The sequence below is a fragment of the Abrus precatorius genome, unplaced genomic scaffold (assembly GCF_003935025.1).
Source record: "Abrus precatorius isolate BTA unplaced genomic scaffold, Abrus_2018 Scaffold2, whole genome shotgun sequence".
Lineage (NCBI taxonomy): Eukaryota > Viridiplantae > Streptophyta > Magnoliopsida > Fabales > Fabaceae > Abrus > Abrus precatorius.
The window spans coordinates 30,741,643-30,885,821 of NW_020874362.1; the positions used below are offsets into that span (position 1 = coordinate 30,741,643).

At 33.4% G+C, this 144,179-nt stretch overlaps 11 protein-coding genes, 1 non-coding gene and 1 pseudogene across 16 annotated transcripts; 3 read left to right on the forward strand and 10 right to left on the reverse strand.

Moving 5' to 3' along the window:
* Nucleotides 1-3,051: 3,051 nt before the first annotated feature.
* On the forward strand, nt 3,052-5,913 carry LOC113857938 (glycine cleavage system H protein 2, mitochondrial). The gene is made up of 3 exons (XM_027490270.1): nt 3,052-3,215; nt 5,057-5,316; nt 5,481-5,913. The coding sequence occupies exons 1-3, from the start codon at nt 3,137-3,139 to the stop codon at nt 5,607-5,609; spliced, it is 468 nt and encodes a 155-aa protein (XP_027346071.1). The 5' UTR covers nt 3,052-3,136; the 3' UTR covers nt 5,610-5,913.
* On the reverse strand, nt 5,824-9,183 carry LOC113857936 (UPF0047 protein YjbQ-like). 4 transcript variants are annotated; one of them, XM_027490267.1, is made up of 8 exons: nt 8,908-9,183; nt 8,750-8,810; nt 8,572-8,666; nt 8,460-8,493; nt 8,043-8,097; nt 7,906-7,948; nt 6,797-6,869; nt 5,824-5,959 (listed from the first exon to the last, which is right to left on the reverse strand). In XM_027490267.1, the coding sequence occupies exons 1-7, from the start codon at nt 9,070-9,072 to the stop codon at nt 6,798-6,800; spliced, it is 525 nt and encodes a 174-aa protein (XP_027346068.1). In that variant the 5' UTR covers nt 9,073-9,183; the 3' UTR covers nt 5,824-5,959; nt 6,797. The 4 variants fall into 4 exon arrangements, with proteins under 4 accessions (XP_027346068.1, XP_027346069.1, XP_027346067.1 ...); XM_027490268.1 differs by lacking the exon at nt 5,824-5,959 and adding an exon at nt 6,487-6,723; XM_027490266.1 differs by lacking the exon at nt 5,824-5,959 and having other exon boundaries at nt 6,487-6,869.
* A 9,107-nt stretch (nt 9,184-18,290) lies between these two features.
* On the forward strand, nt 18,291-37,813 carry LOC113857528 (protein NAP1). Its single transcript, XM_027489520.1, has 24 exons — nt 18,291-18,482; nt 18,991-19,425; nt 19,514-19,588; nt 23,409-23,489; nt 23,901-23,981; nt 24,113-24,195; nt 24,805-24,889; nt 26,609-26,734; nt 26,834-26,941; nt 27,901-27,945; nt 28,024-28,166; nt 28,699-28,831; nt 29,265-29,375; nt 30,013-30,091; nt 31,142-31,335; nt 31,741-31,886; nt 32,610-32,691; nt 32,827-32,937; nt 33,475-33,600; nt 33,663-33,802; nt 33,887-33,983; nt 35,331-36,322; nt 36,595-36,807; nt 37,027-37,813. The coding sequence occupies exons 2-24, from the start codon at nt 19,006-19,008 to the stop codon at nt 37,520-37,522; spliced, it is 4,167 nt and encodes a 1,388-aa protein (XP_027345321.1). The 5' UTR covers nt 18,291-18,482; nt 18,991-19,005; the 3' UTR covers nt 37,523-37,813.
* A 1,205-nt stretch (nt 37,814-39,018) lies between these two features.
* LOC113858382 (DNA-directed RNA polymerases II, IV and V subunit 3-like) lies at nt 39,019-42,105 on the reverse strand. Its single transcript, XM_027491019.1, has 3 exons — nt 41,526-42,105; nt 40,730-40,967; nt 39,019-39,448 (listed from the first exon to the last, which is right to left on the reverse strand). Exons 1-3 carry the CDS (start codon nt 41,969-41,971, stop codon nt 39,176-39,178), a joined length of 957 nt encoding a protein of 318 aa, XP_027346820.1. The 5' UTR covers nt 41,972-42,105; the 3' UTR covers nt 39,019-39,175.
* A 6,680-nt stretch (nt 42,106-48,785) lies between these two features.
* LOC113858423 (sulfiredoxin, chloroplastic/mitochondrial) lies at nt 48,786-59,878 on the reverse strand. Its single transcript, XM_027491086.1, has 5 exons — nt 59,794-59,878; nt 59,526-59,695; nt 49,363-49,396; nt 49,118-49,211; nt 48,786-49,026 (listed from the first exon to the last, which is right to left on the reverse strand). The coding sequence occupies exons 1-5, from the start codon at nt 59,864-59,866 to the stop codon at nt 49,011-49,013; spliced, it is 387 nt and encodes a 128-aa protein (XP_027346887.1). The 5' UTR covers nt 59,867-59,878; the 3' UTR covers nt 48,786-49,010.
* Nucleotides 59,879-65,705: 5,827 nt separating this feature from the next.
* On the reverse strand, nt 65,706-66,698 carry LOC113859810 (annotated as a pseudogene).
* A 10,889-nt stretch (nt 66,699-77,587) lies between these two features.
* LOC113858386 (probable arabinosyltransferase ARAD1) lies at nt 77,588-81,652 on the reverse strand. Its single transcript, XM_027491027.1, has 3 exons — nt 80,441-81,652; nt 79,194-79,559; nt 77,588-78,294 (listed from the first exon to the last, which is right to left on the reverse strand). The coding sequence occupies exons 1-3, from the start codon at nt 81,377-81,379 to the stop codon at nt 78,118-78,120; spliced, it is 1,482 nt and encodes a 493-aa protein (XP_027346828.1). The 5' UTR covers nt 81,380-81,652; the 3' UTR covers nt 77,588-78,117.
* Nucleotides 81,653-91,736: 10,084 nt separating this feature from the next.
* LOC113859811 lies at nt 91,737-93,057 on the reverse strand. The gene is made up of 3 exons (XM_027492493.1): nt 92,799-93,057; nt 92,061-92,695; nt 91,737-92,018 (listed from the first exon to the last, which is right to left on the reverse strand). The coding sequence occupies exons 1-3, from the start codon at nt 93,055-93,057 to the stop codon at nt 91,737-91,739; spliced, it is 1,176 nt and encodes a 391-aa protein (XP_027348294.1).
* A 1,728-nt stretch (nt 93,058-94,785) lies between these two features.
* Nucleotides 94,786-96,245, reverse strand: LOC113859812. The gene is made up of 2 exons (XM_027492494.1): nt 95,147-96,245; nt 94,786-95,075 (listed from the first exon to the last, which is right to left on the reverse strand). Exons 1-2 carry the CDS (start codon nt 96,243-96,245, stop codon nt 94,786-94,788), a joined length of 1,389 nt encoding a protein of 462 aa, XP_027348295.1.
* Nucleotides 96,246-96,965: 720 nt separating this feature from the next.
* On the reverse strand, nt 96,966-109,490 carry LOC113857887 (cytochrome P450 89A2-like). The gene is made up of 2 exons (XM_027490156.1): nt 107,918-109,490; nt 96,966-100,770 (listed from the first exon to the last, which is right to left on the reverse strand). The coding sequence occupies exons 1-2, from the start codon at nt 109,409-109,411 to the stop codon at nt 100,747-100,749; spliced, it is 1,518 nt and encodes a 505-aa protein (XP_027345957.1). The 5' UTR covers nt 109,412-109,490; the 3' UTR covers nt 96,966-100,746.
* On the reverse strand, nt 99,144-100,733 carry LOC113859813. The gene is made up of 3 exons (XM_027492495.1): nt 100,139-100,733; nt 99,465-100,009; nt 99,144-99,356 (listed from the first exon to the last, which is right to left on the reverse strand). The coding sequence occupies exons 1-3, from the start codon at nt 100,731-100,733 to the stop codon at nt 99,144-99,146; spliced, it is 1,353 nt and encodes a 450-aa protein (XP_027348296.1).
* A 15,401-nt stretch (nt 109,491-124,891) lies between the features above and the next one.
* On the reverse strand, nt 124,892-127,081 carry LOC113858953 (calcyclin-binding protein-like). 2 transcript variants are annotated; one of them, XM_027491764.1, is made up of 5 exons: nt 126,910-127,081; nt 126,684-126,824; nt 125,433-125,671; nt 125,284-125,383; nt 124,892-125,185 (listed from the first exon to the last, which is right to left on the reverse strand). In XM_027491764.1, the coding sequence occupies exons 1-5, from the start codon at nt 127,018-127,020 to the stop codon at nt 125,081-125,083; spliced, it is 696 nt and encodes a 231-aa protein (XP_027347565.1). In that variant the 5' UTR covers nt 127,021-127,081; the 3' UTR covers nt 124,892-125,080. The 2 variants fall into 2 exon arrangements, with proteins under 2 accessions (XP_027347565.1, XP_027347566.1); XM_027491765.1 differs by having other exon boundaries at nt 125,284-125,343; nt 125,432-125,671.
* A 7,521-nt stretch (nt 127,082-134,602) lies between these two features.
* Nucleotides 134,603-134,709, forward strand: LOC113860337. Its single transcript, XR_003503790.1, has one exon. It is a non-coding gene; the product is annotated as a small nucleolar RNA R71 (small nucleolar RNA).
* Nucleotides 134,710-144,179: the final 9,470 nt, after the last annotated feature.

The following is a 144,179-nucleotide window of genomic DNA, read 5'->3' on the forward strand; positions in this document are numbered from 1 at the left end:
AAATATGAGTATGGTGATGACAGGCCTACAAATGCAGCTCCTAACACTTTGGTACTACTCACCAACTTTAAGGACCCACCATTCTTCACCCTTATCCCAATCCCAAATATTTTGTCAATGATTCGGCCTTACCAAACCCCCCATAGACCCCTCCTTTCTTATTTTCTCTAACTATGAAATATCATTTGGATTGAATTACTCGTATAAAATTTTTATAATATTATTTCTATTTTTATTTTTTTTATTACATCAATTATTTTATTACATTTCTTGTTGTATATTTTCTTTACAAAAGTTATATAATACAATTATTCATTTAATTTTATTTTTATGCGTTAAAGTGACAATAACAATAACACAAAAGTTTATAAAAGCATTAATTGTTTATTTGGTTCATGGAATAAAAATAAGAAGGAAAAAATGAATTGAAAAAAGTCAGGAGAAAAAATATTTTATTTTTAAAATTTATCTTTTTCTTATTTGTTTTATTATTTTAATCAAATAAAAAATGTCATTGTTAGGAATTTTTTATTTTTTTTCTCTCTTTCAAAAATAAATATCTTTCAATTTTTTTTAAAATATAATATCATTAACAAGAAGTTACTACAAATGTTTATTACCACTCCAGTACATACAATTGTTATAATAGTAGAATATGTTTGATATTCTCATGTTTGCTTTAATGGTGGGTATTCTTACAAGAAATACTTTACCGTCAAAGTTAGAGAAATTTTGACCAGACATGAGGTATAAGAATGTAAGATTACATACCTAGGCCAAGAAAATTTTCTCTTTATATAAGCATTGATATATTTGTTGTTTAGTATGCTTGACACGGTAACTGTCAGTGTACAAAAAATGCATCTCATGTATGTATGGTGTGAGCCATGATATGCCTTATAAAGATATCACTTATTAAAAGTGTCAAAACGTGAATGAGTATACACGATGATTGAGTTGTCTCGGTTGAGGTCAAGCTAGACTTAAATGTTTAACTTTGGATCGATTTCCCCTCAACTTGAGTTTGCCATGAAGTGGAAAAGTCGAGATGAAGTGAATGAAAGATGAATTTTTTTTGTTGTTGATATATTTAGTTTCTAAGTTTAAAGCACTCTTAATGTCGAGGTTATTGTGAGACTTAGCGCTCTTTACACTTAGTTTTTGATGTTGGCTAAATTACCTTCACATCTTTAGGCCTCAAGTGCTCTTCACACTTAGTTTTCGATGTCAGCCATATGCTCTTTTCATCTTTAGGCTCTTCACATTTGATTTTCAATGTAGGGTAGATGTTTTTCATATCTTTAGGCTCCAAGTGCTCTTCACACTTAGCCTTCAATTTGAATTTGCAAAAGACTTCTGAAAAAAATATTATTTTATTATGTATAAAAATGCATACTGAGTGCTCTTCACACCTTGGTCGAGGTGAACCTCACATCTTAGCCGAGTTGAACTCTAGCCTAGGTTGTAGTGAACCTTGATGCCTTTCTAGGGTTCTCTTAAAACCTTTGTTAAGATAAAACTTGGGGTCATTATGATGTTCTTCACACTTTGGTCAGAATGAAATTTGGCCAAAGTAAACCCTGAGCCTAGGTGAGTCTTGGTCAGCATGTACCCTGAGTCTAGGTCGAGATGAAACTTTATGTTATTCTAATGCTCTTCACACCTTAATCGAGATGAAAATTGGTCAAGATGAACCTTGATCCTAGGTGAGCCTAGGCCAAAATGAAGCTTAAGATTATTCTAATGTTCTTCATACTTTGGTTAGGATAAACCTTAAGCCTAGGTGAACCTTGATCGATGTGGACCCTGAGCCTTAGCTTGGATGAACTTTGGCTTAGATTAAGATGAAACTCATAATCTTTTTTAAGGCACGTTTTAAGGCACGCCTTGGCTAAGGTAACTTTTAGTTGTCCTACAAGTATTTTTGATTGATAGAGAGCATTCTTTATGGTAATTTTAGGAATTGTTTTACTAGTTTATCACAAACGATATGAATGTTTTATACAAAAAGTTAGGGTTGAGTGGCATTGCAGTTCTCTACCTAAAAGCTCTTCAAAGGCTTCAATGAAAATTGTTCTTATAGGAAACACTTCAATGCCCAAATTAGAAGAATTTTTGTTAAAATTAAGGTATATAGAGCCATAAAATTGTATACTAAGACTAAGGAAATTTTCTCTTTATATAGGTGTTGATTTATTTATTTAGCACATATAATACTGTAATGTTTATTATACGGCAAATGCATATTGTGTATGTACAATGAGTCATGACATATCTAATAAAGTTGCCACTCATCATAAGAGTAAGATATGAGAACATAAATGAGTATATACAATGATTAAGTAGTTTTATTGAACTTGATATAAACTTAAATATTTGATGATAATTAAATTTACACAATCTAATGTGAAATATTGTAATTTAAAAAATATATAAATTAAGATGAATATATATATATATATATATTATTTTAAAATTCTTAAAACTTAATTAATAAAATATTATTTTAGTGACAATATGTATATGCAAATATTTATTATACTTAATGTTAATTAAATAAATTTAAATATTAATTGAAATAGTTACAAATTTTTGTATTAAATAACTAATAAAAATAATTTTAATACATTATTAATGTAATATTTTTTATGCTAACAACTAATTAAAAGACTATAAATATAATTTTTAAAATAATTATTACAAAAATTAACATTTTTTTAATTACATGACAATCTATATCAAACAATAGTATAACAAAATTATATTATTAATGTATTTCAATTAAATACTTAAAAATGTATTTAATATGATAGAAAAATTTATAAAATAGATATGACAAAATAAATAATGCGAACAAAGAACACACATATATACGTGATTATGAACAGTTATAAAAACAGGGAAAAAAAATCCTTCGTATTGAGAAAATATAACATATTTTTCCTAACCAAAAATAGATATTTTTTAAAAGAATAATTAAAACAAAGAACTTTCACCAACCGCCTCAATATTTATAAATAAATGGTGTTAGTACAAATGTTAAGTGTTCAACAGCACACATAACATAGCGAGGGAGAAGGGGAGAGAGAGAGAGAGAGAGAGAGAGAGAGAGAGAGAGAGAGAGAGAGAGAGAGAGATGGCTTGCAGGCAGTTGTGGGCTTCAAGAGCTGCGTCCTACCTCAGGATCTCTATCTTCCACAGAGGCTTTTCGAATGGTAATCTCCATCTGCTTCTTTCTATAATCTGTTTTTCATGTTTTGTTTACCGATCACTTACAATTGAGTTGTTTGTCATGTCATGTGTATGGTTTAAATGAAATCTATGCTGTGAATCTTGATCCATATCCTTGAATGTTCCATTTTAAATCTGGGGTCTATTCTGGATTGAAAATTCACATTTCTTCGTGGGCTTTCTTATGTATAACATACATCATAGTACTAACATGTAGCTTGGGTTGAGCCATGAATGGCCCATCTCTTAATCCAATAGCCTTGTTGACATCTGCTCTTTCCACCTTTTCATTTATATCTTTATATTTTAATGCCAAGTAGCCTTCTAAGCGGTGGTAGGTAGGGGAAAGTGCATCACCCACCCACCACAAAAATAGGGTTAAAAATGTCCTGTGTCCAACCAAATTTTTATTAGTGGTTCTAACCTATTTTAGTGCTATAGGTTCTTAATGGCCTATATTACCAGTGACCTGTTAAAAGAAATTATTTTTTCCATGCCAATTGTAAATCATTTTTGAAAATTAAATTTCGAACGTCATTTGTAAATCTGTTTTAGAAATTAAATTTCAAAAGTAATTTTATACTTTTTAGAAATTAAATTCTCAAAGTCATTTGTAAAACACTTTTAAAATTTAAATTTTAAAAAGTATTAAATATACTTCTAGAAATTAAATTCCCCAACTCATGTTAAAATGAGAGTGGTATGAATAGAGGTGGTCCTCCCTACTGAATGGACTGCGATGGGAATCTAGGAAGAATGATATGATGGAGCTGGTAATGGATAGTGACAGAAGGTAGAAAGGATTTTGGTTTTCGAAACATTGAATATGTAAAGGGAAACTATGATAAATTTCAAAATTAAAATTGAAAATGTTTCATGTTTGTATGCATTTTCAGAGAGTTTTGTTACCGAAAGTTTGAATTTTGGGTTGTAGCTATGCTGTTTGTTACATTTTCGATATTGAAGATTTAAATATTACTTCAGAGGGAAATGCTTTTCTCGTTTTCTGGTGCATATTTGGATATCTGGTGGAAAACAACTTTTTGGTGTCAAACTTGTTTTGGCTTTTCAAAGTAAATTTCATCAAATTTAACTTGCATGCATATTAGGGATAAAGTAATAAATTATTACTTTTTGGTAAAATGCATTTTTTACATACTTTTGTCAATTTCTGCTCATTGAGTTATAATTCAAATTTTACCTAATCAAAATAATACTCATCAATCCTAATTGGCTGGGTGGACAGACTAATTAAACTCAACCCATTGTTTTGAAGTAATTTTTCCAAAATACATTCTGCTCAAAAGTAATTCTTCTCCTTGAAACCAAACAAGCCTTCAAAACTATCCCAGATCTGATGGGGTCTTTAAGTTGCTTAAATTTTGTTCTGTCCTGAACTAACATCAGGTACATTACATTGGACCTTAATATGTTAAAATTTATGTAAAATCAAACTCTTGGTTCAGTGGATCACCAATATTGCAAACACTTAAGAAAAAAAAGTAACTAAAACTATAATTTGTAGGATGGAGATTATCTCAGCATTGGCATACCTGATTGAAAATACCTACTGTGTGCTTATTTAGTTTTAAAAATAAATGGTTATCTAATTCATTGCATATTCACATCTCAATTATATGCTAAATGTGAAATGTCCATTTGAACATGTAGGATGTGGAAATGATTGGTTGTCTATTGCAACTAACATTTACAGAAGTTAATCTACATATTGGCTTCAAAATGTAAAAAAGAACACTTTGCTTAAAGATATTTATTTCACTGACATTTAGTTGCCTTTTTGACTTCTTCTGTGTTAAACCTCCAGTTGTTAAAGATTTGAAGTATGCTGATTCTCATGAGTGGGTAAAAGTTGATGGAAATTCCGCAACCGTTGGGATAACGGATCATGCCCAAGATCATTTGGGTGATGTTGTATATGTTGAATTGCCAGAAGTGGGAGTGAAAGTAACACAAGGAGGTAGTTTTGGTGCAGTTGAAAGTGTGAAGGCTACTAGTGATATTAACTCTCCTGTTTCAGGAAAAGTGGTTGAAGTCAATGAAGAGCTTAACAGCTCTCCGGCTTTGGTGAGTTTTAGTGTCCTAGTGTTTTAACTATTTTTTCTCCTTTCTATACTTTCTTTATACCCTATAAATTGTTTTATCATTAGGCTTGTGTAATGCTGAAGGATCGCATTGAATGTTTTATCAAACACGTGTTTTTATGTTGTCCTACGTTTCTTGGTATATAGGTCAACTCAAGCCCTTATGAAGATGGATGGATAATTAAGGTTGAGATGAGTGAGAGTGGTGAGCTAAACAACTTGATGGATTCAGAGAAGTACTCCAAGTTCTGTGAAGAAGAAGATTCCAAGCATTGATGATCTTGTGAAGATCTTTCAGCACTCTCCTGGTTGTAGATCATGTTAAACTCGGGAAGCTAAGAATTGCTTGTTTCCTTTTCACAATTTGTCTTTGTGTCGAGTCTTGAGTGCTCTATCTTTATTTTTCACGAGCTTCTGATTCAGTGGAATGATATTTTTCACTTTTTATGAAAGAATACAAAACTACATCTGAAAAGATATAGATTTACATATGACGCTAAACTGAGTTTAAATTTATGTAATCATTCTTAGGTCTGTACTACATTTCCTTCTTCACATCAATCACTCGTCAATTTTTGGTGCCATGCCTGTCTGTCTCTTATGCTCTACTCGAAATCCACCTAAATCTAACACAAAATACACTCGTATAAGGATACGCTAACCCTATGATGTTCACATGCAAGTTGAACAGTGGCTACGGAAAACGTGAGAAAAAAAAAATTGCCAACGAACTAGACAACATTTGACCATTACCATAGGTTATATGGCAGAATGCATAACTTACTGAAAAAAGGAACATAATCGCCTCTATGAAATGAAGGATCTATGATGGGAGAGAAGTTAAAACAAGGCCAGCGCTCCTTATGATCGACAGAAAATAGTAGATTATCTTTCTTCAAAATTAATGTTGGGATGTCTAATTTTGCCAACTTTTACATTCTAAATATCTAGTCCAAAGTGTGAAAGGATGCATATTGATATGTTTCACATTAACTAAATATATCGCTAGAATGCCTCTTATCTAAAACAATCCTCTTCCTTGAGCTAGTATTTAAGGTTGAGTAAGTCCTTGTCCATCTTTAATCATTTTAAATTATAATATTGTTTTATATGCATTTGTGAAGCATTCACGGGATAATAACATTACTCACAGTTTGATCAATGCCTAAAATCTATAGCACTGTTTATCAATTCCCAGACCTTGGTAGGAAACACGTATAAATATTAACTATTCGGAATGTTGTAACCCTACCCCCAAAACAAAATAGAAAATAATTATTCAGAATGTTTATATGCATTAAATTATATATAGGCATAACGCTATTCGCAGTTGCGTACATATCAAGGTGCTCAAATTACATAGGCAAAATAGGTTTGTCTCGAACATATCCTGCTAAAAATTACAAATTGAGTTTCTCTTGAACATAGTCACGAAGATGAAGTAAAGCAAACACACTTGGCACCTTATATTCCATTTAGAGTGACAACAACTCTTCGTGAGGTAGGATGATCCCGATGCTCACAAAGCCATATACCCTTTAACATAAGAGAGGAAGAAATATATTATTAATTTTGATGTTATATTAATCCAACCTAAGGTGTTTTTTTCTCAAAATGTGTCACAATCTCATAGTAAATGTAGTGCTAACATCTGCAAAGCGTAACTAACAGTTCTTCATGTCAACCATGCCAACTCCATTATCACAGATTCTATCATAAAATATTGTTAACTAAACACTACCATATTAAAGTTCTGTTTTTCAATTAATAAGGATTAATTTTATTGAGAAAAACCCCCAGCACACAATATGAAATTTCATACTTCATTTCCTCATCCTTCAGAGCACAGAATTTCATAAGCTTATTAAAAATACAGTTGCCATTACTAATATTTTTGACATTCAACCCCCAAGAAAATCAGTTTTTCACCCTGTTCTTACAAGAGATAGTGAATGGAATGCTTAGCTAGTTACTCATAGTCAAAATCTATAACTTTGTCCTTTTGGATTTTTACTGATAAACCTTATGGTTCACATGAACTTAGTCCCAAGTTCAGGTATAATGAAGGAAATGCACTCTTCCAAATCAAAATAGATAAAATCCAATACAATGATTGAGAAACTTCAGATACATAGTGTGAGAATTACCGATCCTGAAGGAAAGCATTGTGAGATTTCAAGTTTGTGAAATAATTAAAGATTTTTCCTAAACACAATTAGTGTATCATGTATCAGTCCTTGTGAAATATATCTATCAATCCCTTGGGATATGGCATTAATGGTGAATTACTGAAGCAACAACTTTTGAAACACTAACAATAATGAAAGGATTGATTCAACTCCTTGAATTGCAAATACATAAGATAAACATGGGCAGCCATTGACTTCAGGGCCACGATTCTAATAAGAATTGGTCAGAAACTGGATTATCCATGGATGAGTTCGAAAAAAAATTCCAAAAGAGCTGTGAAAAATTATTGCTCATCCAAGTGCACTTTAACCCAGCACTTTAAGGGAAACCCCTCTCACACACACAGATTTTGGGTATATCATTACAAAATTGAATTTTTTACCTGCCATGTCCCCATGTTAAGCTTTCCATTTGTAATCGGTATCCTAAAAATACAATATGTCAGTTAGTAGATGATAACATAAACAAAACTTTTCATCATAACAATAAATCAAACTGAGGCATGGAAGTATTTCTCACGTGAGTGCACAACCAAACATCGATGATTTAATATGAGCCGGCATGTCATCTGGGCCTGCGAAATTTCAAATCCAAATAATATTGCCAGTTGTCACGGATGCAAAGTACAATACATTAGAGGAGAGAAAAATGCAAACTGTATTTAGAAAACTAACACAAGTCAGAAGCATTATGCTTAGTAAATGGCTTATGATGCAAGTGTTACAACAAAAGCAATTAGTCAAATATCGTAGCACATAATCTTCCATTAGAATTTCGGCAGATAATTTTCTTCTAATTACTTGGTCTTATCATTGAATACATAAAATAGAATAATAATAATTAAAAGAATAAAATTATTGAAGCTAAATGATATCCATATTATTTAAAAACCGAGAAAACGATAACAAGTTTAGTGAATAAAACAAAATTACTAACCCTCTAGAGTATGCTTCCAAGGCGCAGATGACCCCTGCAGCACACACAAAACCCGGAAATTTAATAAATTTAAAATTCGAAGGAGTAATTAGTATTGGTAATAGAAAGAAACCTCGGGAACTATCCGATTGAGGAAGGTTTCAGTATCATCGCGAACATCAGAGTCGTAATTCTCATTAATGGTGAGAGAAGCACTCGTGTGTTGCACTGTCACAAATTCCAAGTTGAAATCATCGAACTCCAAATTAGAAACAAATCATATACATACATTTATATGTGCATATACTCACAGAAGAGATGAGCGAGGCCGCACTTGAATCCAGAGAGGTCATGCTCGATTTCTTTGACAATCTGATAGGGAGGCAAAGCCAGAAAGGAATGGTTAGGGTTTAGCGAAAACGAATGAATGAAAAAGATAAGGAAATGGGAATAGCATAAGGACAGGGACCTTGGAAGTGACGAGATGGCAGCCGCGTCTGAGAGGAGGTAAACTAACGGTCTTTTGGGCCCACTTGGGGATGGTGGACTCCGCCATGGACTCTTTCTTCACTGTTGGGTGCTGCGCCTTCACGCCAACTGAAAACTTGGCTACACAGATGGATGACGCTTGCATGTTTCCCAGTTTCAGTTTTAACAGCGTACCATAAGAAGGTTAACTCCAACCGACTCGGTTCGTTAAGCAACAGCAAGTGTCTCGCCCCATCCTAGTCCCTTTTTTGTTTTTTTTTGTTTGGGGCTATTGTCTCGTCCTCATGCTATTTACCGTGGGAACCACGGGCCAGCCCGTTGGTCCAAACATATATATAAATATTTTATATTTAAATAAAATTGAAAAATAAATTATAAAAATATAAATTTTACATTGATATTAATTTAAAAACAAATACATAATTTAAAAAATACTTAGTATTATAAAAAAATAACTAATCCCAAAAACTCTCTTATTTGAAAATACTCTTAAAAATATTTTCATTTAAGAATTTATACTCACAAAATTATATATAAAATTTGATTTATTAAGTCATTTCATAACTATAAAATAAGGGTATTATTAACCAGAATCTCAAGGGCATAGGTGAAAAATTTTAAAAATATATATTTTTATTAAAATTATGTTGAGTTACATTAAAAATTATGAAAAGAAATGCATTAAAAATATTTTTGGACAAAAAATTTACTTTTGATTTCTTAAAGCATTGGTTAGTGTTTGCTGAAAACTAACATAAAAGACAAGGTTATATAAATTTATAATTTCTAGAAAAAAATTACTTTCGGTAACTATGTTTTAGATTTTTTTAATTAAAATTCATCACTTATAATTTTTGTTTAACAATCAAATGTTTTTTTTAAATATTAAATGTTTATTAATAAATTAAAATAACTAGATTAATATTAAAAGAAGTGATAAATGAGGAATTATATTAAAATAAAAGGTAAAATAATAAATTATAACTTTAAGCATTAGTTTAAGGAGCATATTAAAAAAATGTCATAAGATAGGGAATAAAATTTGAGTACCAAATACATAATATTTCAATTATTCTTATCTCAAATACATAATATATAAATCTTTAATTATTTGGATAAACAACAACCATGTAAGAGTTGTGTAGAAAAAAATGATAAACATACTTAATTGTAATAATAAAAAATAATACATCAAATTAAAATGAAAAATTATTACAAAAAAAAATCCACATATTAATCACTATGTAAAAATATAATGAAATTATTTTTAATGTAATTGATTTTTAATAATATTTTATTTATTTATCGACACCTTAAAACTCTTTAGCTCTGCAACTACACGTGGAGTTAAGTGTAATCATCTTATAAAATATATACCTTTGATTGCATGTTAAATAACAATACCATTACTTATTGCAACATTATATGAGTTATATTCTCGTAAGTTGATAATCTAATATTTGTCAAACAAAAATAATAGTTTTTTTATTTATTTTTCATGTCATTAATAAAAATAAAATAATATTTCATAAATTTAAACTAAAAATAATTTCTACATTTTTAAAACATTCTTATAGCAACTCATTAGATGGATAGGGTGGCAAAATAACAAATATATTATTTTTATTTGAGTTTTATGTGGGAGTTAATTTTTAGGAGAAAGAGAGAGAATAAAAAGACTTATTTAACGATAAATTTTGTTTAAGAGTTTTAAAAGCAAGATAAATATTTTATAAATCCTCCTAATCTCATATTTTTAAGCTATCTCAATTTAAAGGACTTTTCATTAAGTTATATTCATTCTCCTTTCTTCAATTACTTTTCAAATTATTTTTTTCACTCTAAAATCTCTTTACATTGAAGAAATTCAACGTTTTATTTGAAAGTTTGAAGAAAAAAAGAGAAAAATAATTTGAAGGATAAGAGAAGAAAGAACGAATAATGGATAATAAAAAATCTCATAGATTATAAGAATTTAAAAACATAGGCTTATGAGGGTTTTTCATTTAAAAACTCCTAAACAAAAATTATTATCACATAAGACTTCTTCTTTTTCCCCCCCAAAACACTAACTCCTAAACAAAGTTTAAAAGCATGGACTTAAGAGTGTTTGTAAAATATTTCTCTCCCATCTAAAAATCCTTTAAACGAGAATTATCATCAAATAAGTCTTTTTCTTCCCTTTCTTTCTCCCACAAAACTAATTCTTAAACAAAGTCTTAAAGACAAGATGATGGAAAACAAATCTACTTCTTTGTACAACAGAGTATATTTTATAAAGAATATCATGGTCTATACTGAGCTAGTGAATGGAATAAAATTCAAAATATGCTTTATTTGGCAGAAGGAGTTCACAATGAATTATGTCTTTCTTGTCAAGATACATTGATGCTAAAGTTGTTCAAAAAAAAAGATTGACTTTACAACCATGTGAAATTATTTCAAACAATTATGGAAGACAACAATATATTTAGATTTGAGAAGGGTAGGTAGTTCCCCATAGTTTATTTATTACTTAAAAAATTATACTAATATCTGACTTTTATCTTTTTGGTCCATTTATATAAATTACTTCAACAAAATATAGGATAATTTATTTTTGGCTAAATTGCACTTTTGATCTCCCAACTATCGTGTTTGTTCGATTTTAGCCCTCTAATTTTTAATTGCACGCATATTTTTTTAATTTAGCAAATTTCATTCTTATATTAAATTACTATTCAATTTTTAACAAAAACTGTATGATCTTATTCCTCTTTTCACTTTTAGTCTCTTATCTATCATGTAAGTTTAATTTTAGTCACTCAAGTTTTAGTTCTAACTTTTAATGGAGACACCAATGAAACATTCATTTACTGTGTTAACATGAACCAACGAAGGGAAGCATCGATGATGCCTAATGGGAGATCTTTATTAATACCCTTCCTCTCTCTTAAAATAAGTCAAATTGTAGACTTATACAAGCATATGACCCCCTTCAAAACAAAGATAAGACTCAAATTTTTGTTTAAAGTTTGTGTTTTTAAGAAAAAGGAATAGGAGGAAGGGTGGATGGAGGTGACATAGAAGAGAACATAAATGATTTTGAAGAAGAGAAATGAGACAATAAAAAAGAATTAAAGGAGGGAGGTTAGAGAGGTAACAGAGGGGATGCAATGGTGAAACTCTGTCAACAATAGGAGAGTTCAGTTAAAGGGTCAAGAGAAAAAAGAAATACAATAATTGAGGAACTAAATTTGTTAAATTAAGAAGATATGGAGGACTAAAATCACACAATTAAAAATTAGGAAAATAAAATAAAATAAAGACCAAAAGCACATAGAGCAAGAAGAAAATTATACAATTTCTATTAAAAAATGGATAATAATTTAGTGGTAGGATGAAATTTGCTAAATTTAAAAAATAGAAAGACTAAAATCATGTAATTAAAAATTGATGGATTAAAATTAAATAAACACAATAGTTAGAGAAACAAAAGTGCAATTAATCCTTTATTTTTCTTGATATATATAAAAAAAAAAGAAGGGTATGGTTCACAATAAATAAATAAACCTTAGATTAAGATGCTATTATGATGTTAGAAATTTTGTTGTGCAAATATTCTTTTTAATAATTTGTTAAAAGATTTATTGTTAGATTTTCTTTTCTTACTTTTTCTTGATGTACCTCCTTCTAATACAAATGTTATATAATAAATTTTAAGTTTTGTTATATTTTTTCAATTATTACTTTACTTATTCTATTAAAAATTACATAAAAAGTATATCAACTTCGCAATAGATTCTTTCACTTGTAATAAAATTGTTTCATGAACATATATATTAATTTGTATTTAAATTGTTAATTAAAATTGATTTATTTTAATTTTAAAATGTAATATGTTATATTATTGTGACCAATATCTTTGCACGTAATTAAAAATGACAAATGATGATGAATATTGCATTAATTTGGATAATATAACAAATTTAAATTTGACTTTTACTAAAAATAATAATGGTTATAACATTGGAAGAAAATATGTTATTATAGCATATAATTGTGTGAAGAACGTTGAAGTTAACAATGACATTGAAGTTAATGTTTACAAAAAAATTAAATAAGTTAACAACTGAATATATATTTAATCTTGATTATGTATACGACTCTGATACATGTGGATTTTATCAAAATTATGTAAAATACCATAGATTTATTATTAGAAAGAATGATATTGATCGTGATTCTAGAGGTAGTATTATCATGCGACATTTGGTTTGTAATAAAAAGAGCCTAAGGGATAAAAGAAACATCTCAAATGAGTGGACTGAGTTAGAGAACACAAGTCTATGACTCAAACTAATTGCAAAGTTAAGTTTCAAGTTCACCTAGATAACAAGACTTCAACATAGAAGGTTGTGACCTTTGCAAAATCTTACAACCATTGGTTAACTTTATTCATTATGTCCACTTACTATTTTAAAATCATAAGATGAATGATACATATAAGACACAAGTTGATAATTTACATTTAGATGAAGTTATGTTTGGTAAGCACCCTAAAGTAGTGGTTATTAATGATGGTGGTGCAATGAGAGAAGTTGTTAAGAATGTACTTCCAAATGTATTACACTGACTAAGTTCTTGTCATCTCTACCAAGATGCAATTGAGAATGTCAAAAAATTTAAATTTGTTAAGGATTTTAAGTTTTTAATTTATGAAAACTTCACTTTAAAAGAGTTTGAATTAGAAAAGAACAAAATTATTAATAAATATATTCTTGTCAACAACCAATAGTTGAAAAAAGAATATAAGATAAAATAAAGTGATAAATACTTTTGTGTAAGAGTGTCAGAGTGAGTTAGTTCACCATGTCTCATTTTAGAAAATTAGCTAAATTTTCTAGTCCAACGCGTTTAAGGGCAAGCTAGCAAGTTAAAAAAATTTAATAAAGTTAGTGCGCTAATGAGTTAATAAATCAGGCCACCTAAAATTAATACAAAAATTAATAAATATTTATAAATAATTTTTATATTAATAAAAATAATATTTAATTAATAAATAATTTTTTATTCTCTAAAAATAAAAAAAACGGGTCTAATGGGCTATTTACTGTAATTTGCAAACTAGGCAGGTTGGTAAACATAAAATATTCAACCTGGCCCTATTTTTGGTGGGTCAGGTGAGTCAACCCGTAAAACTTGACTCACTTTGATATTCCTACTTTCATGCGAGATAATTTTTTACTAAGATTATAACTAAATTATTGTGTGAAAGTGTTAACTCATTCACCAATCAAATATTGAAGATGATTTTTACTAAGATGAACTAAATTAAGGTAGACAAACAAGTTAAAAAATAAAAATAAAAAACAGATTGGTAAACCAATAAGTTAATGGATCAGCCTTCAAATTAACACAAAAATAAAAAATTAGAAAAAATATTTAATACATATTTTTATATTAATAAAATTAATATTTAATTAATGAATATGTTAACTCATTCACCAATCAATACCGACAATCAAAGATTGAAGAGGATCTATTTGCGTTAACAAAAATTTTCAAAGATCTTAAAAAAATTACAATAAAAATAAATATTAAAAATGTTAATTTAATTATCTTAACCTTTCGTTCTAGGAAGTGCATAGGATGCACCTTTACGAGCACAGGAGAAAGCATTATTTATTAAATAAATGTATTACTTAATCAACCTACGAAATGCAAGCATGAAATATGCAGCACTTGAGTTTGAATTTTAGTTTTGAGGATGTCGTATAAGATTTCTTTGGGTAAGTTTAAATGCGGTCCACTTATCAAGTCTTGATGAATTAGTTAGCGTTATCCTCTTCAAATTTATTCTGAGTAGGTAAATGCACCACAATATTACTTGTTGAGTGCTGCATTCCTACTACATGGACTCGCGCTTTTGTTGTCTAGCTACCAAGTATACCGGATTACTCTCTCTAACAGAGTGTTTGAATATCGACTATCAAATTCAAGTTTAAGCTCGACACTAATGTATATTACGCAAAAAGAGGAGTTTTTCCAAGTTTTAGCTTTTGGTACGTGTCTTGTCTTTTATAGATTTATGTGCGGTTTTGCTTGTTTGTAGAAGTTGACAGGTCTCTTTCTTGTCCGTGTGATGTTTACGTTGTATTAAATTAAGTAGAAAATGATCAAGTCCCTTGATTTAAATCCAATTGACTTAAGATCATATGCGGAAATGAATTATCAGTAGCAGTTCCGGCTTCTTGTAATCTCTTATTTTCTCTTTTGCTGTCATGTGCTCTTACTTTTCTCTAACAAACGTAGCTTATTTTTTAGTCCTCTTTATTTAGTCAATTTTTGCCCAAACAATCTAGATTCTGCACACTTCAGCAATACGTTTTACTGAAATTCAATAGCCGGAGTCACTTCTTATTTGGTTGAGATTGTAAACCATTTTCTTGTTATGATTGGTTTATTTTTAATTTGGACACTGTCTATCATCTACTGACCCATACTTGTGTTCTCCTAATTCAAGAGTAGCAATTCATATATGACAAACGCATCTGGTTTCAACTTTCAACCACTGATGTTAACTGCCCTTCTCCTTTTAACAAGTTATTAATAATTGTGAATATATTATAATGTGTATTTTGTGCTTATGATTCATCAACTGCTACCCTTTTTTTATTTGAGTCTCCATTAAACTATTTAGAGCAATTGAAAGCGTTTCAATAATACTACTATAAAAACAAGCAGGTGTTGAAGCTTTCAGAGTTCGTACACTTGGACTTCTTTTTTCCATCTAAAGAGTATTCACCTGAACAATTCATAATTCCTCGAAAGACTATGAATTAAAAATATTTCTTTAATTAAAAACTTGAAAAGACATTTATCTCATTATTTCTAAACATAATTTTTAGTAAAAATTTATTAATTCCTTAAACGGAATTCGTAAGACTCAGTAATTTAATCTAAACATAATATTACCTTTGATTAAGCAACCACCATTTCATCTTCCTTTATCAATTGTTTTTTACTTTGTTTTGCATCTGTGATACATGCAAACGGATCAATAGAGTAGTGCACGACAAAGTGCAAATTAAATATGTCAGTGTATGCACATTAAAACTACTGTTACATAAACGTGTGTTTATGTATATGTAGATATGGAATGAGACATGGAATAAGTTTATAAATTATAATATGTGTGTTATAGGTTGGAATAAAAATTTTAAGATTTTTTTTTTCTTTTCATAATAAGCTATGATAGATCAAACTTTTAATCCATCAATTATCAGCACAGCACATTGGAAGAAATGAAAAAAAACAGGCTAAACACACTAAATACTTGACGTACAACCCCATTATAAACATGAGAAAAATAACTTGTGATTAAGAAATGAAATGATGGAGGCTTGATGTGCAAGCTAAGTATGGTAATCAGTGACAGATATAAATGCTTCAAAGATACAGCACTTGGCTTCAAAGTATCAAATGTTTCCCGTCAAACTAATTCCAATAGTCCCAGTAGGCAGTACCCAATGATTCACATTAGATATGGGGATTAAAAATACACGTTCTGTGACCCTACATCATAATTGTTCTACGATTGCCTCCACCCACTACACCTTATACCATTTACTATATATATACTCGGGTAGCAATGGTTTGGCAGAGGCATAATGAAACAAAAAGATGAATTATTTATGTATTCTTAATTGAATATTTTTAGTGCAAACAGTTCTATGACCCACCAATAATCTATAAATACCTCGTACAGTGGATGTCACTAGATGAAATGGCGTGGTTATTACTCTCTTTTTAACCATCATGGCATTGTTGATATTCGGTGATATATTTATGATGTCTATGCAACATAATTATGGAGCCTATAAGAACTAGAGTTTCCTCTTCATCCTCACAGTACCATTATTATTATTATTATTATTATTATAAAATAAATATCATTTGTATAAAATTGAAGTTATAAATCAGATTAGCTATTGTGATTCACATATAATTTCTAAAAAACAATTTAAATATATTTAATATCAAGTGAAAAGCAAAAGAATGCTTTTAAAAAATACAACAAAAAGTTGAGTAATTTTTTGGTCCTTAATAAAGAGAAATATAGTAATTTTTTAAATATTTGATATCGATTTGATTTTTTTTCTGCCTTCAGATTAATATGTAGTGTTTTAGGTTTTGAGGATTTATAGATTTGGCAATCAAAGTTTTTGGAAGACTAAGTAAGAATTTGTTGATATGACAATTGGATTTGGATTTGAACATTATACGTACTCACAAAAAATTATTCACGTTGTCGGAGTGATGAGAGATTTGAACGAATCTGACTCCTTGTGTGTGTATATATATATATATAAGTAATTTATTATCCATTTACCTCAATTAAATTAAATTCACATATATGATTAAATATGTAGTAGATTCGAAGTCCAAAATATTATGATACTTACCTAGTTTGACGAGTTTGACAATTTTTATTGGAAAACGCTTAATCCATATCTTTAATTGTTTGTTTTACTATATTATTTATTATTTACTTAATGTTAAAACATTACATTATGTTTTATAATTAATTACTTTATTTTGTTGGATTTGAAATATGTTAAAACTATTCAATTTGTCTAATTTTATAACTAGCATTTGAAATAAGTTTAGATATTTTATGATTGATTTAGAGATATATTTAATCAATATTATTTATTTTACTATTTTAAATATTTAATTTTGGTATTAAAGTAAAATTGTTGTTATGCTATAGTTTGTTGTTAAGAAAAAAAAAGGTACGTTAAAAGAAAATATGCTTAATTTAGTCAAGATGCGAATCGGGATGAGTATAGACATATTAGTATTTAAAAGTTACGTGAATTAAGTAAATCCAATTTTAAACGGTAAATGTATCTGGTGTAGAGATTGGACCGCTGGAATGAATTTGGGTGCATCAATTACATTTATGATGTAGTGTGTATATCTTGAAAAAACTTACTTTAATAATCACTTTAAAAATAAAAATAAAATTATCATCAGAAATAATGAAGAAATGTTTGGATTTAATTTATTTTCTTATTACGATGACATGCAAGTGTACAGGACTATAAATAAAACTCTTATTACAGTAATCATTACTTTATAATCATCTAATCCTCCTAAAGTTTTATAATTAATCTGCATAATAATAATAATAATAATAACAAAAATAGTAAATACCGGGGTGCGATTGTCGTATGTACAAGAGTAGGAGTCGGAGGAGAAGCAGACGCACGTCGTGAAAGCGAAGAAATAGGCGTCAGAACTAAACTGAAAAAGAAAAACAAAACGGCGGATCTGTTTTTAATATATTTAAATAAAATGGTAATTAGAAATAGAAAGGAAGGTAACACTAACAATAATATCCGCTCTGAAGGTGCAGCTCAAGCACTTGAATTGCATTGCCACCACTCTCTCTCTCTCTCTCTCTCTCTCTCTCTTCTTAATTCATTTCAATTAACACCGCACGAAGCTCCCATTCTCAGATCTGACACTCTCCGATTCATTCAACGTCTCTTTCTTTCCTCTGCGACTGTGAGCTCTCTCTCTCTCTCTCTCTCTCTCTCTCTTGCTCTGAATTTGGCTTTCTGGAGAGAAATGCTTCTGCTTTTTGCTACACTTGATGTTTTTGCTTGTTCTTTCTGCTATTCAGCTCATAGCCACTAAATTTGGAATTAGGTTTTAGCTCTCTTTAATAACTTAACTTGCTTTCCTTCTAAACTGCAAAATTCATGCTTACAACTCACTATTTCACTTCACTAAAGCGTCTTGTGTGCTCATAGTCACGTCAATTGTAGGCTCATTCTTTTGTTGTTTATTTTATGTATGCCTGGGAACAGATTATCTGTATATTTTTTAAGATTTTAGGTTTAGAGAGTTGAAAATATTTCTTAAGGCTCTATTTTTGGTAATCAAACTGGCTTGGATTGACTTGTACTTGAATGTCAATTTAATGAAATTATAAGTGTGAAGTGAGAAAGGCTTAGGGGCTTATTTGGATATATATGAGCTTGATTTGTTGGAAACTCGATATAATATGCAGATTGCTTAGTAGTTAATGGCAAAGTCGAGGCAAAAATTATCAAACCAGGATTCTTCATTGTCACCCACTGCTGCAAGATCGAGGGAGTGGGATGGTCCATCTAGATGGACGGACTACCTTGGACCGGAAATGACTTCTCCATTGTCATCTAGCAGTTCCAGGAATATCTTTCATGATGGGCAGTCTCAGGGCACGACGCCATCCCAATCGCACAAGGGTATTAACATGCAGTGGGTTGTGCAACTCACTGAAGTTGCTGAAGGTCTTATGGCTAAGATGTATAGGTTAAATCAGCTTTTGGATTATCCAGATCCCATCAACCATGTATTTTCAGAAGGGTTTTGGAAAGCCAGTGTGTTCCCCAATCATCCTAGAATCTGCGTGTTGCTCTCTAAGAAATTTCCAGAACACTTCAGCAAATTGCAACTTGAACGTGTAAGAAGTGATGACTGATATGCTTTACATTTTGAATGTTGATTATGGCCTCCACAAATTTCATCATTTGGGAAGAAAATGGATGCAGATAGACAAGATTGCTTGGGATTCGATGCAAGATCATGCCGAGCTTCATTTACAGAGCCTGGAACCATGGGTGCAGGTACTATTTTAATACTTTTCTGGTTTTTCCATGTGTTTCCCATTCATAACCCTCAGGCAATCAAATGAAGGCTTTCACATTCTAGTTGAATGCTCTCATGTTAGATATAAAAATGTTCACATCCCTTTACTGAACAAATTAGTGCCCTTTGGTTTACTTCCAAAATCAATTTTACACACTGTGACGTGTTACAATGTAGAATCTTTGGGTGAGATTCATTTGGGTACACATTTTATGTTCAACAGTTCAAAACCAATTCTAACAAAATTTAAAACAAACAAACACTTAACCTTTTCGGTTTGTTGGTTCATGACAGCTCAGCTTACTTGTTTTGGTCAATTAATTTGAGTTATTAAGACTTGCCAAATTCTACTTGTGGGTATCTTCCTTTACTTGATTTATCTGTATGAGTAACATAGTATCTGGAAATTTGTGATTCGTTCCTACATTTATTTGTTTTCCCTAGGAGGAAACATTGGAAAGATTGAAAGAGAAGGCTGAAGCTTGTACTTAAGTCTAAACATGTACTTTAAATTTAGAGCTGATACAACATGAGGTACTGTAGCACACACAGACGGCTAGAATTGAGACCCAGGCAGATAGTTTTTACACAATTGAACCATTACACCCTTAAACAAAGGCTTTAAATGGACCACTTGCGGAGACACCTAAAAACCAATTATGATCTATCCTAATTATTTTTTTCCGCTTGTGATAGTTCTTCGTATATAACAAGATTAAAAGAACACAAAACTACTGCCAAGTGCTAACAACTATCCCCATTCTTTTTTTGACTATTATGTAGCAATCCACACCAATACATTAGCTAAAGCAACTTGGGTGCCTGGCACTCTTTGTTTCCCTCATACTATGGTTAAGCTTGTTGATGATGACATCTATGTGTTGATCTGTGTTAATAAACTAAAATCTTCAATTTGGTGCTTTTGCATGAAAAACTCCATTTCAAAAGTTCAAGCTTCTATCTTAACTAGATTTATGACAGTCATCATTTATGAATGTGCTCTTTTATTTCTACTTGCACGGTTTAAGTATCTAGGGTCCATTGTATGGGATGATAGATAAATATAGGGGAGATGTAAACCTTAGGATTTAAGTGGGATGGATAAAATGGAGGAGTGTTTCAAGTGTAATATATGATAATAAGCCATTCCTTAAACTTAAAGGAAAATTTTACTAGACAACAAGAAGACTTGTAGTGTTGTTTGTAATTGAATCTTGTAGTTAAAAAGCCAATGAGAGAATAAACTCATTGTAGTAGAGCATTGAATGAGTGTACATGCTGGAGAAGTATCTAATTTGTATAATTTCTCCATAAAGAACTTATAGGAAAAAACATAAAAGTGGTAAAATGAATCAAACTTTTCTCATAAGAATCAAGTTATGCCTTTTAACTTTTGAAGAAATTAGATAATAGAGTTTCTAAACAAGCTAAGATGCATAACAATAACAACAACCAAGCTTAATCCCCCTTGGTAAGGTTAGCTACATGGATCACATGATACCATTAAGTTCGGTCAAAAATCAAATTTTTAGAAATCTAATTAATAAAAAAGTTTCTTTTAATAACTTTATCCAAGGTTCTTTTGAGTCTTCCTTAACCCTTCTTTAACAGATTAAGAGTCATGCAATTCACTTTCTTTATTAGTGCCTCTAATGGTTTTCTTTGCACAAGACTGAACCACGTTAGACGATTTTTAGTTATCTTTTCGACTATAGGTGTTATATCAATATTCTCTCATATACTATTATTTCATATCTTGTCATTTCTTGTGTGACTACTTATTCACCTTAACATTCTTATTTCTGCTACTTTCACTTTCTACTCGTGTTGTTCTTTTAAGACCTAACATTCACTATCATATAGGATAACTAGTTATGTTGCAGTTTGGTAAAACTTTCCTTTCAGTTTGATAGATACTCTATAGTTACAAATAACTCCTTATGCCTTTCTCTACTTTAACTACTCAACTTGTATTATGTGAGTAACATATTTTTTCATCATTTTGTATAATCGATCCCAAGTACTTGAATTTGGAAACTTGTGGCATAATATCATCTTCAATTTTAACTTCCAACACATGATCCTCATCTTGTTTTTTTTTTTTTTTTGCTAAACTTACAATGCATATATTTTTTCTTGCTCATGCATACAAGCTAAGATGCATAAGTTCATTTTAATTTGAGAAAAGTTTGATTCATTTTACCTCTTTATTTTCTTCTCTTATAAGTGTTTGTTGAGAAGTTTGTCCTAACTTTACCAAAATAGGATTAGGAATGAAGGAAAAAATTGGGGTAGCACCCATTGGATGGTTGTCTTGCCTTATGTGATTTGGAGATTAGCATAGAAGACTTGTATAAGCTCTAGTAAGAAGAGTTGGTTTGATGGAATTGGAGGGTAGCCTAGTAGCTAGAGGGAAAGAGAGCTTGAGAAAAACTATAAGAAAAACAATTAGGAAGAATCTAGAAGTTAATCCTTTGTAAATAAATATGACTTGCAAAAGAATATTATTACGTTGTTTGATCCATGTAGACAATCTCACGTTGTGAGAAAATGCTTAGTTGTTGTTGTCTTATATGTCTATATGCATATTTCTATCTTTAATCTTTGGTTTTGGCCCGTTGCTGTTTCAGGGGAGTTGCCATCTCCAATATGGAGTGAGATTGGACAACTTTGCTGCATTTTGAGTATTCTTGTTTCTGTGTTATGTTTTTTGGAGAGGATACCCATTCCTTCCCTTGTTGTACTTCTTTTCTTTTCTCTAAATTTTAGTCCAAAAGAAAATATGAATAGTTGTGATACAAAAAACTGAACTTGTCCTCCTATGCATACTAATAGTCCAGATTAAGGTACTGGTGTAATACAATTTGTTCAAGCTCTGCTCGATAACAATAAACTTACAAATGCAATACAAATAATAGTTCCATTGGTCCTTTTTATATGGCACCTTATATAAGCTTTTAGTGGTCCTTTTTATAAGGCACTTCATAGTTTCTATAAAAAATTTATTACGTTTTTCCCATTTGCTCTTAATAAATGAAGTTTGTGGGAACCTAAATTAAAACTAAGAAGGGTAAGTGTTGATAATAGGTTTAGGTTCAATGGTATTAAATGAAGGTAAAATTGTCATGTCATAATATTTTTTACTAAAATCTAGAAACTCAACTAACTTTAACTATTATTTTTGGTCTGTGTTATTTAGCTTAAAGTGCCTTATAAAAAGGACTAGAGGAAGTAGTTTTTAACATAGAATACCTTAACATTATAACTGTTCAGATTTCAAGTAATGCAAGCAAGGATTTGTAATCTGGTGCTTTATGTATTAAGACAATTTATTTCATCCTTCATGAAGAAAACAGAAAATTTGATTGGCAAAAGGTCTATTACCTTTGTGCTTTGCAATTGTTTTTTCGTTTCATCATTCTCTGGTTTATTTCCTCTCAAATTTTCCCTTTATATGTTCATTTCATCAATAAAATGTTTCAAGAAAACAGAAAATTTGATTGGCCAAAGGTCCATTTTACCTTTGTTCTTTGCAATTGTTTTTTCGTTTGATCATTCTATGGTTTATTTCCTCTCAAATTTTCCCTTTATATGCACATTTCATCATAAAATGTTTCAAGAAAAGGACCTGTTTCTGCATTCTCCTGATACCACCAGCTTTGATTGACCTGAATGAGATAGATTATACATTCCATTATCTTTGTACATGTCAACTAAAACTCAGTTGTTTATGCCAACTTCCAATTTAGCTTCATGTTATCTGAGCTCACATGGTAATGTTTCTTTTGTGTGTGTCAGCTGCTTCTTGACTTGATGGTGTTTCGTGAACAAGCTCTGCGACTTATATTGGATCTAAGTAGTACAGTAATTACATTGTTGGTGAGTCTCAATATTGTTGCTTCCTACAAAATGAGTTGTTTTCATGTTACAAGGATCTTGAAGTGGTTTGTAATTGTACATATAACATCATATGAGATGTGCCTAGTCCTCTTTCTCCACTTGAGTCTTCAATGACCATGTGCTGACAACAAAGTGTGGACTCCCATCATATTTTTCTGAAAACCACTCAGTTTTTATGAGTGCTTCTTAAATACATTTGTCATGTATCAAATATAGGATAGAAATAGGGCATAGTGAGTTATCTTTGCTCCTTTTAGTCTGTTGATCTGGAGTTCTTCACTTTAATGGAGTGATTTTAATAGATGTCTTATCTTAACATTTAAAATAATCTAATAAATAATTGCTTTATCCTTTTGCATATCTCAAATAACTAGGCACAGTGTTTTGCAGCCCCATCAGAATTCTCTTATACTACATGCATTTATGGATCTCTTTTGTTCCTTTGTGCGGGTTAACCTTTTCTCCGAGAAGGCAAGTGAATTTTCCCTTGTGTTTATTAACTTTTCTTTTATTATTATGAAGTGCTTTTTTGTTTGTTGAAATTATGTTTTCATCAAACATATATGAGTGTAGTTATTTCTAAACCAATGATCTCATGGCAGATGCCAAGGAAAATGTTGCTACAGACCTATAACTTTCTACACGCAATGTCAAGAAATGAGCGGGATTGTGATTTTTATCATCGGTAGGATATTTTGATAAGTTTTTTGAAGTATCATCAGTTTCTGGTAAACTATACTAAATAGGTGGGCATGTGTACACGCTGACAGACAGACATATCATGCTGTACAATCCAGTTTCTAAGAAAAAGGATTCTTGTTTTTATCCAGAAAATTGTTTAGAGAATTATGGTTGAAGAGGAGGGAAATTTGTAGTATGAATGTTAGGATTAGGGTTCTAGTATTGAAAAGCTCTGCAAGAATAAAATATAGTATATGACTGCTGAATACCTAAAATATTAGGCCTATATATACTAGGTTAATTAAACTCCAGACCAAAATACAACTCATATATATACTCAGGCCATTATAGAATACAAGATCATTTACTAGTAATGTAAGCATTTTGTGTCAACAGAGTTATGGCTAAATGGAAGGAGGGATGAGATTGTTGGGGATTGAAGCTTGAGGGATTAAATTAACAAAATTAATTCCTTAGGGACTAAATTGATATATGATAATGAAAAAGGATTTTATGCTAGCTTTAATATGAAATTCTTTTTTTATTATATTTTCCCCCCAAACCACTGTTGCCTTTATTTTAATCCATATATGTTTCTTTCTTTACTTTTCAGCTTGGTTCAGTTCATCGATTCTTATGATCCACCATTGAAAGGCTTACAGGAAGACCTAAATTTCGTGAGCCCTCGAATTGGAGAGGTTAATCTCTTCCTTTCATGTATCAATATGATATAAATAATTGCCAAGTACATACAGAAAAGAGGATGAGTATGTTTTGTAGTCTTCTAAGATATTATTTTTCTTCATGATTCTGTCTTTTCAAGATGAAATTCATATTATTTTTCATTAGCCTTTCCACTTTTTGGGAGCTGTATTTGTTGAAGTATGTGAACTGTTTGCCTTTTATGGAGATGACTAAGTTTGTGGTACTTCAGTACATATGCTTGATGAAAATGCTATAATGAAGAATAATTAAGTTATATCACTTCATATGCTTTCGGATAGAAACTGAGCATCTGCTTTCTTTGTCATGTCTTGTATAATTGGAGTACAGCCATCTTTGCTGTAATCTCCATTGCTTAAAAATTGTCTTCCACAAACTCTACTCATAATGTTAGAGATATGAATAAAACCATTCCTGTTCCTCCACCTTACGGTATAAGCATTTGAGATAGTTGGTCCTTTTGACATGGTACCAAAGCCTCTATGACCTAGTGGTTGGGAGTTTTGATCATTGCCCCCTCCATTCTTTATGATTAAATTGAATTAAATCTCAGTACAAAATAATATTTGTCCATGTTATAGGTTCAAAGGGTTCTTTCATGAAAGAATTAAAAATGTGCTAGTTCTCTACTTAATGGCTCAAAGCTTTTGGAATGCATTGGTCCTTGATACTTAATATTATATGATATCAATATTTAAATAAGCATTTTGGTAGAGGTCACATTATTGGTAGGGCATCCATCTTTGTGGCTTCAGTTAAAACTGAGACCTAGAGAAGATTGCATACGGTGTTTGGTTGTTAAATGTAAAACTTCAATATGCTTTCCAAAAGATATAAATTTTGAATTTAGATACTTTTTGATTTTCATCCTTGATACACCACACAATCTGTTGCTTCTAATTTTTTCAAATGAATGAAAAATGACTTATAATGCAACAAAAGGAGATTGAACGGCTTAGTTCTGCTTTAATATTACTCATGATATCCATTTATGTAAAGTATGGGTTTCTTATTTAATTTCTGTTAAGATGTCCCACATTGGTTAGAAATAGAGCTAGTATACTTCTTATAAGGGATAGGGTAGTCCTCTACCTTTGAGCTAACTTTTGGGAGTGAGTTAGACTCAAGTTTCTTAACATGGTATCAGAGCTTATTTAGTTTGAATGTTTGGCTGCCCACAAATGTCCAGTCCTATTGGGTTCCACCTGTGCAGATGTTCAGTCTTGCAAATTTCACGCACTAGATGTCTAGTCTTGGATGTGAGGGGTGTGTGTGTTAAGATGTTCTACATTGGTTAAAAATAGAGCCACTATACTCCCTTATAAGAGCTAGGATAGTCCTCTTTCTACGAGCTAGTTTTTGAAAGTTAGACCCAAGTTTCTTATCATAGTATCAAAGCCTATCCAGTTTGAATGTTGGGCTCCCACAGATGTCCAGTCCTATTGGGTTTCACCCATGCAAATGTTTAGTTCTGCAAATTTCACGCACCACATGTCCAGTCTTGAGGAATGTGTGTTAAGATGTCCTATATTGGTTAGGAATAGTTATACTTCTTATAAGGGCTAGAGTAGTCCTCCACCTTTGAACTAGTTTTTAGGAGTGAGTTAGACCAAGTTTTTTAACAATTTCCTTCACAGCTGAATTGTTGTATTTGGCAACTTGTCAATATATTCCCATTGATATCTTTTTTTCAGGTATTAGAGGCTGTGGGCCCTATTATATTTCTATCAACGGACACAAGGAAACTTAGAAATGAGGGATTTTTAAGTCCATATCATCCTCGGTATCCAGACATACTCACAAATTCTGCTCATCCGCTGGTAACATCATTTTTTATTTTAAACCATATTGAATTGACTTCTTGAATAATAACTGTGTAATATACTGAAACTGAATTTCTTTTTCATTCAACCCTGCAGAGAGCACAAGATCTGGCAAATGTAACTGCATATCGAGAATGGGTGTTATTTGGGTATCTTGTCTGCCCTGATGAACTGCGTCGTGTCACTAGCATCGACATTGCTTTGGTATAGTCCATGCTTGTAAAACTGTAGTCATAAATATACACAATGTTTCTATTTGATTTTAGTCGTTTTACCACATGTAGATTACTGGAATATTTTGCATTTACTGGGGGTGAAAACACAAGCATGTTGATATAATTATTAAAACTTTAGACTTGAATTGTCGAGCTTCTAAACAAGAAAGCTTTAATACAATGTTAGATAGCATATTCTCTTAAAAATTTAAATTATAAAGAGATATGTCCACAAGATAAGATATATTTTCTTGGCAGAGACGTGTTCTGAGTTCCAAGTGAAAGAACCATGAAAATATTGATCCAAAATTTTTGAAAGAGCAATCGGTTAATTTATTACTTCTGAGTTCCAACTGAAAGAAGCATGAAAATGTAGTCATATATACACACAACGTTTCTATTTGATTTTAGTCATTTTACCACATGTAGAGTACTGGAATATTTTGCATTTACTGGGGTGAAAACACAAGCATGTTGATATAATTATTGAAACTTTAGACTTGAATTGGCGAGATTTTAAACAAGAAAGCTTTGATACAATGTTAGATAGCATATTCTCTTAAAAAATTAAATTATAAAGAGATATGTCCAGGAGATAAAATATGAGTTCCAAGTTGAAGAACCATGAAAATGTTGATCTAAATTTTTGAAAGAGCAATTGGTTAATTTATAACTTCTGAGACTGAAGGATGTTTGATAAGAATGCTATAGAATAACCTAGCTTCGCTTGATCAGATCATATGAAAGTAATATTATTTGGTGTTAATTCAAGTGCTTGGGGTAAGCCAATCACAAGATTGTGAAATTGTATTTATTTCAGATAAAAGTGATTCTCTTTACTACCAGTCATCCAAATGTTGCAGTACTTTCAATTATATTTTATATTGAAATTATGTAGATGCTAATTATGCTAAGTATACCTAATTCTGTTTGCTTGTGGTATTTCAGGTTGTATTGAAGGAGAACTTAGTCCTCACATTATTCAGAGATGAGGTAAATTTTGCCTCTTTTGGCTTTGGGATTGTATCTTTTAACTACAGTAGTTGACAATTTTCTATCATCATTACACAGTACATACTTTTGCATGAGGATTACCAGTTGTATGTTTTGCCTCGAATATTAGAATCTAAGAAGATGGCAAAATCTGGACGTACAAAGCAAAAAGAGGCGGATTTAGAATATAATGTTGCAAAGCAGGTTGAGAAAATGATAAGGTATATTTAGAGTTCCTGTTTAAATATATTCTTGTCAGTTGGATAGAATGAATGTGGTCAACTGGCCAAGACAGTCAAATATTGTGACTTGTCCAAGATTATTCTGGTTATTATTTTCAGTGATTTGGTGTCTGAATACTAAATTGTTTGGTATAATGCTCAAAAAACTTATCAGTCAATGTGAACAAAATTGTTACATGGATCATACAATGCCATTGGATTCAGTCAAAAACCACATTCTTCGAGATATTATTCACCATACAATGAGGCAAGATTAAAGAATAAATATTCTTTTTTTATCTGACTAAAAACCTTTTGTATTATTATGTGAAAGTATTCTTGCTACTTTTCCATCTTTTTATATTGATACTTATCACTCTTGATGTGGTTTCTTTTCTGTTGTCTTTTTTAATGACACTTCATCCTTGATTTTTTATATTTTGACCATTCATCTTAGGCATTTTTTTGAGACCATGTAGAGGGTATTATTACAATTGACAGTGCTAATCGCAAAAGTGATTAAAATTTTCAGTGAAGTGCATGAGCAAGCAATATTATCTTGTGATGTGATACATCGTGAAAGGAGAATTTTACTGAAACAAGAGATTGGGAGAATGGTGCTGTTTTTTACTGATCAACCCAGTCTATTGGCCCCTAATATTCAGGTGTCTTTCTTTTGGATTTTTGAAGTGTGAAAAAAAATGGTGTATTTGACAGTTGTGGCTGAATAAATTATAGTTATCTCTTTACTTATAAATATTACATGTTATTACATCTCCTGTGGTTTGATATCATTAAGCAATGGACTAGATATCTTCAGAAAAATTACTTATTAACTTACTTTAACCAAGTGGGTAGTTGTTCCTTAACAAAACAATTCTATAATTTTGTAATTTTCATATATTTATTGAAACATTCTGGGTATCATCTTTGTATTTGGCATTTGCTGCTGAAACCTACACACACATGCACACACACACACACACACACACACACACACACACACACACACACACATATATATATATATATACATACTCATGTATCTTCAACTTCTTAAAATAACTTATACATGAGAGGATGTAATCTTTCCCACAGATGGTGTTTTCTGCCTTGGCTTTAGCCCAATGTGAAGTGATCTGGTATTTCCAGCATGTTGGAATTGCATCATCAAAATCTAAAACCACTCGAATGGTACCAGTGGACATAGTAAGCATTTATTTCTTTATTTTTTCATTTACTTCTTTTTCAACCTAACTAATGCTCGTTTCTGAACAAATTATAGAGTAAAGGCTTTCTTAAACTATTATAATAAGATCCAACTCAGTTCCAAAAGCTAGCACAAGGAAGGACAATTGCCCAAGTCTTATAAGAAGTACCTTGACTCTATTCTTAGTCAATATGAGACATATTAGCAAAACCTATTCATGAATATACTACTTATTTATCACCATTTTTATATTTTGTTTTATTTTTGCCCTCATTGATTGTGCCATGTGGACTGGTGCAAGCAGCATTGAATGCATTGATAGCACTCAAGGGTTTCGAAATGGTTGGGAATATCAAAATGGCCAGAAATTGAGGTCTTGGGGAGACAGGGTCTGGCAACTAGAGAGCAAATCAAATTTGATATGGGGGCTTCATTGGGTGACAAAAAATGTCATCTGGAAAAAATGGATGTGTTGGTAAATAGTTTGAAACTGCCCTAATTTGATAACTTGTTTGCTAAAGGGATGTCATTGAGTGGAAAAAACTTATTCATGTTTTAAACTTTTCTTATAGTGTATTGTTTGAACTATTGATAAGGTGCTGGACTGGACTTCAAATTGCATATCATGTTTTTCAGGATCCAAATGACCCAACCATTGGATTTTTGTTAGACGGGATGGACCATTTATGTTGCTTGGTGCGCAAATACATTGCAGGTTAGATAAACATTATGTATACTAATTTATCCTATGGTGAAGGAATTTGATATCAGTTTTACCAAACTTTATGAAGAACAGCCAAAAGTTGTTCTAAGGTGGGGGTGCCCACCCTTTCTAGTAAAATTGTTATTTATTATTTTTTAAAAGACCAAGAATTCTCATATTCATGCCAACTGCAGTGGCAACACATATCATTGCACATTGTAACATTTTAAGAATCACTGCTGTTCACTTTTGTGGTGCCTTTGGCTATTGGTCAAGAGTCATCAATTTTGGATGATAAAACAAAACATAACAACCAAGCTTTATCTTATTAGGTGAGATCGGCTACATGGATCACACAATGCTGTTGAATTTGGTTAAAAATCAAATTTTCACAAATTTTATTTATCAATAGATCTTCTTAAATAACCTCTTCTAAGGTTTTTCAATCATAGTGTCCACCACTTGCAAGGACTTTTCTATCAAAGTATTACTATTCCATGAACCAAACCTAAACATGCATTCCTGAAGTAACTTCTTTACCAACACTCGCCTAACCAAATATGAAGGCCCTTGCTCATTTAACATTACATCTCAGTGCTAATGTAGTGGGTCTAGCTCATTTGACATCGTACTCAAGCCATACATTGCGTTACATTTGGGTAACGACCAAACCTTAGTGCAATATTGTCGTGAGTGATCCATTGGACAAATTTGACATTGGTTGTCAAAGGCTTAACAGCCTTCTTTACCTAGGCTTAGGGTTGGCTATGGGACCATAGGCAGAGTTCAGTTTTGGATGATAGAAATTGGGATAAATCTTTGGTGTTGGAGGCATAAAATATGAAACAGAATTGAAATTAATGAAAATAATTCTGGGAGATTGACTGCTACTAATGAATGGGTCCTGCTTCCAATTAATAGACATTAATTTTTTATTCTAATTGTAGTCAACACTGTGTGCTTTATGTGCAAGCATTAGTTGCTACACTAGCATTTCTTTTCCCTTGTATTTGTTTTCTGGATAGAAGCTTGTGTGTTAATTGCTGTTTCATTTTATTGCAGCAATTCGAGGTTATTCATTGTCATATCTTTCATCCTGTGCTGGACGAATCCGGTTTTTACTGGGTACCCCTGGAATGGTGGCTCTTGATATAGATGCTGGCTTGAAAGGACTTCTTCAGCTGATTGTTTACCACCTTGAAAACTTACCAAAACCACAGGGTGAAAATATATCTGCTATAACTTGCGATCTGTCGGTATGTGGGACATTCATGCTGGTCATTTTCCATTACCTTAAACATTGCAAATGGATGCCTTTTGGACATATTACAGTTCTTTATGTAACTTTGATATAAATATATTCGCATTGAGCTAATAATCATAACAAGCTGCAACTTGCTGCTTTCATGTAGAAGTTATCTCATTCAATATAACTTGCATGTCATTTTACCCATAAATAAAATCATTGGTATGATAAAGAAGGAAAAAGTTGAGAAGTCATGCTAGGGTCCTAAACTCCTAATGCATGCAAAGATTGCATGTTAATAATTATTTCCCTTTAGTTTCAGAACCTTAGTTTCTAGTTGTTTTTTCTTCTTTGGCTTCTGTTATTAACAATTTAATACTTTACTGCACTCAACACTTACTAACCCTATTTTCAGGATTTTCGAAAGGATTGGCTATCAATTTTATTGATAGTCACATCTTCACGTTCATCTATAAACATTAGGCACTTGGAGAAAGCTACAGTATCCACTGGCAAAGAGGGATTATTGTCAGAAGGGAATGCCGCTTACAATTGGTCCAGGTTTTATTCTCTGATTTTAGCTTGCTTTTCTATGCTATTCTGATACTTTATTGAGTAATTCAATAATCAAATGTTGAATCTTTTAGTCTCTTAAGGGGGACTGTGATTTTATTTTTTTTGGAGGAAATAACATGGGATACTTACCGGGAATACCTGATGCCTGTCTTGGCAATCTGCTGGCCGCTGGGCTTCAGTCTCCCTGTTGTAATCAATGCTTCCATTTTATCAATCTATTTCCTAGTTTGGGGGTCCATTGACAGACAGCTGAACTTATCAATTGTGTGTAAATATATATGCAGATAAACTTAATTTGACTTAATTTTGTAATGATTAATATATTTAATTGAGGAGCATAATGCCAGATCATTTTGCTGGAGATTTCTTGTTTTCTACCTTATAATGACTGAGTTGATTTTGTATCCTCCTTGTTTGTTGAACCATGTCCATAAGGTTTCTTTAGCATAGGGACTTATCCCTGTCCTTTTGTTGTGCTAGGAGGATATCATGGTCTTCTGTCTTGTATTCTCTCCTCCTTTATGAAATTCTTTTACATATCATGTTTTGGGATTATGTCTTGTATTATGCATTACTCACATACTATGTGTGTGTAAATACATTCACTAGAGCCTAACAGCTGAGCTAGATATTCTTGACAACTTCTCTCTCTCTCTCTCTCTCTCTCTAAAGAGATAATTATGGCATCATGATTCTCTTTTGATGCAGATGTGTAGATGAATTGGAATCCCTACTTTCAAAGCATGGTAGTCTTAGAAAGCTGTACTTTTACCACCAGCACCTCACGGCTGTGAGTGTCCCTATTCCACCCTTACCTAATCCATTTCCTTAATTTGGTGCAATGACTTTAAACTTATAGTTTGAATTATGAATTTTACTTGTCATTTTCTCCCATTTTAAAACCCAAACTATGTTCCTATAATAGGTTTTTAGAAACACCATGTTTGGTCCAGAAGGGCGTCCTCAGCATTGCTGTGCATGGCTTGGGATTGCAAGTAGTTTTCCAGAGTGTGCATCTCCAATTGTTCCGGAAGAGGTAAAACCAAACCCTCACCAGAGGTTTTATACTTCAAATTGTCAACTGTCAAGCATTGATCAAAACTATGAAACCGTTAACAGAACATTGTGATGGAGGCATGGAGTTTCTCCAAAAGGAACCCTTGGTTTTCCTTTACCTGGCCAAAAGGAACCCTTGGTTTTCCTTTACCTGGCCAAAAGGAACTTATGTTTATGTTAATATTTTTATTGAATGAAAATTAAGAAACAAGTTACAAATATGAAAATAGAGTTAATGGTTTTTATGGATCTGTTAAAAGTGGGCGATTCACATTTGTGAGGCTTCATACATATGTTAAAATAGAGAAGTTTGGATGTGCAGTTGTGTATCTTTAAACAGGAGGTTTCACAATTCCTTTGCATTGAAAATAATAATAATCATAATAATAATAATAATAATAAAGTATTTCCTCTTCCTACTGCCTGATTAATTGTTAGACGTGTTTCATGTATGATGATGATAGCACGATGTGCAAAATATAGAATATAAGTGATCACTATATTTTGCCGCAAGCAGGTTACAAAAATTGGCAGGGATGCTGTTCTTTATGTTGAATCTCTGATTGAATCCATCATGGGAGGATTGGAAGGATTGATAAATATTCTTGACTCTGAAGGAGGATTTGGTGCCCTAGAGAATCAGGTAAATACTTTCAGTTAACAAGTTACCTTCATTTCAGAAAACTAACCTTCAGATTTCTTCAGCTTCTTCCAGAGCAATCAGCTTCATATCTGAATCATGCATCAAGAGTTTCTATTCCATCATATAAATCTCCAAAAGGAACTGCTGGTTTTCCTTTACCTGGCCATGAGAGCTTTCCTGAAAATAATAGTTCTATCAAAATGTATGTCATAATAATCCCATTCTAAATGTTTATGTGCTACCACATAATTATAACTTTTTAATGTGTGTGCATTTTCTATAACAGGTTAGAAGCTGCAATGCAGAGATTGACCAATTTGTGCTCAGTTTTAAATGATATGGAACCTATATGTGTTTTAAACCATGTCTTTGTACTGAGAGAGGTTAGGGATGGATATTCTTTTCTTCCTCTTTCTTCTTCATGAGATTTGCTTATCTATTGAAAACAGTTTAGAACTTTAGATAATACTATCAATTGCATAAAAGTTGCGAAGTAAGAAATCTATAGTCGAATAAGTGCTGGTCCTTTTGGAGTTTTTCAGAAAGGTACAACTCCAATATAACTAAACTAAAGCAATAAAAAATGTCTCATTTGTTTTAACATGCAAATACTGGAAGAAGGATTCACAAAGGGTATGATAAAGAAATTAGTTTACGGTATTTTGATGATTGGATGGGAGAGAAAGCAGACCAAGGTGGAGCTTTCATTAATGGAAATGCATATTAGATTTTGTTTGACCTGTGTTAGAGTATCTTAGAGAGAGACAAACAGAAATGTGAAAGAACCGAAATGATTCTTGATATTATTGATAACCCACAGAATACAGAAATCAGACTCTTATATAGTGTTAATGTATAACAATTTCTGACATCTAATGGAAAACTAACAACTGTACAACTAACTTAACTAACTAACGGAAAGTACAGCTCAGACTAGCAACTAACAGAAATAGCATACAACAGAATTGACTCAGCATACAACAGAAAGGACCAAGTCTGTTAACTAAAAATAAGTGACATGAGTTATTCTCTATTTATCTATTCATGTGCACATATGCAAGTGTATGACATCTTACATATACAACAGTGTCTAGATTGTTATACTAATAACAAAAAAATAAAAAATTGCCTAGATTTATCTCAATAAAATGAAAATGATTGGGCATTGGTTGGAGTTGGATCCTCTAAAGTGAACGATACAATTTAGAGGGTCAAAGTGCATATAATATTCATTGATAAGAAATGAAGGGAGTAGATGTGCAGATATCGATGATCTCCTGTCCCAATATTTGTATTTTAAAAAGCTTGAAGTGCAATACTATGTTTAAAGGATCCAAATCCAACACTGGTTACATGAATACAAAACCAAATCCCTTAATTTTGGGGATTGAATAACCTAATTAATAGCAGTGTCCTAAATTACACACAGACATCAAATCCAATATAATATGAGCATTTATGTAATAAGGAAAGAGAAAAATAGGGAAATATCTAAATCTTAACACTCATCAATGATTATCAATGCTTCACTTTACTTTTGAAGTGCACTACTCAATTTAGACTTTAGAGAGTCCAAATCCAACACTAGTTACCTGTTCAAGACTTCAAGTAATGGATCATTGCACAAAACTCAAGTCTTTATGCATCCACTCCCAATCTGTTAAATTGTACTGTTTCTGAACCAAACGTTGATTCTGCTGTTATTATTTTAACACAAACTATTTGTGCAGTACATGAGAGAATGTATTCTTGGCAACTTTAGAAGAAGATTGCTGGGTGTTCTGAAAACTGATAATGATCTTCAACGGCCAACTGTTTTGGAATCACTGATTAAGAGACATATTAGCATTGTGCATCTTGCAGAGCAGCACATCAGCATGGACATTACTCAGGGTATTCGTGAAGTTTTGCTTTCAGAAGCCTTTTCAGGACCAGTTTCTTCTCTGCACTTGTTTGAGAAGCCAACAGACCAACATACAGGATCGGCCACTGAATCTGTATGCAATTGGTATATTGAAAACATAATCAAGGACGTTTCAGGTGCTGGGATTTTGTTTGTTCCAATTCATAAATGCTTCAGGAGTACACGGCCTGTTGGTGGATATTTTGCAGAATCAGTCACTGATCTTAGGGAATTGCAGGCTTTTGTACGTATTTTTGGTGGCTATGGAGTAGACAGGCTAGACAGAATGCTAAAAGAACACACAGCTGCACTTTTAAATTGCATTGATACTTCACTACGATCAAACAGAGATGTGCTAGAAGCAGTTGCTACCAGTCTGCATGCTGGTGATAGAATTGAAAGAGAATCTTCTATGAAGCAAATACTTGATCTGGAAACTGTGATTGGCTTTTGTGTTCAGGCTGGCCTAGCACTGGCTTTTGATCGGATACTAGCTGAGGCTTCTGGTGCAATACTTGAAGATGGTGCTCCCTTGATACATTCATTGCTAGCTGGGGTGGTTAAGCATCTTCCTGATGGAGTTCCAGAAAAGGAAGAGATCAAGAGAATGAGATCAGTGGCAAATATTGTAGGTGTGGTAAATGATCATGATTCAATTTGGGTAAGATCAATTTTAGAGGAAGTTGGTGGTGCAAGTGATGGGTCATGGAGCTTGCTACCGTACTTATTTGCCACATTCATGACATCTAGTATTTGGTCCACCACGGCATTTAATGTTGACACCGAGGGTTTTAGTAACAATATACATTGCTTGGCTAGGTCAGTATGGTTAAACTTGTGGTTGAAATTACTTATGCTTAGTATCTGTAAACGATTTGAGTTTGTATTTGCATGCTTATATATCTTTGGTCAAATGCCAGTAGATTAACCTCTTCTTAATTTTGCAGGTTTTGGATTTGAAAATTATTCATTATTTTGCATTTTGATTCCATTGTGTAAATCAATATTTGAGAAACAGAACTACTCATTGCCCTAGGCATATATTAATTTTGGTATCATTAGTATCACTCTAACATCATAATACTGGGCAGGTGCATTTCTGCAGTGATTGCCGGAAGTGAGTTTGTTAGATTGGAACGTGAACATCAGCATCGACAATCTTTTACCAATGGGCATGCTAGCGAGGCAATGGATCCTGAATTAACAAGTCATATGTCAGCTGAAGCAAGTATCAAGTCTACGCTGCAGTTATTTGTGAAACTCTCTGCAGATATCATACTGGATTCTTGGAGTGAAACCCACAGGTAAAGATATATATATAATTTTGCTTGAAACAAATGGCTATACATTATATATACGTGTGTACCTGGGTGTGTGAAACTACACATTAATAAGGTAGGTAATGTTGCAATATATTACGGCGGAATTTTATCTGTGGTTCAGCGTCAGTGCTGTTTTATCTGAAACATCAATCCTTCATTTTGTAGTTTTCTTAGATATTTTGTATTTTGATTTATGCACAGATCTCATCTTGTAGCACAGCTTATCTTTTTAGACCAACTATGTGAGATTTCACCGTACCTTCCAAGAAGCTCACTGGAAACCCATGTTCCATATGCCATTCTCCGTTCAGTGTACAGCCAATACTATGCAGATACTCCATCCACTCCATTGGCAATTCTGAACGCATCACCCCGTCATTCACCTGTTGTATTGCTAGCACATGCATCTCCTGTCTTAAGGCATCCTCGTGGGGACTCACCACAGTATTTTGGCCAAGATTCAGGGTACTTCAAAGGATCATCGTCACATAGCCAGGAGCACCTCTATGATGCTGATATTGGCAGCATAAGGAGTGGGGACAATAAGCAAAGGAATGTTCGTCGCTCTGGGCCTTTGGATTACAGTGCTAGCCGTAATAGGGTAAAAACTGTTGAAGGCTCAACTTCAGGGAGTACTGGGCCCAGTCCTCTTCCTAGGTTTGCAGTGTCTAGATCTGGTCCAATAGCGTACAAGTAGTAAGTTTGATATATCCAACAAGAGCTGGTAAATTATTCACCTTCTGCTAGTGATCAGTTGTCCATAAGCATAAATCATCCAGCAGGTTCGCAGCAATTTTAGCAAAGTGTAAATCATACTAAAGCGTCCTTTTGTAGTCGCCAGGATAGTTTAAAATCAATGCCATATAAACTCCCTGCTGTTTTAGTGAGGTTTTCGTTTTATTTAATGCTCATACCGCCAAATCTTGAAGTCTGTCGGCAGAGTGACATTCTGGATCTTATTAAGCAATCAGTAATGATATTTGCACATAAAAAGTAATTATCTTTTTTACATCATTGTTTCTTGGATAAAAAGAAGCAAAAGTACGACCTTTAAACATCCTCTTCAACCATTAATTTTCCAAAGTTTTGTAAATATTTGATAATGCAAAATGTGTTATTTTGTTAAGCAAATGAAGTTAAGAGTACATGATCCTTCAGTACGGAAATGAATTATCGGACAGAACACAAGTTACTATTTGCAATGTGTTTAGTTTTACATCAACATAAATTGTTGAGCAAGCAGAAAGATAATAATTAGCTAGCTCTTGACAAACCGCTGTTGAATTCTTTTTCAAGAAAATTTAAACGCACCTGATTCATTAGTTGCTGATCCTTCTAACTCCTTAGATACATGCCAAAATCTTCCGGTGCAATTGGTGTTGTAATTGTTAATATATATAATAAAATCTTCTCAAATTAGTGTAAATTTAAAAATTTAAAACTTTTATACTTAATATGAATCTTTCATAAATCAAATAAAGCTTAAATCAAGTATAAATTTTTAAACTTACACTAATGTAAAAAAAAAAATTATCCATATATATATATGATAATAAGTGTAAATACATTATAATTAGAAATATTTTTAATAATACTAATTTACCTAAAATTGCAGCGATAATTTAATTATTCCTCTACAAACTAAAATATCTTTATTTGTAACCACTTTTAGGTTTAGTTCCTACAATTATTAAGTTTATTTGTAAATTTATCTTTCAATATGACGGTTGAGATTCTTCACAACCATCAAGGTCCAGAATTTTGATGCGGATTGAAACTGCCCAAGACAAGCAAATATGTTTCGATCATTAAATCAAAATAAAGAATTTCATTTAAATACATTAACAGTGTAATTTTTTTTGTAGACATCCAATCATGGTGATATCAACAAAAATAATTGATTTTATAATAATTAATATAAAATTCATATCAACAGACATAGAAGATAATTCTACCTAGTTTGCCATCATGGGGGTGCATCAACTGTAGCACAGGATAAGAGTCTGTCCAACTATTATCTTATTTTGTTTTAATCCAACTTTCATATTTTATTCTTTGTTATCCTATCAAATCCACCATGTGAGTCCTTAATTAATCCTAGTCCTCTCCCCCAGTTGGCTGGTGATAAGAGGATATAACTCCTGTGTGTGTGTTCGATTAAGGCATATACCGTATGCTAGTCACTGATTCTTGCAAGCTAAGTAACATAAAATTGAAAGATAGTTATCTATCCTGAAGAAATCATATTAGTTACTATCCTTGTCTCAACAAGTGAACACATGCTGCAACTATTCAGTTAAATACAACATGCAAGAAACAACTTCAGGGAAACAAATATAAAATCCTTCTATCATCCTCCACGCATATGAGCACCTAGCTCACCAAATTGATCATCAGCCTCCACTGTATCATCAGATAGCCGCACAGCATCCAGTTTCTGCTTGAGAATATCTATGGCATTTAGTACTAATTGAGAAGCTTTGATTGCTCCAGTCGATTCAACAGTAAAGATAAAGCTATCCTGCCTTGCAATAATTTCTACAAGTCCAGGCTTGCCCATAGCTTCTGCCTTCTTAAGCACCTCATCATCATAAGTGTATGCCTCAGGGTCAACCACCGTGACCTAAAAAAAAATGCCAAAAACATATAACAAAAAATTACCTCAACACAACGCATTTGAAGGAATGAAAATTTAATGTTTTCATTCAACAATACATAATACACAAAGGAAGAATTCATTATGACATATATCAAGATTTCAGACAAGACAAAAAAATGTTCAGAACTAAGTCGCTGACTTAGATCAGACATCAATTTCAAGACCTCTTGATAATCCTAGCTTCAACAGAAAAAGATTATCAATATCTTACATAGATAATGCTTCTCAACATACTAGAACACAAGATTGAAAATCTTTATACTAAGGTCTTATTAATTATAAATTTCTTTGCAGCTCAAGATTCATTGTCAATACACTAGCTTAGGACCTGATTTGTCTTGATACAGTAAATCCTTTCAATCAAGAATTTTCGTCTTTTTTTTTTTGCACTTCAGTTGTTATCTTACATGCAAAGCCTTTTCTGGGATCAAGTATAAGTTGTAAACACCTTCCAGAGTGATACTGCGTGAATTTGTTTACTTTCCCCTTGTTTTTCGGCATTCATAGAAGAATTTTACCTTTTACATTACCCTTGAGATTGGAAGTGACCTAAAACAACTTGTCTCTGACTCCAAAAGAATAATGCCAAAAGGCAATAATTTTAAGGGATATATGTGCATTAAAGGTCATGTACATTTGAATAACATCTTTACTCCAAGATAAACCAGAAATTTTACAAAACATTGGCACTCTCTAATGCTTATACTCTGGAAGGCAATATTTTATTTTCCAGGTGGCAGCTAGCTTGACCAAAATATGAAGAATACCTGTCTCTTACTACAAATGCCACCTCTATTTGAATCTGTAAACCTGTAATAGAGGTTGCATCCATAAACAATTGAAAAATAAATATTCAGGATCATTAACGAGCAACATTTAATTTGTTCCCAAGAAGCACTATGCATTAAAAACATCAAATTGTTGGTGTCCAATGTCCATCATTGAACAAAGAAAGAAAACAAGCAGAAGTATCTCCAATTGCACTTTCTTCTCCAGTTCAATCCAAAAGTTTAAAGAGACAGTATACTATGTTCAGGAATAGGGATTAGTGCAAAATCACAAATTTGGTCAGAAATGACATGCATATGTTAAGATCAATTCCAAAATGTTATATCAGGATTGAACTACCATTTAAGCACCAAACACAGAGGACAAACTACAAAATACTAGCATTTCTGACAAAACCAGTGAAAAGGGCATATCCAAAATTCCAACATTATTAGAGACAACTGAGAAAAATCCAACCTGCTGTGTTACTGGATCAATATCAAACACTCGGGTGGGACTACTTTCAACCCATTCTCTTTTCTCCTCAAGAGTCAAAGTCTCCATCAAGTCCTCATTTAAATGAATTTCGGGTTCATACATAAAAGTAACAGTTGCTGCGGGTGACCATTTGGCATGATCTTTGCCAATTCCCTTCCTAGCTATTGCTCTCAGCCTCAGCTCTTGTCCTCGCCGCAACTTCACAATTATAATCCCCCTGAATTCAACACAAACTCAAATTACACGTACCCTAACTAAACCAAAATCTTCAAAGCAAAAAGAAAAACAACAAAATACTCAGGAATACCCACTTGATAACTAAGAAAATCCATTTAAATGAGATTAAAAAAAGCTTTTCACATTCAAACTTGCTCAAAAACAAATTCTATACGGTCACAGCATTAAGAAAATAACAACAAAGAGGCAAGAATACCTAACTGAAAACACGAAGGATACCCAGTTGGAAAAAAAAAAAAAAACCAAATACCCAGTTGAAAACTAAGAAATTCCATTTAAATACGATTTTAAAAAACAAACTCATTCAAACTTATCTTGTTCGACTACAATTTTTCTACGGTCACAGCAATAAGAATAAACGACAAAATAGCCAAAAATGCCTTGTTGATGAAACAAATACCCAGTTAAAAACGAAGAATGCCCAGTTGGAAATACCAAATATCCAGTTCAAAATCGTTTAATTAAGATGCGAAAATAATGTTTTCTTTTTTGGGAGTTTAAAAACTAACAAATATATAAAAACCGAGTTAAAGAAAACCTATTTTCGGAAGTATCAGTGGCAGTAGGGTCAGAGAAATCAACAGGAACAACAGTGTGGTCCGAGCTGTAAAGATCTTTGCTCGTAACGTCGAGGGTTTGGTCGGTCATACACTTAACCCTAAGATGGAACTCAACGGAGCAGAACTCGCATTGGCCGTCACCGTCACAGGCATCACAGTCACGTGAGAAGCGCATGGCCATGGCTCGCTCGCTGGTGAGGGGAATGAGACCCAACCTGTGCGCTATGAACTCGTCATTCAACACCGACGAGTTCACTTCGATTTCAACCAGGTCGATTGCGATCGTCGGCACCTCCGCTATCATCACGCGCCGCAGAGCGTTGGCGATGCTCGCGTCCGTGTCGCGAAGCTCGAACTTCGCGTAATCGTCCTTCAGCTCTCGGATTTTTACCCTGGGCATGCGCGCATACGATAACCCCTCCATTGTTTCCTCTCTCTTTCTGCCTCTTCCTAACTTCTACACTACCGAATGAAAGGTGAAGACGAATAGGCCAAAGAAGAAAAAACCCCTTTTTCAAACCCCAAACGTCCCCTGCTCTTCCTATATTTCCTATATACGAAATATTTTACGTAGTGTGTGGATATTAAAAAAGAAGTATAAATAAACGTATTTAATATTATAAAAAATACGTAGAAGTAATTTAAATAAATAATAATTTACATTTTTTACATGATAAAATTTCAAAAATTTGAAATAATTAATTTAAAAGTATAGGTAAAAGAACTTTCAAAATAAAAAATATATATAAAAAGTTAAAATAATTGAAGATGAATTTTGATTAAAAAATGATAATTTTTTAAGTAAAAGTATATATTGGAAATAATTATTGAGAAATTTTTATCACTTTATAAGTTAATTTAACTAGTCCCTTCGGGGACATCTGATAACTTAATATAACTAGTCTCAAATTAATTAGAATTCAATGTAATTTTTAGATATGAAAAGTTTAATACTACAAAAGATTTTGAGCATTTGGAAATGGAACAGAATTTAGATATAGTTATTTTAGATATTTTTAATTAAATTTTAATTATTTTTAGTTATTTTGTAATGTTATTTTTAATTAATTAATTATTTTAATAATTTATAATAATATTAAATAAATTTTTTATTAAAATAAAGTTATAACTTTAATTAAAAATATGTAAAAATAAATGATGTCAACTACGATGCAGAAGCGACTAGACTCTTACAACATTAGTATTATTCAATAAAGTAACAGGAAATATTGTTTGGTCACATTTACTATGTAAAATAATGTTATATTTGACAAGTCATCTATCTTTTGTTACTGTATCAGAACACTGTCACAATGATCCGTAGTTATTTCTTAATTTATTTAAATTAGGAATTAATGGGAAGATAACTAGTGAATGTGTATATGGTGTGGTGTGTGTAAGGTTGAATCAATTGGCAACTATCCACACAAAAGCAATAGATTGAGATATATTATTGCAGTGATGATAAATATTAACTTAGACGTTGAAATATTTATTGCAGAACACTATCTTTGATATCACAGTACCGTGAGAAACTTTCTTATTCTTTCTCAACCTTTAATGCCTTTTTTTTTTTATTTAAATATTGCATTTTCAAAAACAATTTATCAAAAAATATGAATCTTTCCAAAACTAACTCCTTATCTAGGATGAAAGTGTTCATGTGACATAAATTTTATTATTATCACCGTAAAAGTGAAAACTGATTAAATTTTTTAAAATAATTTTTGCCACCAAAATTATGAAACATTTTAAATCTTACCATGTGTCAAGCCACTAAAATTTCACTATAAAATTGTAAATTTTTGTGATCAACAAGGCAAAACATACCCGGTAATGAAACATGGCACGATGTAGAGTTTTGCGCTTTTAGTAGCAAAACTTGAAGAGTATTGCCAACATTGTGGCAAAAGTTTTACAACCCCTCTCTTACCCTAGACATCTTAAAGTAGGTACATTCTTTTGTCAAAAAAAAATAAAAAATTCTTACATGTACGAGATAAAATTTTCATTTAAAAGAATTAGAAGAAAACTTTTTGAAAGGTTAATTCTGTTTAAGTTCTTATAACGTGCTGTTCTTATTTAATTTATAATTACTAAATTAATTATTATTGTTAGTTTAATTTAAATTAAATATGTATAAATGAAATAATTATTATTTTGTTCTAATTTAAAATAAAAATAATTTAAATTAATTATTTTTTATTTGTAAAAATGTAAGACGAGTAGATTTGTTATTATTGTATATTAATGTCAGATCGGTATATTTTATGTATGTATTATTTCTTTAAAATGGTGTTATATATGCTTGAATTATATGAATTATTCATATGTTGAAATGTATATATGAAAGTTGTATAATTGTTGGATAAGGAGCTGTGTATTTGCAGTGCTGTATGTTGATTTTGTTGAATGTCATTAGCAGTAAGTAATAGCTTAAAAATTATAGCCAAAGACTTGTATTGTATCTGTTGGGAGTTCTGTGTACATGGTATCTCGCTCAAGCAAGGTAATTCTCGCTCAAGCGAGACTGAATCGTGCTGAATTGGTCATTCTAGAGCGTCTCGCTCAAGCGAGATCAGATAGGATCGCTCCAACTATCCTCTTGCTCAGGTGAGAAACGACCTCGCTCAGGTGAAATGTCTCTTGCTCAATCGAGAATAATAAAAATTTAGAGAGTTTCACTGTTTGATTTTCTTGTCCAAGCGAGGATGAGCTCACCTCATGCGAGAGTTGGCTCGCTTAAGTGAGAGCACGTGGACCTGAAGGGGTATTTAAGGAACTTCAGTGAGGAGAAACGTCTATTTCTCACTAGACAATTTTTCTCTCTGTTCTCTCACCTTCAACCTTTAGAGAAAATCTTCCCAAAACCGAACTTCTTCCCGATCCAAATGGGAACATTCATTAAGTACGAATTTAGATGAGTTCCTGAGACTTGGCTCTTCTATTCTACTCCTTGTTTCTTGATTTTTCTCCTCAAAAGTCTTCTTTTTCAATGATATTAAGGAGATTTGAGACCTTTAGACCTTGTTTTTCTTGCTGAGGCTCACGAAGATTCCGAGCTAAGAAAACTCATTTCAGGTAATGAGTGCTTACCCGAGCTAACCTTGTGCATTTAGTAGATGTTGAGATGTTTATATAAATAATTTTGTTTTAACTAAGAATAAGTTATTGTATGAGCAAACCTTAAGTTAGAACTCAGAATATGTATGGTTGAGTAAGATTTTCTGCTGTTTGATGAATGTTTGGAGTGTTGTAGTAGAAAATGACATGCTGAAATATTTGATTAATGCTATGAGCTGCTTAGTTTGATTATGAAAAAGATATATATGTGGTTGTACTGCTAAGGCTGAATGAAAGTGTATATATAACTATATTGCTGAGACTGAGAATATATTTAGTTGTGTTGCATCATGTTGATTTTCATCATTCTAGAGCTGAGTTGCATTTTAGGTGGTTAGACAGGTAACGATAGAAATGTTAAGTTGTGCTATGTTTGGATCTAGAAACCGGATGGGTAACTCCTAGACTGGGAACAGTTCCTTCTATATTACTTAGGCTGTAAAATCAGTTGGAACTGATACATTGCATTTGCATCAGATGGGCTGAGAATTAGCTAAATTATTTTGTGTTAAATTGCAGAGAGTTGTATGAGTTGTATAAATGCTTATGATATTTTCATATTTTATAGTGATGACTGTTGGTTACATAAGCTCACGCTTGCATTTGTTTGTATTAGTGTGTGTGTGTTGCAATGATCGTACGGTGGTACGTGAGCAGGTGTGACTAGTGAGGTATCCACTTCTTCTGCTGGAAAGTCTAGCCGAGGAAGGTGTGGAGTCAAAATACTTTTGTGAAGATTGTAGTTTTATTTATTTTATTCCTCCAAGTCTTAGTAGTAGGTCTAGACTATTTAACTACAATCTTCAATAATGTAATTATTGTTTATAAAATTTGTATTTTAAGCTCCATGTCGAGCAACTTTGATGTAAATACTGTTAATGGATAATTATGTATAGTCATGTTCAAAATTTGATTATAAGACTTTGTTTTATTACTAAATGTTGAACGTTCATGTTTTGTGAAATTTTAATTCTCTTTCAAAATGCAAACATTTTATGCTGAAATAAATGGTTTAGCATATCATAGTTCCTTTTCAAAAAGGGGGTCGTGATAAAGAAAATGAAGGAATGAGTTTCAAAATAAAAAAGAAAGTGATTTAGATAAAACGAGAGTTAAGTTTTGAGGATTAAAAAGAAAATTTCATTTCAAACTTAATTATAACCATAATCAAGTTATTTCTAGATTAATTTTATATTTTTTAATTGATAAAAATACTAGATAGTACACAACTTTGGATAGATAGTACACACCTTTGGAGATATATGATGATGAAGATATTAATTGAATGATAAATACATATTAACAAATTAGTAGATCAATACCTCAAATTAAAATAAACAAAAAACAAAATAATATCTAAAAATACATATAAAATTATTAATACCTCAAATAAAAACTCAAAAATTGGTAAAAATAACCCTAAATCAGCTTTGCACTTCCCAAATTTTTAGAGAAAATAAATGGAGAAGGTAAGTATTCACATAAGGAGGAAAAAGGAAGGAAGGGAAAAAGGTGCAGTAGTTACTATCTCCTTTGACACGTGTCAACATACAAGAAAGTTTTGCCACATCTATAGTGAAATGTGTTTTTCCATGAAAGTCACAAGACAAGCATGATGTTGTCATGTATTCTAAAAGCTCCTCAGATGTTCTTTTTGAATTTTTTATTTTTATGACTTTTGCGCTTCCTATTGTGAAATTCATGTAGCTCGTAATACGTGTCATCTCCTTGCATGTTTTCCTCTGTTTATAGTAAAATTTTGATTTAATTTTGTCAATTTTATGGCGAAACTTTTGTTTGCCTGACATGTGACACGATCTCTATTGTTTCACGCTTTTGGTGTTGAAAATTATTTTTTTTAAAAATAATCAGTTTCGTAAGCAGTACTGGCAAAACCTTTGTCACATGGCCAAATTCATCCTAAACAAAGAAAGTTTGAAAAAAAATTTGATAATTTTTTTTTAAAATATAATATTTAAATAAAAATTCACATTTAATACATCGATTTTGATAAATACATATACATATACATACATATAATATATATATATATATATATATATATATATATATCAAAAGATGATATTTATTAGCGATTAAACTCTAATTTTGGTTTCTAAAATAATAAAAATTAGGCATTTCAGTCTCTAAAATTTTTAAAATGTCACTTTAGTTTCTGATTTCCATTTCTGTTGGATATTTAAGTCCCTAGACATAGATACTGTTAATAGACAATAACAGAATGGTAACATGTTATATTAAGTGACACATGTGATTGATTACGTGACAAAGACGATATCTTATGTGATATAGTATATGTTTTTATTTTATTTTAATCCTTGAGATTATCACCTGTTGGACATCTTAGTCCCTGATTTTTAAAACATTTCATATACCTATCCTTTTTCTTCTTCATTTTCTATCACCAAAAACTACTATCGTCAGTTACCGTTCTTTACTTGACAACTTAAGTTTATGTTTGTTGTAAACTTGGGCCTCGTCATTCCTTTCAAAACCCCACAAACTATTGTTCGAGGACAGTTTCCAAGCTCATAGAGCCAAATGATGAGCAACACTATCAACATCAAAGCTTAAGGAAGATGGAAAAATGTATATCAATGTGATGATCTAAATTAGAACACTCATGGAAGTAACATTTGTATGGGGATTAATCAACAACCTGTAAAGTAAAATTGTAATTTCAAACTACCACCATTTAAGACAAACGAAAATGCAACTTAGAATAGCCAAATTCAAGAACGCTTTCCATCCCTTGAAGTAATCGTTGAAGAAAATAAATGATCATATTTTTTATGTATACCTGAAACCCGTATATAAATAATCAACAAAAACATGAAGTTGAAACTTGTCCAAACAATGTCTAAAGCAATGCTTCTACTGCTAACAAAGAAAGTAAATGGTAGCCGACATGAGTAGTTTCTAGGAGAATGAAGAAGAAGAAGAAGAAGGATGAGTAAATAAAAAGTTTTAAAAACCAGGAACTAAAATGTCGCTTGACAGGTGATAATCTCAAGAATTAAAATGAAATAAAAATATATATCATACCATATACAACATCAATTTTTGCTACATTATCAATTATACATGTCACTTGACGTGACATGTCAACATTCTGTTACGGTCTATTAACGGTATCGAAGTCTAAAGATTTAAATGTCTGACAAAGATGGAAGTAATAAAATAACATGACATTTTTAAAATTTTAGAAACTAAAATATTTTTACTATTTCAAGGACAAAAATGAGAGTTTAGTCATTTATTAAGGGTCCAAATCCCAAACGCGGCCAAAGAAAAAAAAAATCTTCTCTTAAATTATCATATCTAGTGAAAGAATGTAAATGGGTGAACCTCATGAAATGAGGTTCAATCCTTGCTACCATAATTTTCTCACTTCCCAAACTCTATTCCCTACCACTTCCCTTTATGATGATGATGATAATAATAATAAAATACTTTCATCTACAATGCACAAATACTAAAACACATTTATTTGGATGAAATTTTAAGTCATCACATACACTCTTATTGTATTTTCCTAAGCAATTGATTAATATTATAGAACTCTTATTGTCAATTGTCTTACTAAACATGAATAAGGATTCCTTTTGGGCAGTAGATGCTAATTGATGGCCTCATGATCTTTACATTATGGAAAGTTATTAGCTAAATATTTTAAGACATATTTCACTTTTGCGTTAAATGCATCTTTGGTTTTGAACTATTATTATTTTTATTCTTTGGACGTGTGTGTATTTAGTACTACTCAAAGTTACTTTTGAAAAGAAAATGTGCAAATATAGGATATTAAACATGTAACCAAATATGCTATAAGACACCGACGAAAAGTGCTTTTACCCTGGTTTGTACGAAAATGAAGATGATAATGATTAACTTGACCCTTTTTCAGACCGACCCATCCATAGAAGAGAATAGTAATAGTAATAGTTGATGTTGTCCCTTCTTCCTTCTTTTCTTACCTTTTTAGGGTGTATGGAAAGGACATGAAGGACCACATTATGACTAGAATAGTGATTCTTACAATGAACTTCAGGAAGTAATAACAGAAACAATATAACTAGCACCAAGAATTAGTAATCAGATTATGAATTTTCAATCTTTTATTTGATAATAGTGCACTGTCCTCTTGGTAATTGAGAGGAAACATTTGCATCTTTATATATATAATATACATATACATACAACTGAGCACAGTACACCTACGATCATTCATAAGTTGATCCATTGGAATCACAATTTCTTGAGAAGTAAGACATTCTAATCGGCAGGTACCAACTTTGAATGATAAAATGATCCACTGTTTAGCGTAGATGATGCCTACATGATAAGAAACGAAAATCAATCAGCTGAGATAATGAGTCCAAGTCACCTATGCTTTTATCAGAGTTACCAAAACATGTTAACTAACCTTAGCGTCTCTTTTGTACCACGGCGAATTTTGCAACGGATGGTGGGGAGGCCAAGGCGCTGGTGAGCCTCATAGCGGTGACAGCCAGAGAAACCTACAGACCAAAGAGAATAAATATTGCGTTTCCATGGTGACATGGACAGTTCTTGGGAACAAGTTTCTGCTTTTATTGTTATTAACGATGAGCATGATCTATATGACAACAAAATTATAAGATTTCAAACAGAATCTAGAAAAGCCCATACCATAATAGATTCCATCAACCTCGAGCACATCAATCTGTATCACTTAAAAAGAATTTAAATTAGCAACCGAGCAAGATACCTTGATGAATCAGAAGTTTATTTAAGAAGAAAAAAGGTGTTGTAAGTTTAACAAACATAAAATGCAAGCAATTCATACCAAACTAATATTTCAAAAAACATTCTTTTTATACTGTTGAGAATATTTGTATTTCCATATTTACTTTCTTTCCTTTTATATAGAAATCTAATTAATTATGTAAATAATGTAATTAGGATTCTGCTGTAATTACCTAGTCAATCCCTATAATCAAGGGATCTAGTTTTGTACAGATTTCTCTTATAAGAACCTTTGAATCACAAGAAAGGAAACACAGTTTTTACCCTAATTATTTTTCTATCTCAAGTTGGTATCAGAGCTCACTTTCTGTGGGCCTGATAAAATCATCTACAGTACTGCACAGTACCACCGACCCTAGTTGTCCCGATGTCCGGCTACCGTTTGGCCTGAGACTTCGGCACTAGCTCGAGACGCTTCCGATCGACTGTCCCACTGATCGCCGTTGTCTCCCGGTGTTCCATACGCCGCCTCGCACGCTTACCAGAAAACCAGACCGTCGGCGCGTGAAGGCCACGCGCCGCCCTACGCGACTCCATTCGTCTCGCCGCTGGTCCCGTTCAGCTCGTCGGCACACCCTCTGTCTATTCTGGGTGTCCTTTTCCTTGTTGGTGAGCTGTGTTTAGTCTCTTCCAACTCTCACCAAGCTTAGTCATGTATTCTGACCCAACTAAGTCCTCTACCCCTGACAGCACTTAACCCTTAAACAAAAATTCAGTATCCTTTGTCTTCTATGGAAATCCATCCATAACTTCAGAGAAACTTAATGGGAAAAATTATATGGATTGGCAAGCTGCGGTGGAAATATGGTTTTTGGGTCAAGGTCTCTCTGACCATTTGACTAAGACGGCAAGTGACATTAATTCCACTGAACGAGATCAGTGGAAGAAGGCTGATTATTAGTTAGTTTCACTTCTATGGCAGTCCATTGATCCAAAGTTGTTAGTCCACTTTCGCACTTATAAGACATGTTACGATATATGGAAGAAAGCTCGTAGTGTCTATTCAAATGATGTTCAGCGTCTCTATGATGTTGTACATAATTTAGCTGCACTTAAAATGACAGATCACGATCTCCCATCATATTTGAACAGAGCATAGTCCACCATTGATGAAGTAAAATTGGTCTTGACAGGTGATGACCTTCAAAAAGTCTTAGACAAGATTGATAACATGTGCATGGTCTTCATCCTTCATGGCCTTCACAAAGATTTTGAATTTGCTCGGAACCAAATTTTAACAAATTCCAGTGTACCTACAGCAGAGAATCTCATTGATCGTCTGCTGCGTGTTCCCTCTCCAAAAACTATGATAGGAAATGGTTCTCAACCAGGTTTGGAGTCTTCTTCTACATTCTTCTCTAATGTGATCAGCCTTGGAGGTCGAAGTCGTGGTCGAGGTGGTGGAAGAGGAGGTCGCAGTTTTGGAAATCGTCCACAGTGCTCGTATTGTAAACGTATGGGCCACACTCAAGATAAGTGTTATTCTTTGATTGGGTTTCCCGAGAAATCAGCCAATGTGACGTATTCTCAGCCTTCCGCTGTGGAAAAGTAAATTGACCTTGAAGGAGACAACCAGAATATTCTGTCAGATATGGAGTACAAGGAGTACCTCCAGGTGAAGATAGCATCACAACAATCTTCCTCTGCCACTACTCAATCTGGTAATCTACAATTTGCCTCTCTCATTCATTGTCTATTGGACCCTGGATATTAGATTCTGGTGCTTCTGACCACATAGCTGGTAATCCTTCTCTTTTCTCAAAACTGTCACAACCTAAAACAGCACACCACATCACCCTTGCTGATGGCTCAAAAGCTAATGCCATTGGCATTGGACGAACTACCCTCTTCGTAATTTATCCTTGAATTCTGTTCTTCTTGTACCTGGTTGCCCCTTTAATTTAGTCTCAATAAGTCAACTTACTCGCACTCATAATTGTTCCATAACATTTACTGCTGAATCTTTCTCTATACAGGACCGGAGTACGGGACAGACGATTGGAGTAGGATTTGAATCGCATGGTCTTTATTATTTCCAGCCCACTACCTCAGTTGTCTGCACTGTTGCAGATCCCCCCCTTCTCTTGCATCGTCGCCTAGGTCATCCAAGTCTAAATAAATTGAAGCACACGGTTCCTCACCTCTCTCATTTACAGTCTTTGGAGTGTGAGTCATGCCAACTAGGTAAACACATTCGAGCCTCCTTTCCAAGTGCTGTCCATGGTCAAGCAAAATCTCCATTTGATCTTGTCCATTCAGATGTGTGGGGTCCGAGTCATGTTAATTCTATCTTAGGACATAGGTACTTTGTTATTTTTATTAATGACTACTCAAGATGTACTTGGATTTTCTTAATGAAAGAACGTTCAGAATTATTTACAATTTTTCAGAATTTTTGCAATGAAATTCAAACACAGTTTGGTCGTTCTATTCGAATCTTGCGCAGTGACAATGCCAAAGAATATTTTTCTGCACCTTTTAATCATTTTATGACTTCTCATGGCATGTTGCATCAATCCACTTGTCCACACACCCCACAACAAAATGACATTGCAGAAAGAAAACATCGTCATATTATTGAAACTGCTCGAACTCTTTTGTTACATGCTAATGTACCTTTAAAATTTTGGAGTGATGCTGTCCTTACAACAACTTTTTTAATAAATAGGATGCCATCCTCTGCTTTAAATAACAGAGTACCTCATTCACTTTTATTCCCTAATGACTCTCTGTTTAAGGTTCCCCACGTGTTTTTGGTTCCACTTGTTTTGTCCATGATCTCACTCCAAGACTTGACAAATTATCTGCTCGTGCTGTTAAGTGTCTCTTTTTGGGTTACTCTCGGGTGCAGAAAGGATACAAGTGTTATTCTCCATCCAGTCATCACTTCTATATGTCAGCCGATGTCACCTTCTTTGAAGACACACCATATTTCACCACATCAGTCTCTCCAAACTCAGTTTCTCAGGTTCTTCCCATTCCTTACTATATTCCCCTTGTCACTAATCCCTCAATCTCTGATGTGCCAGAACCTCCTAATCCCTCTTCACCTACTATTCCTCGTCCCTTGGCTACATACCAGCATAAGCCTCGTCCTGTTTCGCTAGAAGATGTAGTTTTGGAAGATTCAGGCAGCCCATCTCCTATGCCAGTTGCTCTACCTACTCCGGATCCATCTGACACACCTACTGATTCGCCAGTAGCCCTTCGCAAAGGTACACGTTCAACTCGAAATCCTCATCCTATTTATTATTTCTTGAGTTATCATCGTTTATCCTCTTCCCATTGTGTTTTCGTGTCTGCTATTTCCTCTGTTATTATTCCTAAAACAGTCCAGGAAGCACTTTCCCATCCAGGGTGGCGACAGGCTATGATTGATGAGATGCAGGCTTTAGAATCCAACCAGACTTGGACACTTGTTCCATCTCCTTTTTGGAAAATCTACTGTTGGTTGTCGTTGGGTGTTTGCCATTAAGGTGAGTCCAGATGGACAAATTGATCGGCTTAAAGCCCGATTAGTCGCTAAAGGCTATACACAGACTTTCGGCCTTGATTATGGTGACACCTTCTCACCTATTGCAAAAATGACTTCAATTCGCCTCTTTTTATCCATGGCTGTCACACGTTGCTGGCCCCTCTACCAACTCGATATCAAAAATGCATTTCTCCATAGTGATCTAGCAGAAGAGATTTATATGGAGCAACCTCCCGGTTTTGTTGCTCAGGGAGAGTCCCAAGGATTTGTTTGCAAGTTACGTAAGGCTCTATATGGCCTTAAACAAAGTCCTCGAGCATGGTTTGGGAGATTTAGCACAGTTCTCTAACAGTTTGGGATGACTCGTAGTGAGGCAGACCATTCTGTGTTTTATAAACATTCTTCTACTAACCAGTGCATTTATCTTGTTGTCTATGAAGATGATATTGTTATCACAGGCAATGATCATGATGGTATCATCCGACTCAAGCAGCATTTGTTTCAACATTTTCAAACTAAAGACTTGAGTCGATTGTGATATTTCCTTGGGATTGAAGTAGCTCAATCAAAAACTGGTGTCGCCATATCTCAGAAAATATGCTCTTGATATTTTGAAGGAAACAGGAATGTTGGATTGTAAACCAGTTGATACCCATATGGATCCAAATGTCAAACTTGTGCCGAATCAGGGGGAGTTGTATTCAGATCCAAATCAATACCGAAGACTAGTCGGAAAATTGAATTATCTTACTATGACTAGGCCAGACATATCCTTTCCGGTCCGTGTTATAAGCCAATTTCTTAACTCCCATCGTGATAATCATTGGGATGCAGTGATTCGAATCCTGAGATACATCAAAGGTTCCCCTGAAAAAGGATTAGTCTATGAAAACAGAGACCATACTAATATTGTTGCATACACAGATGCGGATTGGGCTGGCTGCCCAAGTGATAAACGATCAACTTCAGGATATTGTGTATTGATTGGAGGCAACCTAATTGCTTGGAAGAGTAAAAAGCAGAATGTTGTTGCTAGATCAAGTGCTGAAGCTGAATATCGAGCAATGGCCAATACCTCATGTGAACTTGTATGGCTAAAACAGCTTATTGCTGAGTTAAAGTTTTGTGAGGTAGGACCTATGAGACTTATTTGTGATAACCAAGCAGCCTTACATATTGCCTCTAACCCTGTCTTTCATGAACGGACCAAACATATAGAGATTGACTGCCATTTCATTTGTCAAAAGGTTCTTTCTGGTGAGATTGTTACGTCGTTTATGAACTCTAATGATCAATTAGCTGACATACTTACCAAGGCACTTCGAGGTCCAAGGATAACATACATTTGTAACAAGCTTGATGCATATGATATACATGCACCAGCTTGAGGGGGAGTGTTGAGAATATTTGTGTTTCCATATTTACCTTCTTTCCTTTTATATAGAAATCTAATTGATTATGTAAATAATGTAATTAGGATTCTGCTGTAATTACCTAGTCAATCCCTATAATCAAGGGATCTAGTTTTGTACAGATTTCTCTTATAAGAACTTCTGAATCACAAGAAAGGAAACATAGTTTTTATCCTAATTATTTTTCTGTCTCAAGTCCATCAATTACAAACATTAAAAGTCAGCAACAAAAAAACATATCCCTCATTGAATAACAGGCTCATTATTTTCTGCCCTCAAACCTTTCAGTGGTGCTCCACAGTGCTAAGCAGTATGCACCCATTACAGAGTAATTATACAGTGTTGAGAATATATCTTCATTATTACTATTTATTGTATATATTTATTTTTATTATTTTTGTTTATTCATTATAATTATTAGGAGATATTCAATTGTATTCTATTCTGTAAATATTAGGATTAGACTGTTATTTATATACATGTAATTGTTATGTAATATCTTAGAATAGAATTTATCTTAGAACAAAATTCTCAAGTTGGTATTAAAGACTCTGATCTTAGGATCACCACTTCGGCACAACAAACCCTAGTCACATTCATCGCAACACTCAACCCCTAGAAGCCCTCTTCATTATAGAAAATATCTCTGAACCCACAACAACTTCATTGTGTTTATATTTCTATCAGTCTCGGTTTTTTCTTTCGTCATAAAGCCACACAACGTCACTGTACTACTGCCAAACCACTGACCACCTCTCGCAACCAGACCATTTGAAGTGTGCCGCCTAGAGCAGCCAATCCCTAGAGTTTCATCCTTGACGGAGCTTCAATGCACCACCATACAGCAAGGCTCCTCTCTAGAATGTGAAAGCCACGTGCTGCCATCTCCCATTTGCCTTGCAGCCAACACTGATTTGTTCATTGCGCCATCCTCTATTGATTATGACCTTTTGTTGCCCCATTTGTCACTGTTGAGGATGTCCTTTCTTCAAACCCTATGTGTTCTCTCTTGAAACATACCATTTTTTTTGCTATGACTGAACAGAAGAACCCTACTACTTATAGCCCACTACATCCTTTGGGCTCAATGACCTTCCCATATTGCAGGGATCATGTCTGTATCACTTAAAGGAACTTAAATTAGCAATATGGCAATGGCCCCAAAACCACATTGAAGGAGAGGCTACCAAGTAAGGATGACCCAAAGTTTGAGGCTTAGTATGATGGAGATTCTCTTATCTTGACCTAGTTATGGCATTCTCTGACTGCGAAAATTAGTGGGAATTGCATGTTCTTTCCTACTACCAATGAAATCTGGGATTACCTAAACCAGACTTATTTCAAGAAGCAAGATGTTGTTCCCTACTATGAATTGGAGAACTAAATTTTTAACGTCAAACAAGGGTCTCTCTCTGTGACAGATTATTAAGGGATCCTAAATGGACAATAGATTGAATTGGACCATAACCAAAGCCTGAAGATGAAAAGTATCGAGGATTCTACTATACTCAACAATTTAATTGAAAAGGGAAGGATTTTTAAATTTCTTTCCGGTAAAATCCCATTTGGGTCCATTTCTTGGCAAGGAGAATCTCCTTTCTTTGTCAGAAGTTGTGCATACTGTTTGGGTGAGAAGAATTGTGGGAATGTAATGTTGAAGGAAGAACATTGATGATTCAACACTAGCATCTTCATGAAAGTCACACAAGGTTGGATCATTAAGAAAATTCACTGGGAAACCTAACTTAAATGACCGTTGGTGTACTCATTGTAGGAAGAATGGTCATATGAAGGAAATCTGCTTCAAGTTGCAGGTAAGGACAATGTCTTTAAATGCATTGGAGGATTCAAAGGGTTCCAGCAGTGACATGAAAACCAAACAGCTCCATACACAAAGGTTGTTTAACTTGAGGAAGAAGAGATTCCTACTCTTAGTAAAACAAAATTAGAATGCATGTTTCTCTTCTTTTATTGGGCACTTGCTCTCTTGTCATAACAGGTAAGAATTCTAGTTTCTCTTCTTTTAATACTTCATGTTCTGTGTCTAGGGATATTTGGATAATCAACTCTAGTACTTCTAAACACATAACCTTCGTCCTTTTCTCTTTTACTTCACATTCCACCTTATCTGGTATGCATCACATTGATTCACAAATTTTCATTCTTAGATGCGGTATTATTTAATTTACCAATTCTCTTATATTAAAAAATGTTCTTCATGTTGCTAAGCTTTCTAATAATCTTATTTTCATCTCATTGTATATTTCAAATCTTGCCTCCGTAAGAATGATTGCATGATTGGAGTTGCTAAGGAACAAAGTAGTTTATGTTACTTTCTGCTTATGTGAAATGAAATTCAAGTCTATGTTAGAAGGGGAATCAATTTCTGTAATCAGTATTTTTCTGAGTATGCTTCCTCTTAAATTTGACTTCAACATAGGCGTTTAGGATATTCACCTTTTAGTTTGCTTAAGAATATATTTCCTTCTTTATTTTCAAAAAAGCTTGTTGAGTTTTTCATTGTGGTGTTTGTCAATTTGTTAAACGTTGCTGTATTACTTTTTCAAATAGTTTTATAAAAGTAATTTTTCTTTTGGAGCTAAATGATTTGTATCTTTTATTGATAATAACACACATGTTACTTAGATTTATTTGATGAAAGATAAAATAGAAGTGCCTAAGTTGTTTATTTTTATCAGTTAGTTCAAATGCAATTTGAACAAGCAATTAAACACTTATCGGATGGATAGTGGACAAGAACATGTAAACAAATATTCTCTCTATTTCGACAAGAGAAAGAAGTCGTTCCTAAGTTGACATGTGTAGATACTCCTCAATAAAATGAAGTTGTAGAAAGAAAAATTGACATCTGATAGAAATTCTTCGAGAATTACTGGTTCAGATGATACTGCCAAAATCCTAATGGGGAGAAGTCTTGATGGTTGTTTTTTTAATTAACAAGTTGCCCAATCATATTTGAATTGCTCTAGTCGTATCCAATCAAGGTCTATCTCTCATCCTTCTGTTCCTATTATGAACAACCTTTAGTTTCGTCTCTTTAATTGTATTGTCTTTGTTCACATGTACATCCAACATCGTGAAAAGTTGGATCCTTAAGTTGTTAAGTGTATTTTCATAGGATATATACTTCAAACAAAAAAGATTATAATATTATCACCCTTCAATTCATCGGGTCTATGTCTATGTGGATGTCACTTTTAATAAAACAAAGATATTTTACTCTCATCCTCAAACAAATATATTCACTAAGGGATTGACAGTTAAGCGGTTTCAAGATTTTTCCTGTAATCCAAAATGAGAAATATCCATTCACCAGATTGAAGGAAAGTGTTGAAAATATATCCTCATCATTACTATTTATTGTATAGATTTATTTTTATAATTTCCGTTTATTCATTGTAATTATTAGGAGATATTCTATTATGTAAATATTAGGATTAAACTCCTATATATACATGTAACAATTATGTGATATCTTAAAAAAGAATTTATCTCAGAACAAAATTCTTAAGTTATAGGTTATAAAGCAAATATAGTCAGCATAGTTATAATGCTACTGTAATCAGCAAAGGCATATCATCTGTAACTGGTGACAAATTTTGGTTGCATGCATACACAATACGGTTGTACAAAGCCAAACAAGATTAATATCAAAAGTGCAATCTTTGAAATTGTATTTTTATTTTCTTATAAAAGTCATAATCAGGTGAAAGTTCTCTTGAACACAGCAGACAATTTATAATATAGTATCCATTTTATCAATTCATCAACATATTACCAATTTATCAAAGAAAATATAAGAACTGGCATCTAAACGTTAATCCTCAATCACAAATATACAATATATAGACAATGGCTGGAACAATAAATTTAAGCATCTATGGTTCAACTCCTAAAAAAATTCTGATAGAGTTATTATGAATGTACATGAGAACCTAAAGTGCTGCTTTTTTAATCATGGACATACCATAGAGAAAGGTATCTTGAAAACTCGTTCCTGATACACAAAATTCATATCTCTTGCAAAAAACAAATGAGGGAAAAGGAAACTTCTTTCCCAGTACTCGAGGAAAACTAATCTTAAGGACAATTTCAGATAAAGGTAAACAAATGAGAGGGAAAAAAAGAAAAAGAAAAAGAAAAAACACAAACCTCAAGGTTTCCTTATTCCTAGTTATGACTCCATGTACAGTTCTTCTGTCCGTTACATCTAGGATTTTGCAAATAGATGTTAGCCTATCCCTGTGTCCACATATCAGTGGATATTGATAATCTCAAGTTCCCTTCCATATCCATTTACTCATGAAGTTACTTTACAGTGTTATAAAGATAACAGGTGCTTAGGATTCAGAAGATTCTGTTGTTCCTCTACAAGAAATAAATCCATTTCATCTACAGGACTTGCAAGCATCATACATCATGTTTGATTTCAATAATGCACAATGAGCTTTGCCTTCCTATGAACAGGAATTTCCATATAGGAAAACATTGGCATATTCAATAATGATTTGATTATGATTACATTTTCCCTTTTGTTTTGAATTATATCAAGGCGAATGTTTGACCTAGAGAACGGTCAGGATGTGGGAATGAAATTCCACCAGCCACTTGTTGCACAGTTATAACATGCAAACATCTACTCACCAGCCACTTTCTCACTTCTTAATATTGGATTTAGCTCTTCTAAATTGAGGAGATGAGTAAAGTGAGAAAGTGAACGTATATCTACTGTTGATTTGAACTTAACCATTTATTACATATAACTAACTTTTAAATCAAAGGTAAATTAAGGGTGATTTTCTCACTTTACACGTCTCCTCGCTTTACAGGAGCTAAATCCCTTTTTATTTAAGGGTCACTCATTTTATATACAAAATCAATAATCTTTCTCCCAACATTTGCAAAATGGCTATCATAATTGGAACAAATAATAGCAAATTAAATCTGTGTAGCATGCAACACCAATATTGCTGCACCAACTTACAGTGAAAACTTGAAGACAGAAGAAAGCAGTGTCTCATTTATCTTTTCACAAACCAAAACAAAGGGCAAACCCAACATAGCAGACATAATACATAAAAACCAAAAGCATAGCATAGATTTTGATTATAAATCTTCAAAAGGGAGTAAGTGGTTACAGGGACTTGAAGACCGATTTCTTTGATACTATCCATGAGTTGTTGAACTTTATTTGGATCATTTGCTCTGGTCCTCATCAGAGGCCTTCTTATCTTATCAAGAGGAAGCTCCAATATCACAGGTCCCCCACCACCACCACTACTGCTTCCAGAACCACCAGGAGGAGCTCCTAAGTATTAAAAATAAATCATTTCAAGTTTAAGAAAAAGAGAGAGAAAAAAAAATGAAACTTTTAACCAACAGAAAGAAAGGGAGGAAGTAGTGCACCGTTGGAGTTTGATGAAGCAGACACAGTGAAGCTCCTTAGCGTACATGGAACCTGCAGGACAAAATTTGCCATTTTTCTTCTTCTTTGCACCAAGTTTTTATCTTTTTGCTCATTCCATATATAGTCAAAATATTGAGAACCAGAGACTGGCATGGCCCACCAATTTCAACGGTCAAGATTGTTCTTTCATGATCTATTTGGAAGGCCCATCTAGACAGAATTCGCTCTCCAAAATTGTGCAAGATTTTCCATTGATTTCATATTTCTAAATTTACATTCGCCCCCCAAAAATGGCGGCGACTGTTCCTTTCTCTCTTCTTAGTTACACTTCTCACTCTCCATTTGTGTGTTTATGCGTGTGAAATATTGAGTTGGGTTTCGGATGATCGGCCGGAACTACTCGCCATTGGTGTCGGCAAGAGTATTGGTTCAAAACTGGATAACCTCAATTTCTCCAACCCTGTTCTTCCTCTTCAACGTCGCAGGTGTGTGTATGTGTGCGTTTTCTCCTTCCTTTTCTTTTTTTAAATTTTAATTTCTCTTTTGGAGAAATAGGAAATTTTCTCAGATTATCGGTAAAACTTTTAGCATAAGATGTCAATTGTGGCTTATTATATGTTTTTTAAATGGTTCCTATTGTTATATTTGTATAAAATCATTATATTATATTTAAATATTTGTATAACATTTTTTATTATAATCTTTATATATAACACATTTTCATTTTACCCATTATGGGAAAAAAAAATCAAACTACAGAATCAAAGTAAAAAGAATGTTTTATGTACAAAAACTAAAATAAAATAAAGTATTAATTAGGCTTTTTTATTTAAATATTGTAAAATAAAAAACAATTTATTAAAATAGTGTATTTTTAAAACAAATTCCGTATTTAGGGTCGGATCGCACAATATCGCCAAAATGGCTGGCGAAACTTATTATTTTAATATTATAAAACAAGTTTTACTAAACGAAGGGCGAAAGTTGAAGGTAATTTCGCCATTCACCCAGCGAAATATGAAAAACTAGACACATTAGAGAGCGGTTCAAACTGAACCGCTCTCTAATGTCAATCTTGGAGAGCGGTTCGACAGAAGTTCTCATAAGAGAGCGGTTCAGGGAGAACCGCTCTCAGAAGTCAATATTGGAGAGCGGTTCAAAAAGAACCGCTCTCAGAAGCTCTCATAAGAGAGCGGTTCAAGAATAACCGCTCTCAGAAGTTGTAATTTATGCAATTTTCCCTGCGAAAACGTTTTTAACGCAGATCTTTTGGCGAAACCTGGTATTATTTATTTCCACCCCTGCCCCTCTCATCCGAGGCTCATTTTGCAATCGAAAAACAGGAACGAGAAAGGAGAAAGGAGAAAGGAGAAAGGAGGAAGGAGGAAGGAGGAAGGAGAAACAAGAACCGCTCTAAGAGGACTTCTGAGAGCGGTTCTTGTGAAACCGCTCTCTTAAAAGCACTTCTGAGAGCGGTTCAAAATGAACCGCTCTCTAAGTATACTTCTGAGAGCGGTTCCAAAAGAACCGCTCTCTTTAATAGACTTATGAGAGCGGTTCTAAAAGAATCGCTCTCTTTCATGGACATCTGAGAGCGGTTCCTTTGGAACAGCTCTCTTTGATGGACTTCTGAGAGCGGTTTCTTATGAACCGCTCTCTAATGCTCCTACGTTCTTCTACTTTCGCCCTTCGTTTGGCGAAACTTGTTTTATAATATTAAAATAATAAGTTTTGCCAGCCGTTTTGGCGATACGTGTGCTGCCCGACTCCAGACAGGGAAATTGTTTTAAAAATACACTATTTTAATAAATTGTTTTTTATTTTGCAATATTTAAATAAAAAAGCCTTAAGAAAGACTAAAATAAAAGCCGTAAAGCTAAGTAAAAAGAAATTCCAAAAATTCATAATATGTTATAAAAGATAATTTATTAATTCAAATAATATAATTATAAATTAATATAATTAAAAATTATTATCAAAACAACATACGGTAATCGGTAAACTATTTTTTAAGTAAAATTTTAAATTTAAATTTTTGTATATGTAAAAAATTTATAATAATAAATTCACTCATCAAATATAAATATGCGATTAAGGTCAGATCTAAATTAAATTATATAAAAAATTATTATAAGAAATCGATTTTATTATTTAATACTAATTTATATTATGTTAATTATTAAAATAAACTTTTGATTTTAATTAAAGTTCAAAGACTATATTTAAATTTTGTTCATAAAATAAGTAATTTATTGTAATTATACTTAAAAATTTAATTTTAAATTAATTTATAAAATAAAAGAATAAAATTAGAAAGAATAACATCGTTACTTTTTTAAATAGAAAAAAAAAAGACTTTAATATTTAAAATCAATTCACATATTTTTTTTTATAAATTTTTTAATGAATAAAAACAAAATATGTTGTATCTAAATATCAAATACCATCTTCTCATAATAATTTTTTTAACTACATTAAACTATAACGATGTTGTTTAAAACTATTAAATCATTTTGTTATAGTCTATTTTTAATATTAGTAAATTTTCTTTTACTTTAATATACATTTTTTTATCACCTTTATAAAATACTTTTTTTTATTCTTATGATTGAATTTTTTTCGTTTAAGAATTAAAATAAAAAAATTGCATTATGTTTTAGATTATAATATATATATTATATAAAGATTTTTGGGGCAGTGCAAGGAACTATATGCATTAAAAAAATTGGTTGCTACAGGAATTATTAAGATTCTAACAGAGAGGTTGTCACCTTAAGATAAGGTCTAAACACAATTCCAGCATGGGAGAACGAAAATGACCACGTGAAATAACGTTGTTTGGATATATCAGTAAAAATTAATACTATTATAATAAAAATTAGATTAAAGTTATCGACATTTACAAAATTAAAAACTAAATATTAAGAGTATGTTTGTTTTCTATTTTAAAAAAAATAATTTTTTTAAATATAGTATAAATTTATATTATATTTAAAAAAATTAAAAAATCTTTTTAAAAGAGAAATTAAATATATCTTAAAAGTCTTAGAATTCAATTTATTTAACATACAATTTTAAAGATTAATTTAAAAGTTTATACAAAATTTGCGTTAAGCTCTATAAATTAAGAGTGAGACCTGCATAATTTTATAACTCTAACTAAATTTTTTTTAATAATAAAAAATGTGTTAGAAAGAATGTATAATAAAATAAATTACTAAAATTCGTCTAGATATTAGCTTATTGTACCTAATTAATGTTAATATGTTTGTTATGAAATTAATATAAGATTATAATGAATAAATAGAAAAAAATAGAAAAAATACTATTAGAAAGAAAGATAAATTTTTAAATTTATTTCACATATTTTTAATATAAATAAGATGTATTATTTATAAGTTTAAATTTAATATTCAAAAGTCTCGTATCTATAAATTAAATAAATAATTACAAGTTATTTTTAAGTCTTAAAGAATATGATAACTTTTCTTTAAAATGTAATTTATAAAAGTGTCTCTTAGCGTTTATTTATAATGACTATCCTTTAGTCTCTCGCTAAAAAAAGATATGCTTTGTACTTGCTGTTTTTAACATGATGCAACCAAAACAACTGTTGTTAATGGTGATGGTGGATACGGATCCAGTGCAGTTGACGCGGGAATTGCACGTGCAGTTCTTCATTTGCTTAAGCCAATTTGAGAAGGCTTAAGCGAATTTTACAATTTTCACTTAAGCCCATATAAGCTAGCTTAAGCGAATGAAGGCTTAAGCCATTACTACAAGCATAGAGCGAGACATTGAATTAAAGCGAGTGCGTGATGTGCTTAAGCTAAAATATATGGGCTTAAGCGAAAAAATAACAGAGAGCCTACCTCTTAGGATTACAAACTGGCTTAAGCGTGCTTGATTTAACTTAAGCTAATGAGTTGTGGGCTTAAGCACATATTTATAAGGCTTAAGCGTATATTTATAAGGCTTCAGCGAGTAAGCTAATGATTTAACTTAAACCTTAATGGCTTAAGCCTAAAAAAACAGAGAGCACACCTCCCAAGATTACACATTTGCTTAAGCGGATGAACTAATAGCTTAAGCGGATATGCTTTAGCTTAAGTGAAAATTGCATAAACATAATGTAGAGAGAATGCTCTTTTGGACTGATAAACTAGCTTAAGCTATTACAGATTGGCTTAAATGAACCAATACCAGCTTAAGCGAGTACTATGTAGCTTAAGCAAAAATTGTGAGCTTAAGCAATTATTGGGGGGCTTAAGCGAATATGCAGGAAAATTGAAAAACAGCAGCTTAAATTGACAGACATGGATATACTATTTCTGAAAACAAAATACATTTGTCCTTTACATAATTGTTTTTGACAAAAGGAAATAAAATAATTAAGATACAACAACTTTTAATTATTAATCAAGGATTGAACAAGTTGTGTCATCCAAAGGGTCCTGAAAAAAAAAACATAAATCCATCAAACAAAATTATACAACGATGAACTAAAGCACTAAATTTTCATTTTGAAATTTAATGAACGTACAGTCAATAATGTAGTGAAATTAAATTGGTTGTTCAAAGTTTGAGGAGGATGATAAGATGGACGTGCTGAACAATGTATATCACAAGGTTCAGAAGGAGGACTGGGTTGATATTCCTAAAATATTTATCAAATAAACACCATATGGTTAATAAGGAATCAAAATTGAAATTAATGCATTGGCAAATTGATTGATATATGTACCTCAGCATGTTGGTTTTGTAATTGACCTCTCGTTATCCTATTTTTTTTCCTTTTTCCTTATAGTTCAACCTAACTTTTGAATCATTTATATGTATTCCTCTTTAAGCTTGGTCAGTGCTTGAAACCTTTTGGGATTGTACCATCATTGATCATCAACTTATATGCATGATTGTTAGTGTGACTGTCAACATGTTGTGTTTGTAATTGAAGGTGTGAGATTTGACGACACACAGCATTTAAACATTCATCCACTAATGTCGAGTATTCCTCTGAACTAGATACCTCTGATGCAAGTCTAATCATTTTAGAAGCAAGTTGTCTGTATCGTTGCGTGGTAGCAACTTTTGGATCCCCCTCAATCTCTCTTCGTATGAAATTGTTTATAATGCCGGAACGACCTTCCTTTGTCCATCTCTTAAGGATATATTTTTCAGGAATAGCCTTGACATCATTTGCTTCAAATACCTTCTATGCATGGGAACAAAGCATACCAAATGTTTCAAATTTTTTATAGGTGCAAGAAATTGATTTTGAGACATTATCAAATGATACTCTGCATGATTTCTCTTGACTGACTGTAATGATGACATATTCAAATATAGGAGGAGATTCAATCCTCTCTTAAATGCAACATGCTAAGAAAAAAGTAAATTCTTGTTGGAAAAGGGTGAATATAGGATAAGTGTAAAGTTTTCCCATTTGTATCAAGATGGGAGACATCTCATATCTCAACATTGGTAGCTTATGTCGGGACTCATACTCACAAATTAGTTCATTGTAATGCTTCGCTTCAACTATACGTTCAAAACTTTGAAAGAATTGTTTAATGCTAACACCAGGTTTCATAAAAGCTTTGAGATCAGAATTTATACTTTCAGAGAGTTGAGTACTCCGCATCCCTAGGGTGACAACTTCTTTCATATAACATGATGCCCATTTTTCCTTTATGGCATAAAGTGAGTTCATCCAATTGTTGTCATGGACATTGTACTCTTGAACGATCTTGGTCCAAGCTTTCTCAAAGTCAGTGAAGGTATCAAAGTCATACATGCATTTTTTGAAGTCTCTTAAAAAATGACTTCCACCCTTCATCAAATTACCAAGGTGTTTGATCCCATTTTGCATTAAATGCCATGTGCACAAGGAATGATGTGTCTCTGGCATGACTTATACAAGGGCCTTAGCCATGGCTTGATCTTGGTCAGTAAACATCGTTAATGGTTTTTTGTGATTATGTGCTTCTAAAAATGTTTCAAACAACCATTTAAACAAATCAGTCGTTTCATCATATAACAAAGCTACACCATAAATGATGGTGGTTCTATAATGGTTAAAACCTGTGAATAAGGCAAGAGGTCTATTTGCAAGATTAGTGCAATATGTAGTGTCCAAAGAAACTACATCACCAAAATATGCATAATCTAAAATCATCTTCGCGTCAGCCCAAAATACATTTGTAATTTGTTCATCACAATCCATCTGATCTGCATGAAAAAATGAAGGATTATCTAACAATTGTTGTTGAAAATATTCCATCACACAACCAACTTCTCCATAAACCATACTTCTTTGTCTTCTTTCCTTTAAGTAATTCTTTGCATCCAACCGAGTATATTCGACATTGTATCTATTGCCTGCAAGTGTGCTTTGGAGTTGAAATGAGGACTTTTGTTGCAAACCAGATTCTTGAGCCATTTCAATCTCATAAGCTTGAACTTCACTTATCTTACGATGAGAAGCAAGCATGTGAGTTGTCTCCTCAAGTTGTAAGGGATGATTATGATCTTCTACAAACTCATGAATTATAAACTTCCCATTCTTCCCCAAAGATACTGCAATTCTCGCGAAATAATTTGTTCTTGTCTCAGCTCTATGTTTAGCAACTTGACAATCTTGTTTCTTTCCTTTTCAAAGACATTCTTTACAACAAACATATCTGCAAGAAGTAATAGCACCATCTTCCTATCTCTTATTAAAATACTGCTTTCTAACTCCAAATCCGATCCTCCTACCATATTTAGTCCGAAAATTCCATGCTTGTTCTACATTATCAAACTCTAATCCAACTTTTGGCTTCCATTCCACAATGTTTTTAGTTATGTCTTCTACCAAAAACATAAACAAAAAATCCCATGTTAAACATCTCACATATTCCTCCATTTAGGTTATAGCAAATGCAAAAGATGTAAATGTTAAAATGAAAAAAGATACTTGACAATGGAGATGGTTCCATGGTTATCAATGTCAATGAAGCTCCAAGTTAGTATATGTTGAATGTAACTTGTTTTGTTTAAGTCTCTGATTTGTACCAAGCATGTATATTTTTAAGAGAGAGCATTTTAGGGGTTAAATGAAGCTTTTCTTCAAGCTTACGCCACACAAATGAAGGATTCGCGTCAAAACGACGCTGGTTCGCTTAAGCGTACATATACCGCTTAAACGAAAATTGTAATTTTTAAGCGACAATTCTCGCTTAAGCTCATTACGGCTTAAGCGATACTTTATTGGCTTAAGCGCTTAAAGGCTTAAGCGATCTTGTAGTGGCTTAAGCGAGGGACCAGAAAATCATTCACCTCTCAACTTATTAAAATTGGGATATGGGCTTAAGCTATCATGTTGTGGCTTAAGCGAGTAAAGGCTTAAGCGAGGTTGTAGTGGCTTAAGTGAGGAACTAGAAAATCATTTACCTCTTTACTTTTAAAATTGCGCTTAAGCGAGATATACCTGCTTAAGCGAATTTGTCGACGCAGCCCAGATTTAAACCCATTCTCTCATTTCATTCATTTCATCCTTATATAAAAAAATATTCAAAAACCCTAAACCCCACCACCGCAAAGCGACGATTCTCCCCATTGCAGCATTCCTCTCCCATTATCAAAGCAACCCAACGATTGCAGGTAATAACTCTTACACCCACATTGTTGTTCTCCTTACTTTTAGGTTAGGGATGGTTAATGGGGATGGGGATACTATTATGGAAACACTGCTTTCAAGGGTTTAGGGTTAAAGTTTTTAGGGATTAGGATTATCACTCTGCTTGCTATTAGATTGACATCAATCTTTATGTGAAGCGAGGTTGTTTCTGTAAAGAAACGCTTAAGCGCGCCTGAGTCACTTAAGCGCTTATTACTCGCTGAAGCGCCTCATTGTGGCTTAAGCGAGTATTGAGATTTGTCTCTCTATATGTGTATTTTCCATTTTTCTGAGTATTGAGATTTGTTACCTTGCAGATATGGCTCCTAAAAAATCAATTCTCCAAAGAAAGAAGCAATGTTCAAATGTTGGAGAAGCTTCACAACATGTACACCATAGAGAAACTCAGGATAATGAACCTCCAACACAACCGAGCCCCAGTCAGCAACTTACCTTTGACAGATACAGGTTCTTCAGTCGAGCCCATTTTCAGAGATATTTGGAATTACACCCAAGGGAACTTCTACCTGAAAGGAAAATTATTTTGGAAGAGGGACAATTTGCTGAATTTACAGAAGAACTTCAAAGGAGAAAATGGAATATATTGACTGACCCACCAAATAAAATTGATGAAGACATAGTAAAGGAGTTTTATGCCAATGCATGGCCCTTGCATCCACAAAAATTTAAGAAGAAGTCTTGCGTTAGAAGGATATTCATCTCCTATGATAGGGATGCTATCAATGCATTACTGGGGAACCCCCTCACCTTACAAGAAGGGCAGTTGTGTGAATACCAGCAGCGGAGGTGCCTGACCACAGGATTTAATGATGATGATGTAGCAAGGTCCTTATGCATTCCCAACAAATCATATGAAACTAACTTTCAAGGCAAGCCAATGAAGTTCAAGAGAGGGAATTTGAAGACATTGACTCAAATATGGATGTCATTTCTCTTTGCAAACATTGCTCCAACCATTCACACATCAGATCTCCGCATGCCTCGGGCCTACCTTATCTTCAGCATTATGGAAAACCTCACAATCGACATTGCAACTGTGATCTCTGAGGAGATTCACCAGCTTGTTATGTCCAACAACTCCCCTAATGCATCTGCAACAAAGCCCTTGGGCTTCCCAACATTAATCACGGCTTTATGTGCTGCCCAAGGTATTCAGATACCAAACAATCCAACACAAAACATCAAGCTGAAAAAAACCTATAAATGCCCAGTTCATAAACAGCTATTGCATTAACTCATTGGACCAGCCACAGCCACAACCACACCCAGCTTCTGATCCTTCTTCACCAGCACCACCATCAGCACAACCATCCATCTCTAAAATGACACCCATGGAATGGCGTATCACATAACATCTGAATCAAATACAGCAACAAATGGAGGACAACAATCGGGCATATACACATATACACTATCAGATGGCGGCAAACCATCGAGCCTACACCAGCCTTAATGACTCTTTTTATCACTTTACCCTACACCAGCATGCAGGAGAGACTTCAACATTTCCATGGCCAACCCCAGAGGATTTTGCAGTTGTAGTGTCATGGCCTAGAGACACACCTTCCTTCTCAAATAAACCTAATGCAAATTATGAAGATGGTGGACCACAAGGAGAGGAACCAGAAGAAAAGGGAGAAGGAGAAGGGGAAGTAGAAGAAATGGAAGCACAACTTGATCATGAAGGTGGTGATGGGGAAGGAGACCACGTGGAGGACGACCAGCCTATTCATAATGATGTTGATTTATAAGATGCATGAACACTTTGTTTTTTCTTTATTTGCTTTTGAAAGTTTAGATTTTATTTTATGTTTGAAGTTAGTTCATATTGTAAAGTTTCAAGGACCTATTTAGTTTGTTGCAGCTAAATTATGAAATTTCACTTTATTAACCACCTATCTAAATTCTTTTCAATTTGATTCTCATTTATAATTTGTATGACTTGTTTACTAAATAAACCCAACAAATTACCTTATAAATTAAAACTTGTCAAATACATATAGTAATCATTTTATTTCCTTTTGTCAAAAATAATTATGTAAAGGACAAATGTATTTTGTTTTCAGAAATAGTATATCCATGTCTGTCAATTTAAGCTGTTGTTTTTCAATTTTCCTGCATATTCGCTTAAGCCCCACAATAATCGTTTAAGCTCACAATTTTTGCTTAAGCTACATACTACTCGCTTAAGTTGGTATTGGTTCGCTTAAGCTAATCTGTAATAGCTTAAGCTAGTTTATCAGTCCAAAAGAGCATTCTCTCTGCATTATGTTTATGCAATTTTTGCTTAAGCTAAAGCATATCCGCTTAAGCTATTAGTTCATCCGCTTAAGTCATGCCATGCAAGTTTAAGCGAATGTGTAATCTTGGGAGGTGTGCTTTCTATTTTTTTAAGCTTAAGCCATTAAGGTTTCGCTTAAGCTCATCATTTACTCGCTTAAACCTTATAAATATGTGCTTAAGCCCACAACTCATCAGCTTAAGTTAAATCAAGCACGCTTAAGCTAGTTTGTAATCCTGGGAGGTAGGCTTTCTGTTATTTTTCGCTTAAGCGCATATATTTTAGCTCAAGCGCATCACACACTCGCTTTAGTTCAATGTCTCGCTCTATACTTATAGTAATGACTTAAGCCTTCATTCGCTTAAGCTAGCTTATATGGGCTTAAGTGAAAATTGTAAAATTCGCTTAAGCCTTCTCAAATTGACTTAAGCGAACGAAGAACTGCACGTGCAGTTCTCGCATCAACTGCACTGGATCTGTATCCGGTGATGGTGGAGCTACAACTATGTATTAGAGTTTGACATAATCTCTATTGTCATTTTTAAATCAAGATGCTTGTGATTCTAAACTATTAACATCCGAAGTTTAGACTCTTCACAAAACAATACTACTGAATAAACTTCGGGAGTTTGGGTATTCTTCAAAATCTAAGAACATTAGCATTGGATTTTAGCGTAAACGCATGGTCTGTTTCATTGCACCAGCCTTTTTATATATATATTCTCTTACTTTTCCCCACCTCGTAACTATAACTATTAATAGAGAAGAAAAAAAAAACAAATATTCATATAGCCTCTTATAGTCACACAGATGCATATTATTTCACGGTTTTCTAGCTGATTGTGACATTTTTTTGTTAGCTTTAAGTATTTGAATGTCTTCAACGAGAGAGTAATCTTGGTAGGGTGGATGCTTCAAAATAGTAACCGTATTAATGTTGCATCGTGTCAATACGTATTTACGTTAGACATTTCATAAATACTTCTACTTATGTTCTGTAATTATTTTTTAAAAAATTGAACTTTATATCAATAAAGATTGATGAGAATATTATAATATTTATATAAATAAATTTATTTTATCAAAATTACAATGATTCATGCTAAAATTAAAACTTTTTTTAATATTTGCATTTTTATATTATTTATTATTAATTTTTTATGCATTATATTATAGCCGTATAATAACCTATACTTTTTTAGATTTTTCATATGTTCGCATCCATGTTGTACGTAGATAAATAATATATTGTCAAAAAATGATAAAAATATATTTTTCATTATATTAAAAACTATAAAAGTTCAGAAAAAATTATTAAGTTAAAGTATAAATAAATAAAATTAATATTTTTTATTGTTTCTAATAAAATTTAAATAATAATTATAAATATATTTAAAAATATTTAAAAAATATGTTGTTAAGTTTTCTACACTACACTCCTTCTCATGATGATTAAAAGAAAGGAAAGAATTAGGTGGATTTTGATATATCATATATCTAATTAAATATATCCTTTTTTAAAACAAAAATATAAAGAACAACAACAACAAAAATTATACAAAATTTGTTTAAACAAAGTATTAGAGAATAAAGAGAAGCTTGGTGGATGTAGAGGATGAGAAAAATAGAGTGAGGCTGGGAAGGGTATAGAGAATATAAAATAATATTTTTGATTGATATTTAATATGACAGATTACAATGTATATATAGAGTTACATCAGAGAGAATAGATACAATAAAATAGGAAGAGATAAAACAAAATAACAGAAATGAAGATAAGAATAAAGTACAGCTTTTGTTACAACTTCTATTACGAGAATTAAGGGAAGACTAGGTGATTATGCCAATATGCCCCCGCAAGATGGTGGAGGAGGAGACAACACCAATCTTGGACATGAGTAAGGAGTGTCGGGCTGAACCGAGAGGCTTTGTTAGTAAGTCAGCTAACTGATGAACCGAAGGAACATGCGATACGCGAAGTGATTTTCCCAAAACCAAATCTCGCACAAAATGATAGTCAATGGCAAGATGTTTCATGCGAGAGTGAAACACAGGATTAGCACAAAGGTATGTAGCGCCAATATTATCAAAATGAATAACCGGTGGGGCTGCAATAGGAAGATGAAGCTCTTTGAATAGTTTGCGCAGCCAGAGAAGCTCAGTCGCCGTAGAAGCAATCGTACGATATTAAGCTTCCGTTGACGACTTCGCAACGGTGGGCTGCTTCTTGCATTGCTATGCAATCGCATTTGGTTCATAATAGACAAGATAAGCCCCAGTAGACTTCATATCAACTAAGTCACCAGCCCAATCAGAGTCACAAAAGGCATGAAGACAGAGATCAGAGGAACGACGAAGATGGAGGCCGTAATCAAGCGTACCCTTTAAATAGCGAAGAACCTGTTTCGCAGCTTGCATATATTGAGCGAGCTTATTGATGGCAAAGGAAAGGTCCAGACGGGTGAGAGATAAGTACTGAAGAGACCCAACAATCTGACGATAAGCACGACGATCACAAGTGGCGGCATCACCCTGGACAGCAAGATTACATGATGTGGAGAGCGGAGTGGACACCGGTTTGGCATCATGTATGTTCGCCTTGTGCAATAAGCTGCGCGCATAATGATGCTGGGTAAGAAAGAGGCCAGCTGTAGTGAGAACCAATTCAATGCCAAGAAAATGTGACGGGAAGCCAAGATCCTTAAGAGAGAATTGATGCGCAAGCGCCATTTTGAAGGTTGCCAAGAATCGTGGATCATTGCCTGTGAGTAATAAGTCATCAACATAAACAAGGAAATAAGTGAGGATCGTACCACGGCTGTAAACAAAGAGTGATGTGTCGGATCTGGCATTTGTGAAACCGTAGCATAGGAGGAAGGCTTTGAGTGTGTGGTACCAAGCCCGCGGCGCCTGTTCCAACCCGTACAATGCTTTCTGTAACTTACAAACATGTCCAGGATATTGGGGATGAACAAAACCCGGTGGCTAAGACATGTAAATATTCTCATCAATTTTACCATGTAGGAACGCATTATTAACGTCCATGTGAGTGATAGACCAGCGCTTGGAGATAGCAACACATAGTACTAATTTGATAGTTTGTGGCTTGATAACAGGACTGAATGTGTCATTATAATCGATCCTAGGGCGTTGATGAAATCCCTTCGCAACGAGGCGTGCCTTATACCGAGCAATGGATCCATCGGTGTTGCGTTTAAGGCGAAAAACCCATTTGTTACCGATGACATTGAAGTGATCTTGCGCTAGAACGAGAGTCTATGTGCCATTGGCAAGAAGGGCATTGAACTCGTCAGACATGGCAGCCTTCCATTCTAGGTGCCGCAGAGCTTGGGTGAAGCAAGAGGGCTCCACGGGCTCAGGAAGAGGGAACTTGGTTGCGGCAAATGCTTGCTTAGACTTGAAAATTCCATTCTTGGACCGGGTGACCATGGGATGAGAGGATAATGGCGCAACAACATCCAAAGGAGTGGGTGCATCACGAGGCAAGTCTGATGACAAGCTGGTTAAGTTACGATCCACAGGAGGGGAGGATGACTCAAAAACAACCAAGGGATTGGGACTTGAGACGCTAGTGAGACTTGGCGAGGGTGGAATAGGGGGTGGTAGGGGATGGACAAGAGCTAGGGATTGCGGAAGACACGGGAGAGTTGATTGAGGGTATGACGGTGAGGAATCGACAGAGAGAGTGAAGAAGGGAAATATGTCCTCCACAAAGGTCTGAGTAAGGCTATAGCCAAGGAAAACATAAGATTTAGACTTATATTGGAGTTTATTAGTGGAATAGGATGCTAACCAAGGATAACACAGACAACCGAAGACACGTAGTTTGGAGTAGTTGGGTGAATGGTGAAACAAAATTTCAAAGGGAGATTTCATGGCGAGACCAACGGTGGGCATGCGATTTATAAGGTAAGCGGCGGTAGGAAGTGCATGAGACCAAAAACAAAGAGGAACAAAAGCATGATGAAGAAGATAGCGAGCAGTTTCAACAAGGTGGCGATGTTTTCATTCAGAGAGACCATTATGTTCAGGCGTATAAGGTGGGGTGGTTAAGTGAGTTATGCTGTGTTGTTGAAGTTGAGGACACAACTTAATAAACTCACTGCCATTATCACTGAATAAGGTTTTGATTTTACAATTTAACTGATTCTCAACAAGATTTTTAAAAATAGGAAAGACAGTAGAGACATCAGATTTTAACTTAATCGGATAGAGCCAGACATATTTAGAGAAATGATCAATAAAGAGAACATAATATGAATAATCGTTTATTGAAGAGCATGACACAAGTCCCCATACATCAGAGTAAATTATTTCCAAAGGCTTATTACTGGACAACGTGGACACAGAAAATAGTAGTTTGTGACTCTTATTAGCTAAACAATCAAGACACCTAAAAGAGGAGAAAACAGAAATTTTATTGCCAAGGATGTGTTGGAGAACTTGACGATGAGGGTGACCGAGACGATGATGCCAGACATCGACAGGAGGCTGACGTTGAACATGAGAGACATAAGGTGAAGGGCGGTGGGATCGCAACTTGTACAGCTGGTTAGCACTCCTTCCGCGCAGCAGAACTGCCCCCGTGCTGAGACGCTTGATCTCAAAATGCCATGGAAAAAATTCAACAGAGACAGAGTTAGTGTGGCACAATGTGGAAACTGAAAGAAGATTCTGACTAACAGCAGGAACATAGATAACATTTGAAAGATGTAGTGGGGTTGACGCTGTGGGAACACTAGTAGAACCACAGCCCGAATAGGAAGTCCCTTACCATTTGACACAACAAGTTAATCAGAACCATTGTAGGCAGAGGAGAGCGAGAGCGAATGAGGTCCTGAGTTACATGATGGGAAGCACCAGTGTCAAGAAGCCATGAGGGATCTGAATCCACACCTTCGGTAACCGCAGCAGTGTTTGCCTGATGTCGTGGGTGATTAGCAGGGAAACCATGGAGACGATAACAGGTCTTGGCTGTGTGACCCTGGCGATCATAGTATTGGCACACTGGAACAGGGCGACACATGTTGGATGATGCATCGCTAAGAGAAGAAGGGTTGGAGCCACGTGACTGAGTGCCACGTCCGCGACCACGACCAGATCCGCGAAAAGAGCGGGTAGCAATATTAGCGGTTACCGGGAGTGATTGATGTTGGCGTTCATCACGCTGGAGAAACAGCTCATAGTCAACAAGCTTGTCGTGGAGTTCATCAAATGACAGAGGGGAGTCGCGAGTGCGAATGGAAGCAGTAAACTCGCGGAAGGCAGGGCCCAGCCCATTGAGGGCCGCAATCACAATGTCGAGATCATCTATGGGATGACCAATAAGAGTGAGTTCATCGGCAATGATGCGAAGGGAATGAAGGTAGTCACTAACGCTGGAAGTTCCCTTAGAGATAGAGGCGAGACGCTCCTTGAGAGACACGACGCGAGTACGGGAGCGATTCACATAGTGTTTGTTTAGTCAAGTCCATGCAGCAGCGGAGGACTCAGCAGAGGTCATGACGATTTGTGCTTCAGAGCCACATGACGCCAGGAGGGCAAGAAAGACATAATGGTCCTGACGTCTCCAATGCGAGTAAGTGGGATTGGTTACGGCAGCAGTGCTGGTGCCAAGAGTTGTAGGAGGGCATGGGGTATCGCCGGTGACGTAACTGTGCAGATCATGAGCCTTGAGGAGATGAACGATCTGAGTGTGCCAAGTATGGTGGTTACTGGAACTCAGTTTGATGGGCAGAGTGGCGGCTGTCGTGAGTTCAATAAGAGAAGTTACAGGAGAGTCAGAGATAACCATTGAGAGGATCGAGACGGCAGTGAGCCTAGGGCAACTCTGATACCATATAAAGAATATAAAATAATGTTTTTGATTGATATTTAATATGACAGATTACAATGTATATATAGAGTTACATCAAAGAGAATAGATACAATAAAATAGGAAGAGACAAAACAAAATAACAGAAATGAAGATAAGAATAAAGTACAGCTTCTATTACAACTTCTATTATGAGAATTAAGGGAAGACTAGGTGATTATGCCAATAAAGGGGAGAGGGGAGAAAGATGGGGTAGGAGATTGGTGGGGTTGGCATGGGAGTTGGAGAAAAAAGAGAGTGAGAAAGTTAGGTGTGGAGGGAGGGGAAGAAGGAGTGGAGGAAGAAAGAAGGGAGTAGTGAGGTAGGAGTAAGGAAGAAAGAGGAGAATTGAGTATAGAGGGAGGGAAAGTTGAGTATGGTAGTAAAGGGAGGTTGGAGAGGGATGGATTGGACATGAGAGATGATGGAAAGTTGCAAAAGGTTGTAGTTTTCTGCATTTTTACTTGTAAACAAAAATAGAACTGGAACGAGAGGATCTTGATCCTTCTCTATGCTGTCAAAATAGTGCATAACTTTGATGAATTCTGGTTGAGACATATGGAATCTAACATTCTATTAGTTTTGGTGGAATTGAGTTCCATGATGTGCATTTAGTTACACGTGAAAAATTAGTTAAAAAAATGATTATTATAGTGCTCCTAAATTTGAAAGACATTGTAAAGGTGGTAATTTCTTAAAAAGTATGGATATTTATGTCTATTTCAAATAAATTAATGTAGTATAGTAATTTTGTTTCAATTAATGTAGTATAGTAATTATCAAATAATATAATGATTTCAAATTATATTTTGTTTCAAATTGCAGTATAATATTTTAGTTTTCATTTAAGTATCTTGTATGATATTTTATAATAACAATAAAGATTTTATTTTAAAAAAATACAAATTTTAATATAATATTTTCTTAATTATGTCATTTGTTAAATTATCTTTTAATATTTCTATTTTATTTTTAAATTGTATCAAAAAATATAAAAATCTCACATCCCTCCCCATCCAAAATTTTACCATTTTGTTTTAAAAAATAAAACGGTGAATCTCACGTAAAACGTATGTTTTTTCATATAAGATAAAACATTCAAATACATAAAAAATTTCTTTTCTTACACTTATTTATCCCTCCATAATCTTTTCTACAAAATCAAACAAAAAAAAAATACAAGAGGAATGTAAAGAATAAAATGCTACAAATAAATTCTATAATATATTATTTTTTACACATTCTTATTAAATGTATTAGTTTTAAATAAAATTATGAATAAAATTTATTAAAGAAAGAATAAAATTTTCATAGTTTTATAAATTCTAACAAATCTCAATTATTTATAAACTAATCTCTGTAAAAAAATAAATTTTAATCTCTACATAAATGCTTTATTACGTTTTAATTTGTCATTTAACACCTTAAAAAACATGCTTTGGTTCCTATCTTTCTAACACTATTAGAAAATATTGGTTTGACTAACTAAATAAACAGTAATTTTTAACCAAAGCATAATAGAACTCTCACTTAAAAGACTAAAACGTAAATCATTCTATTGCAAAAAATTTTATAAATAAGTTTCAACCGACTCGTTTAAAGCAGAAAAACGATTTCTACGGAATTTGAAAATAATGGCTACCGTTTGACGCAATTTAATTTCTGCCCCAAAATTCTTTCGCTCGTCTGATTTGAAGTAAAAATCGATTCCAATCACTAAAATACTAACTAAACGAGTTATAAAAACATTTTTAATCCAAAACAATTTACTTATATATTGTGATAGACAACTGATTCAATTACCAAAGTTTTCTTATTATTCGTTTGAACTAAGTAAGGCGGCATTAGCAAAACAAGCAGTTCAACTCTCCTTGGCAGCTGAAGACCCCATCAAAGTTACAACAGCGTGAACATTTTGGCATGTCCAATTAATAATGGAGTGACAATACGAGACCTACCTGTATATATACAACAAAAGAACAAGGAAAGGGATATATATTATGATGTAAAAGAATCAAAATAATTATGCTTTTGTATCATCCTGTACAATTCAATCCCGGTATCCTTCTGAGTCTAGTCTCAATGCGTAAACTTATGTGGGGCTTATGGAATCTACAACGGAAGGCGTTAGGTATACTCGTACATGGCAGGTGACAAAGCTATGCACAACTTCAAGATATATCAGATTTGGGTCAAGCCCCGTAATACCACGAAGGATTAATAATGTAATGAGTATTTTGACAGTTACACAACCAGCTTCTCTTGCATATCTCACATATGCGTGACATAAACTTTTCAGGGGAATGAGTTTGTTGAGTAAATTGAGATTCTCAAGTTGTTTCTTCAAGTCACCCATGTGTGAAAAATGAGAGAAACCATATTTACGACTATCATTATCCTTGAATTAAATGTCCTCATCGCCTCAAAATCTCCTGACAAAACTGAGCCGCAGATTTCATGGAATTTCAAACCTGATGATGAGAAAAGTTCTATAGGGTTCTAATCGCAGTCTGGTTTGTACATATGCAAGAGCACTCCGCTTCATTTCCAAACAGCCTTTTCTCACGGTTAATCATCAATTTAATCAAGGGCAGTTTCTTTGAAACTTGGCGCCAAATCTCATTAACTGTCCCATGAGGATCATCATACTCAAAGTATCGCTTAACCTGAAACCAGATAAACTAAATTAATGCCCTGGTGTAACAAAAGGGAAAAGAATAACAAAATAGAGGCAGGTTAGAATGCCCTTATTAACTGATATATTTTTCAAATAGAAACCAGAAACTACAAAAACAACTAAGCTAAAAATATAGAAGAAAGAATAGACAAAGTAAAACACAGTTTAGTATCTTTTCTATTAAATCTGGAGCTATTAGCTTAGACCTTGTATAATTTCTACTTGAGATAGAAGGAAGCATCACCGTGTGCAACCCAAGCACAGCAGAATAAAAGGATTTAAGGGTGTCAAATAATAAATAGGAGTGAAGCAATGATAATCTACTACATTAATTGCCTTATTGAGAATCAGAATCAATACTAAAGATTCGTTTTCATAAGTCAGGAAAATGCCAATCACCGTGGATCTTAACCAAGCAAAAGGATTAACAGCTTGTTCAGTTTTAGGTTCTAGTTTATATAATTGATTTTGAATTGAAAATGGATGATTATGATGCGTTATGCACAAAACCCAATGCACATTCTAATTGCAAAATATTAAAAGTGATGCAGAATATAGAAAAGGAATGCAGTCCAATCAAACTTCACATATTAAAAGTATAAGTGCCATAACAGGAAAACAATGAGAAACTTGCCCCTTCTTGCTAACAAAAACTAATGATTAATTACTTTAGTTAAAAGACCATAATAAAGTAACCTGTCTTTCCACCAGTATAACAATGTATATGAATACAAAAAAACTTAAGAGGGAGAAAAAAAAACACTATTGGTTTTAAGTAGCAATGTTTATCAATCCACCAATTATATCATTCTATGTATTGATTCTGTCATTCTTTCCAAGGGATTAAAAAATGCAACAGGTAGAGTGGAAAACAACAGCACTACTAACCTCTTTTAGCTCTTTCTGATATTCCAAGATTCTATCTGGGGTCACCGCTCTCAATTTTGACACCAAATATCCTGACTTAATAGCAGAAGCAGTTTCTACAAATACAGCAATCTTTCTATAATCTATAGTATCTTCAAAAGGCAACTCGATACTATCGCTGACAATCACTGGGATGCACAAGCTAACTATAGCATCAAACAGTCGGCAGGCTGATGGTGTATCTCCTGCAGGATGTAAACAGAACTTTGATGTATGCATTCCTTGTGAAGCTGCTCGTCGACTCTCTCTGGATTGTGCTCCATGCTTTATTATGACATCCTTTTCATTTTCTAGAATTTGAAAGAGTATATCACGGATTTTCCCTCCCTGTTAAAAATAAGAAAACACAAAGGAATCAATATGACAAGTAAAAAAAAGGCCGAGTCGAAGGCAATCTTCTGGTTCTGTAAGAACAAACAAGAAAGATACTATCACAGTCTGATGCTCAAATGTTTTGACGAGAATACAATGAGGAAACTGATTATAGACACTGATTTTTACTGCACACATGATCACCAGAAAATATTATGTTTTACCCAAGTAAAGAATATATATCAATTTAAATACTGTATAATTAAATTAAAGAAAACTCCTCGGAAAAGATATATAAGCATAATAATGCTATACTTCTAATTACAAAATTGATAATTGATACCATGTCCAGCAAGCTCTCGTGAAGTATAAAAAAACAAAAGAAAGTCCAGTTTTGCAAACAGACAACAAAGAAGAAATTTTAATGCCAAGGAAGCAGGGAGACACCGTAAAGCTCAGTAAAGATCTCTAGAGGAGGGGCTCCACGGTAGTTGCCTAAATTACTAAAATTCCACTGGATGTATCATCCTTTAATTCGCTTCTTACAATTACATTCATCGAATCATAATTAATAGGCATTTTGAGAAGTTCACAATTTATTGGCATTGCAGTATTGCACTTAGATAAAATTTATTGGCTATTCAGTAGTACTTTTCACTCCACTACTGCTTCTAAATAGAGTCTAAATTATTTTTTGTCTTCGATTCCAGATAAGGCAAGAAAATACAAATTACAACAGAGTAACAATTCATAATTTCACGATCCATAAAAAACCTAATCGGAAATACAAACATGAGACTGCACTTCAATTGAAAATTCACCCAACAGTCTATAATAACAAAAAGTCTCAATCGAAATCCACGATCACAGACAGAATAGAAGACAAAGAAACATACCTCTTTGCGATATCGATTCCCCATGAAAAACAACAAGGTGTTGCGATTATCCACACCAACGTCCCCCTCATACGTTCTGATACGATGCGAGTAGGGCACAATTACGTCCTTCACCAGCGATCCCTGGTCGGGTCGCAACCGCCCGAAATCTGATACAAGCAACACGCAATTTTTTACCCGATCGATGACCCGATACATTGCATTCGGATCCGAGGCAACGATCACGTGATCCCTCCCTTTGCTCCTCTTCCAATACTCTTGCCCCTCCAGCCACTTCACCAGCGCCTCCTGGTTCTCCTCGTCGCTGTAAACCGGTTTCTCCGAACCTGAACCTGCCGGTCGAACAGGGTTCACGATCAAACTCAGCGACGAGAAAAACGGCACGAAAAACAAGTCGGCTTCCTCTGGATCCTTTACCCGAACCACAGCTGAACCCGCACGTTCGGATTCGGGTCGGGCGAGATCCGAATAGAGGTACCACTCGGCCATGTGCTGGTGGCCGGGGTACTTAAGGGATGACACGTCATCGGGGTTGGCGTGTGAGCCACGCGCGAGGCCATGGTGGTGGATGACGCCGTAGGTGAACCTGCGGGGGAGATCGTAGAGGAAGACCTTGACAGCGGGGAATTTGGAGACGCCGGTGGCGAATACGACGGAGGAAGTGGTGGCGGAGTTGATTGAGTCGAAGGCGAAGGAATCGGTGGTGTGGAAGAAGGAATTGAAGATGACATAGAGGGCAAAGACGATAAGGAAGGTTGCAAGGGTTTGCTTGAGAAGGGGTTTTCTGGGCATCGTGGAAATGAGTGTTTGGGAAGTGTTGCAGAAACGCGAGAGAAAACCGGGTTTGGGCTTTCTGCCTTTGGCTTTGGTTGGTCCTTCTTCGTTCATGTTTTTGGCATACGGCATCGCCACTTTCTTTCCCTTTGTAAATGTACGCATAACAAAACAATTTATACGACTACACACTACGCGTACGGGCAAGTGGATCCACTTATTCCTTTACAGTTTACAACAACCTATCTATGGTTATGGATCAAGCAAATTCCATTTTCCACCTTCCGTTAATCTCATTTTATTGCATTCCTTCGTTCCTTCTTGTGTTTGTAAGATGGGAGATGCCAGGGTCCAATCAAACGGCTACGATCATTGTGTCATTGGGGAGCTTTTTTAGGTAAATAATTCATCAGAAAGCTACCTCACCTCACATGACATGCTCCTTTTTTCTCTTCAATTTCCATATTTTAATTCTACACCCAAATAATTACGACTCTTTTTCAGCCTATCCCGACCAATAACCTATAGCAGCTCAGAACGCCTAGTCTGATATAACCCACAGGCACACCTTACTTTATTTTATTATATATATATTACACTAGTTAAATATAAAAAAAATTTACACTTAATTTAAATTGTTTATTTAATTTATATCTAAAAAATTTAAATTAAATATAAAAGTTTTTTAAAAAAATATTTCTCTTTAAATATATTATTTTATTTTAATGCATTCTTTGTTACATCCAAATCTAAAATTTTAATTTTAAAATTGTTTCAAGATGTCTGTTTTGTGTGTGTGCGCGACCTACGTCTAATCTTTCACATTTAATTTTCTAATTTGATTCCACTTCAAATTTAAGAGTTTTAATATATTTTATATTTTTATTTAAATAAAATTTATGTAAATTAATAAGATGTAAGTAGAAAAGATGGCTTAGGAAGAATAGGAGCTTTCTGAGATTCCTCCCATAAAGTAAACCAACTTTAGGGATTTAGTTAAATGAAAGCGGCAGCTCATGTTATATCTCTATCATATTTTTTAATTAATTATTGAGAGAAATTTTAGTCTGACTTAAATGAAAATTTAAAAATTAAAAGAATTAAATATGAGTAATTAAAATTAATGATAGACTAATTATGTAATTAAATATCTACATTATTATGCGTATGTGTTTATCTTTTTTTATCTTTAAATTTTTATTAAAAATAAAATATGATATGAAATTATGAATGATGTAGTTTAATTCTTTTATAATTTATAAAACAAATTCAATTTAAGAAATAAAGAACTGATTTTTTTTAATAAATATTACAATAAGTTTTTTTCAGGGAAAAAATGTATTGTGAAACAGGTTGGCTACATAAGTCTTCTACATGCAAAGGGCCAAGTTTAGACTATTATTTTAAAAGCTTAAATTGCTTGTATAACCCAAACTGAGTTGAGTACCTCAAATTTACAGCTCTATAAAACATTAACTTTGAGGGGGGAAAACATCTAATTTTAAAGGTAATTTAATTTTGATTTTAAAGGTAATCTAATTTTAATTAAATTTTAATATTAGATATTTTTTCAAAAATTAATTTTTATAGTTTTATGCACAAACCCATATATACTCATTATCTACTGAGGTTATTTGGACATGCAAAAAATGTCATTAAAAGCTTCAATAAAAAAAATACATGATATGATTTTTAGTTCGTTAGAAAAATAGTAAAAAAAATAAAATAATAGTAGTAAAGATTATTTAAAAAATTATAATAAATAATATCTTAAATAAATAAATTTTTAATTAAGTTTAATAATATTGTGTGATTTATACCATATTTAAAAAGATAACATTTAATTGTTGTTGTCTTCTCCTTGTAGACAAAATGCTAAAGTTCAAGTTATATGTGAATTAATTTCTTAAGTTTTAAAAGAAAGACTAATAAGCTAATTATAATACTAAGGTGTTGCACACATTTACTTTAATTTTTAAACAATTAATTTTAATATATAAAGTACATTACATATATTTATATATATTATAAAAAATATAAAAATAATAATTTATATTTAATAGTTGAGATAAAAGTATGACTTTAAGGTATTTATTATAAATATAAAATTATTGTTAATAAAATCGACACAATAATTATGATAAATCTACATTATTTTAATATTTTATTATAATTATATTTTTATTGTATTTTGTACATTATTTGAGTTACTTAAAACTCACATGTTTGATAAATATGTTATAAATAATAATTATAATATTATTAAGTATATCTGCCTTTAATAAATATATTATTTAATATTAAATTGTAATAAATCTTACATACAAATAATTATAACGTCTCAAATTTTGTAAATAATATTTTAACTATATATATATATTGCCATATATTTGTGTGTTTAAGTATGTGATAATGATGTGTATTAGATGATGGTGAGAATACATGTGTGTGAATATATGTGGATAAGTATGTGAGTATGAGTGTGAATATTGATTTTGGGTCGAGATTGGACATGTTTGACTTGTAGTTGGTCAGGATTGATTGAGGAGAATAGGCTAAGTGTGAATTGCAGGAGCATTCTCGCTGCAGTAAGAGTTCTCTCGCTGTAGCGAGAAGGCAACAGAGAAGGGTACATTATGGGTTACAGTCTCGCTATAATGAGATTCTGCAGAAACCAGAGTACAGTTTTCTCTGAGAATTTTGCTGTAACGAGAGGGTTGTCACTGCAGCAAGGTTCAGATGGCTCGCTATAGCGACAGTATCGCGATTAGAAGGGTATTTGAGGGGTTTAGGATTTAGGAAATTCATTTCCCACCTTTCCCTTTGAAATCTCTCTCTGTTCTCTTGATTTCAAATCCATTTTTACCGATTAAATTGTCTCCAAAGCTGTTTGGGAGTTAGATTAAAGGGTGAAATCAAATTTGGAGCGTTTGGAGGACGAAATCAGTGTGGGTGATGTTTTAATTATTGATTTGCATTATGGGTCTTCACTTTGAGGTAAGAGGGAACTTTACTCTATCTCTTATGCTTAGAATTCGTTTGTATGATTATGTTTGTGAATGGGAATGATTGGAATATTGGAATATGAATGTTTTAATGAAAGTGATCTGATTGTAGTGAGATTGTGGTGGAAAGATTTGTAGAATATAGTGTGATGGATGTTGAATAGTGTTCATGATGGAATGCATTAATTGGTATGGATTGTGATGGAAAATGTTGTATTTGAATACAATGTGATTGATGTTGAATATGATGTGTGATAAAATGGTTGAACTCGTTGTGGGTGACTATATGTGGTTGCATGCCATTTATTGATGCCAAATAATTAGAATGGTTGAAAATGTGTATAAATGGCATGTTGGATGTGATTGTGATGATGTTTGGAATGATTAGAAATTATGAATGGTTCAGCGATACACTAGAAGTGTAGAAGATAGGGACAATAGAAATAAATTTGGGAAGAGAGAGTGGTGGTAACACCAACAGTGAGCGTAGGTGCACCACAGGCCACACACTCTCCTCTTGACTCGACCTTTGATTAACACTTGTGCTAAGGGACCCGTGATTGCACACATTGTATCTGTGAGGTGGGGGTTATCCAGAGACCATCCATGGTGTGAACAAAGTAAGTCTCTAAGGTTAAGAGCATCAGGAATCTGTGATCACAATGCCACAATAAGCATAGCTATGTGCAGTGAGCGCACGTGTGGGTGTAAAATGATTGATGGTACAGTGAGTGCACTTGTGTATGAATGAGAATGTAATATTTAAATTATTGCTTTGAGTTAGTTGATGAATAATCTAAAATATGTTAGGAATGTATGGAAACATGTTAGGTGAGACTCTATGTTTATTTGTGTTTGGTAGTGTAGAGTACTCATTCTTATATTTATTTTTTAAGTGACTAAGATGATTAGCACCAGACTTAGTGAAATGATGGATAATACTGCTATAAGACTTAGAGTATTTATTAGCTAAAATATATTATTTAAGTCCTGTAGCTATTATTTGATTCAAATAGTAATTCATCCTTATTTTGAAATATTTTGTTGAACGATGCATTGAGAACTATTTGAATGAAATTTTTTTATTACTCTTATTTTGTGAAATTTATTTATATTTAGAAATTAAATTAAGGTGTTGCAATAATCATGATTGATTGATGCGTAAAAAACTGAATTTATTATAATAAAAAATAAACACAGAATAAAAAATGTTAATATTATATTCTTAACATATAAATTTCAATAGAATATTAATGATTAATTATTATAATTAATGACTTATTAATAATATATAATTAAAAATATTGTTAATTATTTATTAAATATAAACTTAATTTTATTAGTTCAAAATATTTTATAAATAATATAATTAAAAATAAAAAAATTATGGACAGGTATTTTAAATTATAATAACTATAGTAATTTATCTAAATTAATAATAAAACATCAAAATTATAAATTAGACTATTATTTTATTTTATTGATTTATATATAATGCGTAATTATATATTTTAATTTAGAGTAAAGATACATTGATATCATCTCAAACTCAAACACTTATACTATTTAATAATTTTTTTAAAAATATAAAATAAATAAATTAAATTATTGAATTATTTTATATTATCTGCATGATTATATATATTAAATTTCATGTAATTTGAACATTTGCATTTATATTATTCAAAATTTAATATATACTTATGTTTTAAAAATATATTAATCCTTGAAATAAAATAATGTAATGATGGACTTAATGATTTTACTTTCTCATGAAATTTTATAATATTGATTTATTTAATAAAAATATTTAAATCAATGATTCAATTTGTTAATCTCACGTTCTATAAAAATTTATTAAACGGTGTAAATGTACAAGTTTATCATTAGTGTCAATAAATCTTAACTCTTTAATATATATATATATACTTAAAATTTATTATCAATAAAAAAATACATGTGACTAGTATGTTGTAAATTTTAAGATAAAATTTAAATATAATATCTTAAGTATTTTTTTAAACTATTTTTAACTAAAATAAAATTTCTAAAAAATAAAGTCAGTCTTTAGTATTAATTTTTATTTAATGGTCATCATATTATCGAGATAAAATCTTAACTATCATTAAAGAATAATATTAATGTGTTTGAATAGTGTAATTCTAAATTACTATATTATATGTATTTGAATATTTTAAAATATTTCAAAATTTTAATTAGATAATTTTTATATTAAATAGAAAATTATCAAATGAAATATCTTTAAGAGAGAATTTAAAATTCTTTATTATGCTCAATCTTTTGTAATAATCGTTCATAACTCTTTTCTTATTTTATTTTTAAATTATTCTTTATTATTGATTCAATATTCTTTAAAGACAATTAAAGTAATTTAACTAGTTAAAGAGAAAAAAACTAATCATTTAGAGAAAAGTACATTGTTTTACTATGATTATTTCCTTTTAGGAGAGTTATGAAAAGGAGATTGAGCAAAGTTTCATCAATGGTGCTTCAAGAAGCATAAAGGTTTTTGGCCAAGAAACTAAGCAAGGATGATATTTTGATAATACAATTATTGAAAAGTCAAAGACAAACTCCTAACAAATAAAGATGACATGTTGAAATAAAACTTAAAGACAGTGAAGTTTGATGAGAACTCATGTCGCAACTGGGCGGTCGCAACGGTACGGCGAAAAATATTTTTAAGAAAAAAATCAGTAGAGTCGCCATCAAGGTTTATTAAAGAAAACCTGAGAAAAAACTTAAAATTTTGATCTTTGAAACCAAAAATGGATTCAAGAGTTATTTACGTGTAGGGAAGGTGTTAACACCCTACAACGTCCGTTTAAATAACGGTTATCTTAAATTAATTGTGCAAATTTATTATAATTTTGAAAAGCATTTGTTTAACCCTTAGAAAATAAATGTTCCTATTTTTTATTTTTAACGAAAGAAGATTTATTCATTAAAATATTAAGTTATATCTTAGAAAGAAAGAAAATATTTTTTTAAAAATTGTTTTGACTGACGGATATGATTCCGCTCCTACATATCTCCGAGTGCAATAGAGAATTCAAAGTCACGTACTTCTATATAAAAATTACGAAATTGGTTGATTAAAATTAAGTTCTGTAAAAAGAAAATTTATTTTTAAAATTAAAATTAGTTTTATAAAATTATAATGTTTAGAATACAAGATAACATGGTTATACATGTACTCTACGAGAAATAATACGAAAGGCAAAGGAAAATCACACATCCATATCGTAAGTTGTTGTAAAAACTGTGATATTTAAAATCTAATATTTTAATTTATGAAAAAGTATTTTTAATATATAATTTAATTAAAAAATTAATATTTGAAGAAATTTAAGATAGCATATGCTATACATAAATATCTCATGATTTATTTCTTGACTGAAGGCAATGTAAATTGCACATCTATATTGTAGAACATTTTGTTAAAATTTAGTAAAAATATTTTTTTCAAGTTGGGAACATGATTTAAAATTTTTAAATATGAAATCAATTTTAAAAATATTTAAAGAGAACAAATTAATATATTTAAATTGATTAATAAAGATAGACGTTTATTTGAGGGAACTTAAAATATATTTCTAATAATTTTGTATTGCGTGAGACTAAGATAACGTTGGTATACAAAGGTCTCGACAATTTAAAACGTACAAAGGTAAAGATGCTACACAATGACATTATAAATTGTTGCTTTAATAAAATAATTTTGATTTAAATTGATAGATTATTAAATTAATAATTAGAAGAAAATATATCGTGATTTATTATGAAAATAATTATCTAATTAATTAAAGACAATATATGATGAATCAATATTACATAAAGCCCGGTAATGTAAGTACACATAAACTTTATCAATTTATGATATTCGACAATAGGGAAGCTATACGTTAATATTATACATTGATATAATTATTTTATTTATATATTTGTTATATTTGTTTATAATTTTCTAAAATGTAATTTACTAATCAAATCATATCAACTTTATATCAAAATAAAGCAATATTAAAGATAACAATATCAATACATAAATAAATCATAATAATAATAATATAAAAATAGTAATAATAAGAATAAAATAAAATATTTTTAATATTATCAACATCTTAAAATCTTTAAATAAATATTAAATATGACTAACCGAATAATCTTTTCATTATTAATGTTAGATTAAGAAAAAAGAAAAAAAAAACTAACACATGATATATATATATATATCAAAACATCACTGCATCACATGTTCACGACATATATATATATATATATATATATATATATATATATATATATATATATATATATACACACGTGATTATAAACAATACAAAGGCAAATGGAAAGCAAAACATATTATACTACATGTTCACGGGTAGGATATGCACTAGGAGATATTAAAAGACAACAAAGTAAAGTAAGATGAACTTGAGACGCAAACAAGAAAAGTTATTGAAGAATGATTCGTAATTCTGAAGGTGAGGGACACTGTTTATAATATAAAAGTCTAGAAGAGTCGATAAAACAAACGTCTCCCAAGAGGGTCCTCTCTCACAAGGCACTGTATGCTGCTCTTTCTCCTTCGACTATCTTCTGTTTTCTTTCGCTTCTCTCGCCGCTCTAACGTTAGTAACCCCAAAATACTTCCCCCTCCTCTCTCTTTTATACCCCCGAGCTTCCCCTTCTTTCTCATTCTTCGTTTTCCTTATGCTATTTTCTTCCTAAGACGCAACCCCTTCTTTTCTTGCTCAGACACTCCATTCTATTTTTTTGTAATTTTGCAATTGATTGGATGCTTGCAGGCGGCGAGGAGCAGCTTGCTTGCTCCCTATTTCACGGGACTCCCTTTCTCTTTTTCGTTTTGCATTATTTAATTAAAAATAAGAAAGGAAAAAAAGTGTATTCACATTGCCCCTCTTTACTCAATTCTTATCAAGCAATCATGATAAGGATTGAGTAAAGATGTGAATCATTTTTTTGACAATGACCGTGTGCACAAAAATGCGAAGACAAGTGTGGTGAACACTTTGTCGTGAGACAGACGAAATAACAAAATGTCACAAGATAAATAAATAAATAAGGTTAGTGATGTCGCATTGAACTCTGACTAAAAACAAAGGTTGTCAAACAAATGTAGGGCTTATACTGAAAATACAAGTTACAAATGAAGTACTAGACTTTGTCAAAAGTGTAAAAATGCTAATCAGATTCAGAACTTTGAAAGAAGAGTGAATAAGAGCCCGTCAATTTTTGTGCCTTTGACAATACAAATGAAAGGGTGATGCCAATCAGGTTTTGGACTTTTGAAATAAAAGTAAAATGACGATGTCAGTCAGGTTTTGGACTTTTGAAAATAAAATGAAAGGGTGATGTTAGTCAGGTTCTGGTTTTGACAGTAAAAGTGAAATGTACCAATCAGGTTCTGGACTTTGAAAGAAAGGTAAAAAGTGTGAGTTAGGTTATGAATTATGACAGTAAAGTAAAATGTGCCAGTCAGGTCCTGGACTTTGACAAAAAAATAAAATGTGTCAGTCAGGTTCCGGGTTTTGACAGTATATAAAATATGCCAGTCAGGTTCTGGGCTTTGACAGTAAAAGTATAAGGAGATCAATCAGTTTCTGAATTTTGACAAAGAGGTAAAAAGTAGCCACTCAGATCTTGGGTTCAGGTTGAGAATAAAAGTAAAGTATATGCTGAATTTTAAGCTGATCTTCAAATGGTGACAATAGATAAAAACAAATGCATGCTAATGTAATGATGTGATTGCGCAAACTGAATGAATGTTAACACTTGGAATGTGATTATTACATGGTAAGATCATATGAAACTTTATTAAATCAAAGCAAATTTTCCTTTCCCCCCTTTTTTTGGGGGAGGGGTGTTTCAAATTTCTCAATCCTTATTAGAACAAGCGTATCAAGGTTCCGGAATGAGTAAGATTTTGGTCTAGATCCATTCTTTCATTGGAGCTGTACTGGGTAGAACATCAACCAAGTTGGATTGCTGTTTACTTTTGAGTTGTTGTGAAGTGTCAACTTTTTTGTCACGCTGAACTTACCAGGAGACTCATGAGACTCACCGTGGATTTTAAAGCCTATTATTGTATTTATATATATATATATTTTTATTTTTTTTGCAATTAACATGTTTCCTTTCGATATATAAATGCTGAAACGACAATAGAATAACTGTTTAACACTGTTGAAGAATTTGAGCAAACAAATTAGTAAGATGATGTATACATTGAACAAAAGGTGACAAAAGCCAAGAAATAATTGTTTGAAATAAAACGGGATCACTATAACTAAAGAAGAAGAAAACGAAACAAGGTTAATTTACAAAGAAGGATTACAAAATGAGTAATAAGAAAAACAAATACATCAAACAAATGATCAGAATAATTACAGTGATAACGACATATGCTACTGCTTAAGTGACGTCTTCCAGATGAATAATGCTAGTCCCTCATGTAAATTGACTACCCATTAACAAAACTTCCGATGGAATTGCTCCAGTATGATGTTTTGGTTTCATCTCCGGCTCGATTCAACTTCAATCTTTCAAAATTGCCTTAGTTTAGTGTTTCAATTCATCACATTGTCCCAATTTCAAACACTCTCTTGCAACTAAAGTCTTGCTCCCTTTTCTTCTGAACTGCCTCTACGGGTTTTCAGTTAAGTGTAGAGTTTATTTGACCTTAATTTTTGTCTGAGCCGCTCTTTCAAGTTTTCAACTCAGCAGGTTGCTCTAACTTTTGCCTAGGTCGCCCTTTCAGGTTTTCAACCTAGCGAGCTATTTTCTTTTCTTTTCTCTTTTCTTATTTTTTTTCTTTATTACTATTATTTAAGCATAGTATTTCTTGACAGCATCAGAATTGATGGGGTTTGGAAGATCTTCTCCATCCATGTTTGTGAGGATTAAAGCTCCTCTTGAGAATGCCTTTTTCACCACATACAGTCCTTCATAGTTTGGAGACCACTTGCTACGATGATCTTTATGTGTCGGTAAAATCTTTTTGAGTACCATATCTCCCTCAACGAATTCTCTTGGACGAACTTTTTCGTCAAAAGCTTTTTTCATCCTTTTTTGGTACAGTTGACCATGACATAATACATTCAACCACTTTCCTTCAATGAGATTTAATTGATCAAAATGAAACTGAACCCATTCTGCCTCATCCAATTTAGTCTCCATTAACACTCTTAAAGAGGGAATTTCAACCTCAATAGGGAGTACTGCTTCCATTCCATATACCAAAGAGTATGGAGTTGCCCCAGTTGATGTACGGACTGAAGTTCGATATCCATGTAAGGCAAAAGGTAACATTTCATGCCAGTCCCTGTATGTCACCACCATCTTCTGAATGATCTTCTTAATATTTTTATTTGCTACTTCAACCGCTCCATTCATCTTTGGGCGATACGGGGAGGAATTATGATGTCGAATCTTGAAATTATCACACAATTCTTTCATCATTTTATTGTTCAAATTAGTGCCTTGTCTGTTATCAACTTGCTCGGAGTGCCATAACGACGTATCAAATCTCTTTTAATGAACTTCACCACCACATTTCGAGTCACACTAGCATATGAGGCAGCTTCAACCCATTTTGTAAAATAGTCAATAGTAATAAGAATGAAGCGGTGACCATTAGAAGCTTTAGGTTCAATGGGTCTGATGACATCTATCCCCCACATTGAGAATGGCCATGGTGATGACAAAACATTTAAAGTTGTCGGGGGAACATTAACATTATCAGTATATGTCTGACATTTATGGCACGTCTTTGCATGTCAAAAACAATCGGCCTCCATCGCCAACCAGTAATACCCAGCCCTTAGAATTTTCTTTGCCATGGCGTGTCCATTGGCATGAGTCCCAAAAGAACCTTCATGAATCTCTTTCATGATCTTTCGTGCTTCTGAAGCATCCACACATCTGAGCAATACCATGTCGTGATTCCTTTTATAAAGCACTTCTTCATTTAAGAAGAAACCCATTGCTAGTCTCCTCAGTGTTCTTTTGTCATTATCAGTAGCATTCAATGAGTACTCTTGATTTTTCAGATAACTCTTAATATCATGGTACCATGGTTTACCATCATATTCCCCTTCGATCATTTGACAGTAAGCCGGTCGATCATGCTGTCGCATCTTTATAAGTGGCATATCCTCATTTTGACTGATTACAAACATTGATGACAAAGTGGCTAAAGCATCAGCCAGTTGATTGTCTTCACGAGGAATATGTTGGAAGGTAATCTCATCAAAATACTCTATCAATTCTTTGATATAGGCTTGGTAAGGAATCAACTTTGCATCTCCAGTCTCCCATTCCCCTTTCAACTGATGGATGACCAAGGCTGAGTCACCATACACTTCAAGAACTTTGACTTTTGACTCTATAGTTGCTTGAATTCCCATAGTGCAGGCCTCATATTCAGCTATATTATTTGTACAATCAAATGATAATCTAGCTGTGATTGGGATATATCGCTTCTCAGGAGAAATCAATATACTTTCATAGTCCAAGCGTATTAGAAGCACCATCAAACATCATGACCCATTCTTCTTTCTTCAAAGATCCCTTCTCTTCAAACAACGCCATTATACTTTCATCAGGAAATTCACATTGCATTGACTGATAATCATTTATTGGTTGCTGAGCTAGAAAATTAGCAAGGGCACTGCCTTTGATCGCTTTCTGGGTAATATACACAATATCATACTCTGATAAAAGAACTTGCCATCGAGCAATTCTTCCAGTGAGGGATGGTTTTTCAAAGATATACTTAATTGGGTCCATTTTTTACACCAATCAAGTCGTGTGACTTAACATATATTGCCTTAACCTATGAGTTGCCCAAGCCAAGGCACAACAGGTACGCTCCAACAATGAGTGTCTTGCTTCATAATTAGTGAATTTTTTGCTTAAGTAATAAATGGCATGTTCTTTCCTGCCAGATTCGTCATGTTGACCTAAAACACATCCCATAAATCCTTCCAAGACTGTCAAATACATGATGAGCGGTTTTCCTAGAACTGGTGGCACCAAAATCGATGGATTCTATAAATACTGCAAAATTTTCTTAAATGCTTCTTGACAATTAACATCCCACTCCATTGATTGATTTTTTCGCAACAGTTTGAAGATTGGTTCACAAGTAGCAGTTAATTGGGATATGAATCAAGCAATGTAATTCAATCTCCCTAAGAATCCACGGACCTCTTTTTCAATGCAGGGAGGCGACATTTCAATGATTGCCTTTACTTTATCAGGGTTAACCTCAATTCTTTTTTGACTGACTATGAATTCTAACAATTTTCTTGATTTCACACCAAAAATGCATTTAGTTGGGTTCAATCTCAACTTGAATTTTCGTAATCGCTCAAACAACTTATGCAAATTAGTCACATGGTCTTCTTCATTTGTCGATTTGGCAATCATGCCATCCACATAGACTTCAACCTCCCTGTGCATCATATCATGAAACAAAGTGACCATTGCTCTTTGATATGTTGCCCCAGCATTTTTCAATCCGAATGACATGACTCTATAGCAAAAGGTGCCCCAAGGTGTAATAAACGTGGTCTTCTCCATATCTTCTTCAACCATTTTAATCTGATTATAGCCTGAGTAACCGTCCATGAAAGAGAATAATGAATGTTGGACTGTGTTATCTACTAATACATCAATGTGAGGTAATGGAAAATCATCTTTGAGACTGGCTCTATTTAGATATCTGTAATCAACACACATTCGAACCTTTCCATCTTTCTTTGGTACAGGCACAATGTTAGCAACCCATTGAGGGTATTTTACGACAGCAAGAAAACCTGCGTCAAATTGCTTTTTGACTTCTTCTCTAATCTTCAAAGACATCTCATGCTTCATTCTTCTCAACTTTTGCTTAACTGGGGGACATTCTAATTTCAATGGCAGTCGATGCTCAACTATGCTAGTGTCAAGATCTAGCATATCTTGATATGACCATGCAAAAACATCATTAAAATCATGCAAAAGTTTAATCAACTTGTAGTGTTCTTGCTCTTTCATGAGGATACCAATCTTGACCTTTTTCTTATCTTCTTCAGTCCCCAGATTAATTATCTCAGTTGGCTCTTCATGAGGTTGGATGTCTTTTGCTTCTTTCTCGACTAATCTTAACATTTCCAGGGATAATTCAAAACCATTATCATCATCTTCATCAGTTTGATTAATTGGGCAATCAAAATTATTTGATGAAATACTAGCATTGTTACTTTCAAGCATGTCACTTTCAAATCTGCAAAATTTAGGAGTTGAGACAAAGGAAAGCAAATAAACAACAATACTCAAACAAGAAAGGAAGACTAGCAAGATTACTAAAAGTTTAAAGTGCATTTCATTCATAGCATACTAAAAGGAAATATGTGTCCCAGTTTACAAAACATATTTGTGAACATAAATTACAAAACAAAGAAGCCACTTGTCAATTTTTCAAAAAAACTATCCTAAGGCTTTGGACAGAGCAGTAGGATTGGCTTCATATAATTACTTTGAATAAGCATTAAAGACCACGGGAAGTTCGATGATCTTCCAATTGTCGATTTCAGAGTTTGGCGGACAAACGCGGACTAGGTTGACAACTTCTTCTTCAGGTTCCTCTTCATCAGCAACAGCCACTGAATCTTGAAATTCAAACCCGGCACTGTAGAAACTTTTTTGAAGATCATAGATAGGGACCCCTTTAGTGTTTGGCTCTCTACCCTCCAACCTAGCTATTCTTCTTTCTTTCTTCTCCTCTATAACTCTTTTCTTATCAGCTTTGGTGGGTGTGTACCCTAGCCCAAACCTATCCTTATTTTCATAGAGCTGTGGTCATTTTGCTAGTTTTGACATAATTTGTCCTGACCATATCCATATTGACAAACTCCACCAAGCATGACTTTAGCAATCATTATGGATGCATTGGATAACTGAGGCTTCATGATTGGAGCTCCTTCCCCAACATAAGTAGCATTTGCAATCTCTAAAGCTTGATCCTCAGCAACTTCAATATAAGGAGTAGACGAAGGCTTGCTCACCAACATATCGTCTTCACCAGAGACAATTACCAGCTTATTGTCAATAATAAACTTTAACTTTTGGTGCAATGTAGATGGAATAACTCCAGCAGAATGAATCCAAGGCCTCCTTAACAGGCAGCTATAAGCTGGTGTAATATCCATTACTTGAAACAGGATTTGAAAAGTGTAAGGACCAATTTTAATTGGAATTTCAATTTCTCCAATGACCTCCCTCCTTGATCCATCAAAGGCTCTCACTATCATGGCACTGGGTTTCATATGCGACCCATCACATGGTAATTTTGACAATGTCATTTTTGGCATCACATTTAGAGAGGACCCATTATCAATAAGCACTCTAGCAATGATATGATCTTGACACTTCACAGAAATATGCAGTGCTTTATTGTGCCTTGTTCCTTCAGTAGGTACTTCATCGTCAGTGAAAGTGAGATAGTTATTTGAAGCAATATTACTGACAATGCCCCCAAACTTGTCAATAGTTATGTCATGATTGACATGTGCTTCATTTAGCACCCTCATTAATATCTTCCTGTGTGGCTCAAAATTTAGCAGCAGGGATAGAAGAGATATCTTAGTTGGAGTGCAATTTAACTGCTCCACAACTTGATATTCACTTTGCTTAATAAACTTCAAAAATTCATAAGCCTCTTCGTCAGATACCGCTTTTTTTTTTTTTATTTCAAGCATTTTCCTTTCATTCATATCTTCAGAGTCTCCCAATTTGGCCTTCCCTTTTGAAGATCTCTCCATTTCTCTTGTCTGCTCTTTTCTCAACTCTTCAGGTGTATATATACAACAACTTCGGGTCATCCCTCCAACACCAGCTATATTTGAAATGGCAAGGGTATTAGAGCTAACACCTTCTGTTTGGTCTCCTTTCTGATTATCAACAAAAAATCTTGCATCATATCTCCAGGGCATTGCTTTGTTATCTATGTAAGGAAACGGAGCTGGTACTTGTATAGTGATGGATCTGGGTCCATTAGGGGTTGGAATATTCACACTTTGCTATAATGAATGACTAAGGGTTTTGGGAAGGCTGGAGGTTGTCCATCAACAGTTAAAACTTTATTTTTCTCTTTGGGACACCTAATTTGGACCAAATGTTTGTCCATCAGGGTTTGTAGAGCATGCTTGAATTCTTGATAATTCTCAATCGAGTGGCTTGCATCAGGATGCATATCACACATACTTTCCTCATGAACAAAACCCTCAATCATGTTAGTCTTGCACAATTCAGCGAAGATAACTTTCAGAGGAGTTGTAACCTCTTCAACTTTTCTCTTTAAAATATGGGCAGACTCTTCTTTGATGACATTTACTGATGATCCTCCGTGTCCAAGCAGAGGATTATTCCCAATGTTAGGAGTATTCTCCTTGAAATTCAGCCATTTGTCATTGATTAAGTCTTACACTTTGAACTTCAGTGCTTGACAATTTTCTGTCGAATGACCAATGACACCAGCATGATACTCGCACTTGGCATTTGAATCATACCCTCTCAGATAGGGTGGTTCTATAGGTTTCATTGGACATGGTAAAACTAGTGAACTTTGGAATAAGCAAGGTAATAACTCTTTATAAGACATGGGGATTGGGTCAAACTGAACCTGCTTTCTCTCTTGATTATTTTGGGGTCTTATTTGGCTGGTGTTTGGATGTTGGTGCCAATGTTGGGGTGGTCTCATGGGTGGTGCAATAGGAAAAGTAGGTGCGGAGGGTTGATAAGGCCGTGATTGGTAGGATTGGGAGTTGGGGTGGTTTGAAATGGCAGTGACATACGGGTAAGGCATTTGAGGGGCAGGGAATACAGGTTAGAAATGGTGTGGTATTTGGTAAGGTCTAATGAAAAGAACTTCTCTCAGGTGAAAAGTTACAGCGTTAGTCTCTCCTTCTTTCTTTTTGCCTATTCTAAACTGAGCTTTTTTTGTGTTGGCCACTCCGACGAAACTGTTGGGAATTTTTCCTGTCCTCATGCCACTTTCTACCCTCTCCCTTATGATTACAATGTCTGAAAAGTTTGATGATACGCTTTCAATCATCCTATCATAGAAGGGTGATTGGAGAGTATCAATGAACATAGCTACCATTTCTTTCTCCAATAGGGGAGGCTCTACTTGAGCTGCCAGTTCTCGCCACCTTTGCGCATACTCTTTGAACGACTCATTTTCCTTCTTAATCATGTTTTGTAGCTGCAGCCTATCAGGAGCCATATCAATATTGTATTTATATTGTTTCAAGAAAACATCGGCTAAGTCCTTCCAACAACGAATATGGCCACGCTCCAAATGCATATACCAACTCAAAGCTGCCCCAACTAAACTGTCTTGGAAGAATTGAATCAACAATTTGTCTTCATGAGCATGCGATGCTATCTTTCTACAATACATTATTAGGTGACTTTTCGGACAAGTGGTTCCCTTATACTTATCAAATTCAGGTATCTTGAACTTTGGAGGGATAGTGACGTTCGGGACTAGGCACAAATCTGCATCTTCCCCTATACCATAATTGCTTCCTTCAATGGCTCTCAATCTCTCTTCCAATATGTGTAGCTTTTCTTGAGATTGGAGATTTTCGTCAGGATAGAATGGTGATGTTGATCAATTTCCCCCAATACTAAGGTTGGTGATTTGTGGCTGTTGATGAATTAGCGGGTTTGTTGTGGGTATTGCATGTGGTATATGGCTTTCATGAGGATTAGCATTTTGAGGATAAGTATACGGTGGAATGGATGTTTGGGTTGGTTGGATTTGTGGTCTTGAAGGTTGGTTAGGATTGGTTTGATTTGACGGTTGGCTTGTGTTTAGTGGGTTCTCAGCTATTGGCAGAGTATAATTAGGAGGAAGACCATATGGAGGAAACTGGCCCTCTTGATGATTACTAGATTGTTGCAAGGGTCTTTCTATGTGTAGAGTCAAAGGCACCATTGTTTCCTGAGCGGGAAAGCCTTGAGATGGTCCTTGTGCAGGAGTAAAACCAGGTGGGCAGATAGGAGTAGGTTGTTGGGTAGTAGGGGTCCCTTCTGTGGCTCTCCTTTCTAGAGACTTCAGTGCCTCCAAAATCTGCACCATCTGTTCCTTCAGTTGATTAACGTCATTCCTCATCTCCTTATTATATTCTTCCAACTCATCCATGATCTTTGATTGAACGCAAGTTCTATAAGGATGCTTTAGTAAGTGTTTCTCTGTTATGTTTGTTTTAAATTTTTTCTGGGTCATGCAGTCAAGAAAGAAATTAATAAAATGAAACTATAATTAAGGGGAGAAAAAAGAATGAAAATTTAAAGAATCATCACAGTTGTTGAGTGTCTTCGGGTGTTTAATGGAAATTAATGCAGGATCTTCACTAAATGAAACACACCAAAATACAATTCTTAATCAAACATGAAGTACATCATAGTTTGATTCAAAATACACCATTCTCTTCCTACCCTTACATAATCTACCTGCATCCTAAGTCATTACATCACCCTTTCCTGGCCCTAGCTATAATTCCTTTCATCTCTAAGATTAACCAATTGCAATGGTTGAGGAAATCTTTAATATCTTGAGGTGTTTCATAGAAAAAAGTAGTTGTCTCAACATTTGCTAACATGCGTGGAATATCATCAATTGCTCCATTAGCCAAAGATGCTAGCTGTATGAAACGCTTGATCCAATACTCAATGAACTTGTCTACTTCTTTTATTTGACCATTCTTCTGTTTCACAATGACTTCATATTCTTGCATTACCCTGATCACATCCCATTTCTCCATATTAATTTCAGCCTCGCACGCTACGACAATTTCTTGTATCTGTTGCTCCATGTGTTGCACTCACGCCTGAAGCTCATTTACTTGGGTCAGTGCTTCTTGTTTATCTCCTTTGGCTTTGTACAATGCACCTTTCAATTGACGCTTTTCATACAAGGCTACATTCCATTCTTTTACCCTCAATCCCAGCTCTTTGCTTGCAGCTTCAAGACATCGTTGAACCTTAGACGCATGACTTTGCACTGACTTATGCTTCTTACAAACTTCTTCATAAGCCTGTTATTTTTCGTTGTTTTCTCTCTTCAAAATGGCACAAGTCTGGCGGCTTTCTAGAAGTTCTTTTTCTATCTTCACATTTTTCTCTATCTTCTTTGCTAGTCTTACCTTTAATTCTTTCACTTCTTCATCCTCAATAGGTTCTGGATTAGATGATTCAGTTTCTTGGGAAGTACCTGGGGCCTTAAATGGTAGCTTAATATCTTGGACCCTTTCATTAACCCACTCACGATAACTTGCTTTTGCCGCACAACTCCTCACACCTAACTCTTTTCCTTTTCGAATAACCTTTGCCCATGCACTCTTTACTTTTTGGATTAACTCAGTGAAATTTTCATCTTCATAGTAGAAAACAAAAGGAGTCAACAATTCCTTGGCAAGTGGTCCCATCATAGGATAGGCAAGCTGACGTTGCCCCATAACTGGATTATAATTGATGCACCCTCGAGTACCCATAAGCGAAACATTTGGGTAATTCCCACAATGATAAACTATGGTCGTCGACTGCTGCCATGGGGTGTGCCACCTAATGTGTCCTTCATTCAAGCTAGCCAGGTGGTTGGCCCATTTTTGACCACTCTTCGTCCCAATCTGAAACCTCAACAAATCAGTGATAGGGCATTTGATCTCACTTGGTCTTTTAAAGATATGAGCTGTGAGCCATATATAGAGCATAGGCAGACAACATATTATTCTTTTTCCTTTCTTCTCGTGGCAAAAGCTCAGTGTACAGTAGACATCAGCCAATATAGCAGTGACAGGGTTTTCAAGTCAATTTTTACGTGCAAGAAACACATCTATGGATGTTAAATCCACAAAGTTATCATGCTTGGGAAAAAGGACAATGCCATAAATAGTGAGTGCTAAAACATCCATAAAAGTCTCACAATTTTCATTGCTTGCTAGGTTTTGTATATGTCGCTCAAGAAAATCTCTCGTGAACCCTCTATTTTGATGTCTCTCTTGACAAGCTTGTTGCAATTTTGCTGGGTGGATCCTTAAGACATTGGCTATGGTTGGGAGGGATGCATAGTGTTCTAAGGGACGGTATGGCTGCTGACCTTCCAAAGACAAGTCTAGAATCTGCTCAAACTCCTCTAGTGTTGGAGCCAACTGAAAGTCTTGAAAGGTGAAACATCTTAATGGAGAATCATAATATTGGGCTAGGGCTGTTATGGCATCTTCTTGTACATCCACCTCCATCAATCTCAGAATGTTTCCGAATCTCCTCACTAAAGTGAGTTGTTGAACTGTCTTCAGCTTTTTTCCTAACTCTCTCAGGCTAGTGGTGTCAACTTTCTTAACCTTTAGGTGCAATTTTCTTCTCAATTCAACTGACTTTACCCCACTACTACTTGATCCCACATTAATTTCCATTTTCCTTGGATACTCAAACAACTTTGTGATCTTTAACCTATAAAGAAAGGAAATATATGAGAAATTATTCAAAATCTTATATTTATTTCATTGATATAGGATACTAGTGGTGATAAGGATTAATATTGATTATAAACAGATAAATTATCCATGTAAGAATCAATATTGGTCTTAAACAGGTTAAAAAAAATCCACTAGGCACTTACATCGATGAAACAAATATGTGATGATCATGATAATGAAAGAACAATATGAATCATTATCCTCTTTAACATCTCTTTAAAAAAAATTTTTTTTTTACTTTTTCATAAATCTAAATTGATGCTTAGAAGAATAATGTTTCACATGACAATGTAATGATGCAAGAAACATGCCAATTGTCATCATTAACCCTTTTTCAAAAACTTATTTTATAGTTATAACAAGTGCTGTAGGGATGACAACAAGCATAATCTTTGAATTTATGATATGCCATAACATGCAAAATGATAATGATATAAAGAAAATTAACATAGAGAATCGTGTGAATCACTGGCCTTTAACATTAATCCAAACTTTAGCAAAATTTCCTCATTTTCTTTTATTTTTGAAACTTTAAAGCGCTAATAGTTCACATGATTTCTAAAAGAGGAGATAAGAAAAATATACTCCCTTTGTGCCCTATTTTGGATCACCTAAGGGTTTTTAATGGTCTAGGGCGTTCTTTTACGTGTAAAGACTCATCAAAGGTAGCTTGTAATCCTAAAAGGCTACTAGAGTCAAGATCCAATCCTTAACGTTGACCACAACAGTAGGGAGTCTACTAGATGTGGGACATCAAGAAAAGATTAAACTCTAGCTAGGGTTTTCACGATAGTCAAATAGGACGTGCATCCAAAACGATACCGCTACATAAACCTTCTAATTCTAAGCAAACTCAGACCCGGGTATAGGGCCCTGCTCAAAGTGTGTGATGAATGTGTAAGTAGTAGTGGGCGAGGGAGCATACAAACCTTATCAACTCAATAGAGAAAAAAAAAAGCTGCAAAATACAAGAATACCATACAAATTATTAATAGTCATCTACCCTAGGATTAACAACAATATCAAAAGTATATACAATGAGGTTACAAAATTCATGTACGAATAAAAGAAATATAATACAACTAATTCCAATAAATAAGAAAAGAGAAAAGGATTAAACAAATATAGACAAAATAACATAAATTTGCACAATTAATCATCAAAGGCTTGACTCTCTCTAAAAAATGTTCCCAGTGGAGTCGCCATCTGTCGCAACTGGGCGGTCGCAACGGTACGGCGAAAAATGTTTTTAAGAAAAAAATCAGTAGAGTCGCCACTAAGGTTTATCAAAGAAAACCTGAGAAAAAACATAAAATTTTGATCTTTGAAACCAAAAATGGATTCAGGAGTCATTTACGTGTAGGGAAGGTGTTAGCACCCTACAACGTTTGTTTAAATAAAGGTTACCTTAAATTAATTGTGTAAATTTATTATAATTTTGAAAAGCATTTGTTTAACCCTTAGAAAATAAATGTTCCTATTTTTTATTTTTAAAGAAAGAAGATTTATTCATTAAAATGTTAAGTTATATCTTAGAAAGAAAAAAAATATTTTTTAAAAATTGTTTTGACTCGACAGATATGATTCCGCTCCTACGTATCTCCGGGTACAATGGAGAATTCAAAGTCACGTAATTTTATATAAAAATTACGAAATTGGTTGATTAAAATTAAGTTCTATAAAAATAAAATTTATTTTTAAAATTAGAATTAGTTTTATAAAATTATAATGTTTAGAATACAAAATAACGTGGTTATACATGTACTCTACGAGAAATAATACGAAAGGCAAAGGGAAAATCACACATCCATATCGTAAGTTGTTGTAAAAACTGTGATATTTAAAATCTAATATTTTAATTTATGAAAAAGTATTTTTAATATATAATTTAATTAAAAAATTAATATTTGAAGAAATTTAAGATAGCGTATGCTATACATAAATATCTCATGATTTATTTATTGATTGAAGGCAATGTAAATTGCACATCTATATCGCAGAACATTTTGTTAAAATTTAGTAAAAATATTTTCTTCAAGTTGGAACATGATTTAAAATTTTTAAATATGAAATTAATTTTAAAAATATTTAAAGAGTACAAATTAATATATTTAAATTGATTAATAAAGATAGACGTTTATTTGAGGGAACTTAAAACATATTTCTAATAATTTTGTATTGCGTGAAACTAAGATAACATTGGTATACAAAGGTCTCGACAATTTAAAACGTACAAAGGTAAAGATGCTACACAATAACATTATAAATTGTTGCTTTAATAAAATAATTTTAATTTAAATTGATAGATTATTAAATTAATAATTAGAAGGAAATATATCGTGATTTATTATGAAAATAATTATCTAATTAATTAAAGACAATATATGATAAATCAATATTATATAAAGCTCGGTAACGTAAGTACACATAGACTTTATCAATTTATGATATTCGACGATAGAGAAACTATACGTTAATATTATACATTGATATAATTATTTTATTTATATATTTGTTTATAATTTTCTAAAATGTAATTTACTAATCAAATCATATCAACTTTATATCAAAATAAAGCAATATTAAAGATAAAAATATCAATACACAAATAAATCATAATAATAATAATAATAATATAAAAATAGTAATAATAAGAATAAAATAAAATATTTTTAATATTATCAACATCTTAAAATCTTTAAATAAATATTAAATATGACTAACCAAATAATCTTTTCATTATTAATGTTAGATTAAGGAAAAAGAAAAAAGAATTAACACATGATATATATATATATATATATATATATATATATGTGTGTGTGTGTGTGTGTGATTATAAACAAGACAAAGGCAAATGGAAAGTAAAACATATTATACTACATGTTCACGGGCAGGATATGCACTAGGAGATATTAAAGGACAACAAAGTCAAGTAAGATGAACCTGAGACGCAAACAGTAAAAGTTATTGAAGAAGGATTCGTAATTCTGAAGGTAAGGGACACTGTTTATAATATAAAAGTCTAGAAGAGTCGATAAAACAAACGTCTCCCAAGAGGGTCCTCTCTTATAAGATACCGTATGCTGCTCTTTCTCCTTCGACTATCTTCTATTTTCTTTCGCTTCTCTTGCCGCTCTAGCGTTAGTAACCCCAAAATACTTCCTCCTCCTCTCTCTTTTATACCCTCGAGCTTCCCCTTCTTTCTCGTTCTTCTTTTTCCATATGCTATTTTCTTCCTAAGATGCAACCCCTTCTTTTCTTGCTCAGACATTCCATTCTATTTTTTTGTAATTTCGCAATTGATTGGATGCTTGCAGGTGGTGGGGAGCAGCTTGCTTGCTCCCTATTTCACGGGACTCCCTTTCTCTTTTTCGTTTCACATTATTTAATTAAAAATAAGAAAGAAAAAATAAGTGTATTCATAACTCAAATGGAGGATAAGTTAGAGACAATGGAGCTTAAAATTTCATCTAAGATTCTTTCTAATAAGGCATAATTTTATACGAAGAGAAAGGTTAGGCAATAAAATGTGATTGAGAATATAAAATTAAAACTAATAATTGAATTCTATTGCATAGGTTAGATGATAATTATTTGATATCACTAGTATAGATTTAAGATCAAGGTACGTATCGAGCATAATGATAACAAAATATATCTCTTCTCTCTTAATCTTTTTTTCCATTAAGTATTTTTTAAACGTATCAATTGATATTAAAATGTCAATCATTGGCACTTGATAGGAGTTGACAAAATTGTAGATGTTACATGTCAACAAAAGTTATGCATGAAGTAGAAGAAAGAATAATAGCTTCCATTAATCTAAGGTTAAGTGCAATGGAGTAGCAAATTGATGAGTTGCAAGATACACCAATTTATGATACCTAAATACACCAATTTTGTTAAAGTATCTATGTTGGACACATATCTAATATTAATACGTGTCAAATATGTTAAGATATATAAATATCTAATTTTTTATTTTATTTTAAAAAATAAATTATTGACCATATATAGCTGGGATACAACTCAACACAATCACATATAATTTGGTTCAATGGATACGACATATTTAACATATATAATATTGAAACGATGAGTTTCTATATTTTCACAATTGTTTAAGACTTGATACAAGTCTTCAACCAACAACATCATTCGTTTTGAACAATTAGAGTCTTTTCTTACACAAATAGGAGTTGTGATTCTTTTGGGTGTCGACTCTCATCTCTCCCAAAATCATGCTCAAATTTTTTACATGCAGTTGTATTTTCAAATCTTGCAAAATTTGTTTGTTTCTAGGTCTGTGATGGTGGTTGGTGGAGTTGAAGGTTAGTGACGATGGTTAGTGAATCATAGGTCTTTGCACACAACGACAATTTTGAATCTCGTTCCTCTTTTCTAGACTTCATATTCTTCTACTCTAGTAACTAGTGTCGTCTTTGTACGCAATAGTAGTTCTAAATCTCATGAAGTTCTTCTTTTCTAATCTTGTCTTTGCACACTGTTATTCTAAGTATTTTATTGCAACTATAGTAACTGGTAAGAATCTAAGTTTTAAGTTTTTTTTATCAATTTTACAACAACATAGTAAAATGTTAATTTTCACTCATTATTGCAATTTTTTCATGTTTGTTGAGAAAAAAAATAGGTTTTGGTGTTGAGTCTAATTTTAAATTTTCAAGTAAATTTGCTTCATCATAACTTCAGGATAATCATGTTCTACTTTGGACATTTGTCACCATAAAGGATAAGATAACAAATAAAGGAGGCATCAAGTTATGAAGTTGTAATTTTTGTGACAAAGTGGTCAAAAGTTCATATTCAAGAGTAAAAGCACTTTTACTTAGAATTCTTTGTGTTGGTGTTTCTATTTGTTCTATGGTCATTGTTGAGTACTTAGTTGATTCAAAAAGAATTTGTAAAGAAGTTGAGAATATAATAAAACCTAAAAATATCTCACTAACTACTAACAAATTGCCTTCACTTTCAACAACCTTATCCAAAAAAGAAAACTAAGAAGTGATACAATAGAAAAAGCTTCCAATATCAATGAAAGGAATCAACTTAGAGCATAAATACCAATAATATTTTATTTAGTTGGCTTGTCATTTCATTTTGCCTAAAATCCTTACTATATTAGCTCTCTTATTCATTTATTGCCAACCATAACCTTAGTGGTTTCCTTCCTCCTAATTATAATGCTTTAAGAAATAGTCTTTCACAACAAAAGAGATCTCATATTAAAAGGTTATTACAACTTATAAAATTTTTATGGCTTATAAAAGGAATTACATTTGTTGTTGGTAGATGGACAGGTATTTAAAGAAGGCCATTAATAAATTTCATGGCTATAAATGAAAGAACACCAATATGTTTTAAAGTTGTTAATGGTTCTAAAGAATACAAGGACAAACACTTTATAGCTGGAAAAATAAATAATGTAATTAATGAAGTTAGGCAAACAATGTTCAAATCAAAACTGATTATTCTCTTATTTGTTAGGCAGCTGAGATGTAAATTGAAGTTGGATTTCATAATTACTCATTTTATGATATTAGCTATTGTAGAAATAGTTGAGTTTATTATTTAAACTCGTTTTGCATTACATGCTAAAAAAATTGAAGTTGTTAAAATATGCTTTGCAAAATATGGTCACTAGTGATTAGTGGAATAATTATAGAAAAGATGATATTGGAAAAACTTGTTATGTGAAAGAACTCATTTTAAATGATATATGATAGGATAAATTAGACTATATCATTTTTTTCACAGATCTTATATATAAGATACTTAGAAAATGTGACACTGATATTTCCACTCTTCATTTCGTATAAGAAATATGAGTTTTCATGAAGGAAAAAAGTGAAGACAATCATATATAAGCGTAAAGAAAAGAAAGTAATAAAGTTTTCCAATTTTTAAGATGTGGTTTATAATATACTAAATTAGTAAGAATTATACTCCACTTCATTGCTAGACACTTTTTTGAAAATCAATGTGAATTTTATTTAATTTATTATCTTTTGGACAATATAAGTTATAGTATAACATTTTTAAATCATGTATAAGTATTATATAATGAAGAATGACTTAGGAAAACTCCTCAAATAAGATTCTTCCACGTCAAGATAATGAAATTTTAAAAAAATGTCTAAAGAGATATTTTTTAATGTTGAAGAAAGGAAAAAAAAATTTGTTGAATTTTGAATTTCTAATATTGTACATGTGACTTTTCTTCTTTTAATTCAATTGAAGATATGTAGACATTGGACTCAAAATCTTAGTAGATAGTATATGGATCTTCTATCCCTATACTTCAAAAGCTTGCTGTAAAACTTCTTATACAACTTTATTTCTTATCTTACTATAACAAAAATTAAAGTATTTATTCATTCACTTATTCTTTGAAGAAAAATAAAATAAATCTAAAAAAAATTTATGATCTAGTTTATGTCTATTTCAATCTTCATCTTTTTTTAAAAAAAGAAGAAAAATATATTAAAAAAGAGAAACAAATGTGTGATATTAGTAATGTACATATTCCAATTAATGATTGTACTAGATTTTTTGAATTAATTGGATTATCTTTTGATGAAGTAAACTTAAAAATTATATTTTTTTCCTAAATAATGGAGATGAAAGAGGTTAGTGTGATAGTTAAAATTAAATAATATAAATACATAATCTTCTTTTATAATAATTTTATATATTTTTAAAATAAAATTACTAATTCTTTTATGAAATTTTAACATGAATTGAGATAAAGTATATAATTTTTGTGTGTTTATAATGGGAAAAATATTTTAATCTTGTTACTTGAATATAGAAAATATAGGACTGAATTTTATTTTATTTTATTTGGGTAAAATGTGATTATTTATATGCAAACCAATATTTTATACAGGTGTAAAGTAAGTTATAAATATATGAGATTTATATAAAATTGAAGAACTTGACAGTCTTCCCCTGTTGTGATATGCTGCCAACCACGGTTTATATAAATTTGAAGAGGACACATAACCCAAGCATTCATCAACATTCCACACTTCCTATATGTTAATAAATAAGATGATAGGAGTAGAAAGAGTCTAGAGTAGCCTTGGAGAAATATGAACCTGCAACGCATGTTTCATCACCACAGTGAACTCCTGTTTCTCTGAGAAATCCACATCAATGCCTTCTGGAACCTTCCACTCAAAATTCCAAAGCAAATTAGCCACAAAATATTCCAAATGAAGCAGGGCCAAGTTATACCCAGGACAGATCCTCCTCCCAGCACCAAACGGCATCATCTTAATCTCCTTGGTCCCTGTAATATCAAACCCTTCATCATTCAAGAACCTCTCAGGCTTAAACGACATCGGATCCTCCCACACCTTGGGGTCCCACCCCATCTCCGCCACCATGAAATTCACGGTCCCATTCTTAGGCACCAAGTAATCATTCAAAACGACGTCCTCAGTTACCGCATGCGGCAACACAAAGTGCCCCGGTGGGTGACGCCTCAACCCTTCCAAAATCACAGCCTTCAGATACCCCAATTTCTGCAACTCTTCCTCTCTCACTTCCCTCTCCGCTCTCTCACCCACCGCTTCCCTTATCTCCTCCACCACCCTCTCTTGCACGTGCGGGTACTTCACCAAATTCGCCATTATCCACTGTAACGCCGTCGAAGTCGTATCCGTACCCGCGTTCAAAAATTCCGAACACAACGTCACAATTTCCTCCTCAGTCAGCTTCCGTTTCCCTTTCTCCTCAGGTAACTCCAATTCCAACAACGTATCAACATACGACACAATAGAATCATCGTTTACTCTACCTTCTTCCTTCGCTTGCTTCCTCGCTCTTATAAGCGGAACAAGCACATCTTCTTGCTCCTTCCTAAACCTTAAAAGCTCTTCCCAACGATTGCGGAACAGAACACCAGTGATTTTTGGCCAGAAGTTGAGAATATTGAATCTGTTAAAACCGAGAAGCAGTTGGCGCTGCACGCGCTCTATGTCTCTGATTTTCTCGTCGTTAACTCTATCGCCGAAGCACATGAAGACGAGCAAACAGAACATGGCGTATTGGAAGTGGTGGATGACTCTAACGGAGTGGTTGGATGTTGAATCGGATTTTAGCCCCGTGAGGAGGGAGTGGAGGACGGAGGTGCGGATTTGGGAGAAGGACTTGACGCGCGCCTGGTGGAGAATCTCGGAGGTGAGGTTACGGCGGAGAGTACGCCACGTGGCGCCGTATGAGGCGGAGCTGATGTTATGTTGATTGCTGCTGACGATTCTGCCGGTGGCGAGGGATTTGGGGCGGTCGGAGAAGAGAGAACCGTTTTGGATGAGGGCGCGATGGGCGAGGAAACGGTCGGCTATGAAGATGGAGGGGCGAGAGCCAATGCGAAGAGTGACGATAGGGCCATATTTGGCGTGGAGGGTTCGGAGGATTGGTTCGAGTTCGGAGAATGATTTTCGGAGCCATGTGATGGCTGTGATAATTGGGATGTGAGAAGGGCCTGGTGGGGTTGTGATTGTGGATGGATTGTGAAGGACAGAGACGATGGCTCTTACGAGGACGCAGATGCACAGAGAGATTAAGATGATGAACCACGCTTCCATGTTTGGAGTGCCAAACAGATAGACAGAGCCAGAGAGTGTTGCAGACTAGTATCCCAGTCACAAAAAATCGTAGTGAAGTGGTTAGATTAGAGCGCCCAGGAAAAATATATAGAAAACAGATTTTTCTAAGAAATTAAATTTTAAGAAAAAAAATTAACTGAGAATAAATTGTGCTTACACGAAATCTGAATTCAGGTACCGTACAGTTACATAATTTTGTATTTTTCTTAAGTTTTTATATTTTTATTTACAAAATTTTATCCAAATACACGGTACAGTTTTCGCACAAACTGCAGGAAATCTGGATCTACTTATATCAGTTATATGATAATTATTAAATTTTTATTAAAAGTTGTTTTAAAATTAGTTGTTGAATTAGATTTTTTATCATATAAATTATAGATTATTTTAAATTATTTAATATTTTATTTATGTATGTCAATTTAATACATGTATTTTTAAAATATATAAAAATAAAACTTTTGAATATATTTTTATATTTCATATAAAATTATTAATAATATAATTATTAATATAATTTATATTAATATTTTAATGTTTATTAAAACAGTAAGTTTTTTAAAATTTATAATATTTAATGTTGTTAATATATTAAATTAGATGATATCTTGTTATTTTTAAAAATAGTTATAAACCAAATGATTTTTTAAAATATGGTAAAAAATAAATTATTGATTCAACTTGACGTCATCGCGTGCGAAATTGGTATTTCACTTTCGTTTTTTTTTCCTTTTAAAGTTGAGGTGAGAGAGACAGGTCTTACAAAATATCGTGGTTAACAGGTGCTTAAATTAGTAATATATTTTTTAATAATATTTTATTTTTGGTTAAAATTTATTAAAAAATTTAAAAAGTATAAAAATATATTAATTTAAGAATAAGACATATATAATATTTATTTTTAATAAATTTTGGAAATATATTAAAAAGAGTATGCTAGAAATATGTTTTATTACTTATCTGCACTCGGGATGACGTCTTCTCACACCTTATCGGCGTTGTTTGCCGTTCAATGCAAGCCATTCAGTTTGGTCCAAAACTCTGGAATGATTGGAACATTTTTTTTTTTTTAATAATTGCCTCAGTTTTATCTTTGATTTATAATTGTAAAATTAATTCAAAAATTTGACTCACTCTTTCTAAATAACTCACACGCTTTCTTTCTCTCTAATTATAAATATATACTATATAATTGTAATATTACTATAATAATAAGAAAAAAAAAGTTAAATTGCAGAAGATTTTTTAACAACTTATCTATTAGCTTAAGATATTTCGCAACTTAAAAGCACCTTTAAATAATTAATAAAAATAATTTATGACTTATGTAAAAATATTTTAAAAATATTATTGCATTTTTATATTTATTTAATTTTAATAAAATTTGATATAAACAATTTAAATACTATATTGTTATAGTTGAAAAATTAAAATTAACAAAAGTTGGTCTGAGCAGCAAGCACTTCGGTATCACTTAAGCAAAATCTTATATTCGAGTCTTTATGTATATAAAAAATAGTCTATGATAAATTCATCCATCACATTCAAGTATACGATTCGAGTCAAATTTAGATTAAATCAGATAAAAAATTAAAAAAAATTAATTTTATATAAAGATATTAACTTGTAAATTTTTTTTTCTGTTGTTCTTTTCATTCTTCTCTCTTTTTACTTGGTAGAAAAAGTCTCGTCAATACCAATAAGAGAATATTTATTTGTATTAACTTAGTTTACCTTATCAATATCAAGGTCCATAAGTCAAGCAAAAAGGACAAGAATATAATTTACCTTAACAATAAGAAGATCCTGCCCCTAAACGAAATACTTGTATCAATTCACTAACTCACATCATTCAAATCAATAATTAAGTCCTTTTATTTGTTTGAATTTGGGGATAAAAGTTACATCCATGCTAAAGGATAAGAGTTTATTAATTTAGTTCAACATACTTTAAGTTTTTATAGAGATTAAATTTTAGTCATTGATTTTCATATTTACAATCAAGTTTGGGTAAATAAACGCTAGGCTAAACAAACACTAAATGGATAAAGACATGGTCATCAAGCCTTTTAAATAAAAATTAGCCTTTTATAATGATACTTATGAATCCTCTAAATAGTTATCTACGCATTTACTCTGCCTCCTCTCAAATAGCAAGATTAAAATAGGTAAATACTAGCCTTTCATGTCTTATCCTTTAAGTTATATTAAGTTTCTACTAAATTTCTTGATTATAAACTTTTAAAGTTATTTCATATCTAAATTTTGTCATAAATCCTAAAATATTTCGATAGAAATAATAAATAAAAGATTAAAATAGGAAAAATCTATGAAAAGACTAAATTTGCTTAACTTTAAAATTAGAGACTTAATTCACTTAAAGAAATGTTGGAGATTAAAATTGTACATTATCCAAACTAGAGGAGTGAATAAATGGTTATTATTTATAATATAATTATTTCTTTAATAAGGATCTTACAGAGGAAGATCAAGAAATCCAATAAATATTTAAATTTAAAGAAAAATATAAAATTAATTAAAATAATATATTAAAATAATTATTATATATTTTAGTTGTAATTCTTTTAGATTTGTTTAAGATGCTTATTTACTAAATTATTATAAATTTTTATTATTTTCTTTTAAATTAATATTAAAGTCAAAATATTTTTTTTTGTTGAGATATAGATTTTAAGTAATATTTTATTAATTTTTGGTTAAATTTTTGACATTGTTTCATAAATAGTAAAAATATTTAAGTTTTAATTAGGATCAGTAGAAAAATAAAAATCAAATGATGAGATAGATAATATAGCTAAAGAAAAAATGAACTATAATGAGATGATAGGTTTATTTTTTTTATTTGCCCAGTAGACGAATACACAAGCATACGGATGCTTGTTTAGGTAATAGCAATAAGATTCTCCAATATCATGCTAAGAATAGCTAGGATTTCTAACACATTTTGATAAGAAATAAAAAGTAAAAAAATTACTACTAGATATTCATAAATTATCAACGGATACTATTAACGAGAGAGACTCTATTAATAACTATAGATGAGAGAGATTTGTTGGTAATTACTAATATATTTTTTATAGAATAATACCTTATATAACTTTTTAGATTTTGAAAGACTTATGTTATATTTGTTCGTATTTTTAAAAAGAGTTTTCTCTTTCTAAAAATTAAAAATACATGATATTCATGAGTTATCAAAGTATACTATCAACGAGAGAGACTCCATTAATAATTATAGATGAGAGAGATTTTTTGGTAATTACTAACACATTTTTTGATGGATTAATGCCTTATATCACTTTTTAGATTTTGAGAGACTTAGGGTAACTCTTTTTAAAAATTCAAACAAATATGCTCTTAGTCTTAACTACGCTTTTTTTATTGGAGGGCTTAAATTGATTAAAAAAAAGGAGATAAATTATATGTTAAATTCTAATTGATAATTAGATTTTGAATGTTAAAAACTTTGATAGTTTTTCTCTTCATCTTATTCTTGGTAGGGGTATGTATTTTTGTTTGTTTCTAAACCCTAAATCTTGTAGTTAGAATTAATCACTTCTTATTTAAGTATCCATTATTTTATTTTCTAGAACTTATTTAATAATAGTTTTTTTTATTATTAAATCTTCCTATAAGTTAATTACTAATATGGTGTTTTTTTCCCCATTAAATCTACCTATATCTTAATTACTAATGCAATGAATTATCATTATCGTACGAATGATATTTTTAATATGGTACAGACACAATTGTCTCAAATGACAAAGGCAAATATTGTTACACCTGCATCTCAAAAAATCAAATGGTATTGCCTATCATTTCTAATTAAACCGTTGTCTCACTCACATTCCACTTGGCTTAAAGATTTAGAAGCTTCATCTCACAACACGCGCGCACAAACTAATTTTTCTTTCTACTGATCTTTTTTATGCTATAAACATACAACTTTTTTCTAATGGTTACACAATAGCATATCAGCCATAGGCAGGCACTGTAAGACTCACACCTCATTTAATCCTTAAAAATGTTGTTTATATTCCCAAATTTCTTTTTAATAACATATCAATTAGTGCTATGTTATATTAATCAAGTAACATGGTAATATAACTTAAATATTGTTTAAGTTGAGCACACCTTTGAAATTATTAAAGGGCCTTTTTGCTACTCTAATGAAATCTTTACATCTCACGAAATCTAATATCAGTTGCATGTCATGTGATTAATTGCTTGACTAGCTTGAAAGATACTTTTCTCAACTTAGTAGGGACAAAGTTCCTAGTATTGATTCTAATTATGAAGAATAAGCAACTAGTAAGATGTTTCCTCTTCACTGAATTTGTCTTGATTGAGTGGTTGTGACTTTGTGTGTTGATTCCATGGAGAGTTGTAAAACTGAATAGTAGGATAGGGGAGGTGCACTTGAAGGTTGGGAGCTAGCTTAAGGCTAAGGCATCGAGCCTAATGTAGAATTACAGGCAGCTATATTTTAAAGAAGGAATGTCAAGTTACAAGAATCTTGAAGAATCTTGATGAAGATGCCTAAATAATGGCTTGTGAGTACTCTACTACAAGAGCTAGGCATTATTTTGGTTGACGGTGCACAAACCGAGGCTGCACAACTCATGTAAATTCTAACAACTTTGTAAAATTTGTAGCAAATACACCTACACATACACTGTCGAGGCACTATATATCTAAAGAGGGAATGTAGTTCCCTCACAATATAACAAAATTATATATGGCAGTATTTTACGAGTTAGCAGTAATAGTACAGCACCTTTGATTGGAATTTAAGTTGGGATCTAGGATTGGAGTTTATTGTGTTAGGCATTTATTTTGTTTTGCTACAAAAGCTAAAGAAATTTGTGGTAAAGGATTGACTTAAATTGAAGGTTAGCATTTATTTAATCTCTTTTATTTAAGCATTTGAAAATTTATATCATCAATATATTATGTAGTAGTTTTATATTATTTCAATGACCGAATGCTTGTGTAAGAAAAGGAAACATGATAGTAACCATTTTTGTCCAGTTAATGCTCTTTAATGTTACATTGTTGTTATGTCATATTTTTAAAAGTATTTTTCTTCGATTTAAAAAGATAATTTTGGTGATAGCTTAAAATTTTCAATTAGCACTGGTTCAATGATCTTTTTCAGTTGATAATATATCCTGGTTTTAGCCAAAAACAAGTTGTTGCTATGGAGGCTCTCTATGGTTTAAAGGGGATACTCATTCTCTTGTATGATATTGATCATGTGTTAATGATAATGGATTTCAAGCAATATCCACAACAAGTTTCTTTTGCAAAATTAGGGGCAAGAGGTGAATAACTATAAAGTGAATGTAAATTTGGCATTTAAATGCAGCAAATCTTTGAAACTAAGCCCTCCAGTTTTATGCAAAATAATTAATAGCATTTTCAACATTTTCACTTATCAAGTAGTGGGCAAACTCAATAATTTTATGGCAATTTATCTGGTACCCACAAAATTTAGGGGGTTTAAGAACCCTCTGTTGAACTATCAACAAAATTGAGACTTATTTTAACAATGTCATGTCATAATATTTTTATAATTATTTTTTCAGTTTAGTCCTACAAATGTTTTACCAAAATAATCCTTTTTTAAGCCAATTTCATCGTCCTCATCTGAATCACGTTCATTTTTCAAACAAATCCCTTCTCCACCCAAACTACCTCATCACATTCACCGCAATATACATCCTCTTCTCAAACTCCAACTCTTACCCACAAACACTAATACCTCATCTCTCTAATATATATACATAGTTTTAGGAAGATTATCCAATTGAAGAACTATGTAAAAACTAGAAAGTCAATAATTAGAAATGACTCTGAAGAATTGTTATCGAATGAAATGAAGTTTACAGGAAAGAAAAAAATTATAAAGTGTTCTTAAAATTCTCTGCAATTAACTCTTGATTATTTTTCTATTTATATCTATTTTAGTAACTAACTAACTACATCTTAACAAATTTAATAGAATTGTAACTAACATCTTAATTGATTCATATTAATATCTTTCCTTGAAAACATCCTTGACATCAAGGATGAAAGGATGAAAATCTTTTGAGAAAATTATAGTAAAACTCTCAAGTTGTATTTTCAGAAAGTAAGTGCTTCCACTTGACCAAAACTTTAGTAAGAGTTTTACGCTTGCGTCTTATAATTATACAATTCAAAATAGATTTAGGCTCTCTGTTAACTTCATCTTGAAATGTGGTGGAAGTATCAACTTGTCCTATATGTTTCTTTAATTGAGAAACATGAAAAATATTATGAACTCTTAAATGGTGAAGTAGAGTGAGCTTGTAAGTTATTGCTCCCATGTGATCCAACACTTGAAATGAGCTTAGGAGTTAACTTGACATTATTTCTATTAGCAATAGAAATTTGTCTATATAGATGTAATTTTACATAGACCAAATCTCCAATATCGAACTGTCTATCTATTTTATTCTTTTTTGTTCTTATCTAATAGTGATTTCATCCTAATGAAATTTAAGTACTCTTAACATTTTTTTTTTCTCTTTTTTAAGGTCTTGTTTACCAATTCAACCTTTGATTCTCTCCAAAGGTAAGGAAGATTCACAAATGGAAGCTGGTCAAACACAATTTCATAAAGTGTAGTTTGAATAAGACTACAATACATAAAAACTAAATAATTTAATAAAGTTACTTTCTTTCTTTCATAGATAGTTGCATGTAATTTTTAAGATTAAAAGTAATTAAAAAGAATATAAAAATTACACTCTCTCTAACTAAATAATTTATTTTTTTTGTCTAAATTTTTGTTAAGTTCTAAAGTTTCAAAATGCATAATTTTTATTATTATTTTATATAAATTTTTAGATTTTTTTATGAATACCTATGCTAATATTTATAAAATTATTTTATTACTTTATATAAACTTTCAATTTTTTTTATGAATATCTACACTATTATTTATAAAATTAAGGTTATATTGTACATTAGTCCCATACACTCTATGAATTAGTTTTATACTTATAAAAGCTACATTTTAATTTCAGTTTGAGTGCTTTGCTATGTTTTAGTTTTTATCTTTTATGTTTTGGTTTCTATCGTCGTAACGATGTTAACAATAAAAGGAATTAAAACATAACTATATATATATATATATATATATATATATATATATATATATATATATATATATATATATATATATATGTACTGGGAAAGGAATCAACTCGGTTCCACCCTCAGGAAAAAGAAACCGAATACCTACTCGGCATACTGGGCCGGGTACCCCTCGTCAGGATTAAAAGGTAAATAATCCAATTAAAGATAATCAAAATACTATGTGCCTCAATATAAAAACTGACTCAGGCCCATTAGCCCAATAGAATGTCTATAAAAAGAAGATAAGAAATACAGGTAAGGGGTTGACTTCTCATCATCAAATAACATTTATTGCTCAGAACCGAATCCTGACTTTACCATCGGAGTGCCTTTTGCAGGTATTCTCCCTATCAGCAAATCAGCAGAAGGACGCTTGATCAGAGGTTTGAAGACAGTTGTTTCGCTAGGAAGGAACATTTTGGCGCCCACCGTTGGGCCCGATCAGCTTCATCACTCAGGATTAAGCATGGTAATGACGAGAAGCCAGCAGGAAGGGACTTCTAGGCAACAAATGGAGGGCGTCACGCCAGAGGAACCAGTACCGGAAGTGGTGATACAGGGAGGAACGGAAGAAAGCATCCTAGTTGTACTGAGGCAGCTAAGGGCAGAAATGGTGGAGATGAAGAAGGATCGCGAAAGAGATGCACTGGAACTTTCAGCCCTACGAAGGGAAAATGCCAGCCTAAGGGAGGAAATAAGGACACACGTCCCCTCCCTTACTACCCCTGTCGTCCAAGATCAAGGAGAATCATCAGCGCTGCAAGAAAAATCAAGACAGGTATATCAATCGGTAACCGAAAATGACCGAGACAAACTTGTGAATCGGAGCCCGTTCATTCATCGCATTCTAGAAGCCAAGCTGCCCGATAATTGGAGAGGGTTGGTAATAGACAAGCTGCAGAGTATGGTTCACCAACAAATCCCCCAACCTAGTGTCACCAAACAAGAATGCATGGACATTGAAAATTCATCTCATAATTGGATGACCCCTCTTGTCCGATACCTCACTAATGGCAGTCTCCCGCAGGACGCAGCAGCAGCTAAGAAAATTAAAGCACATGCAGCCAAATACCTTCTTCTCGGCAAAGAATTGTATCGAAGAAGAATTTCCACCCCATGCTTAAATGCCTAGAAGACGATCAAGCTAAATACGTGATGAGAGAAATCCATGAAGGTATTTGTGGAACCCATTCGGGCGGACGAACTATGGCAGCCAAAGTGCTCAGGGCCGGATACTACTGGCCAACAATAACTCAAGACTGTCAGTTGTTTGTAAAAAGATGCATTCCCTGTCAACAACACGGCCCTCACCTGCGCCAACACGCCGATACCCTTCGGCACATTAGCTCTCCTTGGCCCTTCGCTATTTGGGGAATGGACCTCCTCGGTCCTTTTCCCTTAGCAAAAGGGCAATGTAAATTTCTCCTCGTCGCCGTGGACTACTTTACCAAATGGATTGAGGCCGAACCCCTAGCATCGATCACGGCCCACAACGTACAAAAATTCACTTGGAAAAACATCATAACACGTTCGGTCTCCCTCATGCACTAATTACAGATAATGGGCTTCAGTTTGCAAATCGACGATTCAACGAGTTCTTGGCAGGCCTGCATATCAAACATAGAGTTACATCTGTTGAACATCCACAGACGAATGGTCAAGCCGAGGCTGCAAACAAAGTGATCTTACATGAATTAAAAAGGAGGTTGGGTTCGGCAAAGGGAGAGTGGGCAGAGAAGCTGCCTGAGATATTATGGGCCTATCGGTGCACGCCGCAGACCACAACAAAAGAAACCCCCTTTCGGCTTACCTATGGTACTGATGCCATGGTGCCGGTAGAAATTGGAGAGCCCTCATTCAGGAGAGAGAATTTCAAAGAATCGGCCAATGAAGAGGCTCTGGCCGTCAACCTGGACTTGATAGATGAAATACGTGACCACGCTGCCATTATGACCGAGGCTAGTAAAAGAATGATGGCTAGAAAATTCAACTCCAAAATCAGTCCATGACAATTCTACAAAAATGACTTGGTGTGGCGAGTAATCGGGGACGCGCGCAAGGATCGACAAGAAGGGAAGTTGGCCGCCAACTGGGAAGGCCCCTTTTGGGTAACGACAAGATTAAATAACAGAGCATACAAATTGGAAACCTTGGCAGGAAAATTAATACTAAGAACCTGGAATGTCACTCATTTAAAGCATTATTATAGCTAAAACCTTGTCATACGTGCACAGGTGTACTCTTTTCCTATCCCAGGTTTTATCCTCTTAAAAGAAAGTGAAAAGGGGTTTTCCTGAGAAGGTTTTTAACGAGGCACCTAATCAATAAAATTTTTCTTTCTTCACCTATACGGTTTTTTACGCACTACACACCTTTCAAGCACCATTCCCTCCCAAGTTTCACTTGGCTAAGGTTGAATTGTTTCCCTCCTGAGTACCCCACTCGGTCAAGGATGCAACAATTATATTTCCCTCCCGAGTACCCTCACTCGGTCAAGGATGAAATAATATATTTCCTTCCCAAGTTTCACTTGGCCAAGGTTGAATTGTTTCCCTCCCGAGTACCCCACTCGGTCAAGGATGAATTATCATTTTTCTTCCAAGCGTCTCTTGGCTGAAGGTCGAAATATCTCAATCCCGAATACTCCCACTCGGTCAAAATTAACGAATTACGAGTTCCTCTTAGTTATCATTTGGTTAAGGCTGAATTTTTAAGACGAAATCATCTCCTTCGTCCCCTATTCGGCTAAGGATGAGTATATTAAGTGTATATCGTATGCAAGTTATTTGGCTAAGGATGAGTATATTAAGCATATCGTATATTAATGCAAGTTGTGTGACAAAATACAAAGCATGAGAAAAAAGGATAAAATTCTATTTCAAAATAACTGGTTACAAAATGTGGGCACTAATGACCCATGAATACAAAGGGCGAATAATTTAACTTTCTATCCTTTCCACTGCCTCGGGAGCGGCTACCTCAGGGTTGGCAGTAACCTCAGGGAGGCGTCTCGGCACTTCGACGTCGGGTTCTACATCGTCCTCAACCTCAGTGTAAGGAATGAACCTCCCGCCAAAAAAGTCCCTTGTAATGTCAAAATGAAAGTCTACCGGTACTTGGCAGAACCCATGACATTGGCGAATAGCATGGTTAAAACTGGCTTCATGCTCGTAGGATACTTGCTGAGAACACTTCTTGGCAAAGTTTCTCATCTCGGTTTCAGCCTTTTGCCTTTCCAGCGCCAATGCTTCTTCCATCTCGGCAGATTTGGCCCGTAAAGGCTCCTCCATTTGACAGGACTTTGCCTTTAACGCCTCCATCTCCTCCCCCCGGACTCTCGTCACCTCCTCGGCTGCATGTACTCGGTCCTCCATTATTTGAAAGTGCTCTTTGTATTGGTTAACCTGACCCTGCAGGGATTGAACGGTCTCGTCCAGGCTAGCTCGAATCTCTCTACTCTCGGCCAAAGCCTCTTCAGAAACCGAATAGCCAGCCTTTAACTTCTTAACTTCGAGAATAGGATCCACAACCAGCCTTCGGAGCATTGCGGTGGACCGTACATGAAGTTCCGCGTAGTAGCGCCACAGTGACTCATAGTCCAGACCGCCGACCAGTTCCTTCCCTGCATCAGATAACAGGTTTGGAGCAGCGAGCCGACCGACATGTGTCCCGTTCACCAGGAAGCCCTCGGCCAGCATGTCCAAGGGAATTACGGGGGAAGAACTGCTTCCCTCCCCAGCAGCTACCACTCGGGTTTGACTCCGAGCCCCTTGAACGCCGTCAGGCTCACCCGAGTGGGCATGCCGTCTCTTCCTTTCCCTTTCGAGCTCCTTGCCTTTGCCCTTGTCCTTGCGTTTCTTGGAAGGGCCTTTGGCTGGAACAAAATCTTGGGGAGGAGGGCGAGGTTCTGGCACCTCGGGAAGTTGGTCGATTTGAGGATGGCGATGCTCCTCAACGGGCGTCCCTTCTAGCATTCTCTGCTTCAGAGTGCGCCGAAAGGTCGGCACATCCACACCTCGCTGAGCCATTAAACCTGCATTAACAATAGCAAGTCAAATCAATATAGCTCAATTCCAAATACAAGTCAGAAACGAAATAACACATACCCTCCATATCCCACCGAGGACGCGGAGACTTGAGGACGAGGACTACATGTCGGGTAAGAATGTCCCGGGGAAGGGACTTCAAGAATTGCAAATCCGATAGCTCCCTAGCCGATAACATATCCTCAAGGTATGTGTCGTATCGGCGCGACACCCGAGTCCAGTGAAAAGGGAATAGGGGATTGTCCTCGCTATCAAAAAAATAATTTTTACCTACAGGGTCCACGGTTACCTTGAAGAAACCGGTCTTGAAACCCTTAAAAGACGACGCATATGGCTTAAATAAGGGCAACTCGAGTTGCCTTATTAGAGATACCCACCTCGCCAGGTCAGATGGACGTGTACAAAAAAAATGAAGAAAAAGACCTACACTAGGCTCTATATAATGGAATTTACAAAGTATTCTAAAGGCTTGAATTGCCGCCCACCCGTTCGGGTGTAGTTGTGTTGGCGCTACATTCAATACCCTCAAAACCCTCATTTGGAAATCGTCAAAAGGTAGCCTGAAACCTAATTCCCTAAACATGTACTCATACATAAAGAAGGTGTCGGCCATTCCGACACCTCCCAGGAAAACAAAATCTGGGTTCTCGCCCTCGTCCCCTTTATAGGGGTCAAGGTGTATAGGATACGGGTCACAAGCCTCCCATAAAGAAATATCATAATTATCTACAAAAAATTGAAGACTTTTATTTCTTTTGAAACGAGAAAAGTAGGCGGCCACTTCATCGTGCACCCACTCATAACCAGGCACCGTACAAGGAGGAAACACCTGCCTTTCCCGAGGAGGACTAGTGCTAGGAAGGGGTTTAGGAGCGTCAGTATCACTTGACGATGACGTCTCGGTTTTGTTACTACCTTCGCCGACCTGTGCCTCTTCATTCCTCCGGTTTGAAATAGACGAAACTTCGCCACTCCCCTCGGTTCCATTTATAATATCAACCTCAATGGTACTCGGCCCCGAGGCATTCGACAAGGAATCCTCCCTCTCAATACGATCAGCCATGATAGAAAAGAAGTAAAGAAAAAAATGAAACGCACCTTACGAGCAGTCGGTAGGGAAGAAAAGCCTAAGATCTCTGAACACTCGTCGGTTTGGAGCAAAGGTATGCAGGGTTCGGCACAGAGCAAAAGAGTAAGAAAGGGATGCAGGGACCACCACATATTTATAAGGGACTGATGTCGGGCAAACGAAAAGACGCCCTTTCGTTTCGAACCATCAGATCCCTTCCAGATCAACGGAGGAGATGGAGCACCCTTTCGCTTCACATACCCTCTGACAAATCCTCAAAACCAACATTCTAGAATATTCCTTCGCAAATTTATTATTTATATTATAATCTCGGCCTATATCGTGTTGTTACTAAACCGATTACTCCTCAGTGTAAAACTTAATACATCAAACGTTACCATCAATCGAGACCGGACACCCCCCACGATGCATTGTAATTCACCCTAACCAAATGACCCTCTCGGTACAGTAATAAGCACTCCAACCGAATACCTATTCTAATATTACCATCTCCATTTTTAAGCCCTTGCTTCGCAACTCGCCGGGCTTGTGGGGCTAGTGTACTGGGAAAGGAATCAACTCGGTTCCACCCTCAGGAAAAAGAAACCGAATACCTACTCGGCATACTGGGCCGGGTACCCCTCGTCAGGATTAAAAGGTAAATAATCCAATTAAAGATAATCAAAATACTATGGGCCTCAATATAAAAACTGACTCAGGCCCATTAGCCCAATAGAATGTTTATAAAAAGAAGATAAGAAATACAGGTAAGGGGTTGACTTCTCATCATTAAATAACATTTATTGCTCAGAACCGAATCCTGACTTTACCATCGGAGTGCCTTTTGCAGGTATTCTCCCTATCAGCAAATCAGCAGAAGGACGCCTGATCAGAGGTTTGAAGACAGTTGTTTTGCCAAGAAGGAACAATATATATATAAACATAAATATAAATATAAATATAAAACTAAACGTTAATTGGTTTAAGTATAGGACTAAAACACAAGTTTTTTTTAACACAACAACTAAAATATAAGTTTCTTTTTAAATATATAGACTAATTTGTAAATATGTCAAATATAAAGAATAAATGTATATTTTAATCAATTATAATTTTAAAAAAAATACAAAACGCCAAATTTATTTGAGAAAATATATGAATTATAACTCAATTTTATTTTCATAACACTTAATTTTTTACTAATAAAAAATTTTACTTAATTTTATATTTTATCTTTATCCTACCTTTAGAGGAATTAATAAAATATCAAAATTAATAATTATAATTTTATAATATATAATTATATTCATTTATATATAATATTTTTTATATAAAAAATAAAATATTTATTATATTTAAGATGTAAAATTACACCGTCACTCAAAATTTTAAAAGATTAACTTTTATTACTTAAATAATTTCGTAATTTCTCTATCGTCAAAATATTATTAATTGGTCTTTCATGTTACTTTCTCATTCAAGTAGATATTTTATTTATAAAAAAATTATCTAAGCATATTTAGTATTTTTAAATCATAATAAAAAATCTTTATCATATATGATTTATGTATTTATCAAATTAATAATTTAATTAATAAATATATTATCCTCTTAACCTATAAATTATATTTGACTTAAATGTTTGAGTTTTCAATATTTTAAAAATTATGATTCTTTTATTTGATACTTCATTTTTTACTTTTTCTATAAAAATCTATCAAAAATATTTTATTTTTATTTAAAATATTTATTTAATTCCTTTAGTTAATGCTTATTTATGAATTAGTCTATATAATTAACAAAACGTAACTAATTAACAAAATTTACGTTTCAGTCTTTAAATTAATATTCTTTATTATGTTTTAGTTCCTATCATTGTGGTGATAGAAAGAATCAAAATGTAAATTTTTTAAGTATATAAACTAATTCACAAATGAGTGTCAATTATATGAATTAAAAGTATAATTTAACTGAAAATTAGTAATAATTAGTTTATTATTTGAACTACTTTTCAGTTAAATTTTTTTGCTAGTTATTCAGCTCATCACATAACTTATATTTTGAAAATAACAAAAAATAAATTCTAACAAATTTTTTTAAAAACTTATTATAAATGATACTATTTTGTAACATAATTAAGCCTTTTAATTTGATTATGGCTTTTTTTTTTATTGAGTCAAACCGCAATGCTATGTAGGATCCAGTCATAATCAAAATTTTGGTAATTTTTCACTCATTTTTTCCCTCAAAATATTAATTTCAGGTCCTCTTCTGAAAATTGAATTACAAAAATGAATTATTAATCGCCTATTCAAAATTAAATTTTCAGAATATGTTAAACTGTCTTTAGAAAATTAAATTACGATAAATTACTTTTAAAACTTAATTTTCAAAAATAACAAAACAAGATCGAGGGAATGTTTTTCTTGCAGTTTTTTATTTTTTCCAACATGGGGAATGTGAATAGAAAAAATGGGATCAAAATATCAAAAGTTAACTGCACAGGGTGCAGTTCTCAATCTCCCCTTTCATTCCCTTTAAATTATATTTTTGTAACTATTGATAATAACTAAACACCATTGGATCATAACTGCAGGTTGTGCAGTTTTGTTTTAAACTTCAGGGGATTCATTTCCGAAAAATGAGAGGTGTAAAAAGAAAGGGCCAGATTTTTGCCAACAAAAACCTTCTGAATTCTTGGGGACTTTGGCTATTTGTTTCTTGCGTTTGTCGATTGTTAGTACATGAAATTCTACTACCATGTCTAACATTATCTAAAATAAATCTTAACAAATTCGATGTCTACAGTCTAAATGCGGATACTATTCAAGAGCCTTGGTCTTCTCCACTTGTCATTGAAGTGAACTATATGGTGAGGAAGGCATCAGGATTTGCAGTGAGCTAGAGACCGAGATGTGACGTCAGAGAATTTGATCAGATATTTACCAGAACATTGATCTGGAAAGTTTAGTTGATTGGTTGGTTCATACGTTGTTTAATATTGATTTGTGACTTATTTACAGTGTTTAAATTTGTATTTTCCTATTAATAAATCCACATTTACATTAAATTTTTTACTTTAAATCCATGTTTATAAAATTTTTAACATATTTCCGAACACGCAGCAAATGGAAATCATTCGTGCAAATATTCAGGTGGTACCACAGGCAAAAATAACCTCATTATATAACCAAGTAAAATTTTGGTAACAATAACTGCAAATCTACACTTCTACATGTGCCGAAAACATAGGCCAAGCACTCATTTCATAACATAAAACCATGCAATTAAATTGAGTAAATCATTCCCTTGAAACAGGAATTAAGCATTTGAATCTCTGAAGGTTACTCAACGGTAGCTACTTAAAGGGTCTGCTGTTTTCCCAGATCTAGCATCAGTCCATGCTTTTGCAATGGTTTTCTTCATCTCATCATCCCCTTCCTCGTACATATTCTACAATTCATTACATACATAGTAAACGTCAAATTACTGTACATGCATAAAATTAAAAGGAAGTAGCTTCAACCAAATAAAGATTTACAGACTCTTACCTTCATTAAGTCCATGATTCCTGCCATTGGATCTTTCTCTTTATCCAAATTTGGTTTCATCTGTAACATCAACACAAAAGTTACAACTTTACCACAATATCGGTTAACAGGGAAAGAAACAGTCATCTCACTCATAGCATTTTACTACCTTGTCTTCTTTAAAGTGCAAATCTAGCCAGTTTCCTTTTGAAGCCTTCACCAATGTGATGATCGCCCTTGTAGGTTTGACTAAAACCTTACATTTATCTGGTACTATCTCCTTGTGCAATTTTGATATTGCACATCGGTAGTTCTTCCCTTGAATATCATGGAACTTAACATCAAACGACATAGGCTTAAACTCAGATTCAACCTTACTCTCATCAATTCCCTCCAATGACACATATATCTGCCAAAAAAAAAATCCCAAATACAAGCACAATCATCAGAATTTGCCACATTTGTTCAAAAACATAACTCCTAAGAAACTTCAGAACAATATAGATTGTTTAAAACAAAGGTGAAACTTGACAAATATAAATCCCATTTTATCCATCACCACTATTTCATTTATCTTTAATTTACTAAGGTATTGAAAAAAAGGAAACTGCTAAACCTTAGAGGACTAAAGGTTAAGCAACTAAAAGTGGAAAATTTTAATTAAAAAGCAACATTTATTTCATTACAACAATAATCAGGTCTTATCTTAGTAGATAAGGTCGAGTACACGGATTGCATCCTGCCGCCATTAAGCACCGTCAAAAATTAAGTTTTCCCTTAAACTATCACATAGAGAATAGGAATGGATAATAATTTTTCTTTTTTAGTAAGAATTTATCAATTTAAGATGCTAAAAATCTGACCAGAATTAACAGAACTGTTAAAAAAATGAGCTTGGTGTTAACTAATTTGCTTCCCATTTCATTCATTCCTCAAACAAAAATGAAATTTTCTTCTACTTCATAAAACATCCACATAATATTATGGTCAATCCAACACTAATTGTATTCAGTCCTGTCCTCAATTTCATTCCATGCCACCCATCATAAACAAAGGCTTAAGAAAAATTCTATCCTATCATCTAACGGTAAGAATACCCCCAAATGACATATTACACAGAACTGATTCATTCTACAATTGATTAATTACATCAGGTAGACAGATGACTAATTCAATTTGTGGTTAATAATAAGCAAATAAACAAATAATTGAGTCTGTTTACGACATAATGGAAACTACATCCTTCCTCTTTAAGGACTGGATAAAGTGGCAACTAACCTATAGCACAAAATACCGTGCTTCGATGATTGATTGAAACATAAAAATCTAAACTAAAATACATAAGAGAATATCATTCAAATTCAGACGTCCACTTTAAAACCATGACAACAGGAATCCGCACCAATTAAATGCTTCTTTACCTTAACTTTGTCATTATCCTGATCCCAACTGAAAGAAGCAAGTGTGGCATACTTGAGTGCAGGAGAAGGTGACACACTAGTTCCAGTTGAAATCGGTGCGGGAATCTGTGACGCACGCGCAGAAGTTGCCTCGGATGATAACTGCAAAAATGAAGAACAAATAGTAACTATCAGAAAGCAAAGCAAATAAAAGAGAACGGAAATTGGTAGTGAAAGAAGGGAAAACCTTTTCCAAGTTGCAAATCTCGGAGGAGAGAAGAGAGAGGATTCGAGGTCTTTTGGCCATGCCTTGCAGACGCCGAAGCTCCTCCAAATCCAACGCTAAGTCTTCCGCCATTTCTTTATCACCTAATTGGAATCGAAGTGACGATACCAGAAAACGTCCCTTCCCTAGTTTTATACTGCGGTTTGGAAAACGCTAGAACAAGGTACCATGAGTTAAGTAAAGCGACGTGGGAATAGGGGCAGTTTGGGGTTCTTGTTACTTTTTTTTTATTAGGGTTTTTCCTCTGTCTCTCATCATAGAAGATTCTAGAGAGAACAAGGATAATGCCAATCAGAATTCAGAACGAGGTTCTTTTCTTTTTTTTGGTTCAACTAGAACCAGATTATAGTTTCTGAGTTTGGGCCGCATTTTACATTGGCCTTTTTACAATATAATATTGAAATACTGAGCTACTATTCACACTATTTTTATTGTTGAGACATCCCTTAATAATTTTTATAACTTTTATTTTAAATATGTTCCCATAGAAAGAGAGTTTTTTTCAAAATATGGTAAAATTAAAAAGAAAATCAAACTAAGATATTGTCAAAATATATTTTTTATTTAGGATAATTTTTGTTATATCAATTTAACTATTCTCTGTTACAGCAAAAATACTTATATTTTTAATAATAATAAAATAATATCGACGAGTGAGACATATCACTTCTTCCAGTCACATTTATTTTTAGGACAATCAAAATACAAAGAACTCATTCAAAGAGAGTTTTATGGTCTTAAGAATGGTTCAAATTGAATGGGGAAGTTCTCTTAAAAAAAAAAATAAGACCAATATAATCTTATTCATGTTCATCTAACGGAAGAGCGATCCAATACATAGATCACTTCTTCTTCAAAAAGTACTTGTTGGACTTCTTTCTTGTAAAGCTTATTTGCAAGAAAGGAGTTAGTTTCCTCCAAAACTCTCCGACCCTTAGCCTTACCTTTTTAGCACAAGCACTAAGTAAGCCCAAGCACATAAATATGTATGTTAGGGAGTTAATTTTTTAATAATAAAAAATTAAGTATTATCTTAGTACAAATTCAGTCTGCTTTTGTGACATCTCCAAATTCAATCTGCTTTTGTGAATCGCCTATTGCTAGCTAGTGTCTCTTTTCTTATTCTCTTTTACCCTGATTTGATTCTTGTTGTGAGTTAAGTTATCATTATGTGTTGTTTAATTATCAATTCATTTTTCTTTCTCTTCTTTCTCCTACTCGTGACTCTTGATTGTATTTTGTGTATGCATTGGTTAGATTCTGTGAAATAGTATGATAATATTTTATGTACTCTTTCTCCTATGTATGTAAGTCTTAATGGTCATGTAAAGAAAATTCTTTAAGGAACCCTAGAAGAGTAAGACGAAACCCTAAGTTGATTTTTCCTAATTACATGAAATGCGTGGACCCTACTTTTATTATCATTCTTTTTCTTAATCTATTTATTATTATTGCTATTATTATTATTATTATTGTTTATTAAGAAAGAGATTGCACGTGTAATTCTTACCTTTCCCTTAGTATTCATTCATATTCTCTCTATGCTATTAATGTCCACTTAAGTTTAGTCATAATGGTTTGAGAATCCATTTGTTTTTACACTACCTAAGCACACTAAAAGCCAACCTTTCATATTCCATTGAGCTTAATGTGACCTTAGACTTGCAAACCATTCATTTTTGAGTAATTATTTCTCTTATGTATTACATTTCACGTATAGGAACCCAAAAGACACTTTCACACTTACCTTATGCCCTCTTAATTGCTGTGGCCAGAATTGCATTTATGTTTAAAAGAGAGATCAATTTTAATGACCCCAATCAAAAGCCTTTATTACTTGTATTTAATGCAGACTTTTCGTATTCCTAGACACTCAAATATAACCAACCGTTTTTACCATAAATTAGCATCAATTACGTGTGATTTATAGAAAGTTTTCCTAATAATTGTGTCTTAAATACACTTAACTGAAAACCCTTCGGTTACCCCATTTATTTCGTCATTGAACCCCATTTATTTTGTCTCCCACTTGCGTTTAAATTTCCAGAAGAATACGAAGGTGCACATAATGATTTTCCTCCTCAAATAACTTAATAACCGTCGGTCTGCATTTAATGAATGCCCCCAATAAATGCCAAACAGCCACTCAAATTTTTCTCTTGAGAAATTTGTTTCTAGAACCCTATTTCTAGCCTTTATTCTCACCTTCCCACATTCTCTATTTACTTCACATTTATTACTCGCAATAGTGGCACTCTACATGGCGTGGTTAGCGAAAAGAGGTGCAGCCCTTAGGGGACAAATCAAGGGCAAACAAAGAGTTATACCTATTTAAGCATGTAGTGGATGGAGAAAAAAAAGAGTGTGCAACTTGACTTCTCACGTATGGCTACCCTGGCTATGACACCCATTAAGGTGAAAGGTCACGACTTACACCTTACGTCTTCCCTCACCCATATGACTTACACTTGCCATATTTAAACTCTCTTCACTCTCATTAGTTCTCTTTTTCATAAACACCTCCCACTACCGTGAAATCTACTAAGGAGATTGAAGGAATACGAAGAACTTTATTTGCAACCCGCACTTTCACCTTCCTTTTTGACACTTACACCGCCATCGTGGGACGACACCATGGACAATTCATCACAAACGACAAGGGCAACTCTTTGACTTTCTTATCAATTTCGCTTCCAACAAGGTAAGGGAAGTTCCTGTGTGCGTGTGAATGTGTGTGTTTGAATGCATGATTATTGGGTGTTGCATGTGTCCCTTTCCCCTTCGTTTTAACCTATGGTCTCCATTAAAATTGCATGCAAATGATTTTTCTTTCATTCCTCGACATTTTTGTTTAAACGACACCATTAAACAACATTTTGTGACTTGCATGGGCACGATTGTGGGTGAAATGTGTTTGCATGTTGCTGATTGGCTATTATTTTCACGATCCTTACGTGGATGTTGTTTGAGGAGCAAGTGTACTCATCGAGAAGTAATAAAGAGTTCTTAAATTAAGTTCCCAAAATATCGTCCCACAAGGATTGATTTCCAATTACTAAGAATTTCCTAATTCAATTGTTTAAGTTTCAAAGATACGAGATTAATTAAAAACAAGAATTTATAAAATCAATTATAAAACTAAGAGTAAGGAATACAATGCACATCTTGGTTAAACTTATCAGAGAGGAACCTAGGGCATATGGGTTTTCTCATTCAATCCTTTATGTTATTCTTCTATTTAACTCTAAATTTGATTTCCTTTTGATTACCAATCATTCATACGAATACTATTAATACCCAATGGTCATGCAATATTAATATTCTTTTCTCTAAATTAACATCCCCAATGGTCATGTAAGACATCAATTCAAGAAAGCTTAAGGAACCTATGAACCTGTTAATTTAATAACGATTAGAAGAGAAAGATTGGTTTGGTCCACCTAATCCTTTGTCTCGTTTTACCTTATAGATCTATTAATTAACCGAGGTACGGTCACCTGACAATATAATTAATTAGGATTAAGAGAGAAGTGCAATAGGATAAAATCTAATCACGAAATAGAAATCAAATTTAGATTCAAACATTAAAATCCCTTAAATTCATGAACAATAGTTCCCATAGCCCTAGCTATGGGCTTAATTACTTATGCTAAAGAAAAGAACTAAAACAATCATAAACAAAGCCATAAAGAAAAGCAAACTAGAATGAGATGAGTTCCCAGTCTTCAAGTACGGTCGCTTGAAGCTCCAAGTCTCGCCAAGCATGTACGAAGGATTCCGTGCAAGAGAGACGAGATCAAATGTATTCTAGAGCCAAAGCCAAGATGTAAAAATGGTCTTTTTTTACGATGCATGAGATCTTCCCTTTTATAGGATTTGAAAACCCTAAAAACTATTTATAATTGGGCTTCCCGCAGATGAGCACGGCCATGCAAGGCCTTAAGCATGACCGTGCATGGGCTCGAAACACCCCGTGCTTATTGAAATGGGTCTAGGCGTGCTAACTGCTACGAAGCTCTAATCTTCCATCAATTTGAGCTCAGAATGCACCCAAAATCCACTTGCGGCCTCTTTTATACCAAACTGCACAATTAATATATAAATTAGTGTAAAACTCAAATAAAATAAAGGTCAAATATGAATATATGGGCTGTAAAAGAGGGCCTAATTACAGACTTATCAACTCCCCCATACTTATCTGTTTGTTTGTCCTCAAGCAAGGTGCTGGTTAAGAGTAACATAATAACTTAAAACATAATACCACACAAGGAACCCAAGATGAGGAGATAAAGAGAGCAACAAGAGTAATATCACTGAGCATAAGCAATCAAAAGGATTCCCAATTAGAATCTTATATTTTCATACTTTTCACTCAAACATCAAACTGAGGTACTCTACTTTCCTCTCTCACTAAGGGACAAAATAAGACATCACTCAGTTCTCCTAAAGAGAAGTGTAGTACCATAGGCTTGACTATAAACTGACTCTCCACTAAATAAATTAAATACAAGTAAAAATCATGAGGTCTTTTTCAGGTTATAATGTGACGAAGGGGTTATAATAATTGAGGTGAGATAAATGAAAGAAAGGCAATATACAAAGGGGTAATAAATTATAAAAATTATAAACATCCCCTAAGTTTACAAATAAAGCTCTTGGAGTAATTTTTATATTTTTGTATGTGAACAATATCTTTACTCTTCTCTCCTTTCAATCATATATAACCCTTTTTCTTTTCTTTTTTCTTTTTTTCATACTTTCTTTCTTTCTTTTTGCACATGAGAGATATAAAGGAGAATTTATCAAGCAATTCAACAACTCAATTGCTCCATTCATAAACTCAAGGTCATCAAAATATTTTATAAATTTAATGTAAAGAACCAAGAAAATTAATAAAGCTCAAAGTGGGCAACTAGTTGTATCTCAAACATGCTGATGGCCAAGAATAAAAATCCTATTATGCCTCAATCATATTAAAAACATGCAATTAAAAAGATAAGCCTTAAGTCGGTTCCAAGTCATGTTCTAGAGCACAAAATCTAAGGAGATAATCACACAAAACAATGAGGAAAGGGGTACAATTAATTAAATTAAGATGTAAATCCCCTTTAAGGCTCAAAACTTATATCTATAGGTTAAAGTTTAATGTAGACCATAAAAGTAAGGAACCCAGCTAATTATTAGTTTCCAAATGAAAGTATAATGCCAATAATAATCACTCAACATGCTCTTCTATCTGGAAAAAAAATTGGGTTCCATGAGGGAAAAAGTTTTAAATTATCATAAAAAATAGCATAGGCACTTTACTCAATAACATGCAATAACAATCATATAATTAGGAACTACTCCCCCATACTTAAAGCGAAACATTGTCCTCAATGTTTGAAACAAATCAAATTAAAAGCATGCAAAGAGAGCAATTAAATAAAAAGGAAAGAGGTTCCCTGATAATTCTTAGCGCGACGACTTCGAGTGAGGGAGCACGACCATGCTGAAATCTTGAGCACGCTCATGCTTATGATGTAAAGCTTTCTCTCACAACTGCGACTCAATGCACGACCGTGTATGTGATGAGCACAGGCGTGCTTCCAGAACAATCAACTCTGTTCTTGCAATCTTTCAATATGCTTATTCTTTATTCTAAAAATAAAATAATAGAAAAATTAAAATAAACAAAAAGAAATAAAATTTAAATAAAATAAAAGACACAGGTTGCCTCATAGGAGCGCTTGTTTAACGTCACGAGCCTGACGTTCCTGTTAAATCATGGTGAGAAAAAGGTATGAGTCTCAGAGGTGACTCCTTTGTTATTCAATTGTTTCCCCAACACCTATTACATAAGAAAAATTATTCATAAGATGGGAATTAGAATAAAGAGAAGAAAATTTAAGCTCTAAATTAGGAGGCTTATTAATAGATGTTTTAAGTTTTTGTCTTTTGTTCTTCTTATATTGCTTCCTCCTTGGCCTTCTTCTCATGGTTCCATGCTTCACATGAATTGAAGGAGGAGAAACAACATCCATAGTGCTCACAAAGTGACAGGACTCTTGGCTAGAAGGGTACTTGAAAGAGTTGAAAACTTGAAATACAACTTCCTCATCATCTAGCCTTAATGTGAGTTTCCCTTCTTGTACGTTTATGATGGCCCTAGCAGTGGCAAAGAACGGTCTTCCTAGTATGATGGGGACATCATCATCTTCCTCCATGTCAAGTACCACAAAGTCAGCAGGAAATATAAACTCCCCAACTTTTACCAGTACGTTCTCCATTATGTCTTTGGGGTATGTGATCGACCTATCTGCCAGCTGAAGTGACATGGAGGTTGGTTTAGGTTTATGCATTCCAAGCTTCCTGAAAATAGAATAAGGCATAAGATTAATACTTGCTCCTAAATCACATAAAGCTTTATCAATATGAGTTTTTTCAATTGTGCAAGGAATAGTAGAAGCTTTTTAATTACTATAGCTGAGCACTCTTGGGTGAGCTTCACAATTTCATGTGCTCTCAACTTTCTTTTATTGGTCAACATCTCTTTTAAAAATTTAGTATATTTGGGCATTTTGGAGATAGCATCAATGAAAGGCATATTGATGTGAACTTTGCCCAATTAGTCTAAGAACTTGCGGAACTCTTCATCATAAGGAAGGTGACCTTGCAGCCGCTATGGGAAAGGTATCTTAGGCTCATAGGGCCTTGGTTGAACAAGAGGCTCTTCCTTATTTTCTTTTTCATGCTCCTCGCTTGAAGCACGGTCGTGCTCATAGTGATGCACGACTGTGCTTTTATCACTGTCATGGGCGTGCTTGTATAAGCACGATCATGCTTCTATTTCAGCAGGGGCGTGCTCATCAGTAAGCACGGGCGTGTATGTAGAATTAGCATGAGCGTGCTTCTCTATAAGCATGGGTGTGCATATGCCTCTGTTTTGCGATTCTTGTAGTTTCTTCCCACTTCTAAGGGTGACGGCATTGCATTGCTCCCTTGGATTAGGCTCAGGCTGAGATACTAGTATTCCCCTCACTCTTTGACTTAGAAGGTTCGTAATTTAGATTTAACCTCTGCGAACCTCTTATCAGTTTTCTCAATATGTTGGTCTAACTTGGATTCAAGCTCTGTCATCCTTTTATCAGAGTAATGTACATATTGCATCATCTATTCTTGAAAGTTGGACTAAGATCTAGGAGCTTCTTTTCCTTCAAGTCTTGCTCCCTGACTTTGCATATGAGGAGGGCGATAAACACTTGAATTTTGACTTCCAAAGCCATTCCCCCAAGAGTTAGGAGGATTATTCTTCACCCTGAACTGTGATTTCCCATGAAATTTGCCTCCTTACTTAGATTTTGGGCTTGCAAGAGCTTTTACAGGTTGCTCTTGAGCCTTTATTAAAGATTCTAGTTACTTTGTAAGGATTGTCATTTGGTTCATTAGTGGACTGCTGCTCTCTGCTTGGTAAACTGGGGCAGTCTCTTTCCTCTTGATGTCATAAGAGTCAGCAGTACGCCACTCAAAGCTAGAAGATGCCATCTCATCTATCAGCTTTTATGCGTCATCTGGATCTTTTCTTATGAGGGACCCTCCTGCTGCAGCATCAATTGTAGCTTTAGTAGTGATTGATAGGCCACTGTAAAATATTTGTACCTATCTCCACGTCGAAAAATCATGATGAGGACATCTCCTCAAAAGCTCTCCAAATCCCTTTTATGCTTCGAATAAGAATTCTGCTTCATATTGCTAGAAGCAACATATCTCCATCATAAGCTTAGAGGACCTTGATGGGGGAAAGTACTTTCCCAAGAATTGTTAAGTGAGATCCTCCCAAGTTCTGATGGAGTTGGCTGAGAGTGAGGAAAACCATGCATTCACCTTTTCAGATACCGAGAATGGGAAAAGACGGAGTCGAATAGCATAATTGGAGACTCCATTGTATTTTATAGTATCTGTCAATCGGAGGAACTTTGTCAGATGTAAATTGGAGTTTCATTAGGCATGCCTCCAAACTATATGGAGTTTTGGACCATGGTTATGAGTGCTGGTTTCAATTCAAAATTGTTTGCCTCCACATTAGGGGCTGCAATGCTTCTAAGGGTGCCTCTAGCAGTGGGTGTCATGTAATCTTGGATCGATCTCCTTCCCTCTGCCATTCTTTGCTCTCTCACTTCTTTTCTTTGTCTACGCATTGTTCTCTCAATCTCCGAATCAAATAAACAAGTTGTAGAACACTTAGAACGAGTGAGCATACATTAAAAGAAATTGTGAAATAAAAAAAATTAAAATAAAATAAAAACGAAAATTATAAAATATAAAAGAAAAATTTAACAATAAACCAAAAAAAAAAAACACAAATCAGTTAAATCAATTAAATTTGAGATTTTCTTAATATTGAAAAAGCAATCCCCGGCAACAGCGCCAAAAACTTGTTCGAAGGGCAAGTGTACCCATCGAGAAGTAATAAAGGGTTCTTAAATTAAGTTCCAGAAATATCGTCTCACAAGGATTAATTTCCAATTACTAAGAATTTTCTAATTCAATTGTTTAAGCTTCAAAGATACGATATTAATTAAAAACAAGAATTTATAAAATCAATTATAAAACTAAGAGTAAGGAATACAATGCACATCTTGGTTAAACTTATCGGAGAGGAACCTAAGGCATATGGGTTTTCTCATTCAATCCTTTATATTATTCTTCTATTTAACTCTAAATTTGATTTCCTTTTGATTACCAATCATTCATACGAATACTATTAATACCCAATGGTCATGCAATATTAATATTCTTTTCTCTAAATTAACATCCCCAATGGACATGTAAGACATCAATTCAAGAAAGCTTAAGGAACCTATGAACCTATTAATTTAATAACGATTAGAAGAGAAAGATTGGTTTGGTCCACCTAATCCTTTGTCTCTTTTTACCTTATAGATCTATTAATTAACCGAGATACGGTCGCCTGACGATATAATTAATTAGGATTAAGAGAGAAGTGCAATAGGATAAAATCTAATCAGAAAACGGAAATCAAATTTAGATTCAAACATTAAAATCCCTTAAATTCATGAACAATAGTTCCCATAGTCCTAGCTATGGGCTTAGTTACTCATGCTAAAGAAAAGAACTAAAACAATCATAAACAAAGCCATAAAGAAAAGCAAACTAGAATGACATGAGTTTCTAGTCTTCAAGTACGGTCGCTCGAAGCTCCAAGTCTCGCCAAGCATGTGTCAAGGATCTCGTGCAAGAGAGACGAGATCAAATGTATTCTAGAGCCAAAGCCAAGATGGAAAAACGGTCTTTTTTTACGATGCATGAGATCTTCCCTTTTATAGGATTTGAAAACCCTAAAAAGTATTCATAATTGGGCTTCCCGCAGATGAGCACAGTCATGCAAGGCCTTAAGCACGACCGTGCATAGGCTCGAAGCACCCCGTGCTTATTGAATGGGTCTGGGCCTGCTGACTGCTGCGAAGCTCTAATCTTTCATCAATTTGGACCCATAATGAATCCAAAATCCACTTGTGACCTTTTTATACCAAACTACACAATTAATATATAAATTAGTGTAAAACCCAAATAAAATAAATGTCAAATATGAATATATGGGCTGTAAAAGAGGGCCTAATTACAGACTTATCAGACGTTCTTTTCTGTTGAGTGCAATGAGTGATTCTGAATTAATACCTTGTCGCATGCTAATTTTTCTAAAACCCACTTATTTTCTCTTTCGGTTTATACAACCATACCCTGCTACATGTTAATTTTCCATGAATCCTACCTAGTTTCTTGTTAGTTTACACCTTAGAGGCTAAAAACACAAGTTTTAATTCAACAAATGTGCATGACGATTAATTTGATTAAGTTTACAATGGATTTCATTATGAAAAGTTTTTCTTGGTAAAAAAAAGGGTGAATGTTTTGTAATGGTGATAGGGTAACTAGATAAAAATCAAAGGAGAACTTATTTTCTTTCAAACTTTCCTTTTACCGAAACAAATAACCTATTCTTTTAAAATCAAATTCTTAGTTCTGACCTTGAGTTTCAAATAATTTGTGGTATAATTAGATTCTGACTTTTATTGTTTATTGGTTTAAAAACCAAATGAATGTTGAGTTAACCTTATGACTGCCTTGTGGATATTTTCAATAGTTTCGTAGTTAGAATTTGTACGTTTTGTTCCATACTCGCATAAAAAGTTAATGTATTTATTATTGTTTTCCTTTTATTTTTAAATAGTCATACATGCGCATGACTTTTCATCTTGAATATACCCTAGGTATATTTAGTTCAAAATAAGAAATTTATAATGTTTTTGCCTAAATTATGGATGATAAAACTGTTATATACTTCTTACTTGCTCAGGATCTAATTGTTGTGTTATCAGTGGCTGTATTAGCCAAAATTGTGATGATGGTTGCAAAACATGGTATTTTACTTGAAACCTGCATGTATGATTCAAGAATGATAATGTTGAATGGTGATAAATAATGATTGTGACTGTGTTCACGTAATTGCTCATATGCATCATGCATGGAAGTGAAAAGGAGAGTCAAAGTAATAGTAGGGCACAACTGGGGAATGTTAGTATTTAGGTTTAGGGAAGGACCTTATGGGTAGTGAGGGGGTTAACCTAATGGTACGGAGTAGCTACTGGGACTAGGTCACATCGCCAGTAAACCTTCACTAATTCTGACGTGAGCAAGCATTACCGAGGATTGTGGTAGACTTATTCCTGAGGAATAAAGGTTAAATGAATGGAAAGATATCCTGATATATGTATTTGTGTGCTTGTAGGGAATGAAGATCTCTGATCACGTTGACTGGAGGGACGTTGGAATTCTGAGGGAGTAAAATTCTGTGAGCGACATGCATTTCATTTAGTGATTTTACCTAACCTTACAATTAGTTATAATATATTTGTATGATATTTTCATGAGTAAATTAAGATGAACACTTTCTATTAGCTCATTTTTGTAATTATTGTCATTTTTTGTTATTGATTGATTTTTGGTGATAGACTCACCCTTTCTGTTGTGTTTCTTTTTGTTTTGTATTCTTCTTGTGTGTCTTGTATGACTGTGTGACAAATGGATACCTAACAGACAATGATATGGAAGAGGATCATGGAGGGAAGGAGACTTAGACCTATGACCCAGCAACACGTCATCTTGTTTACTATGGGATGATCACCCTGAATTTGGGACCGTCATCGGTGATGGTTGGAAGCCCTATTAGAGCAACTGTCTTCTTGCTAACATATCCGTATCTCAACCAAATGACGAATGCATCATTATTTACCCACCTCCTATTTCTTCAGCATTACCAAACCGAACACCACCTCCACTTGTTTCACGTTCGTCACCGCCTATCATCGAATGGATTGATAGTAATGATGATTATCTACAACCTTCTCCTCGCCCTCAACTAATGAACGACTCACCTTCCTTTGATAGGATGGAATCCGACCTAGCGAGAATTCTCTTTCTTTGGAATTTTATGTATTGGGTAGTTTATATAGTCATGGGTTAACACTGCTCATAGGATGGACTTATTTTATTTGTTTCTTTTTTAATACTATCCATGTTCATATTTCTCGATTCCGATTTCAAATTCATGAGATGATGATATGTTCATTTTACTACTTTGATATGAAATTATATTTTTGTTGATGTTCGGAATGAGATATGAAAAAGGGAAGTAGACATTGCAAAATCTCATTGAAATGAGTGAAAGTTTCAGATGCCTAATAACGACGTGAAATGGTTAAAAGGATCATACGTTGAGTTGTTACTTCCTTATCTCTGATGTTGATAACGATTAATTGTCTCCATTTATTCTAAATGAGTTTGATAGTGAATTGATATGAATAATGTTGAGATGAGTAAGAGGGAAACAATACTTGCCACCTCTTGGAATGTGCCTATATATATTCATGAGATATAAAGAAATTGACGATGATTCTTCTATGGTGATGTCGTGGGTTTTGGATGACGATATTGTGATAATTATACGTTTATATAAGTTCAGTTGGAAAATGTTATTAGACTTGACTTGATTATATCAAAGCTTTACTAAAATTTAGGTGTTACACTTTAGTGGTATCAGAGCTTTAGTAAAATTTAGGTATTATACTCCGTATTCACTTAGAATGAATATTAAATTCATGCTTGGTTCTTGAGTAACATGTAAATAACAAATTGCAGAAGATTAAAATGCAGAGAATTACATGTAGAGAATTAAACGCAGGGAATTAAAACCGAGATCCAAACACACAAATCCAAAACCGAGAATGAAAACTGAATTGTTCAAATCTTTCCCGCACAACAAACAATTAATCAATTGCTTATTATGCAATTAAGAACAATGCACAATTCAATCGAACAATGCTTCCTATGCAATCGTAAAAGTATGAAATCAGAAAACAAACTTGGAGCATCAAAATCATCTTGACAAATGCGATCTGGACCTTGGCAACGTAATTGGAGAAGACACATGGAAGAATTCGTCTAGAAATTGCAGAAACTAATCGCCTTTCAATTGTAAAATGTAGAGCAATGCAAATTCGAGTAAAAAATTGCAAGAGAAGAAGAGAATGTGTAAAAATTTCAGAGGTTCTATTGGAAGCGGGAAAGTTATTACAAAACTGAAAAATGAAAAAATGAATTAAAAGTTCTTCCAAGTCAGCCCCTGGCCTCTATAAATAGTAGTCCTAAAAGAGCAAAACCGAATGGGCCAGAGCTGGGTCGAAAATAAATACAACAAAATCGCAAAACAAAAGCTAAACAAAAGCTATACAAAAGTCTAAACTTCTAAAATTCGTAGAAAATAGCTCCGGACTCCAAATAGCACGATCCATATGTCCAAATTGAAGCCTTGGAAGTAAGGAATCCAATGCAAAAAGAATAAACCAAAAAAGATATCTAACGAAAAAGTTATGACCAAATTAGTAACTACAGGTCAGAATAGAAAATATGAACAAAAGTATAGTATTTACGAAAATTCCTAATTAACAAGATAAATGCAAAAACATATTAAATGGAAGAAATAAGGGAATGAAAAGACATGCAAAGGATGCAATAAGACTAAAAATGTGAGAACAAAATATGAGCTATCAAATACCCCTACACTTAAGCTTTTGCAATCCCAAGCAAAAGAAAAGAAAAGAAAAGAAATGAACACAAAGCAAAAGTGTAAGTAGTGTGAGCAACAAAAATCAGCCAGCAATCAAAGTATGGAAGAATCAAAACAATCAAGAATATGCTCCAACATTAGAAGTAAAGAAGAGTTTCAATCAAATCAAATTATGGATCACAATTGGTAGAATTCTCACAAAGATGTGTATCACTTAATCTCTCAAGTGTCTAGGCAAGAAATTTCACTCAAAGCACATCATGAAAGTAAGTATTTCCATAAGCTTGAAGAGCCTCTAATTTCTACCATTTAAAACACATGCACCAAAGATCAATAGGACTTTAATTAAGCTTGTAATGTGGCTAAGGTAAAGGTAAGATAAAAGAAAGTGTACAAAGCTAAAAACCAAAGAGAAAAGAAGAGCAATGGGGAATGGATTAAAAACAAGAAAAAAAAAAACATCACAACTATTTCAACTAGAACAAATGTACAAAAGCTAAAATAATAGTTTGTTTGTTTTATTATTATTATTATTATTATTATTATTATTATTATTATTTATTATTATTATTATTTTTTATTTTTTCTTTGTAGGTACTGCACTGTTTCTATACAATCCACTTTTCTAATCATCTTACAAAGCATCAAAATATGCTCAAAATGTCATGAATAAAGCAATATGTACAAAACACCCCCACACTTGTTTTTAACCAATTCCCAAAACAATTCCAAAGCTCATATATTCCCAAAGGTTGGGCACATCATGGTTTTTTCAAGCTACATGGCTTGTAATGAGCTGCAAAATCATCAAGAAAAAGGTCAACAAGGCTCAAAGGGAAAAACAAATGAAATACATGCAAGGTAAGTCAATTTGGCCAAGTGACTAGAATCAAAAGAAGGCCTAAATCATATCAAAAGTGCATGTGAACAAATGACATCAAAAAGAGTCAAATCAAGTTCTAGAATACCTACAAACATGAGTGAATCACACAAGAAAGAAGATAAGCTCAAATCTCACTAAGGCATACATTCTACCAATCAATGATCCAAGACCTAATCATCATGAAAAACTAGCTAATACTCAAAATGCAAGAAACACATCTATCAAGTTATGAAACTTCTAACTTAGAATGGCAAATGAAAAGATGCATACAAAAAAAATGAAGTCTCTAAAAGCAAGGGAATCCAATGAAAAATATGCTAAGGACTACACCCTCCCCCCACACTTAAAACACACATTGTCCACAATGTAGGAAAAGGAAATAGAATATGCAAAACATGCAAAACAATCCACAAATAAAATGAAAACTATATATGAAAAAGTAAATGAAACTATAAGGAGAAGAAAAAAAGATCAAAGAACACAATGCTCCAAACTCTGAGTGCCTAAGAAGACACATCCTCCATCAAAGTAGGCTCCACTAAGGATAAATCAACTATGTTCTGAGCGGGCTCCACTGGTCTACTCTCCTAGAATAGTTTTAGCTGATGACCATTGACTTTAAAAGTCCTGCTGGTAGCTTTATCCTGAATCTCAACTGCACCATGGGGAAAAACATGAGTAATCACAAAAGGTCCATCCTATCTAGATCGAAGCTTACCTGCAATTAATTTCAGTCAAGAGTTAAACAATAACACTTTCTGGCCTACAGAGAACTCTTTTCTCAGAATATGTGTATCATGAAATCTCCTAACTTTCTCTTTATACAATCTAGAATTCTCATAGGCTTGCAAGCGTATTTCATCAAGCTCCTGAAGCTGGAGCTTTCTTTCAATTCTGGCCTGCTCAAGTGCTAAGTTACAACTCTTTATAGCCCAATATGATCGATGCTCAATTTCCACCGGAAGGTGGCATGCTTTACCAAATACCACTCAAAATGGAGACATGCCTAATGGTGTTCGATAAGCTGTCCTCTGAGCCCAGAGAGCATCATCCAGAAACTTACTCAAATCTTTCCTATTCGGGTGCACTAATTTCTGCAACAGGTGCTTGACTTCCCTGTTAAATACCTCAGCTTGCCCATTAGTTTGGGGATGATATGGTGTAGCAACTCTGTGTGTAACCCATGCTTCTGGAATAATGCTGCAATGGTCCTGTTACAGAAATGACTTCCCTGGTCACTGATGATAGCCTTAGGCACACCGAACCTGCAAAAAATATGAGTACGGAGAAAATCCAAAACAACTTTAGAATCATTAGTTCTAGTGGCCTTTGCCTCCACCCATCTAGACACATAGTCAACAGCAATCAATATGTAAGAGTATCCAGCAGAAACAGGAAAAGGACTCATGAAATCGATGCCCCAAACATCAAAGATCTCACAGAAAATAATGGGCTGCTGAGGCATCTCATGTCTCATAGTAATAGTCCCTCCCGCCTTCTGGCATATCTCACAGCTCTCAGAAAATCTGGCTGCATCTCTAAAAATGGTAGGCCAATAGAATCCGCTGTCCAAAACTCTCCTGGCTGTCCTCTGCGGTCCAAAATGGCCTCCTACAGATGTGCCATGACAAAAGTACAGAATGTCCTGAAATTCGTGGTCAGGAACACATCGACGGATGACCTGGTCATTACAAGATTTCTGCAAATATGGATCATCCCAAACATAATATTTAGCATTACTTTTTTCAATTTATCAATCTGGGATCTAGATGCATCAGGAGGAACAACAGAAGTAACCAAATAATTCACAATATCAGCAAACCAGGGAATAGAGTCTATAGAGTTCAGAGCAATAAATAATCATCAGGAAAACTATCACAAATAGGTAAAGGATCAACAGTCCCTACTCAAGTGATTAGCAACCTGATTCAATACACCACTTCTGTCTATTATCTCAATATCAAATTCATGCAGAAGAAGCATCTATTTAATCAATCTAGGTGTCGCATCCAGCTTCTTCAATAGGAATTTCAGTGCAGCGTGATCTATAAAGACAGTAATTTTGGAGCCAAGTAGATAAGAATGGAATTTATCTAGAGCAAAAACAATAGCCAGCAGCTCCTTCTCAGTGGTGGTATAATTTATCTGGGCTACATCGAGAGTTCTAGAGGCATAGGCAATAACATGCGGAAATTTACCGACTCTTTGAGATAATACAGCTCCAAGTGCAAAATCGGAGGCGTCACACATCAACTCGAAGGAAAGCTCCCAATCTGGTGGCTGCATGATAGGTGCTGTGGTGAGTCTCCTCTTTAACTCCTCGAACGCCTCCTTACACGAATCCGAGAATAAGAACGGTACGTCTTTTTGCAGAAGACTGGACAGCGGCAGTGCAATGGTACTGAAATCTCTGATAAATCGTCTGTAAAAACCTGCATGTCCAAGGAAAGAACGCACCTCCCACACAGACGCGGGGTAAGATAGAGAGGAAATAACATCAATTTTTCCCTTATCAACCTGTATTCCCCTCTCAGAAATAAGATGTCCTAAAACTACACATTCCTTTATCATAAAATGACATTTCTCATAATTAAGTACAAGGTTAGTTTCAACACATCTTTCTAACACCTTGGTTAAGCTATGCAGACATGAATCAAATGAAGAACCGTAAACAGTAAAATCATCCATAAACACCTCCATGCAATTATCAATTAAATCAGAAAATACACTCAACATACACCTCTGAAAAGTAGCAGGTGCATTGCATAGACCGAATGGCATCCTTTTATAGGCAAAAGTGCTAAAAGGACAGGTGAAAGTGGTCTTGTGATGGTCCTCAGGAGCAATATGAATCTGCATGTAACTAGAAAAACCATCCAGAAAGCAGTAATGTGATTTGCCTGTCAGCCTTTCAATGACCTGATCAATGAATGGAAGAGGGAAATGGTCCTTTCTAGTAGTCTGGTTTAGCCGCCTATAGTCAATACACACTCTCCATTTGTTGGCGACTCTGGTGGCAACCATCTCATTCTCCTGGTTTTGCACTATAGTAATCCCAGACTTCTTAGGCACCACTTGGACAGGTGAAACCCATGTACTATCAGAAATGGGGTAGATGATCCCAGCCATCAGTAGCTTGGTCACCTCCTTCTTCACTACATCTAGAATGGTAGGGTTGAGTCGTCTTTGGGGCTGCCTTACTGGTCTAGACTAATCCTCCAA

Coding starts and splice junctions, on each gene's coding strand:
- LOC113859812 (XM_027492494.1), bottom strand. CDS start 96,245: ATGCCCTGGAGATATGATGCAAGATTTTTTGTTGATAATCAGAAAGGA. Junction 95,076..95,146: donor AGTTTGTCAATATGGATATG/GTCAGGACAAAT, acceptor GGTTTGGGCTAG/GGTACACACCCACCAAAGCT.
- LOC113857887 (XM_027490156.1), bottom strand. CDS start 109,411: ATGGAAGCGTGGTTCATCATCTTAATCTCTCTGTGCATCTGCGTCCTC. Junction 100,771..107,917: donor TGATGAAACATGCGTTGCAG/GTTCATATTTCT, acceptor CTTTCTTTATAG/GTTAAAGATCACAAAGTTGT.
- LOC113859811 (XM_027492493.1), bottom strand. CDS start 93,057: ATGGACCCAATTAAGTATATCTTTGAAAAACCATCCCTCACTGGAAGA. Junction 92,696..92,798: donor ATGGGTCATGATGTTTGATG/GTGCTTCTAATA, acceptor CAAATAATATAG/CTGAATATGAGGCCTGCACT. Junction 92,019..92,060: donor ATTACTGGTTGGCGATGGAG/GCCGATTGTTTT, acceptor CATAAATGTCAG/ACATATACTGATAATGTTAA.
- LOC113858382 (XM_027491019.1), bottom strand. CDS start 41,971: ATGGAGGGGTTATCGTATGCGCGCATGCCCAGGGTAAAAATCCGAGAG. Junction 40,968..41,525: donor ACTGATACTTCCGAAAATAG/GTTTTCTTTAAC, acceptor TGTTGAATTCAG/GGGGATTATAATTGTGAAGT. Junction 39,449..40,729: donor TTGATCCAGTAACACAGCAG/GTTGGATTTTTC, acceptor ATTTTTTTTTAG/GTCACGGTGGTTGACCCTGA.
- LOC113857936 (XM_027490267.1), bottom strand. CDS start 9,072: ATGCAAGCGTCATCCATCTGTGTAGCCAAGTTTTCAGTTGGCGTGAAG. Junction 8,494..8,571: donor TCAATCGGATAGTTCCCGAG/GTTTCTTTCTAT, acceptor TGTGTGCTGCAG/GGGTCATCTGCGCCTTGGAA. Junction 6,870..7,905: donor TTAACATGGGGACATGGCAG/GTAAAAAATTCA, acceptor CTTATGTTAAAG/GGTATATGGCTTTGTGAGCA.
- LOC113859813 (XM_027492495.1), bottom strand. CDS start 100,733: ATGGAAATTAATGTGGGATCAAGTAGTAGTGGGGTAAAGTCAGTTGAA. Junction 100,010..100,138: donor CATAGATGTGTTTCTTGCAC/GTAAAAATTGAC, acceptor TATGGCTCACAG/CTCATATCTTTAAAAGACCA. Junction 99,357..99,464: donor AAGAAGTGAAAGAATTAAAG/GTAAGACTAGCA, acceptor GAAAAATAACAG/GCTTATGAAGAAGTTTGTAA.
- LOC113858423 (XM_027491086.1), bottom strand. CDS start 59,866: ATGGCAAATTTTGTCCTGCAGGTTCCATGTACGCTAAGGAGCTTCACT. Junction 49,397..59,525: donor AAATCGGTCTTCAAGTCCCT/GTAACCACTTAC, acceptor TAAGTGATACAG/ATTGATGTGCTCGAGGTTGA. Junction 49,212..49,362: donor GGTTGATGGAATCTATTATG/GTATGGGCTTTT, acceptor TTTGGTCTGTAG/GTTTCTCTGGCTGTCACCGC.
- LOC113858386 (XM_027491027.1), bottom strand. CDS start 81,379: ATGCGTACATTTACAAAGGGAAAGAAAGTGGCGATGCCGTATGCCAAA. Junction 79,560..80,440: donor GGAATCGATATCGCAAAGAG/GTATGTTTCTTT, acceptor TATTTTTAACAG/GGAGGGAAAATCCGTGATAT. Junction 78,295..79,193: donor ATCAGAAAGAGCTAAAAGAG/GTTAGTAGTGCT, acceptor ATCTGGTTTCAG/GTTAAGCGATACTTTGAGTA.
- LOC113857528 (XM_027489520.1), top strand. CDS start 19,006: ATGGCAAAGTCGAGGCAAAAATTATCAAACCAGGATTCTTCATTGTCA. Junction 23,982..24,112: donor TTAACCTTTTCTCCGAGAAG/GCAAGTGAATTT, acceptor ATCTCATGGCAG/ATGCCAAGGAAAATGTTGCT. Junction 26,735..26,833: donor CAAATTCTGCTCATCCGCTG/GTAACATCATTT, acceptor TCAACCCTGCAG/AGAGCACAAGATCTGGCAAA.
- LOC113857938 (XM_027490270.1), top strand. CDS start 3,137: ATGGCTTGCAGGCAGTTGTGGGCTTCAAGAGCTGCGTCCTACCTCAGG. Junction 3,216..5,056: donor CCACAGAGGCTTTTCGAATG/GTAATCTCCATC, acceptor TTAAACCTCCAG/TTGTTAAAGATTTGAAGTAT. Junction 5,317..5,480: donor TTAACAGCTCTCCGGCTTTG/GTGAGTTTTAGT, acceptor CTTGGTATATAG/GTCAACTCAAGCCCTTATGA.
- LOC113858953 (XM_027491764.1), bottom strand. CDS start 127,020: ATGGCGGAAGACTTAGCGTTGGATTTGGAGGAGCTTCGGCGTCTGCAA. Junction 126,825..126,909: donor AGATTTGCAACTTGGAAAAG/GTTTTCCCTTCT, acceptor TCATTTTTGCAG/TTATCATCCGAGGCAACTTC. Junction 125,672..126,683: donor AGGATAATGACAAAGTTAAG/GTAAAGAAGCAT, acceptor TTTTTTTGGCAG/ATATATGTGTCATTGGAGGG.